The sequence below is a fragment of the Myiozetetes cayanensis genome, unplaced genomic scaffold, assembly GCF_022539395.1.
Source record: "Myiozetetes cayanensis isolate MyiCay16 unplaced genomic scaffold, myiCay2020 scf89, whole genome shotgun sequence".
Lineage (NCBI taxonomy): Eukaryota > Metazoa > Chordata > Aves > Passeriformes > Tyrannidae > Myiozetetes > Myiozetetes cayanensis.
The window spans coordinates 1-132,360 of NW_026088174.1; the positions used below are offsets into that span (position 1 = coordinate 1).

The 132,360-nt window shown below is 65.0% G+C and overlaps 13 protein-coding genes across 15 annotated transcripts in view; 4 read left to right on the forward strand and 9 right to left on the reverse strand.

Annotated features, from left to right (window-relative positions):
• Positions 1 to 6: 6 nt before the first annotated feature.
• Positions 7 to 3,522, reverse strand: SCYL1 (SCY1 like pseudokinase 1). The gene is given in 8 exon segments (XM_050339222.1): positions 7 to 364; positions 680 to 770; positions 1,149 to 1,354; positions 1,791 to 1,864; positions 1,867 to 1,912; positions 2,248 to 2,391; positions 2,755 to 3,325; positions 3,461 to 3,522. Coding segments are annotated over 8 exon segments (1,539 nt in total). The 3' UTR covers positions 7 to 19.
• Positions 3,523 to 11,594: 8,072 nt separating this feature from the next.
• FRMD8 (FERM domain containing 8) lies at positions 11,595 to 16,472 on the reverse strand. The gene is made up of 10 exons (XM_050339226.1): positions 16,364 to 16,472; positions 15,764 to 15,922; positions 14,928 to 15,029; positions 14,801 to 14,859; positions 14,435 to 14,601; positions 13,880 to 14,068; positions 13,437 to 13,560; positions 12,840 to 13,025; positions 12,288 to 12,483; positions 11,595 to 11,894 (listed from the first exon to the last, which is right to left on the reverse strand). The coding sequence occupies exons 1-10, from the start codon at positions 16,419 to 16,421 to the stop codon at positions 11,764 to 11,766; spliced, it is 1,371 nt and encodes a 456-aa protein (XP_050195183.1). The 5' UTR covers positions 16,422 to 16,472; the 3' UTR covers positions 11,595 to 11,763.
• A 613-nt stretch (positions 16,473 to 17,085) lies between these two features.
• On the reverse strand, positions 17,086 to 56,411 carry NRXN2 (neurexin 2). The gene is given in 26 exon segments (XM_050339223.1): positions 17,086 to 17,462; positions 17,529 to 17,555; positions 20,947 to 21,025; positions 21,419 to 21,548; positions 21,550 to 21,733; positions 23,787 to 23,876; positions 25,315 to 25,486; positions 25,858 to 26,039; positions 32,597 to 32,716; positions 33,291 to 33,464; positions 33,864 to 34,054; positions 34,681 to 35,062; positions 35,582 to 35,701; positions 36,770 to 36,796; positions 38,297 to 38,497; positions 38,960 to 39,343; positions 39,904 to 40,078; positions 40,080 to 40,340; positions 40,678 to 40,839; positions 43,735 to 43,758; positions 45,160 to 45,461; positions 46,112 to 46,177; positions 46,671 to 46,700; positions 48,836 to 48,856; positions 50,879 to 52,802; positions 56,341 to 56,411. Coding segments are annotated over 25 exon segments (5,613 nt in total). The 5' UTR covers positions 52,662 to 52,802; positions 56,341 to 56,411; the 3' UTR covers positions 17,086 to 17,136.
• RASGRP2 (RAS guanyl releasing protein 2) lies at positions 52,743 to 64,010 on the reverse strand. The gene is given in 17 exon segments (XM_050339227.1): positions 52,743 to 52,802; positions 57,467 to 57,662; positions 58,036 to 58,072; positions 58,543 to 58,678; positions 58,855 to 58,970; positions 59,277 to 59,347; positions 59,349 to 59,402; positions 59,888 to 59,970; positions 60,192 to 60,438; positions 60,440 to 60,471; positions 60,909 to 61,025; positions 61,343 to 61,516; positions 61,934 to 62,129; positions 62,401 to 62,520; positions 62,908 to 62,973; positions 63,431 to 63,533; positions 63,938 to 64,010. Coding segments are annotated over 17 exon segments (1,881 nt in total).
• Positions 64,011 to 65,692: 1,682 nt separating this feature from the next.
• PYGM (glycogen phosphorylase, muscle associated) lies at positions 65,693 to 75,207 on the reverse strand. Its single transcript, XM_050339224.1, has 20 exons — positions 74,965 to 75,207; positions 73,784 to 73,885; positions 73,336 to 73,414; positions 72,786 to 72,889; positions 72,455 to 72,586; positions 71,949 to 72,060; positions 71,383 to 71,465; positions 70,795 to 70,938; positions 70,620 to 70,712; positions 70,118 to 70,264; positions 69,490 to 69,653; positions 68,952 to 69,066; positions 68,756 to 68,857; positions 68,357 to 68,504; positions 67,843 to 67,901; positions 67,443 to 67,584; positions 67,006 to 67,213; positions 66,679 to 66,813; positions 66,368 to 66,434; positions 65,693 to 65,853 (listed from the first exon to the last, which is right to left on the reverse strand). Exons 1-20 carry the CDS (start codon positions 75,205 to 75,207, stop codon positions 65,710 to 65,712), a joined length of 2,523 nt encoding a protein of 840 aa, XP_050195181.1. The 3' UTR covers positions 65,693 to 65,709.
• Positions 75,208 to 76,845: 1,638 nt separating this feature from the next.
• On the reverse strand, positions 76,846 to 85,338 carry SF1 (splicing factor 1). The gene is given in 14 exon segments (XM_050339228.1): positions 76,846 to 77,040; positions 77,333 to 77,353; positions 77,355 to 77,401; positions 77,497 to 77,556; positions 78,099 to 78,342; positions 78,676 to 78,850; positions 79,269 to 79,376; positions 79,453 to 79,568; positions 79,645 to 79,828; positions 80,428 to 80,517; positions 80,614 to 80,766; positions 82,719 to 82,794; positions 84,310 to 84,435; positions 85,244 to 85,338. Coding segments are annotated over 13 exon segments (1,524 nt in total). The 5' UTR covers positions 84,365 to 84,435; positions 85,244 to 85,338.
• Positions 85,339 to 86,602: 1,264 nt separating this feature from the next.
• MEN1 (menin 1) lies at positions 86,603 to 91,723 on the reverse strand. Its single transcript, XM_050339240.1, has 10 exons — positions 91,596 to 91,723; positions 90,539 to 90,988; positions 90,058 to 90,266; positions 89,557 to 89,685; positions 89,413 to 89,453; positions 89,230 to 89,317; positions 89,016 to 89,152; positions 88,526 to 88,640; positions 88,098 to 88,262; positions 86,603 to 87,769 (listed from the first exon to the last, which is right to left on the reverse strand). The coding sequence occupies exons 2-10, from the start codon at positions 90,978 to 90,980 to the stop codon at positions 87,326 to 87,328; spliced, it is 1,770 nt and encodes a 589-aa protein (XP_050195197.1). The 5' UTR covers positions 90,981 to 90,988; positions 91,596 to 91,723; the 3' UTR covers positions 86,603 to 87,325.
• A 492-nt stretch (positions 91,724 to 92,215) lies between these two features.
• On the reverse strand, positions 92,216 to 105,495 carry LTBP3 (latent transforming growth factor beta binding protein 3). The gene is given in 28 exon segments (XM_050339229.1): positions 92,216 to 92,475; positions 92,861 to 92,998; positions 93,414 to 93,494; positions 93,995 to 94,177; positions 94,381 to 94,518; positions 94,758 to 94,886; positions 95,058 to 95,141; positions 95,344 to 95,511; positions 95,941 to 96,069; positions 96,398 to 96,517; positions 96,779 to 96,901; positions 97,347 to 97,466; positions 97,622 to 97,750; positions 98,134 to 98,265; positions 98,535 to 98,660; positions 99,203 to 99,298; positions 99,685 to 99,763; positions 100,069 to 100,088; positions 100,588 to 100,773; positions 101,098 to 101,256; positions 101,528 to 101,650; positions 102,202 to 102,288; positions 102,666 to 102,771; positions 103,121 to 103,350; positions 103,803 to 103,972; positions 104,040 to 104,087; positions 104,089 to 104,143; positions 104,729 to 105,495. Coding segments are annotated over 28 exon segments (3,546 nt in total). The 5' UTR covers positions 104,970 to 105,495; the 3' UTR covers positions 92,216 to 92,329.
• Positions 105,496 to 106,118: 623 nt separating this feature from the next.
• Positions 106,119 to 111,906, reverse strand: MAP3K11 (mitogen-activated protein kinase kinase kinase 11). Of its 2 annotated transcripts, XM_050339233.1 has the most exons (10): positions 110,613 to 111,906; positions 109,915 to 110,095; positions 109,457 to 109,605; positions 108,953 to 109,122; positions 108,331 to 108,562; positions 107,942 to 108,055; positions 107,781 to 107,847; positions 107,609 to 107,685; positions 106,875 to 107,540; positions 106,119 to 106,611 (listed from the first exon to the last, which is right to left on the reverse strand). In XM_050339233.1, the coding sequence occupies exons 1-10, from the start codon at positions 111,262 to 111,264 to the stop codon at positions 106,484 to 106,486; spliced, it is 2,436 nt and encodes an 811-aa protein (XP_050195190.1). In that variant the 5' UTR covers positions 111,265 to 111,906; the 3' UTR covers positions 106,119 to 106,483. The 2 variants fall into 2 exon arrangements, with proteins under 2 accessions (XP_050195190.1, XP_050195191.1); XM_050339234.1 differs by lacking the exon at positions 106,119 to 106,611 and having other exon boundaries at positions 107,191 to 107,374.
• Positions 111,907 to 112,710: 804 nt separating this feature from the next.
• On the forward strand, positions 112,711 to 114,440 carry LOC126652480 (proline-rich protein HaeIII subfamily 1-like). 2 transcript variants are annotated; one of them, XM_050339236.1, is made up of 5 exons: positions 112,711 to 112,990; positions 113,091 to 113,281; positions 113,710 to 113,794; positions 113,881 to 113,917; positions 114,011 to 114,440. In XM_050339236.1, exons 1-5 carry the CDS (start codon positions 112,727 to 112,729, stop codon positions 114,382 to 114,384), a joined length of 951 nt encoding a protein of 316 aa, XP_050195193.1. In that variant the 5' UTR covers positions 112,711 to 112,726; the 3' UTR covers positions 114,385 to 114,440. The 2 variants fall into 2 exon arrangements, with proteins under 2 accessions (XP_050195193.1, XP_050195192.1); XM_050339235.1 differs by having other exon boundaries at positions 112,712 to 112,990; positions 113,881 to 114,439.
• A 2,241-nt stretch (positions 114,441 to 116,681) lies between these two features.
• Positions 116,682 to 122,073, forward strand: SIPA1 (signal-induced proliferation-associated 1). The gene is made up of 8 exons (XM_050339230.1): positions 116,682 to 117,387; positions 117,549 to 117,670; positions 118,004 to 118,189; positions 118,530 to 118,704; positions 119,110 to 119,213; positions 119,589 to 119,746; positions 120,384 to 121,212; positions 121,573 to 122,073. The coding sequence occupies exons 1-8, from the start codon at positions 116,682 to 116,684 to the stop codon at positions 122,071 to 122,073; spliced, it is 2,781 nt and encodes a 926-aa protein (XP_050195187.1).
• An 86-nt stretch (positions 122,074 to 122,159) lies between these two features.
• Positions 122,160 to 125,426, forward strand: LOC126652478 (signal-induced proliferation-associated protein 1-like). Its single transcript, XM_050339231.1, has 7 exons — positions 122,160 to 122,527; positions 122,701 to 122,770; positions 122,918 to 123,005; positions 123,518 to 123,616; positions 124,101 to 124,170; positions 124,251 to 124,323; positions 124,540 to 125,426. Exons 1-7 carry the CDS (start codon positions 122,160 to 122,162, stop codon positions 124,762 to 124,764), a joined length of 993 nt encoding a protein of 330 aa, XP_050195188.1. The 3' UTR covers positions 124,765 to 125,426.
• A 1,279-nt stretch (positions 125,427 to 126,705) lies between these two features.
• LOC126652482 (fermitin family homolog 3-like) overlaps positions 126,706 to 132,360 on the forward strand; it is a 5,851-nt gene continuing 196 nt past the window's right edge. The window contains exons 1-14 of the mRNA XM_050339238.1: positions 126,706 to 126,907; positions 127,639 to 127,872; positions 128,160 to 128,294; positions 128,389 to 128,524; positions 128,852 to 128,954; positions 129,160 to 129,267; positions 129,606 to 129,731; positions 130,017 to 130,066; positions 130,192 to 130,310; positions 130,795 to 130,901; positions 131,357 to 131,581; positions 131,693 to 131,817; positions 131,963 to 132,104; positions 132,179 to 132,360. The exon at positions 132,179 to 132,360 is cut by the window's right edge and continues 196 nt beyond it. Of these exons, the coding sequence (XP_050195195.1) occupies positions 126,706 to 126,907; positions 127,639 to 127,872; positions 128,160 to 128,294; positions 128,389 to 128,524; positions 128,852 to 128,954; positions 129,160 to 129,267; positions 129,606 to 129,731; positions 130,017 to 130,066; positions 130,192 to 130,310; positions 130,795 to 130,901; positions 131,357 to 131,581; positions 131,693 to 131,817; positions 131,963 to 132,104; positions 132,179 to 132,352 (1,986 nt within the window). The 3' untranslated portion in view covers positions 132,353 to 132,360. The remainder of the gene's footprint in view (positions 126,908 to 127,638; positions 127,873 to 128,159; positions 128,295 to 128,388; positions 128,525 to 128,851; positions 128,955 to 129,159; positions 129,268 to 129,605; positions 129,732 to 130,016; positions 130,067 to 130,191; positions 130,311 to 130,794; positions 130,902 to 131,356; positions 131,582 to 131,692; positions 131,818 to 131,962; positions 132,105 to 132,178) is intronic.

Here is a 132,360-nt window from a genome sequence, read left to right on the forward strand (position 1 = left end):
ACAGAACGGGGATGAGGATTTAAGGTAACAGAACAGGGATGAGAACAACCACGGGGATGAGGATGGGGATGAGGAAATAGGGATGAGGATGAAGAAGCAGGGAGGAGAACCAGGATGAGGATGGGCAAACAGGGCTCAGAACAAGCGTGAGGATGAGGATGAAAACACAGAGCTGAGGGTGAGGATGAAAATAAAAGAGATTCCAGACCTGGAAGGTCTCGAGGAAGAGCCCGGTGTTGACGAGGTCACAGGCCAGGAAGGCCCCCGGGCGCTGCAGCCGCTCCAGGAGGGGCCCTGGGCCCGGCCGAGCCCCCGGATCTGCAGCCACCAGCTCTGAGAACGGGGGGATGAGCCCGGGGGGCAGCTGGGGGGGCAAAAACAACGTCAGGGGGGCCAAACAGGGGGGGATTGGCCCAGGGGGCAGCTGGGGGGGACACAGGGTCTAGGGGAACCCCGGGACCAGGGGTGCTGTGGGGGGTGAAATTTGGGGGATCTGGAAGTTTGTGGGAACCCACGATGGGGGGATCCTGGGGGGCCCAGAGGGAACCCTGTGAGTTCGGGGGGCCCAGAGGAGATCCCAGGAGTTTGGGAGTGCCCAGGGGGGTCCCCAGGAGTTCAGGGGTGCCCAGGGGGGTCCCCAGGAGTTCAGGGGTGCCCAGGGGATCCCCCCCATCCTGACCTTGCCGAAGCTGCGCAGGGCCCCTGCCCGGGGGAGGGGCCCATTGAAGACCTCCCAGATGAGGCAGCCCAGGCGCCACATGTCTCCTGCCCTGGGGGGAGGGACGGGACCGTGGGGACCCCCGTGGTCCCCAGAGCCCCCCTGAGATCCCCCCACCACCTTCCCCAAGCACCAGCCCCGTGACACTCCCATGTCCCCCCAGATCCCCATGGTCCCCCCATCATCCCCCCCATGCCCCACCCCACTCCTTGTGTATCCCAAGACCCTCCATGTCCCCCTGTCCCCCCCTCCAGGCCCTGTGTCACCCCCATGGCTCCCTCAGGTCCTCCCTTGACCCCTCACGACCCCATAGCCCCCTCCATGTCCCCCATCCCCCCGTGCCATGTCCCCATGACCCCCGTCCCTCCACATCCCCCATGACCCCCACTCTCTTTGTATTCCCCTGAGACCTCAATGACCCCCAACTCACCAGGGCTCCCCTTCCTCTGGAGGGGTCGCTGAGCTCAGGGGGTCCTGGGGCCGGGGGCTCCCGGGGGCAGGGGGAGTCCCATCGCTGGCAGCCCCCACCCTCTCGAGCCCCCCCAGCTTCCACTCCCCCCCCGGGTCCACGAACACGGCGTCGAGTCCCAGCGAGTGGTGAACGAGCCCCGAGGCCCCCAGGAAGGCCAGGGCAGTCTGAGGGGGCAGGGGGAGCACCCCGAGGTGGGTTCAACCCCAGATAGGGGGGTACCACCCCCTGGTCTCTGCGTGCCCTCAGACCCCCCAAATTATAAGAACCCCCACATCCCAAGCTCCCCCGCCCCCAGCTCTCAGAGTGTCCCCCTGATGCCTGAGCCTCTCAGGGGCCCCCAGATGCCTGAGCCCCCTCCAGGGGCTCCCAGCCCCTCAGCAGCAGCCTCTGCAGCCCCCAGACCCCTCCAGGCCCCCCAGCCCCCTCACCAGCAGCCTCTGCAGCCCCAGACCCCTCCAGGCCCCCCTCACCAGCAGCCTCTGCAGCCCCCAGACCCCTCCAGGCCCCCCAGCAGCAGCCTCTGCAGCCCCCAGATCCCAGCCCCCTCACCAGCAGCCTCTGCAGCCCCAGACCCCTCCAGGCCCCCCCAGCCCCCCTCACCAGCAGCCTCTGCAGCCCCCAGGCCACCTCCTGCTCCCCCGAGTCCCCGGTTGGGGGGTGCAGCTTCAGGTGCCTCCGCAGAGGGTCACGGCCTCTGTCACCAGGTACAGGCACTGCTCCGTCTGGGGGCCACCTGGGTCAGATCAGGGACTTCCCCAGGGACCCCCACCCACCACCCTCGCCCTGGTCCCACGTCCCCCCATTTCCCCCATCCCCGTGTCCCCCAAGTCCCTTTGTGTCCCCGCCATGCCCCCTGCCAGGTCCCCCTCAGCTCCACGGCCCCTCATTCCACATCTCCCCCACATCCCCCCAGTGTCCCCAGGTGCTCTCATCGTCCTGTCCCTTCCCTGTCCCCCCCCAGTGCCCCCCCAGTGTCCCCCCAGTGTCCCCTCCAGGCTGTCCAGGTACCCCAGCACGCTGGGTGTCCCCAGTGCCCCCCCAGTGTCCCCAGTGTCACCTCCAGGCTGTCCAGGTACCCCAGCACGTTGGGGTGGCGGAGGCTCCGCAGCCGTTTCAGCCCCGCCCGGGCCAGCGCGGCCCCCCCGGGGTCGCCCCCCGGGCCCAGCGGGTGGGTGAACACGGACACGGGGGTCCCGTCGGCCTGGGAGGGCAGGGGGCGACAGTCAGGGACTGGGGGGGACACTGAGGGGACGGTCAGGGGACAGTGAGGGGACAGAGGGAGAGCTGGAGAGACAGTGAGGGGACAATGGGGGGGAAAAGGAGGGGACAAGGGGACAGTGTGGGGCCAGGGGGCGCGTGGGGCACGTGGGGACGTTTGGGGCCTGGAGGGACACGGGGGACGGGAGGGGGATCGGGGGACCCGGGAATGGGGCACGGAGGGGGCATTTGGAACCCGGGGACGGGGACAAGGGGACACAGGGATGCGGCCCTGGGTGGGCATCGGGGACGCGGGAAGAGATGCGGGACAGGGGGCTCACGGGGACCCTCCTGCCCCCAATCCCACCTTGCGGCGGCCCCGCTGGAGCCGCCAGAGCGGGGCCGGGGCCGCGGGGTCCGGGGCGGCTCTGGGGCCGGGTCCGCGTCGGGCGGGCCCAGCTCGAAGGGGAAGTCCCGCACGGGGTCGCGGGAGAAGAGCCACATGGCGGGGCGGGGGCGCCGGGGCGGCCTGGGGCCCGGCGGGTCCGGGCCGAGCGATCCCGGGAAGCGGCGCCGGCGGAGGATCCGGGAACGGACCGGGGGCGGGGCCTGGGGGGGAGGGCCGGGATGAGCCAATGGCGGGCCGGGGGCGGAGCCGGGAGAAGCCAATGACAGCCCGGGGGCGGGGCCCGGGCGGGGTAAGAGGAGGGGCCTCATTAGGACTGGGTGGATTTATGGGCGGGGCCAAGACGGGGGCGGGGCCGATAAAGACCCAGCAATTGGGTCGCAGGAGGGGGCGTGGCCTGCGTGGGAGGGGCGCGGTCAGGAGGGCGGGGCCACGGAGGGGGCAGGACCAGGATGAAAAGGCGGGGATTGCGGGGGACACGCGGACAGGAAGCGGCGGTGACGTCACCACCGGAACCGACCGTGACGTCACGCTGAATGGGAAATGACGTCACCCAACACCTTCGCAGCCTCAGGGTGAGCCCAAAACCCCCCAAAATCCCCCGATCCCCCCCCCCAGTCCCCAGGGAGGACACAAGGCTGGTCAGGGTTAAGCAGTTTATTGGCACATGTCGCGATACGGGGGTTCCGTCACGATATGCAGGTCCTGTCGCAGCACAGGGTCTGTCATGACAGGGCGCCTTCCCGGCCATACCAGGCCCTGCCACAGTCCTGGCTCATCGGAGCAGCGCGGGGGTCCTCGTCGCGGTCCAGGCTGAAATCTGAGCCCCCATCGCAATATGGGGGGGGTCTCCATCGCGATAGAGGGGTCCCTGTCGCGATATGGGGCCCTCCCATCCCTGTATCGTGGGCTCCGCCAAAGTAACTTCGATAAACTGGAGGGGAGGGAGCGCGTCTCAATGAGGGGTCCCTGTCACGATATGGGGGACCCTGTCACGATATGGGGGACCCTGTCACGATATGGGGGTCCCTGTTACACCAGGGCGGTCCCAGGCCAGCGTGGGCGCCGCGGGGGGTCGAACCCCGCCCCGGGGACTCCCGGAGGTGCCACCACCAGCGCCTTTTGCTTTTTTTTTGGCCTTTTTGGGTCCGGAGGAGAAAAAGCAAAACCTGAGAAAACGGGGAAAAGTTTTCTCAGGAAAAGAAAAAACCTCCCGAAACGGGGAAAAAAAAACCCATCCCCAAACGGGGAAAAACGTCCCCAGAGGGGCCCGGCCCCGCCCGCGCGGTTCGGGGCCGGTCGCGGGGATTTGGGGCTGAACGGAGCCCGAAAAGGGGTGGTTTGGGGGAAAAGCCCCACTCTGGGGGGCTCGGGGTCGGTCCCGCGCCCACGGCGCAGTTTGGGCTGAGAAACGGGGATTTTGGGTCGGAGTCGCGTCCCAGGCGCAAAATGAGGTCAGAATCGGGGATTTTGGGTCCGAGTTGCGTCCCGGGCGCAAAACGAGGTTAGAAATGGGGATTTTGGGGCAGACGCGCGCCCCCGGCGCAAAACGGGCTCGGAACGGGGGGGTTTGGGTTAAACGCGCGCCCCCAGCACAAAATGGGCTGAGAAGTGGGGGTTTGGGGTTAATCGCGCGCCCCCGGCGCAAAATGGGCTCGGAACGGGGGATTTCGGGTTAAACGCGCGCCCCGCGCAGTTCGGGCTGAGAAACGGGGATTTTGGGGTCGGCGCGTCCCGGGGCCCCGCCGGTACTTACTCCGCTCGCTCACCTTTTCCTGCCTCTTATTTTGGGGGGAATTTCTAGTTTTTAGCCATTTTTTGGCGCCAATTGTCCATTTTGGGGTGAATCGAGGCGGTTTTGGCACTGTCACTGTGGGGAGGGGAGAGAGACAACACCACCCCCCCTCCCCCAACCTGCTCCTCCATCCCTCCACTTCTGGGGCAAAATCCGGGGAAAGCGGTTAAAAAGCACCTCCCCCTCCCCCAGCACCGCGAAGGTGCAGACTCAGCACTTTTTTGGGTGGAAAAGCCCCATTTTTGGGTTCAAACTCCCAGCTGAGGGGTGGACCTGTCCAGCAGCGCATACTGGGGCAATTTTAGCCCTTTTTGGGTTATTTTTGGGGGGGAAAAGCGGCCAAACCCAAAGCTGCCTCCCCCACCCTCCGGAACGGCCCATTTTGGGGTGAAAGCGGCACAAATACCCATTTCTGGTCCCTACTTCTCCTGCAGACCCTGTCTGGGGGCTTTTTGCCCCAATCTGGCGCTCGGAGGCTCCTCGGGCGGGGGCAGGGCCGACGGGGGCTGCAAAAAACACCCACGAGACCCCCCCCCCGAGCCCTGTCAGAACATTTTTGGGGGAAAAGCGGCCGAATCGGTGAAACCGCCCGATCGTCGCATATTCCCGCGAACCCGCCGGGTTTTGGGGGGGGTTTAGAGGGTTTTGGGGTCGGGGGGTGCCCACATGCCACGACCGGGGGGTCCCCACGCTCCCCCACCTCTCCCGACGCCCCAAAATCGGCCGGAATTGCCCCAAATCCGCCGCCTCTCCCTCCCTCCCCTGCGGGTCCCGGGGGGCTCAGGGTGGGGGTAGGGCGTGCCCGGTACCTGCTGACGCCGATTCGGGGGGGTTTTGCCTCAAATTTGAAGCTCCCCCCCTCGCTCACTCCTAAACTTACTCGTTTTGGGGGCAAAAGTCTAAATTTAAGCATTTCTGCGGCTGGTTTTGGAGAAAAAACCTGAAAACATCATTATTAAGCCCTCCCCCCCCACCAGCCCCTTCCCCCGCAGGGTTTTGGGTGAATTTGGGGGGGGTTTACGTTCTTTTTCCTAAGGGATCTCCCGGAGCCACATTCCTGAATTTCCAGCTTCACTTTGGGCCAAAAAAGCGGCTTTTTGGTGCTGCTGCCTCCTCCCAACTGTAGCTGCGGAAAGGGCGGAAAACACCCCAAAAACGCCCCCTCCCCCAAAAACCACCCCCCTAAAAACGAAATTAAAGCAACTCTTACTTCTCTGCATTCCCCAAACCTGGGGGGTTCTCCTCAAATTCCTGAGCGTGTTTTGGGTGCGGAATGGCCTTTTCTGGTTAAATCCTCTCTTTTTTTTTCCCTTTCCTTGGCTTTTTTCTCACCGTTTTTTGCCTTTTTTTTCCTGCGTTTTGCTGCTTCCCTGAGGGGGAAAAAAACCGGAGACCCCCCCTCCCCGCCCCCACAAAAAACCCACCGTTCTTTGTCCCTTTTGGTCCCTTTTCTGGAGCGTTTCCACCGACCCCTCCCGCGCGACGCCTTTCCGGGTAAAAACAAGAGATTTCGGACACTTACTGAGCGGCGCCGGCGGGAGCGGCGGAGCCGGAGGGCGCTGGAGGGATTTGGGGGGTTTTCCCCATTTCTGGGGGGTTTAATAGAAAAGGGGGGAGGGGGAGGGGGCGACGGCGGCGGCGCCTGAAACGACAAAACCCCAAAACCCCCCAAATCCCCCCAAAATCCCCAACCCCACGTAGGGGAGGGGCCTCACCCGGCTCCGTTTGGGGCATTTTCCTCAATTTTCTCAACTCCGGGACCCAAATCGGGATTTTTCTTCCTTTTTCTCCTTCTTTTTTGCTTCTGATTTTCTGTATTTTCTCCTCTAAATCCTCTTTGTTTTTCACTCATTTTTCCTCTCTTCTCTTATTTTTCTCTTCTATTTTTTCTCTCTTCTCATTTTTCCCTGTCTTCACTTCCATCTTCTCCAATTATCAGCACTTGCATTTTTCTTTATTCTATTTTCTTTTTTATTAAATTGTCCTTTTAATATTTTTTCCAATTTTCATTTTTCTATATTTTCCAATTTTTCTATTTTCTTTTTTCTATCAATTTTCTATGTTCTTCTATATTCTTCTATTTTTTATTTTTTCTATTTTCTTCTATTTTCTATTTTCTTCTATTTTCTATTTTTTCTATTTTCCTTTTTCTTCTATTTTCTATTTTTTCTATTTTCTTTTTTCTAATTTCTTCTATTTTCTATTTTTTCTATTTTCTTTTTTCTAATTTCTTCTATTATTTTTCTATTTTTTTCTAATTTCTTCTATTTTTTCTATTTTCTTTTTTTTAATTTCTTCTATTTTCTATTTTTAATTTTCTTTTTTCATTTTTTCTAGTTTTAATTTTCTCTTTCCAATTTTTCTATTTTTTCTTTTCCAATTTTCAATTTTCATTTTTTTCCAATTTTCTTCTATTTTCTCTCTCTTTTTTTGTTCTATTTTCTGTCCTTTTTTCCTCTTTTCTCTCTTCTCTCTGCTCCTCCCCTGCCCAACCGCCGCTTTTTTACCAAAAAGTCCATTTTTTCCCCCAGCAGGGGCCGCTGCGAGGAAAAACGTCCCTTTCCCTGCCGGCTCCATCTTCGCTCTTCAGTTTTCCTGCTTCTCCCCCAAACTGGCTCCTCTCTGTCCATCCTGAGCCTGAAAATGCCGCGTTTCACCCCAAACCGGCCGCCCCCTGCGCTGCCCGGCCCCGACGGGGCAAAACCCCTTTGGGAAGCTTTAGGAGCTTGTTAAAAATTAAAATTTAAATTAACCCAAATTTAGGAGCTGGTTTTTTAGCAGAAATAAGCGTAACGAGCGCTTTTTCTTTTCATCTTAAATTAAGGCAGCTTGAAAAGCTCATTTTTGGTTAAGGTGCCCCAGCTCGCTCCGGCTTTGAGAAAATACCCATTAGAGTATTTTAAAGATTAAATAAAACAGCTGCAAGAACTGCGTTTTCGCCCAGAAACCGGCCTTGAAGGCAGCGATTTCTCTAAACCCAGCTTTAAGAGCTTCGGTTTAAATAAAAACCAGCTTTAGGAGAGTCTTTTTTTGTTAAATAAGGAGGTTTTCCATTAATCGTTCCCATTAAAGCGCCCCGGCTCTTCCCATCGCTGGGATCGCCGCCATGGAAGCATTTAAGAGAAAGAAAACAGCTTTAAGAGCTGATTTTTCTTTCAAGGAAACAGCTTTTGTCCCTTTTTTCTTTAAATAAATCAGATTTCGGAGCTGTTTCTATAAAATAGAGCGGCTTTAGGAGCTTTCTCTATAAACCAGCGCAGCTTTAAGAGCTTTTTATCGGCAGTAAAGCCATTTGCGGAGCATTCTTTAGAAAATAAAGCCATTTTAGGAGCTTTTTCTGTATAAAATCAAGCGGCTCCGAGCACTTTGGGCTCAGACCGGGCGGATTTGGGCCGAATTCAGGCGCTTTCGGGGCTGCTTCCCGGCCGGGCACTGCGGGCGCGGGGCCCTCCCTTATAAACAGGCCCTGGCGCCGCCCCTGGGGGGGGTAAAATAGTCCCTAAAATCGCCAAAAAAGGGCCGTGGCCCCCAAAACCCGCCACCCTCCCCTCCCCCTCTTCTCCCCCGGAAAACCCTCTTTTCTCATTATTTGCCAGTTTTTCCCCTTTTCTTGGATTTTTTCCCCTCACAAACCGCCCCCATCACCCCCGCCGGGGCCCTCCGGCGGGTTCTGGCACAAAAACGGTTAAATTTAACTGCGATTTTTCGCTCGATTTGGCCCATTCTGCCCTAACCCCCCCCCCCAACCCCTGCTTTGACCTTCCCTGGCGATTTTAGAGCTTTTTTTAAATTTATTTATTCATTCATTTGAGCGTTGTTTTCGCTTTTGCTGCGTCATGGGGTTGGGCCGCTGCCAAAAGGGCTCTTTTGTGCCCCAGAAGGATCACAGATCTCCCGGGGAAAAAAAAATCCTTGAGGGCACACAGACCCCAAAATCCCCTTTTCTTCCACGTATTTTTTATCCCAGCAAAGCCCAAACGACCTTTTCTTTTTAACCTTTTTTGCCCCCCTTTTCCAGCACAGCCCAAACCACCATTTTCATTTCATCTTTTCCAGAGAAATCCACCAAAATGGAGGCATTTCAGCCCATTTTGGGCCCTGCTGAGTCATGGAACTACTTCTTTTCAACCAGGTGAATAAAACCCCACCATTTTGAGGCATTTCAAGGCTCTTTGAGGAGCTTTTGAGGTGTTTTGTGGGATTTGGAGGCATTCTTTTCCAGCATTTGGGGGCGTTTCCAGGCAGGAAATGACACCCCAGAATTGCCATCAGGGAGGGGACCCCCGTGCCCCCCAAACCTGTAATTAATGCTGATTAACGCTGCACTGGGGCTAATTAAAGCTGCTGACGAAGCCAAGGAGGCATTTTAGGGGTGGTGGTGGGAGTTGTTCCAACATTTCCGGGGCGTTTCCTGCAGGAGAAAATGGTTCCTCATTGCTGTTAATTATTATTATTTTCCTGCATTATTCTGCCATTAACCCCCCCCAAACTGATCATTTCCCCCCCTCCCCCCATTTCAGGCCTCCCCCCAAAAAAACCCCTGAATTCTGGGGAGCTTTCCTTCAATGGTGATTTTTACTGCAATCATTTGCCCATTTATGGTAATTTCAGCCACATCCCCCCCACTGCAGCTTTGTTTTATTTTAGCACCTCTGACATGCCCCCAAATTCATGGGCTTTTGCACAGAAATGCTCCAAAAAGCTGCTTTTTCTCAGCACCTGGGCCTGGAGGGGCCATTGTTGGGCATTTTTCTCTGGAAACGTGTTTATCCACTGGTTTCCACCAGAACCTGGATGTTTATTATGAAAAAATATAATAAAAAGCCAGGAGGCTTTGGTTTTAAGTGGTACTGCACTAAAACCCCCCAAATGACCCAAAACAGCCTCCACAGCACCTTTCGGTCAATTTCAGCCATTTTGGGGGGACGAGGCACAGGTTTTGCCCTCAATTATCACCATTGAGCCCAAAACCCTGCAGTTTCTCAGCACATTTATAACCCAAACGGTCTCTTTTTAACCCAAAGTGGGGTGGGGCCCCTCTGCCGTTCTGAGCCCTCTTTCAGTGGGTTTTTGAAACCCAAATCCCTCCGACTCCCCACCCTAAAAGCAGCATTTCTTTGAGGCTTTTCGCCTTTTTGAGAACCGACCCTTTTTAGCGGCTTTTCACACAAAAATTACCTCAGGGAAGGGGGGAGGGCGGGGAGCGAGTTTATCCCCCCCAAGCTGAGGCCCCACAAACCGCTGCCAAAGAGGCCCAAACCCCCTCCCCCCATCGCTTCCCGCCCCCACCGCCTCTCCTTCCCCTCCCCCACCGCCATTTACAGGCCAAAAAAAAAAAAAAAAAAAAGGAATTTTGGAGGCGGGAGCATCCGCGGAGGATCCGCCCGGCGGAGGGATCCGTGGGATGCGGCCCCGCCGGCGGAGGGATCCGGGTGAGGCGTCCCGCAGGCGCGTGAGCGGCGGAGGGATCCGCGCGCGGAGGGATCCGCGGTGACGGAACGAGCCCCGCCCGCCGCTCTGCCGCAGTGGCCGCGGGGGCGGCGCCGGGAGCGCGGCGCGGCCGCTCCGTCCCGCCCTGTCCCGCAGCGGAGCGGGCGGCGCCGAGACACCCCCGGCGCGTCCGCAGAGATCGAACAGTTAAAAAACCCCACCCCTTTCCCCCTTGATTTTAACTCAGAAATGTCCGAGTTACCTCAGGAAATGTCCGCCTTCCCTCAGAAGGGTGTCCGATATCCCTCAGAAAAGCCATTCACCTCGGAAACGTTCGATTTCACTCAGGAAAATAATTTGCCACAGGAATGGCTGACTTCCCTTAGAAAATGACGGATTTCTTTCAGAAAATGTCCTGTTTCCCTCGGAAATGCCCGGTTTGTCTCGAAAATGCTTGATTTGCCTCAGTACTCGATTTCCCTCAGAAAAGTCCGTTTTCCCTCACAAAAGTCTTTGTTTCCCTCAGAAATACTCAATTTTAGCTCAGAAATGCCTCATTTCCTTCAGAAAAAGCCCTTTTATTGAGCAATAACCTGCTCTCCGCCTCCCTGGGGTGGGGGGGCACGTCCTTCCCGATTTCCCACAGGAAACCGTTGGTCAAAATATTTATTCAAAAATATTTCTTTACACCATCAAATATTTATATTTTTCCTCTTTTTTGTTTGTTTTATTTGTAAACGCTGGATTTCAGAGCAATTTCCCCGTGTCCTTTAAACCCAGGTAACATGGACCCCTTTCACAGCACAACACTCCCAAACCACTGGTTCTCCCTTTTAAAAAGCCTTAAATTTCGAAAAATGACTTTTTAAAAAGGAAGTTATTTGGTGTTGAGGCAGTTTTGCCGCAGAGCGGGGGCGTGAGGGTGTTATGGGTAAAACACCGTGATAAACGGGTTAAACTCAGCCCCAGCTGGCAGAGAAGAGGGAAAAGGGGTTAAAGAGTGAAATAGGGGCATTTTGGGGGGAGGGAGGGGTGTGCCAAGGGCGCCTCTAAAGGCCCTGAATGAACAGCGAGTGGTGCCCCGCAATCGGAGGGATTTGCCTCAAAATCATTTTCCCCCAAGGGCTCGTTAGTACTAACGAGGGGACCCCCCCAACTCAGGGACTCCTTGACATGTGTGACATGTGTGTCACACGCGTGTCTGTGTGTTCCCAGCCCCGAAATGGCTGCGGTCACGTGGGGCGGCCATTTGGCAGCGACAGCCCCAACCCCCTGGAATCGGCCCCAAACTGTCCTGGTGTGTCCCAAACCCCCCAGATTTGGCCCCAGAAGTGCTGTGGTGTGTCCCAAACGCCCTGGAATTGGCCCCAGACCCCCCATAATTGGCTCAAGAATGCCCTGAATTAGCCAAAATCTGCTCCAAATGTCCCAAACTGGCTCGAACCTGCCACAAACTGACATCAAACACCCCAAATTAGTTCCAAACCACCTTGAAAGAGCCCTGACCTGCCCCAAATCACCCTGAATTATCCCCAAATCTGCCCCAAGCTGCCCTGAATTGGACCCAAACCGTGGCTGGGGGAAGGGAGGGAAGCACAGTTTATTGTGGGGGGTGGGTACAAAGTGGGGGGCTTCAGGGGACTTCCAGTGCTCCCAGTCTGTGCTGGGAGGCATTCTGGGGGCTCTGGGGGACTCCCAGTGCTCCCAGTCTGTGATGGGAGGGGTTTTGGGGGCCCTGGAGGGCCTCAGCCCTGCTCGGGCCCGGCTCCCCCTGCCCCCCGGCTGCCCCCAACCACGGGGCTGTAGGATCCACCCCCCACCCGGCTGAAGAAGGACCCCGAACGTCGGGGGGGCTTCACCCGCCGCAGCTCCTGCCCTGAGGGGAGAGAAGGCGGGTCAGTCTCCTGGGCCACCCCCTGTGTCCCACACCCCAAATCCCCCCCAGACCCTCCTGTGTGTGTGTCACCCCCTGGCCCCAAATTGTCCCCAGGACCCCCCATGTCCCCCCTAGACCCAACATATGTGTGTCACCCCCCCATTCCCCCTGACCTCCCCATGTTACCCCCCTGACCAAACGTGTCCTCGCCATGTGTGTATCTCCCACTCCCACCTTCCTGAGGCCCTCCCATATTCCCCTTGACCCCACATATCCCCCCTGTCCCCAATTCCCCCTCTGTCCCCCCCATAACCCCCCTTATCCCCCTCTGTCCCCCTCATGTCCTGCCCCTGCCCCTTTGGCCCTGCCCCAGTTCCTCTGGCCCCTGCCCACCGTCCTGCACGTAGTCGATGGTCGTGAGGCGCTGGAGGCGGGGCCTGGTCACGCTCTCCTGCCGCCGCAAGGGCGCCTGAGCGCCGGGCTGGGCCTGGGGCGGGCCTGTCCCTCGGCGGGCGGGGCCTCGGCGGCCGCGGGCGTGGCCCCGCCCAGCCTCGATGCAGCACTCGATGAGGGCGCCCATGAGCTCCGCCTGGGGCGCTGTCAGCGCGCGGGCCACGCCCCCGGCCACGCCCCCAGGGACCCCCAAACCGACCCCAACCCCCAAACCGACCCCAACCCCCAAACATATCCCAAACCCCCAACCGACCCCAGCACCCCAAACCGACTCCAAACACCCCCCAGCTAATCCCCAAGCTGATCTCCACGGGGACATCCTGGGGACCCCCTCACTGCCCCCACAGGACGCTGCCCCCAGAGCCCCCACACTACTCTCCTGGGTCCCCCAGGATCTCCCAAAACCTGCAGCCACCCCACAAGTGCCCCCAACCACCCCCCACACTCACTCCCACCCAGTGCCCTCCAGCCCCCTCATCCCGGAGGTCCCACCTGTGGGGAGAAGACCCTCAGCAGGCGGTTCACGGGGGCTCCCTCGTGGTCCCCGTCAAACTCGAGCCAAAGCTGGGGGGGCTCGGCAGAGTCCCCGTCCTGCCCTGGGGGGGCATCCCCATCCTGCCCCACGGCCCCCACCAGCTCCCAGCACAGCTCGGGGTACGTCAGGGCCAGCAGCACGTGCTGGGGGAGGATATCAGTCCTGTGGTGTCCCCCCAGCCCCACAGTGTCCCCCCTGTCCCACAGTGTCCCCCCAGGCACAGTGTCCCCCCCAGTCCTACAGTGTCCCTCCAGCCCCAGTGTCCCCCCAGCCCCACAGTGTCCCCACCTCACATGTTCCCCCCCAGTCCCATGGCATCCCCCCAGCCCCACAATGTCCCCCCATCCCACAGTGCCCCCAAGCCACAGCGTCCTCCCAGCCCCACAGAACCCTCCTCAGCCCCACAATGTGTCCCACCCCAAGCTCACGGTGTCCCCCTGTCCCACACTGCCCTTCCCAAACCCACGGAGTCCCCTCTGCCCCACGGTGTCCCCCCTCCCCATGATGACCCCCCAGCCACCCCCATCCTGCCCCCAGCCCCCCCAGCTGCCCACCTTCTGGCGGGGGTCGATGATGGTGACCCCCTCAAGCCCCACGGCCACACTGACGGGGCGCAGCCCCCCCCGGCCCAGCAGCCCCCCGGAGGGGCGTTCGATGGCCCCGGGGAAGAAGGCACACCTGGGGGGGGACACACACTGGGGTCACCCCAAAACACCCAGATTCCCCCCCCAGCACCTGGGGGTCACACGTACCTGGGTCATCAACCCCAGTCCCCACGCTCCCCCCAAGTTCCTGGGTCTCAGGTGCAGGGGTGGTAACTTGGGGGCCCAGATGCTGGAGGGGGTCCTTGGTGTATTTTGGGGTCTACTCTGGCCCACCCTCACCCATATCCGGGCAGGTCTCTCAGGGGGGGTGTCCCCGGGGGTCTCTCAGAGCGGGGGTGTCCCTGTGGGTGTATTTTGGGGTGTATTTTGGGGTCTGTTCTGGCCCCCCTCACCCGTATCCGGGCAGGCCGTGGCAGCGCCGCAGGAAGTCCCGGTACAGCCCAGCAGGGGGCGCCTCCGGGCCGGGCGCGCGCGCGAAGGCGTCGAGGAGCCGCTGGGCGGGGCCCGGGGAGCGCGAGCGCCGGAACAGCGCCCCCCAGCGGGCCGGAGGACCCGGCGGCAGCAGCTCCGCCAGCAGCGGCCTGGGGGGGACAAAGAGGGGGATAACGGGGAGTCAGGGGGGACAAAGGGCGGTCAGAGGGGACAGGGGAGCTCGGGGGGTCAGGGAGGACACGGGGAGGGTCAGGGGATCCTCGGTGTGGGTCCCAGATTGGGGGCGTCCCAAAGGGGTCTTTTGGGAGGTCCTGGGAGGGTGTCTCGGGCGGGAGGGGTCTCGGGGGGGTCCTGGGTGCGGCCCCAGGTGGGATCCTGGAGGAGGCCCCTGGGTGATCCCGGGGGGAATCTTAGAGGGTCCCTGGTGGTGTCCCATGGGGAGGGTCCTGGGGCAGGGGGGGTCCCATGGGCAGGGAGGTTCCGGGGGGATTCCCGGGGTGGGGGTCTCAGCTCACCGCAGGCTGAGCTCCGTGTGCTGCTCGGGCTCGAAGGGTCCCAGGCGGAGGCGGCAGCTCAGCCCCCCCAGCTCGGCCGCCTCGGGGGGGTCCACGGGGTAACGACCCCCCTGCAGATGCTCCCGGGCCTCCTCATAGAGCAGCCGCAGCAGCTCCTCCTCCTGCAGCTGTGACCCCCCAAGAGACCCCCAGAGACCCCCGTGTCACCCCAGAGACCCCCAGAGATCCCCATGCCACCCCAGAGAACCCCCACATCCACCCACACGGCCTCGTGTGCCACCCCACCCCTCAACCCCCACGCCCCCAGGGTCCCCCACATATTCCCCCAGCCCCACGGCTTAGGGGTCCCCCCAGGCTCCCCCTCACCTCCAGCTCCCGGCTCTTGGGGAAGAAAACGTTCCTGCGCAGCTGCAGACACGGCTCATCTGGAGGGGGGCAGGGGGTCAGCGAGGCCAGGGAACCCCCACCCCCGAGGGAATCCCCCACCCCTCACCCTGAGCGATGGCTGCGGGGGAGCCGAGGCTGAAGCGCAGCAGCAGCTCCGGCCAGTGCCGGACCAGGCGCAGGGGTCGGTGCCGCGGCTTCAGCTGCACCTCTGGAGGGGACACAGGGCTGGAATCCACCCGGGGGGGCCCCAGAGGGGACCCCCGAGGGCACAGGGACCCGCTGACTGGCGGGGACCTCCACAGGAACCCCCATGGACCCACCCGGCCGTGGGGACACCCACCAGGACACCCCTCCCAAGAGGACTCCCCCATCCCCCAGGGACCCAGGCCCAGGAATGGACCCCCAGATCCCCCCCAGTGTTCACGGCCCCTCCCTGTGAGCCCTCCCGTGTCCACGTCACCCCTGTAAACCTCCTGTCCCCTCCTGTCCATGACCCGTACCCCCTGACCCACCCCCTCCATGCCCAGGTTCCTCCCCTGCGTCCCCTCATCATCCCCTGAGGGGCACCCTTGGCTCCATGTCCCCCATAGCCCCCCGTCTGAACCCCAGAGCAGCTCCGACCCCAACCACAGTGCGAGCTGACCCCCATCCCCATGACCCTCCTGTCCCACCCTGACCCTCCTGTCCACCCTGACCCCCTTGTCCCACCCTGACCCCCTGTCCTCGTGACCCTCCTGTCCCACCCTGACCCTCCTGTCCCACCCTGACCCCCGATGTCCCCATAACCCTCCTGTCCCACCTGACCCTCCTGTCCCACCCTGACCCCCGATGTCCCCATGACCCTCCTGTCCCACCTGACCCTCCTGTCCCACCCTGACCCCCGATGTCCCCGTGACCCTCCTGTCCCACCCTGACCCCCGATGTCCCCATATCCCCCCTCACCGAGCAGGTCCGACCCCAGCCACAGCGCCAGGGCCTCCCCCGCGGTCGGGGGCAGTCGCAGCGCCTCCTGCAGCCGGCGCAGCAGCTCTGCAGCCGTGGGGCCCGGGGGGGGCTCGAGGGGCAGCGGCAGCGCCGACCCGTCCGGGAGGTACACCAGGGCTGGGGGGGGACAACGGGGGCTGAGAGACCCCCCAAAACACCCAGGGACCCCCCACCCCCACCCACAGACGACCCGTCCGCGAGGTACAACGGGGCGGGGGAGAAGGGGCTGTGAGACCACCCAGAAACTCCCAAACCTCCCGTGGGACCCCCACACCCACCCCCGGAATGACCGACCCCCAGGGAACACCCCCCGGAATACCCCCGAAGGGACCCCCACACCCATCCCCGGACTGACCGACCCCCAGGGAACACCCCCCGGAATCCACCCCGAAGGGACCCCCGGGGGTCTCCCGCCCCCCGAATCCCACGGTCCCGGGGTCTCACGGACCCCAAGCGACCCACGGGCCCCCGCCGGGGTCCCGGCCCCGCCCACTCCCCTTGCCCCCAACCCTCCTCCATGGGGCCCCGCCCCCTCCTCCATGGGCCCCGCCCCCTCACCGGCGGCTCCCGGCGGGGCGGACGCCCCTTCCCCTTCCCCCTCCCCGTCCCCCTCCATGGCGGGGTCAGGGAGGGTCCCGGGGAGTCCTGGGGGTCACGGCGGGGTCACCGCAGGGGTCACGGCGAGGTCGCTGGCTCGCGTGCTCCCGGGCCGGTCCCGCGCGGGGCGGAAGCGCCGCCGGTGGGCGGAGAGGGCGGGGCCGCAGTGGTGACGTCACGGGCGAAGGCGGGGTCAGGTGGGGCGGGAGGCGGTGGTGCTCCCTGGCGGCGAGGGGGCCAAGGGGTCCCGGTGGGTTCGGGGGTCCCGGGGGCGGCGCAGGAAGAGGCAGAGCCGCTGTACGAAGTATAGAACCGTGTATTCCTCTGTGCGCGGCGGGGGGAGCGGCCCGGGGAGGCCTCAAGGGATTCGGAGGGGCGCTTGAGGGGATCCTGAGGGGGGTCCTGACCCCAATCAGGGTTCTCGAAATTAAAAATAAACCCAAAGAACGACCCAGAGTTGGGTTGGGAGGGGGTAAAGAGGGGCGGTAAAAACCGATCCGAGATTTTGCGGGGGGCCGGTTGGGAAGGGTCCGCACCCTCTCGGGGTCCCACCTCCCACGCGGGGGTCCCACGCGCCCCCGCGCCCCCTTTCCCGTTTGGGGATTTGTTTTGGGGGCGGACACACACACGAGACCACAGAGGCGCCCCGCTGCTGGCGGGGGCGGGCGGTGGTGACACCCCGGGCTGTGGGGGTGCCGGGGTTCGGGGGACACACGCGCGCGGGGACCCCCCCCTCACACGTAGTACTCCTTGTCCTTGTTGCGCCGCGCTTTGCCCGGCGCTTTGGGGGGCGCGGGGGGCGCTTTCTCCTTGGGGGTCCCGGCGGGCGGCGGCGGCGAAGCGGCCCCCGGGGCGTCCCCCGGGCCCCCTCCCGGCGCGGCGGGGGCGGCCCCGATGTAGTGGCGGCTCTGGTCCACCTGGTAGGAGCCCTCGTCGCGGTTGCGGTACTTGTACATGGCGTAGAGCAGGATGAGGATGCAGAGCGCGGCGGCCGCCACGATGCCGACCACCATGCCGGTGGTGCCGCCCGCCTCCCGCACCACCTCCACCGCTCCGGGCGCGGCTGTGGGGGGCACGGGGGGGCGCCGGGTCACAGGCGGCGCCGAGCCCCCGCCGCGCCGCCCCCGCCCGCGCCGCCCTCCCGCGGGTGCCGCTCGCCCGCCGGCACCAGCCCGGGGGCCGCGCCCGCCACCGTGGGCTCGGTCCCGGCGCCGCGGGGCGCGGCCGTGGCCGCGAGGGGGCGGCGGCCTCAGGGCTCCCCGCCCCCAGCCCCGCGAAGTCCTCGTCGTCGGCCGGCGGCTGCTCGGGCCCGGGGGCGCGGCCGGGGTCGGGGTCGGGGTCCGCCGCCTCCCCGGGAGGCGAAGCCCGAGGCTCGTCGCAGTCGGGGCCGCAGCCCGCGGGGGCGCGGGGGCCGCGGGAGGCGCGGGGGCCGGGGACGCCGGCAGCACCAGCTCCCCGCCTGCGGAGACAGAAAGGGGACGGGGGAGAAGACCCCCGTCAGCCCCCGTCGCCGCCACCCGCTGCGCCCCCGACCCCCGCCACCTCCGCGCCAGCTCCGCTCTACAGGTTACTATTTTTTTTTTTTTAGCTAATTCTGCTACTTTTTTTCTCCGTTTTTTTTTTTGCTTTTTTTTTTTTTTTTTTTGTTAAGAGCAAACCGCGGCGCTGCCGTCAACTTACATCGCGGGATGGGGCCGGGTGATTTTAGCGTGGAGGAAAAAGAAATTGCAGGAAGGAAGGGAAAGCACACAAAAAACGAGAGAAAGAGAAAAAAGAGAAAAAAAGAACAAAAAGAAAAAGAAGAGAAGAGACACTCGGTGAGAAGGTGCCGCGGCCACCCCTGCGGCGCCAGCGCCCGGCCCCGGCCGGCCCCGGCCACCGCCGGCCACCACCGGCCACCACTGGCCACCGCCGGCCACCGCCGGCCACCGGCCTGGGATCCATCCATCCATCCATCCATCCATCCATCCATCCATCCATCCCTTAACCTGTCCATCCCTAAATCCAGCCATGAACTCTGGGATCCATCCATCCATCCATCCTTGAATCATCCGTTTGTCCATCCTTTACCCTGTCCATCCCTAAATCCATCCGTGGATCCGTCTGGAATCCATCCATCCATCCGCCCATCTTTGAGTCGGCCTGGCACTGCATCCATTCATCCCTCCCTGAATCTGTCCCTGTGTCCATCCATCCTCAGATCCATCCAGCCTTAAACCTGTCCCTCTACCCATCCATGCTTAAATCCTTTAATCCATCCATCCCTAAATCCATCTGTCCATCTCTCCTTGAATCCATCCATCCATCCATCCATCCACCCTCAAACCCATCCACCCAGCCTTGACTCCGCCCATCCATCTTTGAGCACATCCAGCCTTCCATCCAACCATCTGTCCATGTCTCCATCCATCTACCCCTAAATCCCTGTGTGACCATCTGTCCTCAGATCCATCCATCCGTCCTGGAAGCCATCTGTCTGTCCATGCATGCATCCATCCATCCATCCCTAAATCCATCCATGCATCCGTCCACCCTAAGATCCATCCATCCTTCATTTAATCCATCCATCCAATCCTAAATCCATCTGTTCCTCCTTGAATCCACCATCCAACCATCCAACCATGTCTCCATCCATCCCTAAATCCACCTGTGTCTGTCCATCCTCATATCCATCCACCTATCCCTCCATCCATCCATCTCTACACCTGGCCATCTATGTGGCTCTCTGGCCATCCCTCTGTCCATCCATCCATCCTTAAATCCATCTGTCTGTCCATCCATCCATGCCCAGATCCATCCGTCCCTAAATCCACCCCTGCAGCCACCTGGCCGTCCACCTGGCCATGCATCCATCCCTCCATCCTCAGATCCGTCCATCCATCCATCCATGGATCCATCATCTGTCCGTCCCCCATTTATCTGTCATCGTCCAGCGTCTGTCCAGTGTCCACTGTCTGTCCACTGTCCATTCTCCATCCACTGTCTGTCCATTCTCCATCCATTGTCTGTCTGTCCCTCACTCCCCACTCCTTCAACTGCTGCTGCAAGCAGAATTTGGGGGACCTGGTGTCCAGAGGACACCTATGGGTGCCGGGGGGTCCCAGGTGTCCAGGTGACACCCCAGATGTCTGGGGGGTCCCAGATGTCCAGGTGACACCCTGGGTGTCCAGGGGGTCCCAGGTGACACCCTGGGTGTCTGGGGGGTCCCAGGTGTCCAGGTGACACTCTGGGTGTCCAGGGGGTCCCAGGTGACACTCTGGGTGTCCAGGTGTCCAGGTGACACCCCGGGTGTCCAGGGGGTCCCAGGTGACACTCTGGGTGTCCAGGTGTCCAGGTGACACTCTGGGTGGCCAGGGGGTCTCAGGTAACACCCTGGGTGTCCGGGGGGTGTCCAGGCTCAGGGAGCCCCATGTGACACTGGGGGGAGCCCTGGGGGGGGGGCAGAGGAGGGTCCTCCCCAGAGGCCCCGGCGGCAGCGAATGTGACAGCCTCACACGGGGGTGACCCCAGAGCCAGGGGGTCCTCCCTGTCTGTCTGTGTGTCCGTCCGTGTCTCTGTCTGTGTGTCCGTGTGTCTGCCCACGAGTCCACATGTCTGTCTGTGTGTCCATCAGTGTGTCCATCCATGTGTCTGTGTGTCTGTCTCTGTGTCTGTCCATCCAGGGGGGCAGGCCGGGGTGGGGCTTGCATGGAGCCCCCCCGGGCACACGCGTGTACAGAGTGGGTGGGAACACACGTGTGCAGGTGTGTGGGGGGCGGGGCCACAGGTGAGGGGACAGGGGGCATGTGCATGGGGGGGCTGTGTTTGGGGGGCACATGTATGTTAGTGTGTGTGTGAGCAATTCACGTGTGCTCATGTGTGTGTGAACATTTCACATGTGTGCACACATGTGTGTGAGCTGTTCATGTGTGCACCTGTGTGTGAGCAGTTCACGTGTGTGCACACGTGTGTGTATGTGAGCAGCTCTGGTGCACACATGTGTGCACTGCCAGTACCTGTGGGTGCATGTGTACCCTGGTGCCTTTCTGTGTGCAATGTGTGTGAGCCTGTGTTTGCACGTGTGTGTGTGTGTGAGTCTGTGTGTGTGTCCCCGCACACGTGTGTGTGTCCCCGCATCACGTGTGTGTGTGCATGTCTCTGTGTGTGCATGTCTCTGTGTGTGCACGTGTGTGCAGCTGTGAGCACCCCTGTGCCCCTTGAGCGGCCTGGCGTGTTCCCACACGCACACGCGTGTGCGGGATCTCACGGCTGTGCCTGAGCGGCGCCCGCAGCCCCCCGGGAGCGCCGCAGCCCCCCCACATGTGCGGGGGTCTCACCACTGCCAGGGCAGGGGGGAGCCCCGGGCCTGTGTGGCCACATCGCACACACGTGTGCAGCCACTGTCACACACGTGTGTGCAGCCACTTCACACGCATGTGCAGCCCTGTCACACACGTGTGCAGCCGTGTCACATGGGAGCAGCCCTGTCAGACGTGAGCAGCCCTGTCACACGCGTGTGCAGCCGTGTCACACGCGTGTTCCCGGGGCCCCGGAGCCGCACCCACCTGTGCCCGGCTCACACTCCTCCAGGTCCTCGTCGTCGCTCGGACACTCGGCCGAGGCCACCAGCAGGTCGTCCGTGTTCTGGGGAGCACGGGGGAGGCACAGGAGGGCACCGAGGGGTCACCCGCGAGCCCAGGGACCCCCAAACTCCCCAAGCCCCCCCGAGGGACCCCAGGGTTTGGGGGACCCCCAGTGCCAGGGGGGGTCCCCGTGTCCCCAGAGTGCCCCCAGGTGATCAGGGTGTTCCCCATCCAGCCCCCCCAGGGTGCCTCCCTGTCCCCACCATTCCTCCCCCTCCAGCCCCTCCAGGCCCCAGTTCCCCCTTCAGCCCCTCCCTGAGCCCCCTCCCCACCATGTCCCCCCCTTTTGTCCTGCCCCTGGCACCCCTCCCCTCCTCAGATGCTCCCCTCCCTCTCATATTCACCCTCCCAGACCCCCCTCGCCCCCCCATTCCCCCAGATCTCACCCCGGTACCTGAGCGACGGTGTCGCGCAGGGTGGGAGAGCGCCCGCGGCGGGTGGTGGTCGTGGCCATGGTGGTCGTGGTCTCCATGATGGTGGTGGCCATGTCGGGGGCGCGGGGGTGGCACCGGGGGCGGGGGCGGCGGGGGGTCCCCCACGAGCCGCAGGTCCCCCTCGAGGCGCACGCGGGGGTGTCCCTCGGCCGCCAGCGCCAGCAGCTTCAGCCCGTTGTAGTAGAGCCCCGAGAGCTGCCCCTGGAAGGGGCGGCCGCGGTCCCGGCCCCCCACCCGCACGCGCGCCTGGCTGTTGAAGATGGTCAGCTGGCGCCCTGCGGGGGGAGAGGGGCGGCTCGCACACCTGGCACACCTGGCGCCAACGCCCCGTCACCCCCGTCCTGGCACTGACACGCCTCACACACCTGGCACTGGCACACCTGGCACACCTGGCACCGACACCCCATCACCCCGTGAGCCCCGTCCTGGCACTGACACACCTGGCACTGGCACACCTGGCACTGGCACACCTGGCACACCTGGCACCGATACCCCATCAGCCCGTGAGCCCCGTCCTGGCACTGACACACCTGGCACTGGCACACCTGGCACTGGCACACCTGGCACAACTGGCACCGACACCCCATCAGCCCGTGAGCCCCGTCCTGGCACTGACACACCTGGCACTGACACACCTGGCACTGGCACACCTGGCACTGACACATCTGGCACCACCACCCCGACATCTTGTGACCCCCGTCCTGGTACTGACACACCTGGCACTGGCACACCTGGCACTGACACATCTGGCACTGCCACACCTGGTACTGCCACACCTGGCACTGGCACACCTGGCACTGGCACACCTGGCACCACCACCCCAACATCTTGTGACCCCCATCCTGGCACTGACACACCTGGCACATCTGGCACAGCTGGCACTGGCACAGCTGGCACTGACACACCTGACCCCATCATCCTGACACTGTCTCCCCACCCACACCCCCACGGCTGCTGCAGAGGGGCAGCTGCTGCCCCAGGGGGAAAAGAGGGGCTGGCACACCTGGCACAGCCTCACACCTGGCACACCTGGGCACACCCAGCACTGACACACCTGCCTCGTTCCATCACCCCCCCAGCATCGTGTCCCTCCCCTCCACACCTGGGACACGCGAGGGTGTCACTGCAGGAGGAGTAGCTGGACCCCCACGCCCCCTGCCCTCCCCTCCCCCAGCCCTCCCTCGCCCCCCATCCCCTCCCGGGCAGTTAAAGGGACCCCAACGCCCCCCTGGCCCCCGGCTCCGCTCGGGCTCAATTTGGCCAATTTTGGGTCATTTGGGGCTGGGGGGGAAGGGGAGGGGAGAGGGGCCCTGCCTGAGCGGGGCCGGGGCGTGTGGGGTGTGCAGAGGTGTGCAGAGATGTGAACAGGTGTGAACAGGTGTGCAAAGGGGCATGCAAGGCCAGGGCAGCTCCTGCGCACACATGGCCCTCGTGTGCAGACACACCTGTGCAGGCTCCTGCTTCACACACACCTGTCCTGTGCACACCTGTTCTCGTGCTCACCTGTCCTTGTGCTCACCTGTCCCGGCGCTCACCTGTCCTCATGCACACCTGTCCTGGTGAACACCCCAGGCTCTCGTGTACCCCCAGCCCTGGTGCACAAACAGTGCTTATGAGCACCCCAGCCCTGTCCCATGCACACCTGGAGCACACCTGGAGCACACCTGGAGCACACCTGCCCCGTGCACACCTGGAGCACACCTGGAGCACACCTGCCCCATGCACACCTGCCCCCTGCACACCTGGAGCACACCTGCCCCGTGCACACGTGGCACGGCCCCGGCCCCGGGCAGTCCCTGGGGGTGCAGATTATGGAGTTTTAGCGGGTTTATGCGGGTTTAGGGGGGCTCTGGGCTCAGCGCGGTTTAGGGGGGCCGTTAGGTGCGTTAGCGTCCCTTTAACCAGGTCATGAGGGGGTAGGGCAGGGGCCACCCCTCCCCCGACACCTGGGACCCCCTCCAACACCTGGGACCCCCCCCAGCACCTGGGGGTTCCCCCTGGACAATAAAGGGGTCCCCGGACAACGGGGTCCTGTGGGACGTGGGTCCTGGACACCTGAGTCCCCAAATCAGTGGGTCCCAGACACCAGGGTCCCCAAATCTCTGGGTCCCAGATTCTGGGGTCCCCAGGTGCGGGGGGTGCCCAGGTGTGGGGGTTCCAGACACCGGGGTCCCCAAATCAGTGGGTTCCAGACACCTGCGACCCCAAATCTCTGGGTCCCCAGGTCCAGGGGGGTCCCCGGGCGTGGGGGTACCCAGGTGGGGGTCCCCGGGTGTGGGGGTGCCCAGGTGGGGGTCCCCAGGTGTGCTGGGCGCTCGCTGCCGTTACCTTTGTCGAGCAGCCACTCATCGACCACCCGCCCCAGGCGGAAGGGGATGCGCTGCCGCGCCAGCGCCAGCCGCTCGCTGTCCCCGCTGCCTTCGGAGGGAGGAGAAGAGCGTTACGGGGACACGGGACGGGGCACCGGGGACGGGGGACACGGCCCGGCATGGCCACCACCGGCCGGGACCGGCACCGGCACCGCGGCACAGCGAGGGGGGGGCAGCGGCGGGGGCGTCACTGCAGCGTGACTGTGGGGTCACTGCCGGGGTCACTGCCGGGGTCACTGCCAGGGTCACTGCCGGGGTCACCGCCGGGGTCACCGTGGTGGGGCAGCGGCCTCATCGTTGGTGCCACCATTGGTGTCACAGTCGGTGTCACCATGGTGGGACCGTGGTCTTGCCGTTGGTGTCACCATCGGTGGCGCCGTGATGGGACCGCGGTGCCACCATCGATGTGACTGAGGCTTCGTCACTGGGGGCAGGGCTGACATTGCCATGATGAGGCCATCGTGTCACCATCAGTGCCACCATCAGCAGCACCGTGGTGGGACTGTCACTGTCACTGTCACCACGATTCTGCCATTTGCTGGTGGCACCACCGGCACCATCACGGTGTGGCCACAGTGCCACTGACACCGTCAGTGTCCCCACGGTGTGGCCGTGGTGGGACCATCAGTGTCCCCACGGTGTGGCCGTGGCACAACCACGGTGCCATCAGTGCCACCATAGTGGGCCTGTGGTGCCACCCTCAGTGTCACTCCCAGTGTCACCGTCCCAGCCGTGATGTCCCCACTGATGTCCCCACCCTGGCGAGGGGGGGGTGGCCCCACTGTCACCGGAGGGGGGGTCCTGGTGTCGCTGGGGGTATAGGGGGGGTTTATGTGGCCTTTAGGGGGGCATTAGGGGGAGGGGGGTCAGGGGTGGGAACACAGGGCCCCTCGTTAGCTGTGCCTCATTAGTGCCCTCGTTAGGGGTGGGGGCCCATCGTGGGGGGCTACAGGTGCTATGGGGGGCTATGGGTGCTATGGGGTATCTCTGAGCACTATGGGGTGCCTATAGGAGCCATAGGGGTGCCCCAGGGTGTCCCTGGGGTGTCTGTGGGTGCCATAGGCATGTCCTGGGGTGTCCTGGGGTGTCCCTGGGTGTCCCTGAGGTGTCTGTAGAAGCCCCTGGGGTGCCCATCCCTGCTTTCGGGTGGTCCTGTGGGTGCCCCAGGGCGTCTGTAGGTGCAAGGAGGGGTGCCCTGGGGTGTCTGTCCCTGTTCTGGGGGTCTCGTGGGGGTCCCTGTATCTGTTGTTGGGGTGCCTACAGGTGCCCCACGGTGTCCAGAGGTGCCCTGGAGGTGCCTCAGCTGGTGTCCAGAGGTGCCCCAGGTGGTACCTGGGTGGTACCTGGGGGGTCTCCAGGAGCGCCTGGGGCGCGGTGGGAGGTACTGGGGGAGTACCTGAGTGATACCTGGGGGGGTCTCTAGGAGCCCTGGGGGTACCTGGGGGTGTGCAGGGGCCCTGGGGTGCCCGGGGTGCGGCGGGGGGTACCTGGGGGGTAGCGCTCGTGCAGGGGGCCGCCGTCCACCTGGAGGGTGGCATTGCCGCCGCTGCGCGTGAAGCGAACGACGTGGAACCGCCCGTCGCTGACGGCCGCCCCCCGCTCCTCCAGCGCGATGTCCTCCGTGCCCACGTTGAACAGGACCCCCACGGCCCCCTGGACCTGCAGGGGCACCTGTGGGTCCCTGTCCCACGGACCCCCAACGGGCTCCCCCATGGACTGACTCACAGGCACCCCCCACGAGGACCCTCCAGCCCCTCCCCGTACCCCTAAATTCGCCTCCCCCCCCTTATAATATGGAGGTGCAGGAAATCACCCAGCTTGGCCTGTACCAGGAACCCCCAGAGCCCCCAGCCCTCCCCCCGGACCCCCAAACACAGCTCCCCGTTACGCTGTGGAACTGCAGGATCCGCCCAGCCTGGCCGCGCTCTGCCCCCGCAGCAGCACCCCAGAGCTCCCCTGCACCCCCAGTGTCCCCCGGACTCCCAGGGCTCCCCAGCCCCTCTGCGCCCCCAGATGCAGCCCCCCCTTACGATGTGGAGCTGCAGGAAGTCGCCCAGGCCGGCCGCGCTCTCCACCCGCAGCAGCACCGCGTCGCGCTGCCGGGTGCTGAACCCCAGCGCCAGCCGGTCCGCGCGCGTGCTCGGCCGGTCATTGGGGGGCCACGTGTAGGTGATCAGGGCCCCCCCTTTGCCGAAGATGTACGTGGTGCCCGCTGGGAGGGGAGAGAGAAACGGGGGGGTTAGCGGGGAAAGCGGGGCGTGGGGGGAGTTTTGGGGGGGACCCTCAGCACAGGGGGAGCCCGAGGTCTGGGGGGGCCTCAGGAGTCCAGGGGGAGCCCTGGATTTGGGGGGACCCGGTGTTTGGGGGGACCCAGAAGTTCAGGAGGGACCCCCAGCATTTGAGGGGACCCTCAGCACAGGGGGAGCTGTGAGTCTGGGGGGTCCTGGTATCCGGGAGGGGGACTCTGGAACTTGAGGGGACAACCTGGGATCCAGGGGTACCCCAGGCATTTGGGGAGACCCTGGCATTTGTGGGGGACCCTGGAACCTGGGGGAGACCCACAGACACAGGGAGGAGCCCAGAGTTGGAAGGGAGACCCTGGAATTGGGGGGGACTCGCCATTCATGGGAGACCCCTGGATTTGGGGTGAGGGGCAAACACGTGTGTACAGACACACAAACGTGTGCACAGACACATAAACACACACATGTGTGCTCAGGCACGTGTGCACACAGACACACATGTGTGCACACTGACATGTGCACAGACACGTAAACACACACATGTGTGCTCAGGCACATGTGCACAAAGACGCATGTGCACAGACACACACACGTGTGCACACTGACACATGTGCACAGACACACGTGTGCACTGACACACGTGTGCACACTGACACATGTGCACAGACACGTAAACACACACATGTGTGCTCAGGCACGTGTGCACACTGACACACACGTGTGCACACTGACACGTGCACAGACACACAGACATGTGCACAGACACACACACATGTGCACACTGACACACACACATATGTGCACAGACACACGTGTGCACACTGACATGCACATGTGCACATTGACACACAGACACACACGTGTGCAGACACACACAGTCGTGCACCCCTCCAGCAGCTCTGCACCCCCCCAGCCGAGCACACACGTGTGCAAGGGAACACACACACAGACACGGCACGAACACACGTGGGGGGGGCACAGACGGCCCCACAGTCAGACAGCCCCCTCCCCAAACCCTGCCTGGACCCCCAAACCCTGCCTGGTGCCGGGAGAGGAGGGGGAGAAGGAGGAGGAGGAGGAGAAGGAGAAGGAGGAGGAAGAGGAGGAGGAGGAGGAAGAAGGCCAGTCTTGGGGACCACAGGGGAGGAAGATGAAGAGGAGGAGGAAGATGAAGAGGAGGAGGAAGGCCAGCTGTGTCAAAAGGCCAGATGAAGAGGAGGAGGAAGTGTCCCTGAGGCTGAGGAGGAGGGGGAGGCTGAGGAGGAAGAAGTCTGGTCATATCCCTGAGGCAGCAAGGCTGAGGAGCAGGAAGAGGAGGAGGAGGAGGAGGAAGGCCAGCTGTGCCTCTGTCATGTTGAAGAGGAGGTTGAGGCTGAGGAGGAGGAGGAGGATGAGGAAGAGGGTTTTGGGGTCCCTGTGAAGAGGAGGAGGAGGAGGAGGCGGAGGAGGAGCAGAAAGGCTGGCCTGGATTCCCAAGGCAGTGAGGAGGAGGAGGAGGAGGAAGAAGGTGAGAAAAGCCCATCTGGGCATCTCCAGGAAGAGGAAAAGGAGGAGGAGGAGGAAAAAGGTTGAGGAGGTATTTAGGGTCCCTGTGAGCAGGATGATGGGGCTCATGAGGATGAGGAGGATGAGGAAGAGGAGGGTTGATGAGGAGGGTGAGGAAGGCCCGGTGGGCCATGGGCAAGGAAGGGCCCCAGGTCAATGATGATGGGGAGGATGACAATGAAGATGAAGGCTCATCATGGTGCCTGAATGAGGAAGGGTGTGAGGGTGATGGCGATGGGGAGGATGAGGAGGAGGAGGATGTGAAAGATGGTGATGAAGGAGGTGGTGATGATGAAGGCTCACTGTAGTGGGGAATGGCAATGGAGAGGATGAGGAGGGTCATGACGATGATGAGGGAGATGAGGAGGAGGATGAGGGTGATGAAGGCTCACCATGGTGCCCCAGGTGAGGAAGAGCATGCGGTTGATGGTGATGGGGAGGATGAGGAGGGTGATGAAGGTGATGATGAGGAGGGTGATGAAGGTGATGATGAGGAGGGTGATGAAGGTGATGAGGAGGAGGGTGATGAAGGTGATGATGAGGAGGGTGATGATGTTGATGATGAGGAGGGTGATGATGGCGATGATGAGGAGGGGATGAAGGCTCACCGTGGTGCCCCCGGGTGAGGAAGGGCGCGCGGTTGATGGTGATGGGGAGGATGAGGAGGGTGATGAAGGTGATGATGAGGAGGGTGATGAAGTTGATGATGAGGAGGGTGATGAAGGTGATGATGAGGAGGGGATGAAGGTGATGATGAGGAGGGTGATGAAGGTGATGAGGAGGAGGGTGATGAAGGTGATGGTGATGATGAGGAGGGTGATGAAGGTGATGATGAGGAGGGGATGAAGGCTCACCGTGGTGCCCCCGGGTGAGGAAGGGCGCGCGGTTGATGGCGATCGGGGCCGTGCCGTGGCGCCCGTGGAAATGGTGCACGTGGTGGGTGGTCGAGAGGCTGGAGGAGACGCGGGCGGGGCGGGCGGGGGGCACCAGCACCCCCAGGACCCCTAGCACCCCCAGCGCCCCCAGCGCCAGCACCCCAGCGCCGGGGCCCCGGCCCCCATCGGCCCCTCAGCAGCCCCCATCCGGCAGTGCCGAGGGGACCCCAGCACAGGGGACCCCAAAAATGGGGGAGCCCCAGATGGAGATGGAGGAGGGGGATAGATGGAGGAGCCCCAAATTTGGGGGGTTGAAAGGAGAAGGAGCCCCCAAATTTGGGGGAAGGGGTGAGAGGAGAAGGAGAAGCCCCCAAAGGGGTGGGAGGAGGAAAACCCTAAATGAGGAGGTGGAGAGGAAGCCCCCAAATTTGGGGGTGAAAGGAGAAGGAAGCCCCAAATGGGGAGGAGGGGGTGAAGTGGGAGAGGGGAACCCCAAATCAATGGAGGTGCTGAAGGGGAGCCCCCAAATAGGGGGAGGAGCCTCCAAAAGGATGGAGGGGGAGGGAGGGAGCCCCGAGTGAGTGGGTGGAGGTGGGAGGAGACCCCAAAATAGGGGAGGGAGTTAAAGGGAGGGGAACCCCAAATGGAGGAGAGGAGGTGGGAATCCCCACAATAAGGAGGGGGTGGAGGGAGGGGATCAGACCCCCAAAATGGAGTCTAGGAAGGACTGAGCCCCAAAATAGAGGGGGCAGGTATGGGGTCCCCAAATGAAGGGGTGAAGGCAGAAGGGGAGCCCTCAGGTGGGTAGGGGGATAAGGGGGGGGGTCAAGGGAGGGAAGGAGGGGGTGGCCCCAAAAATGGGGGCTGGTGGTGAAGGGAGGGGGTTGTCCCCAAAAGGGGGGATGGAGGAGGTTTAGACCCCAAAATGGGGGTGAAGGGAGAGGGGGAGCCCCCAAATGGGAGTGGAGGTGGGGGGGGAGGGGGTGAGACCCCCAAAAGGGGGGTTTAGGAAGGATTGAGCCCCAAAATGGGAAGGGGTGGTAGAGGGAGGGTGTTTTGCCCCAAAATGAGGCCCTGGGGTGGTTATTGAACCCTAAAACTGGGGTTTGAAGGGGGTTGTGGCCTAAAAGAGGGTCTGGGGGGATGCTGAACCCCAAAATGGGGCTGAGGAGGGTGGATGCCCAAAATGCAGCTAGGGGGGTGGTTCTCAAGCCCAAAATTGGGATGAGGAGACCTCAAATCAGCCCAAAAATGGGGCTGGGGGAAGCAGCCCCAGACCTCGAGTGGGAGAAGCCCCAAATCCCCCCGAGCCTGGGCCCTGGGTCACCCCACAAGGGCCGGGTGGTCCCTGAATCCCCCCGTGAGTCTCAAGGACCCCAAAATCCACCCACGAGGCTGGGGAAGGGTCCCAGGTCACCCCGAAAATGGGGCTGGGGGAGGCCCTGAGTTACCCCAAGCCCCCCTCAAATGGGGTCGGGGGGGAACAAATATCTCTCAAATAGGGCCAGGGAGGCCCCAGTCCCCCCTTAAATAGGTGCAGGGGGCAAATCCCCGTAAAATAAGGCCAGGGGGGGCCAATCACCCCAGGAGGGTTTGGGGGGGCTGAATTCCCCTAAAATGGGGCCTGGGGAAGCCCTGAATCCTCTCAAATGGGGCGGGGGGGGAGGAAGGATCATCCAAACCTCCCCCTAGATTGGGGCCGGGGGACCCCCCCGAAATGGGGGCTGGGGGCGCACCCCCTAGAAAAGCGGCGGTGCCCCCAAAGGGCCCGGGGGGTCCCGACCCCCCCTGGGCAGCGGGGCCGGGGGGCGCCGAGAGCCCCCGCAGGGGTCTGGATCCCCGGGGCTCAGTGCATGCGGGGGCGCGGGGGACCCTGGCGCGGGGGCCAGGGCAGGGGGCGCAGGGGGCGCTCAGAGGGGTCGAGCATGGTCCGGGGGGATGTGGGGCTGGGGCCGGGGGAGATGGACGTGGGATGTGGGGCCTGGGGGCGGAGGATGGGGGGCCGGGGGGATGGAGGATGCAGGATGTGGGGCGGGAGCAGGGGCGATGTGGGGCCAGGGCGGGCCGAGGATGCGGGACCGGGGATGGAGGATGTGGGATGTGGGGCGGGGGGAATGTGGGGCCGGGGGCGATGCGGGGTCGAGGATGCAGGGGAGGAGGAGGGGAGAGATGGGGGCGCTGAGGGGGCTCGGAGGGGTTTAGAGGATGCGGGATGTGGGGATGGAGGAGGGAGGAGATGGAGGATGGGAGGGCTGGGGGGCACAGCCGAGGGGATGTGGGGCAGGAATGGACGATGTGGGGCGGGGGACGGAGGAGGGGGAGATGGACGGTGTGGGGCGGAGGCTGCGGGAGGATGAGGATGGGGATGGGAATGAGGATGGGGATGAAGCGGGGGCTGTGCCGGGGGGCTCTGGCCTGGGCGGCTCCAGCGGCGCGGTGGGGCCAGTGGGTCGGTGGGGCCGGTGGGTCGGTGGGCCGTGGGTCAGTGGGGCGTGGGTCGGTGGGGCCGTGGGTCGGTGGGGCCGTGGGTCGGTGGGCGCGGGCGGCCGTGGGGCGGCGGCGGCGGCGGCTGCTGCAGCGGGAGGGGCGGGGGCGGGGGAGGGCGGGGGAGGGGCCGGGGGAGTGGCCACGCGCGACCCACGAGGGGGAACCCACAGACCCCCCGGCGGGGGGCGGGGGAGCCCGACGGAGCCCCCACAGGGAGCCACGGCAGCCCCACGGAGCCCCAGAGAGACCCCCTCGGAACCCACGGGGACCCACGGACACCCCCACGGGGGTCGGGGGAGCCCCACAGGGACCCTCAGAGATATCCCCCGTGACCCAGTGAGCCCCACGAGACCCCAGGTGGCCCCACAAGAGACCGACAGGGACCCACAGGGGTCGGTGGAGCCCCAGAGCAGCCCCACAGAGACCCCCGGACACCCCCACGGGCACCCCTGGGGACACACGGGGGGCGGGGCAGCCCCACAGAGCCCACCTTGTGACCCACAGAGCCCCACAGAACCCCATGAGGACCCACGGGGGTCAGTGGAGCCCCAGAGCACCCCCACAGAGCCCCCCCATGACCTACAGAGCCCATGGAGACCCCCCAGCATCCCCCCAGCGACCCACAGCAGCCCCAGCCCCCATTCCGAGGTCACCCCCCCTTGTCCTGCCCCACGGCGTCATCGTGACCCACGTCCTGCCCCACTGGTGCCCCCCCAGGGCTGGGGGGCTGCAGCCCCCACACATCCCTCGTGCCCCACACGTGTGTGCAAACACCAGGGACCCTCCTGAGCCTGGAGGGCAGGGGGACATGGGGGGAAAGGGGGCACAGGGGGACAGGGACCCCGTGCGAGGGACACGCGTGTCCCGCGTGAGGCACATGGAGCCACGAACACCCCCACGTGGGGGACACGCGTGTCCTGTGGGACACACGCGTGACACCTCACACCCCCTGTGCAACAGCCCCGGGGGCACAGAGTGCTCCTGCAAGGGACAAGGGCCATGGACACCCACAGGAGGGACACACACCCCACACGTGTCCCGTGGGACACGCGAGACCACACAGCCCTCCTGTGAGGGACACGCGTGTCCTGTGTGACACATGAGGCCACGTGGCCCTCGTGTGAGGGACATGCATGTCCTGTGTGACACGTGAAGCCACACGCTGAGGAGGGTGGATGCCCTCATGTGAGGGACATGCGTGTCCTGTGTGACACATGAAAGCACACGGCCCTCGTGTGAGGGACACGCGTGTCCTGTGTGACACGTGAGGCCACACAGCCCTCGTGCAAGTGCCCTGGGGCACAGGCCCCCGTGCAAGGGACACACGTGTGACACACGAGGCCACCTGAGACCACACGGGGCCACCTGCCCCCTGTGCACAGTCCTGGGGATCGCGGGGTCCTCGTGAGAGGGGCACGGGTTCCTCCTGGTGTGAGGGACCCCCACACTCCCCCCGATCTCCCTGCATCCCTCAGTGCCCCCCACTCACACTCGGCACAGCCGGGCCCCCCGAAGACCCCCCCATGCCCCCTCCATATCCCTTGGCCCCCCAGTCGCACCCAGCACAGCTGGAGCCCCCAGAGACCCCCTCCCAACCGCCCCACGCCCCCAGCCCCCACTCACGCTCGGCACAGCCGCCCCGAAGGCCGTCATGCTGCAGTCGCAGGTGAACCCGTCCCACTGCTGCAGGCAAACGCCCCCGTGGGCACACGAGTCCTCGGCGCACGTCGTGCTGGGGCCTGGGGGCACCGGGGCTTGTGGGGACCCCTGCCCCCAGCCCAGCCCCGATGGAGAGAGCAGAGCCCTCCTCGTGACCCCCCGTGTGCCCTCCGTGTGCACCCCCCGCCACCCTCCTGCCTTTGGGCCCCCTCATTGCCCCCTGTGACCTGGGCACCTTCGTGTGCTCTTGTGCATCCCCACCGGTCTCCGGGCACCCCCAAAACCCCACCCTGCGTCCCCAAACCTCTTCCTGCCCCCTGTGCCCCCCATCCACTCCCATCCACTTTTTGCAACCCCCTGCACGCCTGTGCCCCCATGCACCCCCAACCCTTGTGCATCCCTTATCCTTGTGCGCCCCCAACTCCCAAAGCCACTCTTGTGCACCCCCTGCACCTCGACACCATCCCCAGCCACAGACACCCCCTGCCCTTGCACCCCTGTGCCCCCATATCCCTGTGCCTCCCATTTCCCTGTGCCCCCCATATCCCTGTGCCTCCCATATCCCTGTGCCTCCCATTTTCCTGTGTCCCCCATTTCCCTGTGCCCCCCATTTCCCTGATCCCAACCCTGCCTCCCCATCCCCCCAGTCCTCACCGTCGCAGCCCCTCCGAACGTCCCCCACGCGCCGCAGGGCGTCCCCGAGCAGGTCGGGCAGTCGCCCATTGAGGTCCAGCGAGGCCAAACAGCCCCGGAAGCCCCCCCGGGAGGCCACGAGCCGCGGGAGACGCCCCAGGAGCCCCGGGCTGACCCCCCCGACGTACAGCTCACCTGGGGAGACACGGGGGGTGGTCACTCGGGGGAGACACGGATCCCCCCTGCACCCCCCGAGAGCCCCGGGCTGACCCCCCCGCGATGTAAAGTTCCTCCGGCGGGGGGGTAACCCACGGGGGAGACTGCAGGGAGACCCCTCCCCTGCACCCCACCGGCCCCTCAGGGTACATCTGCCCTCGAGGGCGCACCCATGGGGGCTCAGGGGTTTACACCCTCCCCCGTGCCCCTGCCGAGGGTGACCCCACTGCGGTGACCCCCTCCACCCCAGGTGATCCCTTTAGAAGCTCCCCCATCGGTGCTCCCCCGTCCATCCCCCCACGCCGTGGGTACCCCCGCACTTACGCCCCCCTCCAGGTGCCCCCCACGATGCCTCCCCGGGTGCCCCCCGGCGCTCACCCTTGAGCTGGAGGCCGCGGGCCCCCTGCCCGTGCTGGGTCACGGGCCGCCCGTCCACGCGCAGCCCGTGCAGGGCCCCCCCCTCCCGAGCCACGGCCACCTCGTGCCAGCGCCCGTCGTGCAGCGGCTGCTCCGAGTTGCCCTTCATGAGCGAGGGACCCTCGCCCAGGTCGAACACGTAGTGGATGTACCTGTGCGGGGGGCGGGGCCTCAGACGAGGCGTGGTCCGGGCGGGGGGGGCCTGGACCCAGGGGATTCCCTCGAGGGGACACCCCCTCTCCAAAAGGTCAATCACATAGGGGGTGCTACTGGGCCAGGGGGCATGGTCAGGGACGGGCGTGGTCTGGAAGGGGCAGGGCTTGACCAAAAAACGGGGATGGGGCTGAGGTGAGAGGAGCCCCCTCCCCAAATCAAACCGTGAATGTGACTGGGGGCGTGGTCTCGGCCTGGGTGTGGTCGTTGTGGGGGCGTGGTGTGTCCCGAGGGGGCGTGGCCTAAGGCTGGTTGGGCACTTGGGGTGGGGAGTCCCTGAGGGCTCAGGGGGTCAAGGGGTCCCACTGTTCGATGAGGCTGAGGAGGTCCCTGAGGTTCCCAGGTGGACCCTGAGGTCTCCAGGACCCTCCTGGTGTCCTGAGTGGTCTCTGAGGTCCTGAGGGGCTTCAGGAGGTCGCCAAGGTCCCTCACTGGTGACCCCAAGGTCTGGGAAAGTCCCTGAGATCCCCAGAAGGGTTATGGGATCCCTGGTGTTCCCCAGGTGGTACCAAAGGACCCTGAGGCCCCCCCAGAGTCCCCCCGGAGCCTTCTGGTGCCCCCTCACCCCTTGACGAGCTCGACAACGAGGAAGTCGGAGCCGCTGCCGCCGTTGAAGAGGATGAGCCCGTCGGGCGCCGTGGTCTTGAACTGGAAGAAGAGGTGGAAGGAGGCGAAAGCCTGGAGCGTGGCCAGCGCCACGTACGAGCCACGGCCCCCAAAGGCCACGGGGTCGGCCACGATGGCGCGGCGGCCGAAGCGCGCGTTGAGCTCGCAGGAGCTGATGTCGCCGTCCCGGCACAGGTCCAGGTAGGGCAGCCCGTTGAACACCAGTCCACTCAGGTGGCCCAGGAAGTTGGACGGGACCACGGCCAGGAAGCGCCGCTCGGTCACGATGCCCGTCTCGATGTTGTGGAACTCCAGGCGGGTGTGCGAGCCCGACAGCTGCCCTGCGGGAGCGGGGGCCGCGGGGGGCGGTCACCGGGCACCCAAGGACCCGCGGTCCCATGTGCCACAGCCCCGTGTCCTCATGCACCCCATGGACCTCCACCCCATCCGCCACATCCCCATGGACCTGGTGACCTCGTCCCTGTGCACCCTCACCCCCAGGGCCCTGTGCACCCATTGCCACCCAGCCCCACAGACCTTCACCCACGCCCCCACAGACCCACAGCCCCACTGGCCATGTCCCCACTGACCTGGTCACCCATTGCCTCGTGCCCCCACACAGACCTTTGTCCGTGTTCCCACGGACCTGGCACCACACGCCGCGTCCCCATGGACTTGAGCAACTGTGTCCCCGCTGGCCTGGCCATATCACCCCCAGGGATCTATCTGTGCACTCATCTCCTCGTGTCCCCACGGACCTTCATCCATGTCCCCATGGGCCCTGTGGCCTGAGCACCCCCTGTCCCCCTGTCCCCATGTCCCACCACCCCCATGAGCCCGCGCTGTCCCCGCAGTGTCACCTTCGACGGTGACGTTGTCGACGGCGAGCTGGAGGCTGCGCCCGCGCCGGGCCACGCGCACCGAGTGCCACTCGTTGTCGTCCAGCCGCTGCCCCGCAAACAGCGTCTCGGGGCCCTTGCCTGGGGGCAGCGGGGACACGGGCACCGGGTGACACCGGGACACCGGGGACACCAAAGACACTGGGGGACACCGGGACACCGGGACACCAGGGACACCAGGGGACACCGGGACACCGGGGGACACCAGGACATCAACACACCAGGGGACATCGGGGGATGTCACTGTTCTGGGACACTGGGACACCGGGACACCAGTGACACTGGGGACACCAAGGGACACTGCTGTGCTGGTGACTCCGCAGCACCCAGTGACACCGGGTGACACTGACACCAGTGACATTGTGACACCGGGTGACACCAGGTGACTCGACACTGAGCAGCACCGGGTGATGCCACGGCTCCCAGTGGCACCAGGGGACACTGAGGGCACCAGGAACACCAGGTGAACATGCACAGCCGGGTGACAACACCCACACCTGCAAACACCCCCTGCACGCACAGGTGAGCACACACACAAACACCACACATGGACCCCACGCACACGTGTGCTCACACATGTGCTCACACGTGTGCTCACACCTGGACACCCCTGGACACTCCTGGCACACACCTGAACACACCTGGCACACGCCTGGACACACCTGGCACACACCTGGACACACCTGGCACATGCCTGGACACATCTGGCACACCCCCTCCACACATGGGCACACCCCTAAAACACATCTGCACACACATATGCACACACGTGAACACCCACACACATATGTGCACATACTTGAACACACACACACATGTGCACACACCTGAACACACACACACAGGTGCACACACCTGAACACACACACACGTGTGCACACCCTAAACACCCAACCTCCCCCCCCTTGTCCGCACACACCTGTCACACACATGGGGGGGTGACCCAGGCACTCAAGGGGGGGTTGGGGGAGGTTTTTGGGGGTTGGTGGTCCCTGGGGTGGGTTTTGGGTGTTCCAGAAAGGTTGAGGGGGTCAGGGGGTGTCCTGGGATTTCAGGGGGTTGTTCCAGTGGGGTGTCCTGGGGGGTTTGGGGGTCAGGTGGGTCTCCCCAGGGGCTCTGGGGTGTCCCGGGGGCGGGGGTGGCACTTACTGGGGTGACAGCCCACGCGGACACAGTCTGGGAAGAGAAGACACGGGTCAGGTCCTTCGCTGCCGCCGCCAGGGGCGCCCCGGGGACGGGGGGGCGGCCGGGGGTCGAGGTGCCAGTGGGGGGCACTGAGAGGGACTGGGGTGGGGTGGGATGTGGATTGAACTGGGACTGGGATGAGAACTGTGATGGGGATGGGACTGAGAATGGAATTGGAATTGGACTGGGATGGCGAGTGGACTAGGACTGATCTGGAATTCAGATGGAGACTGGGATGGAATGGGGACTAGGATTGGGATGGAGAGCAGGATTGGACTGGGATAGACCAGGACTGGGATGGAATTGGGATGGGACTGGGCTGGGATTAGGCCAGCAGCCAGTCTGGGAGGGACTGGGGGGTCTCTGGCACCTCTTGGGGGGTCACGGCCGCCCTGAGGGCCCAGCCCGGGGGATCCCAGGGATCCTGGGAGATCCTCGGGGATCCAGCACCCAGGGCTGGGCCCCCCCTCGTCAACCGCTGCGGGGCGGGGGGGGCAAACGCCAGGACCCAGGGGGTTCCCAATCCCATGGGGGAGGCACCAACCCCATGGGGGGGTCCCCAATTCCAGGGGGGGTCCCTGATCCCATGGGGGGGTCCCTAATCCCACAGGAGGACCCCAATCCCATGGGGGGGTCCCCACCCCATAGAGGACCTGCAGTCCCATGGGGGTCCCCCCCAATGGAAGGGGTTGAAGGGGAGATCCCCAACCCTGGGGGGGACCCCAATCTCCTGGGGGGACCCTCAACCCCTTGGGGGGTCCCAGCGCTGTGCCCCAAGTGGCAGCGGGGGGGTCACGAAGGCCCCAAACCCGGGGAGGGGGGAGGGGACCCGACGGGACTCGACGGGGACAGGGGTGACGAGTCGGCTCCCATAAATCCCCCTCGGCCTGGCTGGGGGTCCCAGGTGTGATTCTGGGGTGCTTGGGCACCATTTTTGGGACCTGGGCACCATTCAGGGTGCCCACTGGGGGACGTTTTGGGGCCCCAGCCATCGACTTGAACATTTTGGGGGCACAAGAACCAACTCAGGCACCATTTGGGAAACATTTTTGGGACCTGGTCACCATTTTGGGGGTCCCAGACACGATCCTGATCATTTCAGGGTCAAGAAAACAGATTCAGGGACTATTTTGGGATTTTTAACATCATTCTGGGGTCCCAGGCCCCAACTTGATTGTTTTGGAGCCATGAGCACTGAACTGGGCAACATTTTGGGGATGTTTGGGGGTCCCAGGAACCAATTTGACCATTTTTGGGGTTGTGAGAACTGATTTGGACACCAAGTCCTGAACATCATTCCAAGATCCCAGGCAGCAGCTGAGCAATTTTGGGGTCCCAGGCATTATTTTGGGGTCCCAGGCACTATTTTGGCCATTTCGGGGTGACAAGAACCGACTCGGGCCCCATTTGGGATGACTTCAGGGAGGTTTTCAGGGAGGGTTTTGGGGTCGGACCATACTGGGGGCATATGGGGGGTCCCGGGGAGCTCACCCAGGTTGAGGGTGAGCTTCATGCGCCCCCCGTCCAGCTCGAGGCGCAGGGTGTCGGCCGAGTGGCGCGAGGTGGTGGCCAGGACGAGGCCGAAGGCGCGGGGGGACATGAAGCGCAGGGACACGTCCTCGGCTTCCGTCTGCTCCCCCGGCACCTGCACCTTCAGGTACATGCTGCCATCGTAGCTCAGCACCGCGGCCTCTGCGGGGACAGGGCAACCCCCATCACCCCTGGCACCGGGACCCCCGGCACAGGGACCCCCATGTCCAGGGAACCCCGGTGAGCCCCACTGTGCTGCATTACAGCTCAGTGCTGTGGCCTCGGGGGGTCAGAGAGGGGGGACTCTGGCACTGGATATGTGGGGACCCCCTCTGTGGGGACCTGGGGGGACCCGCTTGGTCTGGCGACCTCCATCTCCAGGTGTCGGGGGGACCCAAGTGTTCAGGGGGTCCCAGGCACTCCAGGGTGACCCCTCCACCTTGGGGGACCCCTGATGCCCCTGTCCCCCCCTCACCTGTCTCAGTGCAGTCCCAGGTACTCGGTGCCCCCTCCCCAGGGCTGTTCCCTCCAAGGACCCGCAGCCCCCGCTGGGTCCCAGACACTGTGGGGGTGCCCCGTCCATCCCGTGGGACCCCCGAGCCCCTGCGCGTGTCCCCCCCTCACCTGTCTCGCAGCGAGGCCCCAGGTAGCCGGTGCCACGGCAGTCGCACACGAAGCGGTTCCAGCCCTCGCGACAGGTCCCTCCGTTGCGACAGGGCCCGCTCGCGCACAGCCGGGGGGGGTCTCGCGCGCAGAGCGGGACGACCCCCGGGGCCCCCCCGGGCCCCAGCAGCGCCCGCACGTCACGGCTCCGCCCGTCCACGAACAGGTCCCGCACGCAGCCCACGAAGCCGAGGCGCAGCCCCGCAGCCCAGAGCTCGGGGGGCGCGGGGGGGCCGGGCCGGCCCTCGGGGAGCCCCCCCAGGTACAGCTCTGCGCCCACGTCCAGCACATCGCGGTCCCCGCTGGCCAGGAACGGGGTGCTGCGGCTGTTCACCGACACCGAGCCTGGGGGGCACGTGTAGGGGTCAATACTGGGGTATGGGGGGGTCAGGGGGGGTACAGGGGGTGCTGCAGCTGTTCACTGACACCGAGCCTGGGGGCACGTGTAGGGTCAATACTGGGGTATGGGGTCAGGAGTCAGGGTACTGCGGCGTTCACTGACACGAGCCTGGGGGCACGTGGGGTCAATACTGGGAGGGGTCAGGGAGTCAGGGGTCAGGGTGCTGCAGCTGTTCACTGACACCGAGCCTGGGGAAAGGGGGGAAATGTGGAGGGATATTGGGGTGCACCAGGTGCACGACAAAGGGAGGGATAAAGGAGACACCTCCCACCTGCACAACGCCCTGCACACCTGGGACCTGCACCTGTACAGCCCCCACACCCCCAAACCCTCTGTGCCCCCGCCCACCCCTCAGAGCTGTGACCCCTCCTTGGACACCACCCTCACACCTGTGCAGACCCTCCCTGGGCACCTCTCTGGGCACCCACCTGTCATCGTCGCCACCCTGCCCCTCGTCTGAGCCCCCATTCCCACCCCGACTCCCCCTTGGCCCTCGGCCCCTCACCCTTGCGCCCGTCGCGCTGCACGTCCACGTGGCACCACTCTCCGTCCGTGACCTTGCGGGCGCTGGCGCGGAGCCGCAGCCCCGCCGCGCCCATGCCCAGCAGCAGGTACAGGTGCCCGTCCAGCAGCTCCAGCGCCAGGAAGTCGGGGCGGTGGGAGTGGCCCCAGGGGCGGCGGAGGGTCGCGGGCGGGACCCTGCCCGAAGAGCAGGACTCCGTTGGGCTCCGTGGTGCGGAAGTCGAAGGACACGGAGCCGGCGCGGGCCGGGGGCCAGGTGGGCAGCGCCAGGTGCGCCTGGGGGGTGGTGAAGGTGACGGGGTCCAGCGCTGGGGGGGGGTCGCAGTGGAACAGCAGCGCCCCGTGCAGCGTCACCCGCGCGTCCCCCTCCTGCGCCAGCCGCGACAGCTCCAGCTTGAAGTCGTTGTTCTTGTACACAACCTGTGGGGGTGGGAACAGGAGCGACAGGTGAGTCGGGGGGCCAGGGAGGTCCCCAACATCCCACTGTACCCCAAGCACCTGTACACCACCCGCACGGGGAACACAGGGAGTCAGGGGGGTCACAGGAGTCCCAAAACCTCGCTGTGACCCACAGGCCCCACACCCCGGTCCCACTGCACCCTATACAGCTGGACATCAACGGCGAGGGGGGGCAGGGGAGTCACGGGGGGGCTCGGGGTTTCCCCAATGCCCCACCGTGCCCCATGCACCTGTACACCACCGGGGGGGTACAGGTGAGGGAAGGGGGGTCCCCAAGCCCATGTCCCCCCAGACTCACATCCTTGAGGCAGCCCATGAAGTTGTTGCTGACGGGAGACCCTGGCAGGTCGGCGGTGTTGGGGGACCCCCCCACGTAGAAAAAGTCGTCGGAGCCCAACATGGTGAAATCCTCCTGCGTGTAGCCCGTGGTGGTCAGGATCCCGTCCACCGAGATCGTCACCTGCGGCACGAGCGGCGCGGCCTCAGCGGGGACCCCCGGATGGCCGGGGCACCCCAAAACGGGGAGGTGGGAAGGGGGCTGGGGGAAAGGGGTGATGGGGAGATGGGAGCAGGGGGTGATGGGGAGCAATGGAGATGTCGGGGACCATGGAGGGTGATGGGAGAAATGGGGGACAGTGGAGGACGGGGGACAAGGGAGGTGACGTTGGGGGTGATGGGTCCTGGGGGAAAGTGGTGGGAGACGAGGATGGGGGTGATGTGGGGGAGTGATGAGGGGATGGGGGACACTGGAGACATAGAGGGTGATGGGGACGATGAGGGTCTGGGGGTCTTGGGGGGCACCTGGAGGAAGGACGGTTCAAGGGGGTGACAATGGGGGTCTCGTTGGGGGTCCTGTGGGCACTCCTGGTGCAGGGGGGATCCAAGGCCCCTAATTCCTGCTGTCCCGGGGACCCCTCAAGGAACCCCCAAGTGAGGATGGGGGTGGGGTGACGAGGTGGGGCGGGTGGGGGTGACACAGGGGGTGACACAGGGGGAAGGGGGTTAGTAACGAGTTTTGGGGGGTCCCGGGGCAGAACGAAGCTCAGACACAAACTCGGCCGTTAGTGGGGGGAGCTCGCGGGGGGCGTGCGAGGGGCGTGCAAAGGGTGTCACACGTGTGCCGGGGCGTGCAGGGGGTGTGCAAAGGGCGTCACATGTGTGCAAGGGCTGTGAAAAGGGTGTGCGAAGGGCGTCACATGTGTGCGAGGAGCGTGCAAGCGCGTGGGTGAGGGTGTGCAAGGAACGGGGGCGTGCAGGGGGGCAGCGGGGCCCTGGGAGGGACCGGGGCAGCCCCGAGGCAGCTCTGACGTGTGAGCACACGCACATGGACACGCACACACACACACAGTCACACCTGTACACGCACACACACACATGGTCACACCTGTGTACACGCACACACACACACATAGGGTCACACCTGAGCACTCACCTGTGCAGACACACACACGGTCACACCTGTACACACACACACACACACACACACACACAGAGTCACACCTGTGCACACACGCACACACACATAGGGTCACACCTGTGCACACACCTGTGCACACACACCCCCCCCCGTGCACACACCTGTACATACACACACACACACACACACACACACACACACACACGGTCACACCTGTGCACGCCCCCCAGCTCCTCCCCCCGCGGTGGGGGCGGCCCCGGTGCCCCCCGGGGGGGATGGGGAGGGGAAGGAGGATGAGGATGAGGAGCAGGGCGGGGGAGGAAGGCTGGGCGGGTCACAGTGTTAGTGAGGCCGTGCAAAGGCGTGCGGGGCCGTGCGAGGACTCGGCGCAGGCAGCGGGGCCCGACCCGACCCCGGGGGGATTTGGGGGTCCGGGAAGGAGGGGGCGGCCCCGCTGCCTGCGCGGGGGGCGGGGGAGGGGCGGCAGCTTGTCCTGAAAACGCCGTTTCCGTCCTCGATTTGGGGAGGGGGCACCCAAAAAATGTCACCCACTCCCTGCGGTCCTGACACCCCCTGGGGCGGGTTTGGGGTGAAAGCGGCTGGTTTCGGGGAGCGAGAAAGGGGCGGGGCTCCCTGCAGAGAGAGGGGCAAAAATGGGCCAAAATCCAAAGGAATTGCCTCAAAACGGGGGCGGCGCGGGGGGAGTGTGACATCCTCCCCGAGCGGGATTCTGGGGGAAAACCGGCTGGTTTTGGCCCTGCGGGGCCGCGACTTGGCCACGAGGTGGCAGATCAAGCAAATTGCCCCAAATCCCAAGAATTCGCCCTGAAAGGAGGTGAATTTGGGACCCTCCATCCTCGGCTCGAGGAAAACCAGCCTCCCCAGACACCCACCGGGTTTCTGGGGGGAAATCTGCCGGGTTTGGTGTCGGGGACCTGAGGCCTGGCTGTGTCTGGGGGGAAGTTGGTATCAAATTGCCCCAAATCCCAAGAAATCACCCCCAAAAATGGACGTGGGACTCCACATCAGCCTCCAGGGGAACAGGAGCCTCCCCAGGTGGGATTTTGGGGTGAAAATGCCTGGTTTGGGCAGCAGGGAGCCGAGGCTTCACCCCAGATGACGCACTGGGGGAAAATTGCACCAAATCCCTAAAACTCATCCCAAAACAGAGCCCAAATCACCCCTTTGGAGAAAATCAGTCCTTCCTGACCCCAGATAGACTTTGTTAGGGGAGAAGTCTGTCAGTTTTAGCATAGGGGAGTTGAGGCTCTGCTGCAGGTGGTAGGTTTATCCACTTGCCCTAAATCCCCCCAATTCACTAATTCACACCAAAATGGGGGCGTTTGGAGGGCATATGGGGGGTGGGGGACATCACCCCCATCGATTAAACCACACCCTCTCAGGAAGGATTTTTTTTTTTGAAAACCAGATATTTTTGGCATCAGGGAACCAAGGTTCAGCCACAAGATGGTGGATGGGTGAAAATTGCCCCAAATCCCTAAAATTCATCCAAAAATGGGGGGAGGTGGGACCACACATCACTCCCTTGGGGAAAATCAGCCCTTTCTGACCCCAGGCAGGATTTTTTTTGGAGGGGAAATGGATATTTTTGGCATCAGGGACCTCAAGCTCGCCCACAAAATGTGGATTGGTGAAAATTGCCCAAAACCTCTAAAATTCACCCCAAAATGGGGTGGGGGATGGGTTGAGGTGCCACATCACCCCCATCGAGTAACACACGCCCTCTCAGGAAGGATTTTTTTGGGGGGGAAACCAGCTCTTTTTGGCATGAGGGAGCCGAAGCTCGGCCGCAAGATGGCGGATGGGTGAAAATTGCCCAAAATCCCCCGGATTGGCCCCAAAAGGTGGGGGTGGGGCCACGGCGAAGCCAAGGAGTAACAATAGAGTGATAACTACCAGGTAATGCAGTTTGTTTACCATAGCGTGTCCGATCCCTGCGTGCTGGCGGCGAGAGAAGGACAAAACACAAACGTGACGTTTGGGGGCGTTGGGGGGGGTCGGGGGTCGGTTGTTTTCGTTAAGGGGGGGCCCCCCCAGGATTAGTCAGGGGCGGGAGGTTAGTGGGGGGCCCCGCGGCGGGAAGCGTGTTAGTGGCACGCGCACACACAGGGGGAGGGGCGTTGCACAAGGAGGGGGTGAGGGGCGTTGCACGGGGGGAGGGGCGGCGCCCACCTTGGGGGAGAGAAGCAGAGAGTTGTTAGAGGGGGGGCGGGGGCACCCCCACCCCCACCTGTCGCCACACGGGGAGCCCGGGTCGGGCAGGGACCCCCATGTCCAGTGCTCCCACTTTGGGAGGGTCCAAGGAACCAGCGCTCCCAGTTGGGGAGAGATCCTGCTGTCGGTGCTCCCAGCTTGGGTGGTTGACCAACATGTCCAGTGCTCCCAGTGCTCCCAGTTGGGTGGTTGAAAGACGCCCAGTGCTCCCGGTTGGGTGGTTGACCAAAGCAGCCAGTGCTCCCAGTTGGGGAGGTGGCCAAGACACCCAGTGCTCCCAGTTGGGTGGTTGACCCACATGTCCGTAAGCCCCAACTGGGGCTTGACCAACGCAACCAGTGCTCCCAGTTGGGGAGCGATCAAAGCAACCAGTGCTCCCAGCTGGGGAGCTGACCAAGGCACTGGTCCTCCCAGTTGGGTAGTCGATCAAGGCTCCCAGTGCTCCCAGTTGGGAAGGTGATTAAGGAACCCTTTGCTGCCAGTTGGGGAGCATATAAAGGAACCCACTGTTCCCAGTGCTCCCAGTATGGTAGCTTACTGAACACCCAGTGCTCCCGGATGGGGAGCTGATCAAGGTAACTGGATTTCCTGGTTGGGTGGTTGGCCAAGACACCCAATCCTATCAGTTGGGTACTTCACCAAGACAACCAGTGCTCCCAGTTGGGCAGCTGACCAAAATGCCCATTGCTCCCAATGCTCCCAGCTGAGTGGTTGACCAAGAAAACCAACGCTCCCAGCTGGGGAGCTGACCAAGCCATCTGGTATTCCCAGTTGGGTGATTCCCAGCTGGGCTCTTGACCAAGGCTCCCATCACTCCCAGTGCTCCCAGTTGGGGAGCTGACCAAGGCAACCATTGCTCCCAGTACTCCCAGCTGGGGAGCTCAGCAAAATGCCCAGTGGTCTTGGATGGTTGACCAGGGCTCCCATCGCTCCCAGGGCTCCCAGTTGGGAAGCCGATCAAGGCCACCATTACTCCCAGTGCTCCCAGTTGGGTGGTTGACCAAGGCTCCCATTGCTCCCAGTTGGGGAGCTGCCAAGACTGTCAGCTGGGTGGCTGCCCAAGGCTCTCATCACTCCCAGCTGCCCCCTCTGGGACCGCCCCCCCTCCCCTGCCCTCCCCTGCCGTACCTGCCGCAGGTTGCGCGTGACGCGCACGTGGTGCCACCCGCCGTCGTGGAACTTGCCGTTGACGGGCTCCACCAGTGCCTCGAAGGCGCCGGCGCCCAGGTTGATGACGAGCCACACGGCGCCGGCCTTGAGCGACAGGTTGAGGAAGTCGGCGGCGCGGCCGGTGTGGAGCAGGAGCCCGTGGCGCTGCCGCGTGCGGAATGCCAGCGCCAGCTCGTCCGCGCTGCTCTGCACCGGCGACCGCGACACGTCGTAGCAGAAGAACTCGCTGCCCCGGAACGTGGCCACGTACTCGGCGCGGCCTGGGGGGAACAAGGGGGGGACCTGGTGTGGAGACCTCATCACTGGGACCCGGTGTGGGGACCTCACAGGGGGACCTGATGTGGAGACCTTGTCACTGCAGCAGGGACCTGCTAATGGGGTCTGTGCATGGGGACATCGGAACAGGGTCTTGCACGGGGGTGTTGCGATGGGGACGTTGTGATGGGGACACACCAGTGGGGACGGTGCAGCAGGGACCCGGCAATGGGGTGTTGCACAGGGGTCTGGCACAGGGAACTCTCACCGGGGACCTGATGATGGAGACTTTGGGGTGAGGATCTGGTGTGGGAATGTTGTCGTGGGGACATTGTCACAAGGACCTTGCATGGAGTACCTCGCACAAGGGACCTCGTCGGGGGATCTCGCAGCGGGGTCTCGCTGTCACCAGACCTTGCACTGGGGTCTTCCATGGGGGTGTTTTGTCTTGGGGATGTCACATCAGGACCTCACACTGGTCTGGGAATGGGGTCGTGGGTGTGCAGGGGGATGCTGGGGGCCCTGGGGGGTCCTGGGAGGTCCCAGGTGTGGGTGGGTGGCCCCAAGGGGACCCAGATGTGCAGGGGGACAGGGGGGCTCCTGGAGGATCTAGGGGGGGTCCCTGGTGAGTGGGGAGGGTCACGCCCTCACTGACCTTTCGCCGCTTGCTGGATCTCACCGGCGCCGCGGCCGGGCCCCCCCTCAGCGACCTCGGCGGGCCCTGGGGAAGGGGCACGTCAGGGGGGGCCCAGGTGTGCACAGGTGTGCGACCCCCGGGCCAGGGCAAGGGGACCCTCAAGGTCCTCGCACGAGGGGCCACCCAATCCCACAACCCCATGCCCATGCAAGGACCCCCTGCCCCCCTCCTCGGGAGGGGGGGGATGGGGTGCAGGACCCTCAGGCCCCCCTCGTGCGTGGGGGGCTCAAATGCACCCCTGGTCCTCATGGGGTGAGGGGAAGCCCCCCAGGCCTCGTGCGAGGGGCCGCTGCCCTCACCCCCCCTTGCACGAGGGCTCATGGAAGGGGCTGTCCCTCCCCCCATCCCATCCCACCCCCTCCACCCCCACCCCACCCCCGTCCCCGTGCGAGGCGGCCGCCCCTCCCCCGTGTCGCACGAGCCACAGACACGATGGAGGGACATGGAGGGGATGGAGGTAGGGAGGGGGAGGATGATGAGGATGGGGTGGGGAAGGGGCCCGAGGGCGCGTCTTTACCTTGGCCGGTGAGTCGCAGGTGGGCGGGACCTGGGGGGAGGAGGGGAGGGAGGGGACGGGGCGAGGGAGGGAGAGGGACGGGGGAGGTGCAGAGAACGAAAGCCAAAGTGATGGGAAAAGGGAAAATTTTGGGGAAAGAAAAGGGAAAGTGTTTAAACACGGGCGGGAGGGGAGGGGGAGGTGCTCGGAGCGGGGAGGGAAATGGGGAAAAGTGGTGGGGAAAAGGAAATTGGGGTAAAATGGGAAAGGAAACAAAAGTGTTGAAAGAAAACGAAAGGGAGAAAAAGCAGAGAAAGAGAAAAACGGGAAAAAAGAAAAATGGAAAAACGGAAAACAGAAAAAAGGAAAAGTAGGGAAAGGAAGGGAAAAAGGAAAAGGGACGAAAGGGAAAAGGGAGGAAAAAGGAGAAAGAGGAAAAAAGTGAAAAGGGTCAAAGCAAGGGAAAGGAGGAAATTGATAAAAAGGGTGAAATCAGCAAAATAAGGGAAAAGAGCAAAAAATTAAAATAGAAAAAAGTGGGAAAAGGAAAAATAATTTAAAAAGGGAAACTAATCAAAGAGAAAAAAAAAAAGAAGAAAAGCAGTAAGGAAGGCAAAGCAAAAAAGGGAGATAAAAAAGAAAAATTGGATACAAAAAGGGAAAATATTCAAAAAATTATTCAAGAGAGAAAAACAATTTTTAGAAGAAAAATAATTAAAATAAGGAGAAAATGATAAAAAAGGGGGGACTGTTATTAAAAATGGAGAGGAATAAAACAAGGAAAAAATAAAAAGGGAAAATAATTTAAAGAAGGGAAAATATGTAAAAAAGGAAAAATAATAAAAATAAAGGGAAAGTCACGAAAAAAGGGGAAATAATAAAATAACAACTACTAATAAGGAATGAAAAATAATTAAAGAAGGGAAAATAATAAAAAAGTTTAAATAATGGGAAAAGTAAAAGAAAAAGGGAAATAAAACGAAAAAGTAAAGGAAAAGCAGCCAAATGGGAACAAAAGGGGAAAATGGGAATGAAAGAGAAATTAATTAAAAAAGATAAAAATAAAAAAATCAGAATTAAAAAAATTAAAATTAACCAAAAAACCCAAAATGACCGAAAGTCCCAGGGGGGAGGGAGGGGCCCCGGGTGGGGGAGGGGCCCCGTCACAACTTAAACCTCCTTTAACTTGTGACGGCATCGGGCGATGCCGGGGGTAGGAAGGGCGGGGGCGGGGACAAGCGCGGGGGGCGGGGCCACACAGGCAGCACTGCCCTTCCCCCTCTGCCTTCCCGCGGGTTTTTCCCTTTTCCGAGGTTTCGGGGAAAAGCCAGGGGGTGGGGAGGGATGAGACACGGGGGGGCGGGGCCGCCCCTGGCGCGGGGACCCTCCCCCACCCCGGGACCCTTGGCCGGGGGGGGGCTCCAGGAGGGCCTCGTGCGATGCACGTGGATGCGGGTCCCGGCCTTTGTACAGGCCCCGCCCCTGTAAAACCCACAGCCCCTGCACTGACCACGCCCACCTGCTTAGGCTCCGCCCATCCAACAGGCCACACCCATTTGTGTGCACTCATGCAAGCCCCGCCTCTCGTGGGGTCTCATCCAATCCCCGGCCCTTGTACAGGGGTGGGGCTGAGCTCACCCAATCCAGCCAGTCTGTGATCCTTCCCGCCCCTCCCATTGGTTATCAGCCCTGCCCTCATTTGCATAGCCCCACCCCCTAGACAGCAGAGCCTCGCTTCATTGGCTCAGCCCCATCCCCTTCATTTGCATGCCAGCCTCTTATTGGGCCACCCGGAGAGTGACGTCATGGCCGGGGGCAGAGGGTGGTGCTCCTTGTGTGGGCCCCGCCCCCTTTTCACAGCCTCGCCCTCTGGTGTGGCCCCGCCCCCTCATGCAAGCACCTCCCCTCACACCCCACAGGCCTTTGCCTTTCACAAGCACCCCCTTGGGATGCCCCGTGACCCCTCGTGACCCCTTGTGACACACGAGGCCCCCCAGCTCCACACGGCCCTGGGGGTGACACCCCTGTCACACCTGTACCTCTTCCTGCCCCTTTGCTGAGCCACAAACCCCCCACCCCGTGCAAACCCTCTGCTCGGGGGGTGACACGGAGACTTGCACTCCCACCCCGCCCCGCTGTGCCCACCCCTCACCCCCAACATGCCCCCTCACACAGCCCTGACTCACCTTCCACCGCGGGTTCTTCCTCTGGGGGTCCCGGGGGGGCAGTGGAGGGGGAGGGGCAGAGCAGTTAGTGCCCAGGACCCTCCTGTGTCCCCACTGTGTCCTCGTGACCCGCCCCCTCCCACCCCTGCGACCTCGGGTTGACCTTCGGGGCAGGGCAGAGCGTGTGTGTGGGGTGCACACCCCGAAGGAGAGTTTATAAATTCACACGTCCGGGGGGGGTGTTTGCACGCCCTGGTGCCGTTTGCACACCCTGCCCCATGTCCCAGGGGTGTTTGCACGCCCTGCATGGTGTCCCTGGGGGTTTGCAGCCCCCAAGAGGGGTTTGCATTCCCGGGGGGAAATCACACCCCAAGGGACGGTTGGCACGCCCTGTACACACCCATGGGGACCCCACATCACACATGGCACTGCACAAGCATCCCACAGGGGCCCTGCACCCCATAGTGCACCCCATAGCACCCTAAAGCACCCCTTGGGGGCTGCATACCCCATAGTGCACCCCACAGGGACCCAGCACCCTCTAACACAGTCCACAAGGACACAGCACCCCATAACACACCCCACAGGGCCTGTGCACCGCACAGTGCACCCCACAGCACACTCCAGGGGCTGCATCCCCTTGGCACACCCCACAGCACCCCCATGCCCCCCAGGGGTCATGTACCCCGTGGTACCCTGCAGCACTCCTAGGGCCTCCATGGTCCCCAGGGCACCCTCCATTCCCCTGTCCCTGTCCCTGTCCCTCTCCCCCCTCAAGGACGCAGAGGGAGCATCCTGTGATGCCGTGACAACCGTCGCCACGGAGACAGGCCTGAGCATCGCCATGGCAACGGGTACCCAGCCCCGGCAGCGCCATGGCAACCAGCCCTGGCAACGCGCCCGGAGGATGCTGTCACCACGGTGACACCGAGCGGTTGTCCCCGGGTCCTGGGGACGTGTGCGAGGGCGTGTTTGCACGAGGGCGGGTCCAGACGAGGGACCCCCATGCCCAGGGCATGCCCAGGGGCCACCCAGGGCACACCCAGCTGTCCCAGTCACCCCTGAGGTCACCCAGGCCTGGGTGCCTTGCACGAGGGCCCACGGGCGTGCGGGAGCAGCGGGACATGCAATGGCACGAGGGTGTGCACGTGTTGGGGATGGGTGGGGGCACCAGGGCGTGCAATTGCACCAGTAAACACGGGAGGTGACACTCTGGGGAGGGCCTGGGGGTCCCCAAACTCCTGTCAACCCCTGCCAGGGGGATCCTGACCCACCCCCCTCTCTGTGTGGTACAAGGGCACAACGATAGGCAAAGATGGGGACATGAGGACATGGAAGGACATCAGGACAGGGAGAGACACAAGGACCAGGGTGGGACACGAGGATCATGGGGGGCCATGTGTGGACATGCAACACCATAAGGGTAAGGAAGGACATCAGGACATGGGGACACACAGTGGCAGGAAGAGGTGAAGACAGGGAGTGACACCAGGAGGACACGAGGACATGGAGAAGCACACGCGTGTGCAGCCACAATGATGTGGAACATCATGGTGATGTGAAGGCATGGGGTGACACAAGGACACAGGGACAGAGGATGTGTGAACCAGGAGGACACGAGGACATGGAGCATGAGGACACCCAACACACAAAGACACTGAGAAGACAGAACTCCACAAGCGCAAAGAAAGACAGGAGAACACCGTGATAAGAGGACGCGCAACACCAGGGGAGACAGGGAGAAACAGCGTGATGAGCAGCACGAGGACACAACCAACACCATGGAGTGTGTTCAGTGCCACGAGGACACGGAGAAAGACACGTGTGGACACACGAGGACACACAACAGCAGGAAGACACAAAGACACAGAGGGACTTGGGGATACAACAACACGAGGACACAGGAACATGGAGGAACACGGTGATGCCCAATGTTGCGAAGGTGCCCAATGCGGCAAGGACATGGAGAAATACCAGGACATGGGGACCCCATCTGGTTTCACACCCACCACAGCCGCCACCCCTCCCACGACTCCCCAGCTCCCGCCTTCCCCGCGCCCTCACCTTCCTCGCAGAAGGGCCCGTGGTGGCCGGTGCCGGTGCAGTCGCAGCGGGGTTCCCCGCGGTGCAGGGCGCAGCGGCCGCCGTGGGCGCAGGGTGGGTGGTGGGTACAGCGCTCGTCACCATCGCCCCGGACCCCCTGGGCCCCCAGCAGCGCTGCCGGCGCGTCGCCCACCCGCAGGTCGGCCACCCACCCGCGGAACGGCGGCTCGTACTTGACGGTGCTGAGCGTCAGCGCTGAGAGCCGCACGTCGGGCGGGATCCCCCCGACGAACAGGTCACTGACCACGGCCATGTCGGGGCGCTTGGAGCGCACGGTGGCCGCCCGGGCCTCCCCATCCACGGCCAGCGCCGCGTGCCGCGCATGCCGGGTCAGCAGCACCGCGTGCCAGCGTCCGTCGCTGACCGGTGCCGGCGGCTCCAGCGTGGCGGGCTCAGCACAGGCAATGGCGAAGCGCAGCCGCAGCCGGCCTTCGGCCACCAGTAGCTCCAGGAAGTCACAGTTGCCGCCGTCGTCCAGGTACAGCAGCAGCGCCCGTGTCACGTTGGTCTTGAGGCGGAAGCTGAGCTGCCCCCCTGCGCCCGGCGCCCACCGCCCGTAGCGCGCCCACTGTCCTGGGGCGCCCCCAAACTCCAGCACCGACCCCCAGGCACAGGGCAGCACAAGGGACCCCAGCGTCAGCAGCACCAGCCCCAGGCGGGTGCCCGAGGGGACGTGGGGACATGGGCGGGGGGCCGTGGTGGCCCAGGTGGGTGGGGGTGGTCGATGGGACTCAGTCCCTGGATGGGTGGTGCAGCATCCCTTGGCCACAGTGTCCTGGTGGACCCTCAAGTCCAAACATGCCGTGGAGCTGTGGTTGACCTTGGTCTCTTGGGGATCCACTGGATTGGCCCTGGGGGCTTGGTGGACCTTCAAGTCTATAAGAGCCACGGAGTCTTGGTCAACCTGGCTGTCAAGGTGGTCCATGGGGTCTTGGTTGGTCTTGGGCTCTTGGGGGTCCTCGGGGGCTTGGTTGGCTACAGGGTCTTGGTGGACCCTCAAGTTTAGACACACTACAGGGTCTTCGTTAACCTTGGCCTCTACAGGGGCAGTGGGGCTTTGGTTGGCCAGGGGGTCCTGGATGACCTTGGGCTCTCGGAGGTCCTCACAGACTTGGGAGGCCATAGAGTCTTGGTGGACCTTCAAGTCTATACAAGCCATTGAGCCTTTGTTGACCTTTGAGTCCAACAGGACCATGGAGCCATCATCAACGGTGGGTTCTGGGTGGGCCGAGGGGTCCTGGTTGCCCGTGGAACCTTGATTGGCCACAGACCCCACGTGGGTCACAGGGACCCGGCTGACCTGGGTCTCCGGGTGGTCCTCAGAGCCTTGGTTGCGTGTGGAGCCTTGGGAGACCTTTGAGTCCAACAGCACCATGGAGCCATCATCAGTGCTGGGCTCTGGGTGGTCCTGGGGGTCCTGGTCACCCATGAAGCTTTGGTTGGTCACAGAGCCCAGGTGGGCCTCAGTCTCCAGGCGGTCCTGGGAGCCCTGATGGGTCATGGAGCCCAGGGGAGTCACAGAGCCCAAGTGGTCCCAAGTCTCTCGGTGGTCCTGGTTGACCAAGGAATCCCAGTTGGCCATGGAGCCTCGAGTGGCCACAGAGCCCAAGTGGGCTTTAGTCTCTTGGTGGTCCTCAGAGCCTTGATGGACCATGGAGCTGTGGTGGGTCTCAGAGCCCAGGTGGGCTTTAGTCTCTTGGTGGCCCCTGGGCATCGGGTGCCCCTCGGCATCTGGACAGGTCATGGCGCCTGGGGTGGCTGCGGAGCCTGGGCGGGTTGGGGCGGCCCTGGGGGGGCCTGGGGGGGCCCGGCCACCCCCGTCCTCTCACAGCCGCATGGGTGGCCCCGGCGGGGGCGACAGCCAGGCCGGGGGGTCCGGAGGCACCTGGAGGGGAAAGAGAGTCAGGGAGGAGGAACTTGGGGCGACTCAGGTGTCCAGGGGGGCTCCAGGTATCCAGGGGTGGGCTCAGGCATCCGCTCCCCCCCCCCCCCGCCAGTTATCAGCCCCTTAATTAACCTGGTGATTGGGGGGGGGGGAAGGGGGGTCGGTCACCGCAGCAACCCGGGCCCTGGCATTATGCAAATGAGCCCCCAGGTTATTTATAACACCCCTCATTGGCTAATGGGGCTCATTAACATGCGCCGCATAATTAGCCAATCACATTAACTGCTGCACCTGCAGGGGGGGAGGGGGGATTGACAGCGACCCCCTCCCCATGGCACCCCCCACCCCCAGTCCCAGGGGGGCCCAGGGTGAGGAGGATCCCCCCAGAGATCCCCTCAGAGACCCCATTGACCCTCCCCGTGTCTGGGCACACTCCCCCACTCCATGGGTGTCCTCGGTGTGCCCTTCCCCCCCCGGGGGTGATTAATTAATTAATTATCGATCACTGATGGTTGATAAGGGGGGGAGGGGGCACCTGGACACCTGGGTCCCCCCAGAGGGGTCTGGGGGGGCTCTGGGGAGGCTGTGAGTGAAGAAGGTGAATCCGGACACAGCACCTCCCCCGGGGGGGTTAAGGGGACTCTAGGGGGGCATCTGTAGGGAAGTCCCCCCCACTCAGCCGCTTGGGTCCCCCGAGGGGTGTCTGTGGGGGCTCGGGGGGAAAAGTGGGAGGGGGAGAGGCACCCAGACACTCATGTCCCTCGTGTCCCCCGCAGGCACCTGAAGGTCATGGGGAGGAGACAGGGCCGGGAGGAGGAGGGACAGGGGGAGAACTGTGGGGGGCGACCCCGTGTCTGGGCTGTCCCAAACCCGCCCCAGCTGCGGCCTCACACACGTGTGCTCTCACACACAGACACGCCCTTGCACATGCATGTGCCTGGGGCTGCACCTCCCACGTGTGAGCAACCCTGCCTTGCACATGCCTGTGCACGGATGCACTCACGGACACACACGTAGGCACACGCATGTGTGTACATGCACACGCATGTGTGCATGTACAACCCCACACCCGGCACACACGTGTGCACCCCCTCACTTGAACACACACCTGTGCATGCACACACACATGCTCACACACACACGTGCTCACACACACACACCTGCACACACCCCCCGTGCACACACACACACGTGCTCACACACATCACCCTTGTGCAAACACACACACACACGTGCTCACATACACACCTGCACACCCCCTCCATGCACACACACACACACACGTGCTCACACACGCACACACACAGACACCTGCTGGGTCACACACCCCCTACCTTGCACACTCTGGGTCACACCCCTCCACGTGCACCCCCTCTGCAGCCACACGCTCACACTTGTGCAGGGGACCCCTGCACACTCACCTGCACCCCCCTGCACACCCCTGTGCCCCCAGGGCAGCGTGAACACCCCACACATACCTGCACAGGCTCTCGTGCACCCCAGTTTTGTGCACACCCCTCACACCCTCCTGTGCACACCAGTGTGAATCCCCCAAACACTCACGTGCACCCCAGCTTTGTACACTCCCCAAAATGCACACGCTCGTGCACCCCAATGCAGCACTACCCCCCCCGCACATGTGTGTGACCCCAGTTTGGCACACACATGCCCTGCACACACTTATGCCCCCCACTTTGAGGTGCACACCTCCTGCACACTCAGGAGCACCCCTGTTGGCATGCACACACCCCTCAGATGTGTCTGCATGTGCACCCCACTGGAGTCTGCACCCCTCCCTGCACCCCACTTTGGGGTGCACCCCCCTGCACACTCACCTGTACCCCAGCTTGGTGCACACCCCTGAGATGCGCACACACGTGTGCACCCCAACACAGCATAACCCCCCTGCACTGACCTGCACACCTTGTGCACCCCCACACACTCCCCTGTACCCCAGGTGTGCACACCCGCTCTGCACACTCACCTGCACCCCAGGTGTGTACACACACCCCCTGCACGCTCCCCTGCACCCCACTTTGGTGCAAATGCACCACCAAACATGCTCACACACGTGTGCACCCCAATGCAGTGTGAACCCCCCTGCACACTCGTGTGCACCCCAGGTCTGCACAGGCAGGCACCCCCCAGATCCAACACACTGCCCTGCACCCCAACACAGGGTGCACCCCTTGCACACTCACCTGCACCCCAGCTTTGCACACCCCTCCCTGCACACCCATGTGTCCCCCAGTTTGGTGCACACCCCCCCCAAACACATTCACGTGCTTGTGCACCCCACTGTGGTGCACGTGCACACCCCAGACATGCACACACTCATGTTCACCCCAAGTCTGCACACACTGCCCTTGCACACTCATGTGCACCCTGTGACATGCACATACCCCCAAACATGTTCACACTCGTGTGCACCCCGCTGCTGCGTGAACACCCCCCTGCACACTCCTGTGCACCTCAGTTTAACACCCCCACACCTCTACACACGTGCACCCCAACACAGCACACCCCCTGCACACTCATGTGCACCCCAGGACTGCACCCTCCCCCTATGCAGTTGTGTGTACCCCCCCAGACATGCACACACCCATGTGCCCCCCAGTGTCACACACACGTGCCCTGTGCACCCACCTGCACCCCAACACCCCACACTCACCCCCTGCCCACCCACCTGCACCCCTGTTTCACCCCCATGCCCTGCACACGCGTGTGCACCCCCATGCAGTGCAACCCCCTGCACACCCACATGCATCCCGGGGCCGTGTGCCCCCTTTGCACGCTCACACGCTCCCTCACACTCTCATTCCCTCACACGCGTGTGCCACGCATGATGTCGCCCGTGGGGCCCGGGCCTGTCGCACACGCATGTGCTGCACACTCAGTGCAGGCCCTGCGCCCGAGGGGGGGGGCCCTGGGGATTGGGAGGGGGGTGATGAGACCCTCCCGGCAGCGAGGGGGAGGGGATGAGCTCCCCAAATCTCGTGGGGGCGGAGGGGACCCGCAGTTGGGGTGGGAGAGGAGACGATGCAGCCCCCAGACCCTGCAGTGGGGAGGGGGAGTGCTGCTCCTCCCCGGGGTGGGGAGCTGCCACCCCCCCTCAGGGCACCCCCAGACCCCGCCTGGCGATGTGCGGGCGAGATGTGACGCTCCGGTCCCCCCAGTCCCACATCCCCATCCCGCCCCCCATCCCGCATCCCCCTCCCTGAGACCCCAAAACTGTCCCCCCATTCTGGTCCCCTGACCCCCATCATCCTCCACCCTCCCCCGCATCCTCCTGTGTCCCCATACCTCACCCCAAACCTGCACCCTGCACCCCCAAACCTGCCACACCCCACTCCCCCACATCCCCCCGCATCATGGACCCCTCCGGAGCCTCCAAATATCCCCTGCATCTCCTGCAGCCTCCCCACCCGGCACCCGCACCCCCATCCCCGCTCATTCCGACCCCCGCGTCCCCATCACACCCCGCCGGCCCCCGATACCCCGGGCCCCTCGTTCTCGCCTCCGCGGCCCCCCACGGTACCTGCCCCGGGCGGTCCCGGCCGCGGCCCTGCACCCGCCGCTCCCGCCGCTCCTGCAGCCCCCGCCCGCCCCGGGCACGCGCACGGCTCCGGCTCCGCGCGCGTCCGCAATCCCCCGCAACAACCCCCGCATCGCCCCCCAAACCCCCTCCTCCCCGGCTCCGGCCCGCGCGCGCCCGCAACCCTCCCCCGCATCCCCCTCCCAAATCCCCCCGCATACCCCCCCTTTCGCACAGGGCATGGTGCGACCCCCGGCCACCCCACAGAGACCCCATAGGGACACCCATGGCTGCCCCACAGAGATCCCCGGGGGGTCCTGCATCTGCCCCACAGAGACCCCGCAGGGACCCCCACAGCTGCCCCACAGCTCCGGCCCCACGGGGGTCTCACGGCTGCCCCATAGGGACCCTCCGGGGGTCTCACAATTGCCCCACAGACACCCCGTGGTGACCTCTCCACATGATGCCCCATAGAAACCCTATAGAGACACCCCAGGATAATCAGCCCCACCCCAGCTCCCCCGAGCACCCTTCCCCAAGCTGTGCCCCGTGGGGGGCTCATTAGCCTTCATTAGCGGCAGATCCTGATGAGGGGCCCTGACTCCCCCCTCCCCCTTTCCCCCTTCATCACCGATACCCGGGGTGGGGGCGGGGCCCGGACACCTGGATTCCTCCCCCCTCACCCCCCCAGTGGACCCCACGGACAGACACACGGACACGGAGTTTATTCGCACAGTACAAGAAAGGCCCCCCCTTTCCCCCTGGGGACCCAGGTGTCTGGGACCCCCCAGTGCCCCCCCAAATCCACAGGCTGAGGTAGGTCAGGGGGGTCCAAAGCCTGCGGGACTCTGTGGAAAAGGGAAAGGGGTTGTCAGTGAGGGACCCCAGTGTCCAGGGCCCCCAGGCTGGGGGCTTCCAAGTGTCTGAGCCCCCAATTTGGAGAGACTTTGGCATCCAGGACCCCAGTTTGGGGGTCCCAGGCCCCCATTACCCATCACAGGTGGGTGTCAAAGACGCCATCCTCCAGCTCCTGCAGCTCCTCGGGGGGCTCTGGGGGAGTGAAGGGGGTCGTTTTTTGGGGGCACAGAACCCAGGGTCCCCTCAAATGGGGGGTCCAAGGGGGCCTGACTTTGGGGTCCCACCTGGGGGGCGCAACGAGGCCCGACGGGGCCAGGGCAGGGAGAGGCTGAAGGAGCGGGGCCGGGCTTTGGGGGGCCCAGGGGGTCCGGGGAGGTCCGGGGGGGCGGCGGCGACGCTCTGGGCACGACGGCGACACTCAGGACGCAGCCCCTCCCGACACCCCACGTGGCAGCGCAGGCCACAGCCTGGAGGGGCACAAGGACCCCATCACACCCAGAGCCTCCCAGAACCCTCTGTCATCTCCAGAGCCCCCCAGAACCCTCTGTCACACCCAGAGCCCCCCAGAACCCTCTGTCATCTCCAGAGCTCCCCAGAACCCCTCTCACGTCACCCAGAGCGCTCCTGGACTCTTCCATGGCACCCAGAGCCCCCCCGAACCTCCCACCACATCCAGAGACCCCCAGAACCCCCTCCTACATGAGGTTTCCTCCACAGCACTCAGAGACCCCCAAAGCACTCCCAGGGCATCCAGAGCCACCCAGATCACCCCTCAGCACCCAGAGCCCCCCCAGTTCCTCCATAACCTCCCTTTACCCCTCCCTTTGTCCCCCTGCTCACCGCTGCACTCCAGTCCGTCCTTGTGCAGCCCCCAAATCTGGGGATGGGGGGAAGGGTCAGGAGGGGCCTGTGTGAGGGGCCACTCCTCGTGCAAGGCCTCGTGCAAAGCCCCCCTGACTTACTGGGTGCACCCACCACCCTCCCCCCGTGTGAAACACTCGTGCAAAACAGGTGTGCAAGGCTGGGGGGGGGTGTGCAGGGGTGGGAGCGAGGGGTGTGCGAAGCACCAGGGGGGCCACATGTGTTGTTGTGCAAGGGCTGCACAGGGAGGGCATGGGAGTCGTGTCAGATGCACGAGGAGCATGGGGGGAGCTCAACAGGGGCGTGTAAGGGGTGCACAAAGGGTGCACAAAGGACACGAGGGGTGTGAAAGGAGCACGAGGGGTGTGAAAGGGGCACGAGGGGTGTGAAAGGGGCACGAGGGGATTGCGGGGGGGTTGTGCAAGGGACACCCGAGGTGGGGGGAAAGGACACGTGAGGGGTTCACTAGGATCCACGGGATCTCACCAGTCGCCCACAGGTCTCACAGGTGGCCGCACGCAGCCCCCGCAGCCCCCGGAAATTGTGGGGGGGCCCCGGGGAGGGCCCTTGGCTGCAGCTCAGGAAATAGGCCAGAACCTCCTCCTGGTTGAGACCCCCGTCCCTGGGGGAGCACGGGGGGGTCAGGGGGGGTCACAGGGGATCTGAGTCCCCTTGGCTGAGCCCCCCGGTCCTGGGGAGGGGCACAGGAGTCATGGAGGGTCAGAGGGGTCCCATATTTGGGGGTCCCTGGAGAGGTCCAGCAGGGTTTGGGGGTCTCAGGGGGGTTGGGGGTCTCACCTGTCCGTGTCCAGCTCCCCCAGGGGGGGCAAGTGGGGGAAGTTTTCCCTTACGATCTCAAATTCCTCACAGGAGATCCGACCATCCCCGTCCACATCGTAGTTCCGGAAAATGGACTGAGACCCCCAAAATGTCACTCTGGGGCCCCCCAGAACTCCCTAGGATCCTCACGCCCCCCCCATCCCATAACCCTCGAGGCCCCTGGAAACCCCAAACTGTCATCCCCACACCCCCTCACCCTCGAGTTCCCCCAAGCCCCCTGCTCAAGGACACTCAAACTCCTCGACCCTCCCCACATCTCTTGATCTCCTCAATTCCCCACGGCTCCCCCCAAACCACTCTCCAGCCCCCAGAGACCCCCAACCCCCAAGTCCCCAGGGCTCCCCCAAGGCCATGCTTAAGACCCTCCCGACCCCCCAGACCCCCTTGGCGCCACCACCTCCACGAGCTGCCTCGAGGCGTGGCCGCAGCCCTGCAGGATCGGGTCGGGGGGTCGGGCAGGACCCAGCTCTCGGGGGGGTTGGCAGGGGGCAGCTCCGGGGGGGGTCCTGCCTGTGGGAGAGAAGGGAGCGGGATTAGGAGGGGTCGAACCTGTGGGGGGCCTATTCCACCCCCTGCTCCCCAGTAACGACCAGTTGGCTCTATTGCACAATGACCCCCTCCGGGTTGGTCACCTCCCCAAGGTGTTGCCCTCTCCATCGCATACTGACGGCCCCCCCGCAGGTCTTTGCACACCCACCAACAAGTGTTGTCACCCTCTGCTGTGGCAGCTCCCCCCCCCGTGTTGCACACACACCCCTGGTTGCACACTCACGGCCCCCCTTGCCCCCCCTTGCACACTCACACCACCCCCATTGCAACCCTCCGTTGCACCCCCCACTTCAGACAGACTCCAACCCCGCCATGCACACCCACCCCCATTCCCCACTCGCCTCCCCTTGCCCCCCGGCCCCCTCTGAACACATCCGCCCCCGCACACTCACACTCCCTGTGTCCCCTGTGTCCCCTGGCCTCCCTCTGCCCCCCCGCCCGCCCTCACGGGGGCGCTCTGCGGGGCTCGCGCTGCAGCGACATCAGGTGGAGCTGCTCCTCGGAGGGTCCGAGCGCCAGGGACACCTGGAGGGGAGGGGGAACTGCGGGGAGTCCGGGGGAATGGGGAGTGCGGTGGGGTCTCACCTCCAGCAGGAGGAGCAGGTCGGGGTGGGGGATCCCAGGGGAGTTGGGGGGGATCAAGGTTTTTTTTGGGGGGGGTTCTTTGGGGTTTCACCTCTAGCCTGTGGAACAGGTCGGGGTGGGGTGACTGCAGGGGTGTTTTGGGGAGGGTTTTGGGTTCTCACCTCCAGCAGGCGGAGCAGGTCGGGTTGGGGAGCCCCGGGGGGTCCCTGCTCCTGCCCCGCCAACAGCACGCCTTGCAGGGCGAAGCGCGCGCGCAGCTTGTTGGGGTGGGGCGCCCTGGCCCCCCAGTCCGGCAACGCTGCCTCCAGTGACACCAGGTCCCGCAGGTGAACCCCGAGCGCCGGCACCCGGAACCCCCCCGTGCCCCCCGCGCCCCCCAGCAGCGCCCGGTACCTCCGATAGTTCCCCCGAGCCCACGGCCTCAGCAAGCTGTGCCCACAGCTGGGAGGCACCGGGGAGATTGGGGGTCACAGCGGCACACGGAGACAGAGGGGACACACAGGGACAGACAGAGAGGGGGCACAAGGACGGGGTGAACACAACAGGGACATTTTAGAACTGAGCAGAGCCTGGGGGTGACAGAACTTCCCATCCCCCAAGACCCCCAACCCCCCTGTGCCTCCCCAGGACCTCCCCCCCAGGACCTACACGTGTCCCCCAGCACGTTCCCAGGACCCCCCAGAACTCCCCCGGCCCCCTCCCGTGCCCCCTATGTGCCCCAGAGCGTCCCCAAGAACCCCTCCAGGACCCCTCTGGGACCCTCTCAAGACTCCCATGTGCCCCATTGAACTCTTCCTGTGCCCCTGAGGCACCCTCAAGACCCCTTGTATCCCTCCTGTGCCCGCCCCAAACCCCCCAGGTGACCCCAGGACCCCCACCTGGATGAGGTGGGGGGGCAGCAGAACGAGGGTCCGGCGCAGCCGCGCGATGGAGCCGTGGCCGAGACCCCCGACCACAGCCAAGAGGGAGTTGAAGTTACGGAGCTCCAGGAGGCTCTGGGGGGGTAAGGGGATTGATGGGAGGGGCTGTGGGGCAGGTGGGGAGCAGGGGCAGGGCTGTGGAACTGTGGGGCAGCCATGGGGCTGGGGGTCTCACCTGGGCCAGGAGCAGGCACTGCCCCAGGGCTGTGGGTCAGGGTTATGGGAGGGTTTATAGGGGGTCTATAGGGAGTCCACAGGGGGTCTCCGGGGGTCTCACCTGGGCCAGGAGCAGGCACTGCCCCAGGGCTGTGGGTCAGGATTATGGGAAGGGTTTATAGGGGGTCTGTAAGGGGGTCTATAGGGAGTCCACAGGGGGTCTCCGGGGGTCTCACCTGGGCCAGGAGCAGGCACTGCCCCAGCGCCGCCGCGCGCTGTGCGGCCGCCAGGGGGCGCAGAACGCGCAGCTGAACCCAGCGCGAGAGCCCGTTGGACAGCGCCACCTGGCGGCGGAGCGAGGGCGGGCAGGAGGCGCCCGCCGAGAGAGCGAAGGTGCGGATGTCGCAGAGCTGTGGGGACGGGGGGACAGGGGCGTCACACCCGCGTGTGATTGCATCGGGGGCTGGGGGACAGGGGGGTCACACCTGTGCGTGGGCACATAGGGGAGCTGGGGGGTATGGGGAGGATGGGGCCACAGAACGTCACCGAGCTGTGACATTCGGGGGACTCCCTGATTTGCCGAACACCCACATGGGCCGTGCGGGAGGGGCTGCCCGGGGTGTGACAGTGCGGGAGGTGGGTTGTCACACGGTGTCACACAGGTGTGTCACACACAGGTGTGTCACCCAGCTGTCTCACCCTAGGCGGGCGAATCCACGCAGTGTGACCAGGGGTGTGATGGGGGGTGTCGCACAAGTGACACCCAGTCACAGAGGTTTCACACAGGTATCTCCCCCAGGTGTCACCCGGGGGTCCCAGGGACTCACCCTCAGCCGGGCGAAGCCGCGGTGCTCCAGGTGTGTCAGCAGCGTCGCCAGCTCCAGCGGCTCCAGTGGCTCCAGCAGCAGTGAGAACCGGGCCCGGGGGGGCCCAAGGGGGGCCGCGGGCTTGGGACCCCCCCCGGGGACACCACCAGTGTCACCGTCGTCATCGTCACTGTTGTCAGCGTCACCCTCCTCTGGCCTGTGCATGCATAGGCTGCACATGCGTGTGCAAACAGACATGCCTCGAGCCCCCCCCGTGCCCCCTCTGCCCCCCATAGTCTTGTGTCCCCTACCCACCCCCTCCCCTGTGCCCCTAATTTCCCCATTGTACCCCCCAGTCCTCCCTCCCCACTGCACCCTCGTGTGCCCCCTGATCCCACCCTCCCATTCCTGTGCCACTCACATTTCCCCCGTCCCCGTGTCACCCCATGCCCCAGTGCCCCCCATTGCCCCCTGTGTCCCCCACGTACAGGTTGCTGAGGCCAAGGGGGGTTTTGGGGTCCCCCCCCAGCTCCGCCTCCAGTTCCCGCAGCTTCCCCAAAACCTGGGGGTCCCCGGAGAGCTCCCGCGGGAATGCCCGGATCCAGTACCTGGGGGAGGGGAAGGAGAGGGCTCAGGGAAACCACAAAAATCTGGGGGGTCCCCAACGAGGTTATGGGGTCCTCAGAGAGGGTTTGTGGCAGTCCCTGGGAGATTGTGGGGTTCCCAAAGGGGTCTGTGGAGTCCCCAGATGGGTGTTTTATGGTTCCTGGGGGAGGTTGGGGGGTCTAGGGGGGATTTAGGGTCTCTGGAGGGGGCCTGAGGGTCCCCAGGGGAGGTTACAGGTTCCCCAGAGGTGTCTGGAGGGTCCCAGAAGAGAGTTTTGGGGATCCCTGAGAGGGTTTGGGAGTCCCAACACAGTTTGGGGGTTCCCAGAGGGGGCTTGGGGATCCCAGGGGGTTTGGAGGGGCCCAGAGAGGTTTTTTTGCTTCACTCACCGGACCAAGTGGCGGATCTTGAGGCGCAGAGAGGGACCCTCGGCTGAGTCCCCTGACTCCTGCACCGTGGAGGGGTCAAGGAGCCTGTGCAGGGATTTGGGGGTTCCTAGAGGGGTCCTGGGGGGCTTGGGGGATTAGGAGGGGGTCCCTGGGGGGCTTGGGGCATCCTGGGGAATCAGGAATATTTGGAGGGGTGTCAGGGGTCCCCAGGGATTCAAGACCCTCCAGGGGTCAAAGAAAGGGATCTCAGGGGTGTCCAGTGGGGTCTCCAAGAATAAATCAGCAGCTTCCCGTGCACCTCGGCCTGGAGCAGGTACCAGGGGTGGCGTTTTGGGAGGGATCCTGTGAAGTTTGGGGGTCTTGGGGAATTTGGGGTGTCCCTGGGGTGGGGTTGGGGTCCCGGGAGGGTTCCGAAGGGTTCAGGGAGGTTTGGAGGCATTCTCGGGGGTTTGGGGTGTCCCTGGGGCAGTTTGGGGGTCCTGGAAGGTTTCTGGGGGGGCTCCGGAGGGATCCCCAAGGATATAGGCTCAGCAGCTTCCCAGCCATCTCAGCCTGGGGGAGGTACCAGGGGTGCGTCGCCAGGAAGAGCCGGACGAGTTGGGGGTCCCGAACCTTCCCCTGTGCATCTGGGGGGGCAGAGGAGTCACTCCAAAAACCCAGCAACAGCCCAACACCCCCCTGGGACCCCCAGCCTCCCCAGAACCCCCTCCAAACCCCCAAACTCTTCCCCCTAGAGCTCTCCAGATCTCAGGGACACCCCAGAGCCCAGAACCCCCCCAGACCAAACCCCTGGGACTCAGAAGATGCACAGCCCACCCCCCCACCAAGAGCCTTCAAGAACCCCCCCAAATCCCAGGGCCCTCCCAAATGCTGGGGCCCCCCAAGCACAGGAAACCCGTAAACCTCAGGGGCCCCCAAATCCAGGGGGTTCCCAAACACCGGAACCCCCCAAGCCCTGGAATCCCCCCAGACCTCGGGGACCCCTGGACCCTCAGAACCCCCCCGGACCCCCAACCCGGGGCCCCCACACCAAAGGCATCGACGCAGCCCCGCAGCAACTCATCCAGGGTGGGGGCTTGATCCAGGTCCAGGGAGCAGCTCATGGTGAGACCCAAAAACTGGGGGGATCGTGGAGGGGGATAGTGTCAGCAACAGGGACCCACCAGGACCTCCCAAAGTGGAGCTGGGGGGGCCCAAGGGGTCCCCATGTCCTGCGGGGTCTCATTTTGGGGGTCCTTGGGCACGAAGGGGCTGGCTGGGGGGGCTGGGAGGGACCTGGTGGGGACCGCTTAGGGATCCCAGTTCCCCGAGCCCCAGAAGTCCTGATTTGGAGGTCCCGGTGGGAGGGGTGTCTCTGGCTCTGGGGGTCTCGGTTTAGAAGTGCCAGACCCCCCCGTAGCCCCCCTGCCCCGGACGGGGTCTTGCACAAGCGTTTGCACAACCCTCGTGAGCGGGGCGTGGGGGGGTCCAATTTCCCCTCCCGCTCTCCCCGAGTCGCCCCTGACACCCCAATTTCCCCCTCCTGGGTCCTGCATTCTCCGATAACGCGGCCCTTCCTGAGCCCCAGTTCCGGAGCGTCCCAGTACGGGGTGGGACACACGACTGGGGGGGACTGGGAGGGACTGGGGAGACGGAGGGAAATGGGAGTGAGAGACACTGGGGGCACTGGTGAGGGGACTGGGACCACTAAAATGGGAGTATCCCGGGGCACTGGGACAGCTGGAACTGGGGGTAGTGGGAGCACTGGGACAGGGGTACCCCCGGGTACTAGAATGAGGGTAACTGGGAGGAATGGGATGGGGGTGCTGGAAAAACTGGGAGCAGTGGGACAGGGCCAGTACTGGGAGCACTGAACACACTGGGACGGTTATCTCGGGGAACTAGAACCACTGGTAGGGGGCTCTGGGGGGACACGCGGGGATCCTCCACTGCCCCCTCCCCGCCCCCGAGACCCTTCGGGGACTCCCCGACATCGCCCCCAGATACCCCAGAGTCCCCCGGGACCCCCGAGACCTTCCATCCCGGACCCACCTGCTCCGGTGGCCGCGGCCGTGGCGGGAGGACACGGGAGGGGCGGAGCCGGGATCTGGGGGGCTTGGGGTGGGTTCGGGGAGGTTTTGAGGTGCCCGGGATGGGTGGGGATGGGGGAAGTGGTTTGTGGTTAAACAGAAACGCCGTGCCAGGAGTGCCCCGGGAGGGGTGAGGAGGGTGGAGGCCCCAGAACCACCCCGGGAGGCCGGAGCCCACCAGATCCCTCCTATAAGAACCCCTTTAGACTCCCTAAATGTTGAGAGGGGAACCTAGATCCCGGGGGAGGAGACATAAAAAATCCGGAATTTCTGTAATTTCTTTATTGTCCTTACTTTAATTTCTTTAATTATTTTCTTTAATTCTTTTAATTCCTTTAATTCCTTTATTTCCTTTAATTCCTTTATTTTCCTTATTTTTAGGGGAGGGACCCCCCTAGTTCACCCAGTGATGCCGCAGGGTCCCCACTCCCCCAGTCCCCGAGGTGGAGGCAGAGGGGGACCCTCCCTTAATTAAAAATGACCAAATGAGCCCCAAATTGCCCCAAATGTCGGGGATCGCCCTGACCCCTCCCAGTAAATTTGAGGGGGCAGGATTTAGGGAGGCCAAGGGACGTGGTGGGGTCCAGGGGGGTCCCAGGTGTCTGGAGCAGTTGGGGGGAGGCGATCTGGGGGGGCTGAAGGCACACGGTGGGGTCGGGGCAGTCCCTGGGTGCGGGGGTTCAGCACTGCCCGGGCGGAGGGCTCCGGGGGGGTCCCGGGCGGGGGGAATCCCCTACTCGTCGGGGGCGGGAATGCGCTGCCGGGAGGGTTCGCAGCCCCAGATCTCCCGCGCGTACTGAGCGATCGTCCGGTCGCTCGAGAACTTCCCAGAGGCCGCGATGTTCCGGATCACGGTCCGGGTCCATTCCCGTGGGTTCTGGGGGAGGGGCCGAGGGGGTCAGGGGGGGACGGAACCCCAGAAGTACCCCCCGGAACGCCCTTGGAGCTCCCCACCCCTGCCTGTGGCTCGCAGTCCCCTCCCAGACAACCCCGAGCCCCGTGTCCAACCCTTCTCTTCCCATGGGATTTGGGAACCCCATTGTACCCCCTCCAGGGTTTTGGGGACCCCTTGGATCCCCCCACCCTCTTCTGCACCCGCTGTCCCCCTCACAAACCTCACGGACACCTGGGGAAGCCCCTGAGCCCCTTAATGCCCCCCTCATTTCTTCCAATGGGGTTTTGGGTACCCTCCATCCCCTCCCTAGGGTTTAGGGACTTCCCAAAACCCCTCTGTTCCCCCTCCAGGGTTTTGGGAACCCCCTGAAACCCCCATCACTTCCCCATGTATTTGGGGTGGTCCCTTTGGGGGTGTCACTTTGGGGGTCCCTTTTGCGGAGTCTCTTTTTTGCGGAGTCCCTTTTGGGGGGGGTCACTTTTGGGGAGGTCCCCACCTTGTAGAGGGCACTGACTTTCTCTTGGCACTTCACATACGCCTCGTAATCCGCGAACACCTTGAACCTGGGAGGAGATCGGGGGAGTCAGGGCGGGCCCAGGTGTCCAAGACCCCCCCTAGTCATGGGGGGTCTGACATCTGAAGTCCACCCCCACCTCCAACTCCCCCAGATCCCCAGAAACCGGGTCCTCCATGGCCTGGGGACCCCCCACCCAGGAGACCCCAACCCGCCGCCTCCCTCCGACAGGGCCCTGCCCCGACAGCGCCCTTGTCGCGATACTCGCGGCCCGACAGCGCCCCCTGTGGGACCTGTCGTGGTTCATGAGCATGTTGACGATGTCGCGGAACAGGTCGGGTTGGCGGGGGCTGAAGAAGCCAGAGCTGAGCTGGTCCACGGCCTGGCGGAGCTCGGGCAGGCGGTCATAGAACTCCTGGGCGCGGTACCTGGGCACAGGTGGGCACAGGGGAGAGACGGGGGGGCACAGGTGAGATACTGGGGGGGGTACGAGTGGGGTCCATGGGGGTGGGGATCCCGTGTCACCACGGGGGTACGCTGGGGTTCAGTGGGTGCCATGGGAGCTATGGGGGTTTTGTGGGATGCAGCGGGGAGACCCCCCGATCCCTCAGGACCCCCACCCCTGTCTGTCGAGCGCCTCGACGTCAGGCACCCTCATGCCGAAGATGAAGAGGTTCTCCTCGCCCGCCTCCTCCGCCATCTCCACGTTGGCCCCGTCCATGGTGCCGATGGTCAGGGCCCCGTTGAGCATGAACTTCATGTTCCCGGTGCCCGAGGCCTCCGTGCCCGCCGTGGAGATCTGCTCTGACAGGTCGGCCGCTGGGATCACTGCGGGGCAGGACACGCGGGGGTGTGTTTGGGGCAGGTGTTGGGGCTTGGGCGTGTTTTGGGGTGTGTGTCCCCCTTCTCAAGCAGGGACATCCAATGGTTCTCCAGTAACAGCCCCCCCACTGAAGTGGGGATTTGGGTGTTGAGGGTGGGTTTCAGGGGCTTGGGGGTGTTTTTGGGGTTCACGGGGTGTTTTGGGGGTTCGCTGGGGGGTTTTGGAATTCCTCACCCTTCTCAGCCAGGGACACCCGGTAGTTCTCCAGGAACAGCACCCGCAGCCGATCTCCCACCGCCGGATCCTGGTTCACCACGTCCCCAATCGCTGTCACCAGCCGGATGATCATCTTGGCCATGTGGTACCCAGGGGCTGCCTGGGGTGAGAATGGGAAGGTCAGGGGCACCCCAAAACTCGATGGGACCCCCAGAGACCCCCCCAAGCCCCCAGAGACCCCTCACATGCACCAGGACCCTCCCAAGCCCCCAGAGAGCCCCCCGAAGCTTCTCAAATTTCCACAGGACCCCTCTGAGCACCCCCAGCCCCCCAGCTGCCCCCAGGAATCCCCAAAAACCCCCTGAACTCCCCTAGGCCCCTCCCAAAACCACCCAAACTCCCCAGGCTCTTCCCTCACCTTGCCCCCAATCATGATGGTTCGGGGCACGAAGGGTTTCCCAGGGTCCTTCTTGATCCCTGAAATGGGAGAGGACCCCAAAATGGGGGGCTACAAATCAGGGAAGAGCCCCCAAATAGGGAAGGGGGTGGACACTGGGGCCCCCAGGTGGGTTCTCACTGTCCTTGGGGAGAGTCCCGCCCATTTTGGGTGGGGACTCGTGGGTGTAGGGGGTGATGTCGTGGAGACAGCTGGGGGTTCCAGGGGGCTGCCAGGGGCTGGGTCCCAGTGGGTGGTTTTTGGGGGGACTCCAGGGGGTTGTCCCGGTGTGGCAGGGTCCCAGGGAGATTTGGGGGTGCCCAGGTGTCTCCACTAATGGTTGTAGAGGATGATGATGTGGAGGCATTTGGGGTCCCTGTTGGGGTGTCTGGGGTGTCTCAGGGGGCTGTCTCTGGCTGGGGAGTCCCATGGGGGTTCAGGGTGTTTGGGGGGCAGTACTGGCTGGGTTTGGGCGTCCCTGGGAGTCCCCACTCACGGTTGTAGAGGGTGATGATGTGGAGGCAGTTGAGCAGCTGCCTCTTGTACTCGTGGATCCGCTTCACCTGAACATCAAAGAGCGAGGCGGGGTTCACCCGCACCCCCGACATCTTCTCCAGGTAGGCTGCGAACTTCACCTTGTTCTCCTGCAGGGGGGGATGACTGAGGGAGTTGGGGATGGCCAGGACCCCACAGCACCCCCTGAGCCCCCACAGCCTGACAGAGCCCCCCCAGGGCCAGTTCACCCACACCCCCGACACCTTCTCCAGGTACACCATGAACTTCATCTTGTTCTCCAGGAATGGGGAGGGGTTGCTGGGACCCTCATGGAACCTCCCAGAACCCCCTAAACCCATGGGGACCCCAAAATTTTCCCCAAGCCCCCGTTCCCCCTTACCTGCTTGACTTTGGCCACGTCACGGATGAAACTCTCATCGTCCACGAAGTCCCGGAGCCGCCGGAGCTGGTCCAGGTCGGACACGAAATCCTCCCCGATGCGCTGGGAAAGGGGAGGACCCCCAGATGAGCCCAGGTGAGTCCAGGTGAGCCTGGGTGGTCCCAAGTGGTCCCATGGAGCCCAGGTAAGCCCTCACCTGTGCGATGACCTCGGCCAGGCCGGGGTTGCACAGCACCAGCCAGCGCCTCGGGGTGATCCCATTTGTCTTGTTCTGGAACTTCTTGGGCTCCAGCTGGTAGAAATCCTTGAACCTGGATGGGGGGCAGCATATGGGATGGGGGGACATGGCAGGGACCCCAGGGATCCTCAGGGGGATCCAGAGAATCACAGAAACCCACAGAGACCCATAGGGAGATCCAGAGAGTCACAGGGACCCCCAGGGATGGGGACAGGGAGGAGGATGAAGGTGGGACAAGGAACAACAGGAAAAGGCTGAGAGGCACAACGAGATGGGAGGGTTGCACAGGGATGTGGGGGGCTGGGGGTGAGCTGGGGGAGCTGTGAGGGGTCGAGGGGGATTTGTGGGCTGTGGGGTCTGTGCACAGCATCCTTGGGAACCTGGGAGTGGATGAGGGTAGCGGAGTTGATGGTGGGACAGTCAGAAGTGGGGGCTGTGAGGGGCAAGGGGGAAGCCAAGGGGCTGTGGGATTTTGGAGTGCCGGGGGGGCCCCTACACGCTGTCCTTGAGGATCTGGGAGTGGATGGCAGCAACACCGTTGACAGCATGGGACCCCACGATGCACAGATGGGCCATGTTGATGCGTTTGACGGCGCCTTCCTCCACCAGCGACATCCGGCGCAGGCGGTCGTGGTCCCCGGGGAATGAGGCGTAGACACGCTGGGGAAAAAAGGGGGCACAGGGGGTTGGGAGGGTGCACCACGTCCTCCACTGCACCCACTGCCCTCACCGCCCCCTCTGCCCAACCCAGAGACTCAACTGTTCCAGGGGAATGAGGCATAGACACAATGGGAGGGTGGGCACAGGGGTTGGGACCCCCAACTGGCCCCACCTGCCCCAACTGGCCCCACTGTCCCCAGGTTCCCCCCACTGCTGCCCCAGGGACACCTCAGCCACCGAGGCACCCCCTTGCTCCCCACTGTCCCTCAAATGCCCCCCCCCAGTGTCCCCCAGGTGCTCCCCAAGGGCCCAGGGGTCTGGCCCCACCTGTGCCCCATCTACTCCACAAGAGCCCAGGGGTTTGAGGCCCCCTGGCCCCAGGTTCCCCTTCAAGGGTCCAGGTGCCCCCAGACCCGAGTGCCCCCACCCTCTCACTCCCAAGCCCCCCATTGCCCCCCACGCACGTCGAGGAAGCGCTGGTTGATCTCGTAGATGAGCTGCAGGTGCCGCGGCAGCAGCGACTCCAGGAGGTGGATCGGCCACCGCTCCAGGGCCTCGGGCAGCACCGTGTGGTTGGTGTAGGCACAGGTACGAACCGTGATGTTCCAGGCCTGGGGGGGACCCACAGTGACTCGCAGCCCCCCAAAACCTGCCCCACGGTTCCCCATGGCCCCCCAGCCACGGCCCCACTCCAGAGCCTCAGGCAGCACTGTGTGGTTTGTGTAGATGAGAACTGTGACGTCCTGGGCCTGGGGGGACATGGTGGGGGCACAGGGGGGACCCATAGCCCCCCATAGCATCCCACAGCCCCTAGCACACACCATCACCCTCCCACCTGGGGACACTCCTGGGGTCCCCCTGCCCCCCTTCTCTGGGGGAACACAGAGCCCGGAGGACCTGCAGCCTTCAGGGACCCCCCACCATGGGGTCCCAATGTCCCTCCCCATCGGTGCCCCTGTCCCCCACCTCATCCCAGCCCAGCCGCTCCTCATCCAGCAGGATCCGCATCAGCTCCGGGATGGCCAGGGACGGGTGGGTGTCGTTCAGCTGGATCGCGACCTGGGGGGTACAGGGGGGTCACAGGGGGCTCCAGGCAAGTTTGGGCGTGTCCCAGAGGGATCGTGGAAGGGTTGGGGTTCACCTTGTCAGGGAAGGTTTCGAAGGATGTTCTCACAGGGTCACGGCTCCCGAATTTGGCGGATTTGAAGCGCCGAATGATGTCGTGGAGTGTTGCCGCCACCACGAAGTATTCCTGCTTCAGTCTCAGCTCCTTCCCCTCGAAAAACTGAGATAACCCCCCCATAGCCCCTCTGTGAGACCCCCATACTGCCCCCCAAATCCCTCCTCCTTCAACCTCAGCTCCTTGTCCTTGAAAAAACAGGAGTAGCCCCCCCATGAGACCCCTCATAGGGACTTCCAGGACCCCCAAAGGCCTTCCCCCCCAACCCCTTACATAATCATTGGGGTACAGTATGCAGGAAATGTTCTCCACTAGGTTTGGGGGTGCCCCAAATGCTGGTGTCCCAGCACTCCCCAGACCCCTCAGAATCCATCAGGACCTCCAAGGAACCCTGTCAGCCCTCCCCAGCCCCTCACATTGTCATTGGGGTACAGCACAGGGCAGATGTTCTCTGCCAGGTTTGGGGGTGTTCCCAGCCCCCCTGGGGATCCCAGGCCCCTCTCCAGCCCCCAGGATCCCCAGGCCCCCAGCTGCCCCCCAGCCCCTCACGTTGTCGTTGGGGTACAGCACACGGGAGATGTTCTCTGCCAGGTTTCGGTCCAGCACGGCCTGGACGTACCCACCGACATTGACTGGAGAGACACGGCAGGTCGGGGGGGGGCCCGAGGTTTGGGGGCCCCCAGGGGGTTTAGGAACGGGGGGGTTTGGTGGGGAGCAAGGTGGTGTTTGACGGTGCATCCCTGCCCTGGAGGGGACATTTGGGGGTCTGGCGAACATTTCGGGGTGCAGGGAGGGGGTCCCTGGGGGAGGTTGAAGGGGGGGAACTCCAGGGGGAGATGGGGGGGCATCACTGCCCTAAGAGGGGCTTTTGGGGTACATAGAGGGGAAGAGGGAGGCAGGGAGGCTTGGGTGAGGCTTAGGGAGGGGGACAAGGGCAGTGGGGGACAATCAGGGTGTATTGGGGGTACATCAGTGCCCTGGAAGATTTGGGGAAGCATTTGGGGTGCAGGGAGGCTCTCGGAGGTAGCCCTGGGGTCCTCAGGGGGGCCTGGGGGCAGTCAGTATGGGTATTTGGGGTTCCAGGTGGTGGGCTTGGGCTGTTTTGGGGCACTCACAGTCCTTGAGGTTGAAGTCATTGGGAGCTCGGGCCGACCAGAGACGCAGAGTGTTCACTGTGTTATTGCGGTACCCGGGCACGGGGGTGTCATAGGGCACGGCCAGCACCACCTGTGTGACAGACCAGTGTGCCAGGGCCCCCCAAACACACACAACCCCCCCAAACGCAGGCAGACCCCCCCAAAACACACACAACCCCCCCTGAAACAGGGTACCCCTCTGAGCTGCAGCACAGCACCATCCTGCCCCCCTGCCTGGCCTGTGCTCCACACACACACACACACCTGTACCACACCTGTACACACCTGTGACACCCCTGCATCACACCTGTATTACAGCTGTGCACACCTGTGCCACATTTGTGTCACACTTGTGTCACACTTCTGCACACCTCTGCCCCTCACCTGCATGTCCAGCCACCTGGCCCCACGCGGGCCGTGCTCCCCTCCATTCACACACCTGTATCACACCTTTAGCACACCTGTATCACACCTGTGCCCCTCACCTGTGTGTCCAGCCACCTGGCCCCGCCCGGGCCATGCTCCACCCTCCCGTAGAACCTCACTGGGATCGTGTACTCGGGACGCGCCTTCTCCCAGGGATTCCCGTAGCGCAGCCAATCGTCGGCTTCCTCCACCTGGGGGGACACCAAAACACCTGAGACCCCCAACCCCTCCCCCGGGACCTACCAGGGACCCCATACCCCTGGTCATTGGCCCCTCCTCCACCTGGGGGACCCCAAAACCCCTGAGACACACCCCACATCAGCCTCCAGGAATTCACCAGGACGCTCAAAGCCCTGTAGCCTCCCCCAGTCCCCCACGGCCCCCCCGCACCTGCCACCCCCCTGCAATTCGCTGGTTGAAGATCCCGAACTCGTAGCGGATCCCGTATCCATAGGCAGCGAGTCCCAGGGTGGCCATGGAGTCCAGGAAACAGGCTGGGGGAGACAGGGGGTTCAGGGGTCATTGGAACAGTCAGCGACATTGGGGGTCGTCAGGGAGTCATTTGGGGTCATTGGGGGGGTCAGGGACATTGGGCATGGCAGGGGAGGTTAGGGGGGTCCCAGGGTGGCCATGGAGTCCACGAAACAGGCTGGGAGGACAGGGAGGGACAGGAACATCCCAGGAACAGGGAGTTCCCAGTGATTGGGACCATCATGGGGACAGGGATGTCACCAAGAGGGGGACATTGGGACATCCTGGTGACTGGGGGGGAGCAGGGAGATCTCGGGGACCAGGTGTCACTTAGGGGAGGACAGTGGGTGCATCCCAGGGCCATCGTGGGGACCAGGGACATCACAGGGCCCCCCCAACCCCCTGGGTCCCTGTCACCCCCCAGGATCCCTTCAGGACCTCCTCAGTGCCCCTATAATCCCCCCCTGACCTGCCAGCCGCCCCAGGCCGCCGTTTCCCAGCCCTGCATCCTCCTCGATCTCCTGCAGCTCCTCCATGTCCAGCCCCAGCTGGGAGGGAACAAGATGGGGTCAGGGGACACCTCAAAACATCCCTCTCCATGCCCCCCGCCCGTCCCTCTGTGTCCCCCTCCTCATCCCCCCACATCCTCCTCATTTCCCCTGCTTGTTCCCTCTGTGCCCCCATCCTCCCCTCCAGTCCCCCATCCTCTCCCATGTCCCCCCCAAACCCTGCTTGATCCCCTGCTGTGTCCCCCATATTCCCCCGTGTCTCCCCATTCCCTTCCGCTCCCCACAGTCCCCGCCAAATTCCCTCCCGCGGTACCCCCAGGAACAGAACCTCATCGCAGTCACTCTGCAGCCCCCGGCCCCCTCCCAGGGTCCCCGGCCCCCAGACCCCTCGATCCTCCCACCTCCCACCTGGTACAGCGCCTCATCGCAGCCGCTCTGCAGCGCCAGGTTCACCATCGTGTTGGTCAGAGTGCGCCCCATGTAGAACTCCAGGGACAGGTAATAGATGCGCTGGGGGAACACGGGGGGCAGGGGTTGAGGGGTCACGGAGGTCACGGACTCCCTCCAGCTCCAGGACACCCCCGCCACGCCGCCTCCCCCGCTATCCGGTGTCGGGATTAAATGGCAGCTGCGGGTCAGTGGGAAAGGTCAGGATAAAATTAACTGGGCGGGAGGGAACGGACTCAAAATGTACCCCGAAACCTACACTCCCAAAGATACAGCCTCTCCAAGCCTGAGAGCCCCCATACCTGACCCCCCAGACATGCACATGTCCTCCTCACATGCCCCCGAACCTGCCCCCCCAGTCTGCTCCCCCCAGACCTACAGCTGCCCCCAGACTCCCAGTGCCTTAGGGTCCTTCTCATAATAACACTGCTGCTACTCCCCCAAGGACCCCCCAGAGCCTTCCAGAACCTCCTTTCCCCCACTTTGCGGTCCTTCTCGTAGTAACACCGCTGCTACTACCACAAGGACCTCCCCAGATCCTTCCAGGCCCCCCTGGATCTCCCTAGATCTCCCCATGGCCTCCCTTTCCACTACCTTGGGGTCCTTCTCATCGTAGCACTGCCTGTGCAGCCCCCAGACCCTCTTAGGATGCCTCAGACTCCCCCTGACCTCCCCAGGATGCCTTTGACCCACCTTGGGGGTCTTTCTCATCGTAGCACTGTTGGGTGCACAGTGCCCAGAGTCCTAAGACCCCCCTCAGAAGCCCCCCCAGTCACTGCAGAACCACCCAGGACCTCTTTAGACCCCCCTTTCCTCCACTTTGAGATCCTTGTTGTAGCAGCACCTGCTGGGCGTGCAGCTCCCAGACCCCCCAGCCCACCACGAGACCCCCCAGTCCCCAAGGACCCTTCCCTAGATCTTTCCAGGCCTCCCCAGGTCCTCTCTAGACCTCCCCAGGACCCCCTTTCTCCCACCTTGGGGTCCTTCTTGTAGCAGCACTGCTAGGTGCACAGCCCCTAGACGCCTCTCAGCCCCTCCGGGACCCCCTTTTCCCCCACCTTGGGGTCCTTCTTGTAGCAGCACTGCTGGGTGCACAGCCCCTAGACGCCCCTCAGCCCCTCCGGGACCCCCTTTTCCCCCACCTTGGGGTCCTTCTCGTAGTAGTACTGCTGTGTCCGCAGCCAGCGCCCCACCAGGTGGTCGCGCACGGTGTGGGCCAGCGCGAAGTAGTAATCGCGCGGTGTCGCGACATTGCGATCCTTGACGAGAGTGAAGTGCAGGTGCCGGTTGAAGTTGCGCTTCAGTTCCGCCACATTCTCGGCCCCCGCCAGCCCCCGCACGCTGATCTGCCGCCGCCGTTCCTCGTCGGTCAGCGGTCGAGACATGATGACAGTGATGGGGGGCGCGATGTCACCGCGGAGTCGGAGGGGCTTTGAGGGGTCCCTGGGCGTCAGGGGCTGGGGGGCACCGGGATCGGGAGCCTCTGGGGAGGCTGCACCTGGCTAGGGGGTCCGGGGGGCTCCGGGTTGGGGGGGCTCCGGGCTGGAGGCGGCGGCGGCAGCGCCCCCGCCGCTATGAGCGCGTGGGTGCTTCATTATTCATGAGGGGGCGGGGCTCGTGGGAGAACGCGCCTCCATCCCTACTGTATGGCGACTCGGCTCATTAATTATTCATGAGGGACGGAGCCCTGAGCGTTGCCACGCCCCGACAGCGCCCCCTGGCGGCCCTGCCCCTTTCACGCTCCATTCATTTGCGGCGGCCGGGTCAGACAGCGCCTCCTGGCGGCCGGGTCGGGTCCGCGCAACCCGGCGACCACCCAGACCACCCAAAACCCGCCCGCGGGGCCCGGAACGTCCGGGGGAGTCCCAAATGTCCCACTGGGTCTATGTGTTTCCCCCCACGGGGGCGTCCGCACCCGCTGCCCTAGCACCCCGCCTGCCACACTCCAAAACCGCCCGGGGGGGTGTCCTGCGTGTCCCCGTGTCTGTGTGTCCGTGTCCCCGCAGGGGTGTCCGCGCCCGCCGCGGTAACCGGATCATCCCCCCTGAAGGTCAAGACATTCGCGGTGACCGCGGTGGGTGAGTGACGGCCGCAGGGGGTGGCGGGGCCAGCCCCGGCTCGGGTTTCATGGGCCTTGGGGGGGGGCAAATCGAAACCTGACCCCGGTGCGGGGGGGGGGGAAGAGAGGGCACACGCGAGACACAAGTGAGGGGGCCCAGCTGGGGGTCCCACTCCTTTATTCATACACAAAAGAAAGCGCGGGGGGCGGAAAGGGGTGGCGGCTCTACAGCAGGGGATGGGGGGCCCAGAACGAAGGGGGGTGGGGTAACACAGGACAGGGGAACCCCGAGATTCTGGAAGGGGGGCTTAGGTGGGTGCTGCTGCCCTCCCCATCGAACAGCACCCAAGTTACAGCCCCCACCCCACACCCCCGCAGTTCAGGGCCCCCCGATTTAGGGGTACAGGGTGGGGGTCAAACCAGTTCACAAGATGGTCCCGGGGAGAGGTTTGGGGGGGGGGGCCACTTGGAACAGCCAATGAGGGGAGGGGCCTCCCCAAAATCAATCAATTCATGAGGAGGAATGGAAGCTCCCAATGAGGGAACAGCCCATTTAAGGGGCAAGGGGGCTCCCCACAATGGATCAAGTCTGGGGGGTGCTCCCTATGGTCTTCTGGGTGGGCTTCCTGCAGTTCATCACTCTGAGGGGGGGCTGCCCATGGTCTTTAGAGGGCCTCCCAACAATGGATCAGTCCGGGCAGGGACTCCCCACGGTGTTTTCAGGGGGGGCTCCCCACAATGGATCAGCCCAGGCAGAGCTCCCCACAATAGATCAGTCCTGGGGGGGTGGGGGCTCCCCACAATGGATCAGTCCGGGGGCTCCTGCAGCGGCAGTGTCCAAGGCTCAGTTCTGGGGGCGGCGGGGGCGCAGGGGGCATGCCGAAGGGGGTAGGGCGGGCACCCCATGCCCATCATGGTGACGAAGTTAGAAGGGTCCATGGGGGCGGCGGAGGGGGCGCGTACATCAGGCCCCGGAGCCAGGTGGCGGTGGGGGCGGGGGCCCCAGGGGCAGCGGGGCTGCACCCGGGGGCAAAGGCACCATGGAGGGGCTGCCGGGGAGCAGGGGGCCCCGAAGAAGCCGCCCCCGCCGCACCCGCTCCCGCCTGCTGCTGCCAGGGCGGGAGGAGGCGCTGCCAGCGCTCGTGGTGGTCGTGCGTATCTGGGGGAAAAGGCTCGTTAGCACTGGTACTAATTAGCGGGACCCCAGAAGGAGAAAAATGAACAAGTCTCCCCTTCCCCAGGGGAAGGAGAAATGACCCACACCCGGGAAAAATGCCCCAAAACTCCTTGTGCCCTCCTCTCTCCCCCGGGGCCACCCTTCTCTCCCCAGCCCACCCTGGGGCCCTCCAAAAGCCTCAGGTCCCCTCTCAGTACTCACTTTGCTGCCAGGGCAAGGGGGTGCTGCTGCTGCTGAGGGCGGCGGTGGCTGCTGCTGCCAGGGAGGAGGGGGCCTGAGGGGGCGGCTGCCCACCTGGCGGGGGGCGGTGGGGGCAGCATACCCAGCGGCGGTGGCATCATACCTGGGGGGGTGGGGACGAAACTGGGGGCTCAGAGGAATTTGGGAGGTCAGAGGAGGGTGGGCAGGAGGTTCAAGGGTTTTGGGGGGGGTCCTCACCTTTTCCCTGGTGCAGGCGATAGACCCCAGAGCCCACCGGCGCATTTCCCAGGTACTGATCTTGAGGGAATGAGAGACCGTGGCCTTAGGGATGAGGGAGACACCCCCCCTAGCCCTGCAAAAACAATCTTCCCAAAATTCGCCTCCCCCCCATTGCCAAATGCCCCCTCCCCAAAACATCCCCAGGTTCAGGTCCTGCACTGTGAAACCACTGCCTGCCCTTTTACGTTCAAAATCATCCCTCCCCCAGTTTCCAGCCTTCAACCCCAAATCCCCTCCTGCTCCCCAAAAAATCCTCCCCCGTCTCCAAAACCTTCTCAGGTTGAAGATGAACAAACCCCACATCTGAGGGAGTGTCCAAACTATCTCACCCCTAAAATCCTCCCAGCCCCCTCACTCCCAAAATCTCCCCCAAATTCCCCAGCTCCTCCCAAATTCTCACCCCCCCTTCAAGAACTTTACAGTTCCCCACCCTGGGGGAGCCACTGTGCCACTGGGGGGGGTGCCAAAGCCCCCCTTTTCACCCCAAGAAAACCTTTTCCACCCTCCTCCTCCCATTTGACCACCCAGCCCCCAAACCCTCCAGCCAGGATCGTCCGTACCCATGTGGTGGGGGCCTGGGTGCCCCGGGGGGTGGGGGCCCCCCCCCATAGGGGGGTGGTGGGGCTGCATCCAGGGGGGAGGCCCATTTGGGGTGTGCTGTAGCGGGTGCCCCCCATGGCCCCCCCCCATGCTGGCCATGGGGTGGGGGAAGCTGTGGGGGCCCCCTGGCCCCCCTGGCCCCCCGTGCAGCCCATGGTAGGGGCGGTTCTCCGAGGGCGCTGAGCTCATCCAGGGGGGGCGGCTCTGTGGGAAAAGGGGGGATCACATGAGGTTGGAGGGGTCACAGGAGTCTGGCAGTCTGACAGTTCAGGGACTTTGGAGGGCTCTGAGGTGATGGAGCTCATCCAGGAGGCTGGCTCGGGAGGGCAGGAAATGGGGTTCACAAGGGTCAGGGGGCTCCAAGGGGTAGAGCTCATTGCGGGGGGTGGCTCTGTGGGGAGAAGGGGTCGGGGGATCAGGGGGTCACTCACCAGGGGGCGTTGCCCCCCATCCTGCCTGGTGGCACAGAGGCTGCTGGACAAGGGGCTGTTGGGGGTGGTTCAGGGGCAGGTTTGGGAGTTAAAGGGGGTTACTCACTGGCGGGGGCTGCCCCCCAGCCTGGCTGGCGGCACGGTGGCTGCTGGACAAGGGGCTGTTGTTGTGAGCGGCGTTGGAGCTGACGGACACGGGGGCCTCGCCCAGCTCGGCCATGAGCGACAGGTACTCCTTGTCCATGCGTGCCTTGTCCTGCGCCGACTGCGGGTCCCCGGGCCTGCAACGGGGACAGTGAGACTGGGGTGCTGCACCCCTAACACCTCTGGCTTTGGGGAGATCTCAGGGGCATCCCACAGGATTTTGAGGAGGATCTTGGGGAGGTTAGGAGTATCTCAGGTGGGTTTCAGGGGTCGGCAGAATCCCAGAGGGTTTGAGGGTGGATCTCAGGTTCTGCAGAGGGTTTGAGGAGATCTCAAGATATTTGGAGAATCTTGGTGTTTGGGGGAGTTTAGGGGGGGTCTCAGGAGATTTAGGGAGCACGTGCAGAGAATTCAGGCAGCTGGGGGGATTTCAGGTGAGCCAGAGAAGATATCAAGGGGTTTAGGACAATCTCAGGGGGGGGTTGGTGGTTTTCTGGGGTCTCAGCAGGGTTTGGGGGGATCTTAGGAAGATCTGGTGGTTTATTTTGGAGTCACCTAGCAAACTTGCAGTCAGAGGCGATGTGTCCAGCGCCGCCACACTTGGTGCACACGGTGGTGTTGGTGATGCTGCGGGTCTCAGTGCTCTGCCATGGCCGCAGAATCCTGCAGGGGACAGGGGGGTTATCTGGGGGCTTGGGGGGTTATTTGGGGTGAACTGGGGGTCTGGGACCGCCCTGACCTGTTGTCGTCCTCCCGCAGGGTCCCATTGAGCCGCGCCAGCTCCCGCAGCTGCATCTTGCGCAGATCATTCTGGTCCTCGGGGGTCTCGATGCCCTGCTTCAGGATGTTCCGGATCTGGGGGGCACAGTGGGTGTCATGGGGGGTCTGCACTGCCAAGGCCCCCCCCAGCCCTCCTAGGACACCCACGGACCTGCTCCACAGCCTTCTTGACGTTCTCCATGGTGTTGGCAGTGACCAGGGCGTGCAATGGCTCATCCTCGCCTGGCAGCATCTGCCCATCCTTGCGGCCCACCTTGCCTTCCTTCACCGAGCCCTTGCCGCGGATCATGATCTTGGCATTGCACTCCTTCTCAATGTTCTTCAGTGTGTTCCCCCTAGGAATCGGGCACGCAGAATGGGGGGGGGGTCACACGAGGACTCAGGCAAACATCCCATGGGTCCACCCACACCAGGACGCTGCAGCCCCTGCCCCAGATCATGACTTTGGCATCATACTCCCATGGTCTTCTGCGTGTTCCCCCTGGGAACAGGGCATCCCAGAATGGGGGAGATGGAGCCCACAGGCCCATTGGGGCACCCCCACCGGGCAACGGTGGGGATCCAGCAGCACATGGCTCATTAGGAGCTCAAGCTCATTAATAACACAGGGTATCATTAAGCATTCCACAAGTTATTTAGGAGACACTAAGGAGCAGGGCACAACCCAGGAAGGGGAAGGGGGTCACCCACCTGAATATTTTGGGGGATACTGAGAGGGAACATGACCCAGATGAGGAAGGGGTCATCTTACTGGATTGGGGGGGGCATCCCAGAAACCCACAGGGGCACTCACATGAGGACCCCACAGGTGACAAGATAAGAACCCAGCAGCACCCCAGTGTCATTAGGAGCTCCCCAAATTTCTGGTGTGAAGCCCACGGGATTCCCCTCCAGTCCCACAGCCCGCCTCACCCCCGAGTTTTGGGGTGCCCACCTGGGCCCAATGAGGAGCCCCACGAAGTTGATCTCGGGGTACTCGTCCTGTGGGATCATCACCTTGTCGCTCACCCGAGTTGCCGGCGGCCTGGGGGGGTAAAAGGCGGGGGGGGGGTCAGCCTCTCAGGGGAGCCCCAAACCATGCAGAATCAGCCCCAAATCGGGGTGGGCTCCCCCCCCTCACTTGTAGTCAGCCGGGGGCTTGAAATCAGGGTTCAGGGCCACCATCTCGGTGATGAGGTTGTGCCGCTCCTCTTCCAGCTTCTTGCGTGTGCGGAACTCGCGTGTGTTCAGGCGCTTCCCCTCACTGTTGTAGATGGGCTCCGGGGAGGGGGACCTGCCCAGGGGGATGAGGGGGTCACCAGGGTGCCCTAACACCCCCCCAGAGGGGGCTGTGCCCACAGATCCCCACCAGAGCCTCCCCAGCCCCCAGGTGTGGGGGCCCTTCCCTGCCCTCCCTGTTGTCAATGGGTCCTGGGGAGGGGGACTTGCGGGGCCGAGGGGTGTCACCAGGGCCAGCACCCCTCCAGGGTGAGGGGGCTGTATCCCCGATCCCCCCAAACCACCACAACCCCCACACTGCCCCCCTCTGCCACAACCCGGGGTGGGGGCTGCCCCCTCCCACCCCCAGGAGGGGCTTAATGGGGAGGGGAGCATTAATAAGTGCCCACTAAAGGCCAGAACAGCCCCCCCACCAAAATCAGCTGCTCTTGCCCTTCTTTGCCCATTTCTCTCCCGTTTGGGCCCATTTTGCCTCGCTTGGTTGGGGTTTGGCCCCTTTGCCCCTGGTTGTCCATTTCTCCCTGGTTTTGCCATTTTTGCCCGTTTCTCCCCAGCTTTGCCCATTTCCCCAGTTTCAAGGAGGAAAAGGTCCCTGTCGGGGGGGGCCGCGCGGCTTTGGCAGCCCTGCAGGGAAGAGTCAAGGTCGCTTGAGCTGAGCCGTGTCAGGGTGAGAAAATCAGATTATGATTAAAAATCAGAATTATCAGCGAGGAAGGAAAAAAAAGAGTCAGAATCGCTCGGGTTTGGTTAAATCGGCCCTTGGCTCCCCTCCCCCCAAAATAGCGAATTTTGGCAGCGGCTGCAAGAAGGGAAGAGATTAAGGCGGATCCTCCAAAAACAGCCGGCGCGGGCGACAGTCGAACCTGCCCCCGTTTTGGGGGAAAAAGCGACTTTTCGGGGTTGGCAGCAGCCGGGTCCTCGGTGGAACTGCGACGTCACTGTCCCCGCTCGTGATTAATCGTTAATTCATTAATTAATTCCCCCCCACCAGCGCTAATGACGCCGCAGCGCGGAGCGGCCTCGGCCCGGGCGCTGCAGGAGCAAGGCTGGGTTAGCGCGGGGCCTGCGCCCCCAAACCTGGGACACCCCCAAAACCTGGGGGTGCGGGGTGACCTCCAAAACCTGGGGGGCCGGAGGGTGTCCCCGCCCTGCCGAGACCCAGGAGGGCCCCCCCCGGCCACCACGGGGCGAGGGACCCCCAGAGGGTGAGGGACCCCCATGAGGTGAGGGATCCCTGAGGACACAGGGACCCCCCCAGGATTGGGGACCCTGGCAGGGCAAGGGACCCCCAAAGAGCTGGAGACCCCATGGGGTGGAGGGACCCCCATAAGGTGAGGGATCCCTGAGGACACAGAGACCCCCCCAGAGATGGGGACCCCCTCAGACTAGGGATCCCCTTAGGGTTGAGGGAACCCTGTGTGTTGGAGGGCCCTCCACCCTGGCCTTCCACAGAAAAATGGGGCCAAAATAGGTGGAAAAGGTGAAGGAGGGTGGGGGGGCTGGAATTTGGCCCATTTGGGGGGATGATGGCAGCTCTGCCCCCACCAAAGCCCAATTGGAGAAAAAGAGGGGAAAGGGAGGGGAAAAAGGGGTGCAGTGGGGCCGGGGTGGGGGCAGAGGAGCTGGGGCCTTGTTCGGCCACCAGAGCTCATTAATCCGCCACCGTGGGTTGTTAATCCACTGCTAACAAGGGCCAGACTGGGGTCAGTGGGGCACAGAGAACACCCCAAAGCCGGGGGAAGGGCCCCAAAGTGGGGGGATCCCCGGATCAGTGTGGCGTAGAGAGCAGCACCCCAAATCTGGGGGAAGGGCCCCAAAACAGGGTGGGGCAGCGGGGGGAGGTCCCAACGTGCCCTCGGGGTTTGGGGTGCCCAGGTCTCCCGTGCACAGTTTGCAGCTCACGGGGGGCCCAGGGGGTCACTGGGGAGGTGCCCAGGTCTCGGGGGGGGAGCCCGGGGGGGGTCTCAGGTGTCCCAGGGGTGCCCGGGGGCAGGGGGAGGTCCCGACCTGTCCTCGGGGTTAGGGGGGATGCCCAGGTCTCCCGTGCGCAGTTTGCGGGTCAGGTCTTCGATCTGCAGTTGCACTGGAAGGAACCCGGTCCCGGAGAGGTGAGAGAGACACAGTTACAAAACACCCACATTTCTCCCCAAAACAACATTCCTCCCCCACATCCTGCCCCAGCCCAGCTCGGCCGGGCTAAAACTCCACTTTCTACCTACACCGGCTCCGTGGCACCAAAAACAGGCATTACTGCCCTAAAACCAAATGTTATGGTGAGAAAAAACCAGGGGTTATCACCTAAAATTGACATTATGAACAGAAAAATAGGCCTTCTTATGAATAACAGCAGGTTATTACCCAAAAAGCACATTATTCCCCCAAAAAAGCACATCATTACCAAAAAAAAGCAGGTTATTACCAAGAAAAATCATATTACCAAAAAATTCACATTGTCACCCCAAAAAAGCACATTATTACCAAGCCTCCTAACATTATTATGGAAAATTAGAAATTGTTATCAAAAAACCAGACATTGTTACCTAAAACAGAAGATTATCAGTCAAAAAAAGACATTATTTCCTAAAATACCATACTGTTACCTAAAAAGTGAGATTATTACTAAAAAAGGTAAACGTTATTACCTAAAACCACAGTTTTACCTAAATGAATCACAATTTTACCTAAAACAGGAAATCACTAAAAAATCAGACATTATTACCTAAAAGAATCACATTACCCAAAAGACAAAACTACTAAAAAAAGCAACTGTTGTTACCTAGAACAGGAAATTACATTAAACACAGACGTTATCTAAAACACCTCATTGTATGAGAAGTACATGTTACAAAAAGAACAGTCACCTTAAAACAGACATGACACCTGAACAGCACATTACTATCAAAAACTGAACATTGTTAACCAAAATAAAGATATTATTGCGTTAAAATGACACATTGCCTAAAACTCCACGTTGCTATCTAAAACTGCAGGTTTCAGTCTCCACCCCCCAGAGGTCACTTCTGTTGGTAACTGGGGAGGAATCTGAGGGGGGGGCCCAGTGGGTCACACGGTGGTCACTGTTGCCCAAGGCCCAATTTGGGCTCAAACTCCTGAATTTTCACCAAGGCTGGTGGCTCTTTGAGAGACATAAAAGTGACTTGTAGGGGACAGTGGGGGTTGTGCCCTCCCATTGCCCCCAACCCCAATCAGGGGGTTCTGACCCCAAACCCTCGGGGATTCTGACCCCAAATCCTCAGGGTTCTGACCTCAACTCCACGTGTTTTAACCCCAAATTTGAGTGTGTTAGCAATGTAGGCATAGGAGTTCTAATCCCAAATCCTGGAATTCTAACCCCAAATCCCGAGGAAGGGGGTTGCCCCCAAACCCCGGCAGGTTCCTGCCCCCAAACCATTACCGAGATGGGGGTGCAGCCTAGGTAGAGGGGTGTGATCCCAAGCCTCGTGTTTTGACTTAAATCCTGGGGGGATTCTGACCCCAAATCCCGGGTGTGTCCTGACCCCCAATCCCGGAGGGGTTTTAACCCCCAAGTCCAGGGATTGTGCCCCCAAAAGCCCCTGTTTTCCCCCCAAACCGTTACCGATGTAGGCGCGTTCCTGCTCCCGCGTCAGCCCGGGCGGGATCACCGTGGGCATGCCCGGGATCACTGTCTTCTGCTCCAGCGAGTCCTGGTTCCAGCGGCTACGCTTCCGCTTCCGCGGGAAATCTGGGGGGAAACCAAGGGATGGGGACAAATCCGGCACCGGGGGCGCGGGCGGCCACGAGAACAAGAGGAGGACAACGGGAGGGCTGGGAGGGTCTCTCTGTCCCTGGAGGGAGGGGTGTTGGAGGGCTGCTCTATCCCTGCAGGCGATCTGCGGGACCCAAGGGGTGTTTTGGGGGGTCCCAGGCGTAGCCCCGTCACCACAACGGAGAAATCGCAGTGGTCCCCCTGTCCCTGAGAGGAGATCTGCGGGACACAGGGGGCGTTCTGGAGGGTCCCAAGAGGAATCTCCGCCCCCGGCTGAGTTTTATGGGGGTCGTTCTGTCCCCGTGTGATGTTTTGCACGGGTCGCTGCACCCTCGCGGTGTGTTTGGGCGTCCCGTTCCAAAGGTTCCCCCCTCTCCCTCCTGCCCCCTCTGGGCTCCATCTTAGCCGCGCGTGTCACGACACGTGTCGCGGCCGGCGGGGGGAGCGATAGGGGGCGGAAGCAACGGGACTCCCCCGAACGGGGGGCGTTACAGCGGAGATCCCCCCCAAAAGGGAAAGATCAAAGCCCGGGGACCCTGAAACCGGGAGAGTTTACAGACTGGGGACCCCCAGAATGAGGGGAGTTAAAGCCCGGGGACCCCCAAACCAGGGGCGTTACAAGCCGGGGACCCACTCAGAGACGGAGTAAAGACCGGGAATCCCCAGAGCAGGGTGATTACAGTCCGAGAACGACCCCGACGCCTATCCCCGAATGCGCTTCTCCCCGGGGGTCGCACGCCCCCCCGATCCTCACCCACACCCGCCCCCCCCTCCTGGGCCGTACCTGCCCTCCGGGGCTTGTGTGCGGCTCCCGCTCGCCCTCCCGCATCTCCCGGCCCGGCCCCCGCGCCCCCCGCACCCTCCTCGGGCCGCGGCGGCTGCGGGCTCCTGCGGGCTGGGGGCGGCGGGGGCGGCCGGCGGGGCCCCGCGGGGCCGCGGGCGGGTCGTGGCCCGGCGGCGGCGACGGGAAGCGAAACTGGCCGTAGGCGGCGGCGGGCGGCGGCTGCGGGGCCGCGGGGCCGCCCGCAGGCTGCGGGCCGCAGGGCCGCCAGGGGCCTGGGCAGGCGGCGGCGGCGGCGGCGGCGGCTGCGCCGGCGGCTGCGGCTGCGGGGGCGGCGGCGGCGGTGGGGGAGGCGGTGGCGGCGGCGGCAGCGCCGCGAAGGGGAAGGCGGCGGCGGCCATGGAGGCGCGAGGCGCGGTGGGGCCGGGAGCTGGGCCGGGCTGGGCCGCGCTCGCCCCGGTCGCCATAGAGCGGCCCCCGCGCGGCCTTCGCGAACCTTCCACGCCGCCGCGCCACACGCGCCACGCTGATTGGACGAGCTGCGCGTCGCTCAAGGGCCGCGCGCGCGGCGGTTGGACAATGGCGCTGTCCGTCAGCGCGGCCCGCGCGAGGATTGGCTGGCAGGAGGGAGAAAGGGCGGGGACCGGCTCTCGAGCGGCGGTGGCGGGGACTGGCCAACGGGGACGTCACTCAAAGGGAGAGCGAGGGATGGGGAGGGCGCGGGGCGAGCGCCGATTGGGCAGCGCGGCGGAGGGCAGGGCCAAGCTCAAAAACTCCGTCGCCATTGGCTCCGCGCAGCTCCGCCCCGCGCCCCCGGGTGTGGGTGTAGGAGACCCCGTGCCGGGCAGTTGTGACGTGCAGACCTGCCTGCGCCCTCATTGGGCGATAGCCTGGGCACATCTGATTGGCTGCTCCCCCTGTCGCTCAGGAAAGGCGCATGATGATTGGCGGAGGCAGCGGTGGGGGGCGGGCGGTCGCTCGTCCCGCCAAGACCTCGCACGAAGCATCGCGGGAGTTCAGCCGAGAACTCGCTCTGCCCGCGGGGGGGTCGTGGCGGTCGCCCCCGAACCGCGCCGGTCCCGAGCGGGGGCTCTGCCCCCCAAAGAACGAGGCGCTCGGTACAAACAGACACAGTTTATTGTTTGGGAGGGGACACGCCCCCCCCATCAGAAGTCTCAGACCCCCCCGGGTTCTTCCCTCCGCCCCCGGAAATCCGGGACACCTCAAAGGCTGCAGGGGGTCCCAAATGCTTCACGTTGAGCTCTGACTCCCCAAATGCTCTGCCCGATTCCCCCCGCTCACACCCAAAGCTCCCCAAAGCCCCCCGAGCCCCCCCACACCCCAAACGCCTCCACCCCCAGTCCATCCGAGGGGGGCTCACAACCCCCCACAACCGCCCTTTTGTTCTCAATGCATCCCAAACTCCCCTGTTCCCATTTCAGGGGGCTCAGACCCCTAGAGGGCTCCTCAGGAGGGGTAAGACCTTTGACCCCCCCCAGACCCCAAATCCTTCACCCTGGCCCAGCCGGGGAGTTCTCACTGACCCCAACCTCCCACCAGTACCCCCCTGCTCCCCCTTCCACCTCCAGCCCATCCCAACCCCAAAGTCCCCGGCTTTGTTTTTGGGGAAGCTCAGAAGAGAAGGCACAGAGTCCCTGCTCCCTTTGGGGTCTTGGCGGGGACCATGGCCCTTTTAGGAGCTCGAGGAGGGACAGGGGATAAGTTTGGGGTTGCCCCCCCAGCATTTCGGGGGATTCTCAGCCCTTTTTTGGGGTGTCTTGAGGAAGGACAGGGGGGTGCCAGGGGCAGGTTTTGAGGGTTCCCCCTGAGTTTGGGGCTGCGTTTTTTGGGATTTGGGGGTCCCCTACAAGCCCTTTTGTGGTGTCCTGAGGAAGGGAAGGGGGGAATGGACAGAACGTGGGTTCTCAGGGGTGGGCACAGTGGGGTGATTTGGGACTGGGTTTTTGGGTCCCCCTCCAGGACTTTGGGGCCCCCTACAATCCTTGGCAGGGTCTCCTGAGGAAGGGCAGGGGATGTGTGTCGGGGGCAGGTGTTTAGGTTCCCCCGCTGGGATTTTGGGGTCCCCTAGGAGCCCTTGCGGGGTCTCTTGAGGAAGGGCAGGGGGTAGGCGCCGGGAGGGGCACGGGGGCGGCGTGGCTGCACCTGGGACTGCGCCGTGAGCTGCAGTTTGATGGCGCTTGAGTTCACTTTGGCCGCACGCAGCAGCTCCTTCATCCCGCGCATCTTCTGCGAGCGGAAGCGCAGCACCGGCCCCGGGGGGGGTGCAGGGGGCGGCCCAGGGGGCGCGGGGGCCAGCGGGGCCGCAGGGGGGGCAGCTGGCGTCTCCTCGGGCCGGGGGGCACGGGGGGGCGGCCGGCGCTCCCCGCCTTTCTTGGGGGTCGGCGGCTCCTCGGGCTTGGACTCGCGGCGGGGGCCGCGGCGCCGGCAGTCCCGGGGGTCCTCGGGGCCCCCCAACTCCGCCTCGGGGGGGGCCGGGTCCTCCGACAGCAGCGTCACCTGCTGCCGCACCTGAGACGGCGCAGGGGGCAGAGGGGGTCATTGGGGGACACACACAGGGGGGACAGACTGGGGCTCAGGGGGCCCTGAAGGACCCTGGAGACCCCCCAGCGGTAACTGGAGACCCCAAGGAAGACATGGGGAAGCCCAGACCCCCAGACACCCTTAGGACTCCCCCAAAGCCCTCACCTGGCCATTGAAGCGGCTGAGGGACTGAACGAGGAAGGTGGCCCAACCCAATGGGTGGTGCTCTCCTGCCCCTCAGACCTCCCAGTGTCCCCCGGACTGCCCAAACCCGTCTGGGACCCCCCAAGCCCCCTGGGACCCCCAAAGCCCTTACCTGGCCATCAAAGCGGCCGAGGGATTGGACAAGGAAGGTGGCCCAGCCCACGTGCAGCACCGGGGTGGGGCTCCCCTCCTCCCACCGGCAGATCCCGTCGTAGAACCGCAGCAGGTGAGCGAAGCACTCGGGGTCCTGCAGTGCCGGGAGGCCCCCGGGGGTCCCCTGCAGAGCCCAGAGTCAGAGGGGACCCCCGAGGAGGGAGGACCCCACAAACAGGGACAGGGGTACCCCCGCCTTGGCACCACAAAGCGTGGCACATCAGGGACACCCCCACGGGGACCCACAAATTCAGCTCCCCCAGATGTGCGGTAACGTCTGGGCCCCCAAGTCCATGTACCCCATGTACTCCCACCCCCCAGACAAAGCAGGGACACCCACCCTGGGCAGGGCTCCCCCTGCCTTACACACAGTCCCCACTAACCCACCTCAGCCCCCGGGGGGGGCTCGGCCGCCGCCTCCTTGAGCAGGTTGGGGATGACGTCATTGGCCACGTCGAAGAATTCCTTGTAGATCTCCTCGTCTTCCCGGCAGTAGTTGTAGCTGGGGGGGGGGCGCAGGGGGGCTTGGGGGACTGCCTCATGGTGGTAGGGGGCACACAGGATTTGGGGGGCTGCCCCACAGCCATGGGCAGGGCTGGGGACCCCTAAAAGTGTCACAGAACCTGCAGAGGCGGGGGGGGATCCCAGAGAGCCAGGCCCTGGGCAGGGACCCCCACCTTCCCTGCCTTTGCCCCTGGAGGTGCCTGTGGGGGGCCCAGGACACCCACAGCCATAGGGGGATATGGACCCCCAAGAGCCCCCTGCCCTGACCCCAACCCCCCAAGCCTCACAGGAGGAGGGAGGGCCCCCGGCCCAGCCCATGGTGAGAGTTGGACCCTCAGGGGTCTCCCCAAGGACCCCCCAGCCCCTTGCTCACTCCTGGATGACGGTGGCCGTGTCAGCCCAGGCCTGCAGGGCCTCCTTGACGTTCTTGTTGCGGCAGTGGAACCCAGCCAGATACAGGTAGGGGTAGATGTGCTCGTTGTTGTAGTGGGTGCGGGCAGACTGGATGCCCTGAGGGTGATGGGGGGGAGGTCAGTGTCCACCTGGGCTCACTCCTGGGCTCCACAGAACCCCCCACCCTGGCTCACCTGGTGGTACAAAGTGAGAGGGTCAGGTCTGCCCGGAGTCGGCTCCAGCTCCTCCAGGTCCGCCAGGTTCCCCAGGGCCATGGGGTACCTGTAGGGAGGGTGGGGGGCAGCCCCACAGCAGGTTGGGGTGGCCCCATGGCAGGTTGGGGGGCAGCCCCAAGGCGGGTCGGGGGTCCCTCTCACCTGTCCAGGTGTCCCATGTCATAAAGCAGCCAGAGCAGGCGCTGCAGAGGAAAGGGAGATGTGAGGTGGGACACCTGCCCCAGGGATATCTCACGCCTGCCCCACACCCGCTGCAGCAGCTCCAGGCTGTCCCCATGTCCCCACCTGCTGCAGCTGCAGCAGCTCCAGGCTGTCGGTGTGGCCATCAATGGACGGGTTGATGGCACAGACCATAAACGCCACCTCCATGTGTCTTGTGCAGCGCAGGTATGAACCCTTCAGGTACAGCCAGCTCTGGGGGAGATGGGAGGGCACAGCGACTCAGGTGACATGAGGGACACAAGGACATATCCACCTGTGCCTCCCCATCCTCCCCCACCCCTGTGGTGGGGGCACCATCTGTCCCCAGAGCTCCTCAGCATCCCCACCTGCCCTGGGGACTCCCCTGTCCACTCCCTGGGTCTCCTCTGTCCCCGTGGATCCCCCCAGTTCCTGTCTTTATACCCCTGTTCCTCATTCCTCCCTTCCTGTGCCCCATACCCTCTCAGCCCTCCTGATGTGTCCCTTCCCTCCCTATGGCCCCCTGTACCCTCTCAGCCCCCCATGTGTCCCCTCCCTCCCCAGGACCCCCCCATGTGTCCCCTCCCTCTCCGTGCCCCCCCATACCCTCTCTGCCACCCCAGCTTGCACCGGCTGTCCCCTCCTGTCCTCGTTGCCCTTCCCGTGCCAGGTGACCTCGGCGGTCTGGGCCCCTCCGGCCCCGAAGGCCACCCAGGCGTGGTCCTCGCTCAGTGCCAGGTGCACGTCTGGCAGCCCCAGCACCTGGCAGGCCCCAACCACGGCAAAGGCCACCCCTGAGCTGTCCAGCTTCGTTCCTGGGGGGACACAGGGGCTCAGGGGGGCTGGGACACCCGCAGAGAGCCCCTCAGCACCTGGAAGGCCCCAGTCATGGCCCGAGGAGCTGCCCAGCTTCATCCCTGGAGGGGGCACAGGGAGGCTCAGGGATCCCCCAGCTCCCCTCACCGGTGATGAATCTGAAGAGGGACTGGATGTGTGTGGGGTCCTTGCAGAAGGAGCAGCTGAGGTTGTTCCAGGTATCAACCCAGGACCCTGTGTGACCCTCTAGCACCCCCAAAGCCCCCCATACCAGTGATGAAGCTGAAGAGGGACTGGATGTGGGCCCTGTCCTTGAAGTAGGAGCGGCTGAGGCTGTTCCAGATGACATCGGACACCTTGCGCACAAGCTCCCGGGAGGAGCAGCCATCAGGACGGGGGTACAGGGACAGGTCCACGGCCCCCCGGATCTGGGCTGTGAACCGGGCGTAGAGCGCAGCCACGATGGACAGCTCGGCCACCGGGAAGTACAGGCGGGTCTGGGGGTCCGGCCCTGGGCGGGACTCGAAGGTGACCCCAGGGACATTGGTGGGTAGGACGCGGTTCACGGCCAGGAAGTGCTCAACGAAGCCCAGGACCAGCGACAGCAGCACCAGGTCGGGCTCAGGCTGGTGCAGTTCAGCCTCGAACAGCCGGACCACAGCGGACACGGAGCGGAGTGGGAACAGCGCCTTCTGCCACGGCTTCAGCCCCATCCTGGGACCTGGAGGGGGAATGGGGGTTTATGGGGTGTTACAGGGCAGTTTGGGGTGCCACAGGGTTCAAGGGCTCAACCACACCACGGTGGGCACGGAGCAGGGACAGAACCTTCTGCCACAGCTTCAGCACCGTGGGGAGGAATGTGGGGATCAGAGGGGATTCCAGGGGGTTCGAGGGGTCACAGCACCTCCTCCAGAGCTTGAGGCCCAGAGCGGCTACGGTGGGGGGTGGGCAAAGGAGGAGTCACAAAGGGGGCTGTGGGGTCAGGGGGAAGAGCAGCTTCTGGCCGAGCCCGAGCCCACGGAGGGGACTGAGGAGGGAATGGGGGCGTTATGGGCGCAGGGCTGGGGGACGAGTGTGACTCGGAGAGGGTTACAGGGGTAGGGAGGGGGTCGAGGGCTGGGCGGGCGTGTGGGGGAGACCCCGAGGCTGCGAGCACCGGGACCTGCCCCCCCCCCGGGGAACCCCCAAAGCGGCGGGAACCCTCAGAGACCTCCCGGACCCCGCCGCCGTCCCGGAACCACCCGTCCCGCCGACCCCACGGCCCCGTGACGCCCCGACCCCCACCCTGAAACCCCCCCGAACCCCGACGAGCCATCCCCGCCCCTCACCGAGACCGCCGCCGGCGCGGGCGGCGCGGGGTACGACGGGAGGGGGCGGGGCCTGCGGCGGCGGGGGCCGGAATTGGACGGGAGCTGAGGGCGGAAGAGGCCAGAATGGGCGGGGCGAGGTTGGTAAAGTGGGCGGGGCTGCAAAGGGGGCGTGGGCGCAGTGGGCGGGACTCGGCTTTGGGGGCGGTCCGTGCGGGGGGCGGGGGCTGCCGGGTGGGCGCGGCCTGTGGGAGGGTCCCGCCGCCCCCGCCCCCGATTTCCCCGAATAGCCCCAAACGTCCCGATTTCACCCCCAAATCCCCCCGATTTCATCCCAAACGGACCTGAATCGCCCCCAACTCCCCCTCAGGCCTCACCAAATCCCGCCCCAAGCGCCCCCATCTCCCCCTAACCAGTTCCCAAAGTGCCCCAAATCGCCTCAATTCTTCCCCAAATCCCCTCTCTGCTCCCGCCAGTGCCTCAGTCTCCCACCAGTTCCCCCCAAACCCCCTCCGCATCCCCCAAATCCTCCCAAGGGCCCAACCAAATCTCCCCGCAGTGCCCTCCCAAATCCCCGCAATTCCACCGTATTCCCTCCGGCAGCCCCACCCCGCCCCATCCAGGCAGCGGCGCCGGGGCCGTTCCGCCACGTCCTTTATTGGGGGCCGAGGGGATCCCGGGGGGCCCCGGGCGGGTCAGCGGCGCTGGGGCAGTCAGAGCCCCCCCGAGTGGTCCTAGGGAGTTCGGGGGGGGGGTCAGCGGCGCTGGGGGAGGCAGAGACCCCCCGGCCGGGCCCGGGCAGTCCCGGCTTTGCAGGCACAGCGGAAGGAGCCGCTCGTGTTGATGCAGCGCTCGCGGGGGCAGCGGGGGGCCCCCCGGGCGTCCCGGCACTCGTCGATGTCTGGGCGGTGGGAGACACAGGTCAGGATCCCAAAATACCGTCCCAGGACCCTCAACACTTTCCCTGCCATAGAACCCCCAAATACCCCCCTGGGGGTCCCAGCACTCATTTATGTCTGTGGGTGAACATGGGCTTCAAGGACGTCCAAAACACCCCCATGGCATCCCCAGCCTCCCCCCAGAGCTCCAGCACCCGCCCATGTCTGTGGCATCGGGGACCCCCAGATTCTGCCCAGGGATCCCAATATGTGGGGACCCAGGAGTAGGGGGGTCCTGACCCCCTCCACCCCTCCCAACCCTGGGACCCCAGGCTTTGGGTGTCGCCAGGCATTCAGGGTGTTAAAGGGGGGTTGGGGGTCCCCATTTTGGGAGGATCGAGGTCTCACCGAGGCAGCGGGTGCGGGTGGGGTCTGGCTGGAAGCCGGGGGGGCACTCACAGAGTCCCCGGGGGGACCGGAGGCAGCGACCAGGGACCCCCCCGGGACAGGGACACTCAGCAGAGTCTTCCTCGGAGCTGTCGTCACCTAGGGGAGCACAGGGGGCTGGGGACCTGGGGTGGGGGCAGGGAGGGAGCTGGGGGTCCCAGGGTAGGAGGACCCCAGCTTTAGGGGACATGGCAGGGGCTGGGGTGCCCAGGATGGGGGGATCTGGTTACGGGGTGCCTAGAGCCAAGTTTTGGGGTCCCATGGGGTGGAGGACCTTCAGCTGTGGGGCACAGGGCCAAGGTTTGGGGTGCCCAGGATGGGAATCCCAGGGCTGAGGGGTCCCTGGGGGGCTCAGGGCTGAGCTTTGGGGCCCCAAGGTGGGATCCCAAGGGCTTTACAGTTCCCCGGGGGCTTGGGGACTCCAGGGGAGGTGGGTTTTGGGGGTCTGGGTTTTGGGGTCCCAGGATTGTCAGGGGTCCCAGAGGGTTTGAGAGAGAAGGTTTTGGGGTCCCACCTCTGCGGGCCCCCTCCAGGCCGAGGGGGCTCACGTCCCAGAAGGAATTGCTCTCACTCTGCGAGGGGGGGCAGGGCAGGCCTGGGGGGGACCCCACATCATCCCCTGCCCCCCAGGCAACCCCCACCCCCATGTCACCCCCTGTGTCCCCCCCGCCCAGCACCTCCTGCCCCCAGGACCTTCAGCAGCTCTCCCAGATCCCATAAAGACCCCCAGATCCCATAGGGACCCCTCCACAGCCCATGGGGACCCCCCAGACCACCCAGATCCCATAGAGACCTCCAGATCCCATAGGGACACCCTAGAGGACCCTAGAGGCCCCATATTCCCCCAAATATCCCCCAGACACCCCCAGAGGCCTCTCCATCCCATCCAGCCCCCCAGAGAGCCCCCCAAAATCCCAAGGGCAATCCTCAGAGACCCCCTCCCTGTCACCCCCAGGACTCCCCCAGAGGCCTCACATTCCCCCTAGGGACCACAGAGCCCTCCTGTAGCCCCCCAAATCCCCTCCCAAGACCCCCCACAGCCCGCCCCACACCACCCATGCCCCTCCAACCCTCCCCCAGGTCTCCCCCTGTCACCTGGGGGTCGGGGGGGGCAGGGCCGGCAGTGGGGGCCCCAGCCGGCCCCCCCCCGGCAGCAGCACTCGTCCAGTGTGAGGGCCCCCCCCGCAAAGGGCGCCCCACAGACCCCCTCATCCCCCCGCCGCTGCCAGCACACATCCCGCCGCTCCGGGGGGGGCCGCTCTGGGCCAGGGGGGCGCTCTGCGGGCACAGGGAGAGGGACACAGGTCAGGGACCCCCAAACACCTCCCCATAGGGCCTCCAACACCCACCCGGGGTCCCAGCACTCATTGGTGTCTGGGGGTCGCACGGGGGGGCGCACGGGGATCACACGGATGTGCCTCTTGCACACCCACCAACCCCAGGCCCCCCGGGGGTCTCACCGCGCTCGGGGAGGGTCTCACCGGGCTCAGGGGTGGGGAGGCAGCGCCGCAGCCCCGGGTGGTACCGCGCTCCCGGCCCGCAGGTGCAGCGGAAGGAGCCGCGCGTGTTCTCACACGCCCCGTCCACGCAGTTCGACTCGTCCAGGCACTCGTCCACGTCTGGGGGGTGGGCGGGGGCTCGTGGGGACCCCTCAGCAGCACAGGGACCCCCAGGGACCCCTAGGGATCCCCCAACACCCCGGGGACCTGCAGGGACTCCCAGGGATACCCTTGGCACTGCAGGGACCCCCAGAAGACCCAGGGACCTCCAAACACCCCACACCCCCCCAACACCCCAGGGACCTTCTGGGACCCCCTGCTTGCCCCTCAGACCCCCCATGGCCCCCGGCCCCCCTTACCCAGGCACTGCCGCAGGGCGCTGTCGTAGTCAAACCCAGCCTTGCAGTAACACTCGTAGCCTGGCTGGGTGTTCACGCACTTCCCCCCCTTGCAGATCTCGGCCCCGAACAGTCCGCACTCATCGATGTCTGGGGGGGGACCCCCGGGGGTCTCAAGTCAGGGACTCCCCCCAGGGTACCCCCAGGGGGACAGGGACCACCCTGGAGACACAGGGACCCTCGGGACAGGGGGGACCCCAGGGCACAGAGATGCCCCCAGGGGACAGGAGCACACAGGGGTGGTCCTGGGGAGTGTCTCACCCCGGTGTGCTGGGACTCCGTAGTCAAGGCCATTGTCATCCTGGATGAAGCCTCTTCCATCAGGACAAAGCTCCACAAACTCGGCTGGGGGAACCAGAGGGGGGTCCTGAATGTCCAGACCTCTCCTGGAACCCCCAAACTGCCCCTGGTGATCCCAGACTGCCCCTGGAGACCCTAAACTGTCTCCCAGGACCCTCAGAGGCCCCTCCCATCAGAGGACCCTGCACAGGACCTCCCAGTCCCTCCGCCAGGCCCCCCCAGGACACTCCCCAGGCTCCCCCTGTACCTGAGGAGGGCAGGGGGCAGGGGTACACCTCGCACAGGTCCCCCCACCCCGCCCCTACGGAGCAGCAACACTCCCCCCGTGTGACGTTGGTCCCCAAAACGGCGTCACAGAACACGGGGAGCTCCAGGCTCAGGTAACACTCCTTGCGTGGGGCGGGGGGCTCCCGAGCTGTGGCGGGGGAGGCAAGGAGCGTCAATGGGGATCCCAGAGACTCCTCAGAGTCCCAGGGACCTCCCGGCGACACCTCCCCACACACACCTCAGGGACTCCCCAGAGACCTCCCAAGGATCCCACCCAAAGACCCCCTCTCCCGAGCCCCAGGGATGCCCAGAGACTTCCTAGGGATCCCTGAGACCTCCAGGAACAGCCCCCCCAGCCCCCCAGGGACACCTCAGACCCGTAAAAGCTCTTGTGCAGCCCAGGAGCCCCCCAACGACCCCATTTGACCTCCCTGGGACTCCCCAGACACCCAGGGAGCCCCACAAAACCCCAGGGACCCCTCAGAAATGCCCTCAGACCCTCCGTGACCCCCATGACCTCCCAGAGACCCTCCAGACCCCCAGGAGGCACCCCCAGACTCCCATGCCCCCCTCTCACGGAGGCAGCGGCGCCCATCAGGGCCGGGGGTGTAGCCGGGGGGGCAGCGGCAGCTGAACGACCCCTCGAGGTTGGTGCAGGTGCCGGGGTGGGGGCACAGCCCGGGGTCCAGCGCACACTCGTCAATGTCTGGGGAGAAAGGGGGGGCACGGGGCTCATGCATTGCTCAGGGAGACCCCCAGGGAACCCCCATGGCCCCCCCACCTCGCACAGGGCTTGTGCGACAAAGCGGGAGCACCCCAAGGGTCCTCCTCAGACACTCCTAGGGACCCCCAGAGATTCCCCCAGGAATTCCCCCAGCCCTCCCTTGCACGATGGGGGTCTTCACACACACACACATGGGCCGAGCATCCAGAGAGAATGGGGGTGTGTGGGAGGGGGGGTATCAGGGGCTGTGTTGGGAGGAAACTGTTTTGTGGGGGCTATTCTGGGGGGTCTCAGGGGTCTCCACACTCACCCTGGCAGCGGCGGCCGTGCAGTAGCGTGTACCCAGGGGGGCACAGGCACCGGTAAGACCCCACCGTGTTCACGCAGTCACCGCCCACACACGCGGCTGCGAACTCACACTCATCGATGTCTGGTGGGGGAAGAAACAGGACCCCCGTGTGCAGGAAGGATCCCCCCACCCTATACAACCCCCCACCCGGACACCTCGCAGACACCCCAGACACGCCCATGCACATGCACACAGGCACCCCCCCAGAACAAAGTCCCACCCCCAAACTCCACATATGCTCCCCACCGACCCCACTCAGCCACCCCAGATTTGAGCGTCCCTTGGCAGCAGGAGAGGGTCCCCGACCGGGTGCACACCCAGCACCCCCGGATGTGGGGGTACCTTGGCAGCGGGGGGGGTCCCGCGCCGGCTGCAGCCCAGGGGGGCACTGGCACTTGTAGGAGCCGGGGGTGTTGACACAGCCACCCCCGGGGCAGAGCCCTCCTGCCTCGCACTCGTTCACATCTGCACGACCCCCGTCAGCCCCTGCCCTGTGGGGGGCTTTGGGGGCCAGGGGGGTCCTTTGAGGGGCAAAGAGGGTTCTGGGGAGAAGCAGGGATGGGGGCCCTGGGTGGGGGTTCTGGGGTGCTCTGGGTCAGGGGAGAGGTCAGGGATGGGGTCCCCGGGAAGGACTTGATGGGGGGCCCAGGGTGGGGGAGATGTGGATATTGGGGTCTTTATGGTGGGGTTCTGGGGGAGGGAGTCCCCAGGATAAAGAGGTCTCCAGGAAAAGGGGTCCTAAGGGATCCCAGGCTTCCTGGGGAAGTTGGGGCGTCCCAGGGATGGTGACTGAGGCAGACACTGTTGGGGCTGTGGAAGCCGGGAGGGTGCACAGGGTTCCTGGGGGGTCCCAGGGCGGGGTCTTGGGGGGTTTGGGAGAGTGCCGGGGGGGTCCCCAGGGGGTGCTGACCGAGGCAGGCGCCATTGAGGCCACGGAAACCAGGGGGGCAGGGGGTGCACACGAACCCCCCAGGCTGGTTCTCACACTTGGCCTCGGGGCATGTCCCCACATCCAGGCACTCGTTGATATCTGGGAGGAGACATGGGGGGCATCAGGGGATGGGGGGACCCCACAGCATCCCGTACTGGGAGCCCGTAGGGTCCCCTGACCCTGTCCTTGGTGTCCCTGTGTCCCCACCCAGTGTCCCCCCCCAACACCCCATGCCTGTCACCCCCCAGTGTCACCTTCGCAGAGGGGGGGCCGGGAGCCCTTTCGCCGGTACCCCGGATGACACTCGCACTTGTAGTGCCCGGGGACATTGGTGCAGGTGCCGCCGTCCCCGCACACGTCACCCTTGGCGCATTCATCGATGTCTGTGGGGACACGCGGGGTCACGGGCCCTGTTCCCAACTCTGGCCAGCATCCCCAACCCTGTCCCATGTCCTGAACCCTGTCCCATGTCCCTAACCCAGGCCAGTGTCTCCAACGCTGTCCTGTGTCTCTAACCCTGGACAGCGTCCCCAATCGCAGACCGCGTCCCCCACCCTTTCCCCAGGCTCTGTGTCCCCGTGTCCCCATGTTCCCTGTGACCCCATGCCCCCCCCATACCCCTCACGTCCCCAGGGCCTTCTGTCCCCTGTGACCCCATAACCCTTGGGACCCTCCCAGTTCCTGTGCCCCCTCCCCGTACCCCATGTGAGCCTTGTGACCCCAGCCACCCCTTCCCCCGCTGTGCCCCCCCTCGTGCCCCCCGTACCTGCGCAGGTGCGCAGCCCCTTGTGCAGGCGCAGCTGGAACCCCCGGTGACAGTGACACGTGTAGGAGCCACCCGTGTTCATGCAGACACCGCGCCCGGCGCCGCATGGCTCAGCCTCACACTCGTTCACATCTGTGCACGCATGGCAGAGCGTGTCAGCATGTGTGGTACCAATTGTGGCAGAGCGTGTCAGCGTGTGCCACTGTGTGTGTCACTGCGTGTGGCAGAGCATGTCAGAGCACGTCACCATGTGTGTCAGACTGTGTCGCCACGTGTGTCAGAGCACGTCACCACACGTGTCAGAGCGTGTCACCACACGTGTGACCCCCCCATGTCCCCACAATGTGTCAGAGCGTGTCACTGCATGTGTGAGCCCCCCCAGCCCGCCGTGCCCCCCGTACCGGTGCAGTAGCGGCGCTGGGGGTGCCAGCGGTACCCCGGGAAGCAGAGGCAGCTGTACCCCCCCGGGCCCATCACACACTCTCCGGGGCCACAGATGTTCCGGTTCAGTTTGCACTCGTCCGTCTCTGGGGGCACAGGGGGGCTCTGGGGGGCTCAGGCGGTCCCAAAGGGTCCCATGAGGTCCAAGGGGTCACAGGAGGGCCCAGGGGAGGTCTCAGAGGCATCTCAGGGCAATCCCAGAAAGATTAATGGGTTCCAAGGGGTTCCAAAGGATGTTAGAGGGGGTCCCAGGGAGGTCTGGGGAACAGCAGGGGGTTCTTGGCATCCCAGGGGCTTCTTGGGGGTCCAAGGGTAGGTCCCAGGGGTGTCTGGAGGGTTCCTGGGGGGTCTCAGGGAGTCTGGGGGTCCCAGGGGGCTCTTGGGGGTCCAAGGGTAGGTCCCAGGGGTGTCTGGAGGGTTCCTGGGGGGTCTCAGGGAGTCTAGGGGTCCCAGGGGTGTTTGGGGCTTCTGGAGGGATCCAAGGAGTCCCAAGGAATCCCAAGGGGTCCCAGGGGAGTCAGGGGGATCTCAGCAGGTCACAGAAGGCCCCAGGGGGCTCCCAGGTGTGTTGGGGATCCAGGGGGTTCCAGGGGGGTCCAGGAGTTCCCAGGGGTCCGGGGGTCCTCACCGGTGACCTGGGTGGGCGCGATCTCGGCGGCACTGCGGGTCAGCTGCTCCGGGGGCAGCTGCCACAGCGGGGCCGGCGTGGGTCGGGCCACCAGCGCTGGGGACATGCCGTGGGACAGAGGCACAGGGACACAGACCCCACAGGGGCCCTGTCCCCTTGTGTGTCCCACTCCATCCCAGCCCTGTCCCCATCCTTGTCCTTGTCCCCATTCATGTCCCCAAACTGACCCCAACCCATTCTTGTCCTCATGCCCCTGTCCCCTCCTCTCTGTGGCTGGAACTCCTGTGTCCTGGCCCACCCCTGCCCACACTGGCCCCATCCATCATATCCCCATCCATGTCCCCTTCCCCATCTCCTGCCCCCGAGGGCTCCAAGGCTCCCCCAGCCTCTCCATGTCACCCCTGTGTCCCCATTTCTGTCCCTCCCCTGTTCCTCCCACCTTGTCTCCCTCCCCTGTTCCTCCCGCCTTGTCTCCCCCTTACCAGGGTACCGGGGGAGGTCGCTGCCCCCCGGGGGCTGCTCCAGGCCCTGCTCCTCCAAGGGGCTCAAGAACGCCGGGAGCTGGGAGTGGGACACAGATGTCCCCTCTGTCCCCTCTGCTCCCCCACCCTCCCTGTAGCCCCCCCTAGGACCCCTGGAAAAACTCCCAAGCCCCCCACTCCCTCCATAGGCCCCCGGGATTCCCCCAGTCCCCCTGTGCCTCCTGAGTCCCTCCTCATCGTGCTTGTCCCCCTATTTCCTCCCATGTTCCCCCCAATTCCCCCAATGTCCCCTCCTGCATCCACCCCCATGTCCCCATGTGCCCTCGCATCCCGTTCCCAACATCCCCCCAATGTCTCTATGTCCCACACATCCCCCACACTCACCATGGCCGGGGGGGTCACAGCTGTGGGGGAGGGGGCAGTGAGACCAAACTACCCCCACCATGGGGTGGGGGAACACACAAAACAGGGGGTCACATGGGGACATGAGCAGCCCCAGGGGGTCCAGGGTCATGGGGGAGGGGACAGGACCCAGGGGGGCACAGGGGATATGGGAGGGGGGATGAGGGACATAGAGGAACACTGAGGGGAGGACAGGGATGGGGGGATGAGGGACACGGCAGGGGGACACAAAGAACCCCAGAGAACATGGTGGGGGACACAGAGGACTTATGGCAACTTGGGGCAGTCACAGGGACATGGGGGGCTCCCAGGGGAGATGGGGGGGCACAAGGAGGGGTTGTGGGAGTCCAGGGGGACATAGGATCCCCCAGGAGACATGGGGGGTATGGAGGACATGGGGGAAGGAGGGGATAAGGACTGGGAGAGAAATAGGAACTGGGGGGGACCCCAGGGGACGTGTGGGGTACGGGGGGCTCACAGAGGGCACGGGGAGTGCCCGACCTGACGGCGAGGGCGTCTCGGGTGGCGCAGGGCTGGGGATGGGTGGGGGTGGCCGGGGGGGCCGCTCTGGGGTCCCGTCGGGTTGGATATGGAGGGTGAAGTCGCTCTCGCCCTGGATCGTGAGGGTCTGGTGGGATGTGAGGACGTGGTACCCCTTCCCCGCTGGGCAGATGGCCTTGAACGCAGCTGGGGGGCACCAGGGAGTCAGGAGGGCCTCCGGGGGGATGCCCAAACCAGGCTGGAATCCCCCTGGTTCCTGTCACCCCCACAAACATGACCAGGACCCCCTTGGATTGTGAGGGGCAGGTGGCCTTGAACACATCTGGGGGGACACGGTGGGACCAGGGAGGCTCCCAAATGGGGCTGGGGTCCCCCACGCTGCCCCTGCAGCCCCAAACCAGTGCCATCAGGGGGGCAGTGACTCCTCCAGACTCCCGTGACCCTCCCGTACCGTTTGGAGGGGGTAGCACTGGTAGCAGCTTCCCCCGACCCCCCATGACCCCTCCATACCGGTGCCATCAGGGGGGCAGCGCTGGCAGCGGCCCCCCCAGGCCTTGCCCACGCTGCAGCAGCAGGTCCGGCGGGTCAGGCGGGTGGGCAGGGGGTGTTGGCACTGCTGTGCCCCCGACACCAGCCGGAAGCACAGACCCCGTTCCTCACCTGGCTCTGCTGCAGGAGGGGGAGAGAGGGGTGTCAGCACCCTCAGAGACCTCCCCAAGACCCCCAAAAGCCCCAAGCTCCACAGCCCCCACTCCTTGATGAGTTACACTGCTCAGAGGAGGGCCTCAGCACTTTCAGTGACTCCTCCAGGGACCCCCGAGACCCCAACCCAGCCATCCCTGTCCACAGGTACTGGTTCTGGGGGGGCCTCAGGGCCCCCAAACTCCCCTGCACTCCCAGGGCCCCCAGCTTCCCCATCAGCCCCCCAGACCCCCCATACGCAGGCACTGGCTCCGGGAGGGTCCCAGGACGTGCCCGGCTGAGCAGGAGCAGCGGAAGCTGCCCTGGGTGTTGCGGCACTCGCCGGGCTGGCACACACCGGGCAGGGCACACTCGTTAATGTCTGTGACAGGTAGAACACACCCGAGCCAGGCATGACACACCTGACATAGGTGTGACACACCTGACATGGGTAGGACACACCTGATACAGGTAGGACACACCCGGCAAAGGTATAACACACCTTACACAGGTACAACACACTTGAACCCATCCCACACAGCCCTGACCCCACACACACCCCCCACTTGCCAGGCAAGATACACCCATTGGTGTCTGACAGGCATGACACAGGTGTGACCGAAGTATGAACACACCTGAGCCCCACGCACTCCTTGACACGCCTGCACACGCTGGGCAAGGCACACCCAACATCTGTGACACATGTGAACACGTGTGAACACACCTGCACCCACCACACATACGCCTGACCTGTCACACGTGCCCCTGCACCCACCACCCACACACTTGGCATCACACACCCCTGGCCCTGCGCAAGCCCCTGTACCCCTCACACACCTGCTGGACATTCACACACACATGTCCCCCCCCCGCTCCCTGTGCCCCCCGTGTTCCCCCCACGCCCCGCTGTGCCCTCCCCATGCCCCCCCGTACCCTGGCAGTGGGAGCTGTTGAGCCGTTTGTAGCCCTGGGGGCAGTCGCCCCCGCGCTCCCCCCGCGCCGCCTTCGGGGACCCCGACCCTGCAACAGTCCCAGAACCTCCCGTTACCTCCAGCACCAGGGGGAACATGGGGGCAGCAGGACACCTGGGTCCCCCCTGGAATGGGGGGGACCTGTGGGGCCCTGAGGTGGGGGGAGCCTTGAGGGGGGTCCTGGATGCCTGGCCCTGCCTGGGTGGGGGTTCCCTGGGGGAGGGTCCCACTGAGGACATGTGAGGAAGGGTCCCCTGGATCGGGGTCACCCGGGTTTTCCCAGGATGGTGTGGGGTGTCTCCACCATCTGGGTGGGGGGAATTCCTGGGTGGGGGAATCCGGGGGTTTGAGGGGCGTGGGGATGGCATGGGGGGTCCCCACCCACCTTGCAGGTGGGGTTGGGGGGGTTCAGGGGGTCCTACTCACCCTGCAGGTGGGGGCACTTGTGACACTTGCTCTGGCCCCAAGCGCTGCCGATGCTGCCACAACAATCCTCGAGCTTGGTGAGCCCCGGGAGGGGGTTGCTGCCACACTGGAGGTAATCAGGGTAGGGGATTCAGCAACCCAAATATCCCTGACATCCCCCCGGCCAAACAGACACTCCCTGCACTTCCAGGGACCCCCGAGGACCCCCAGCAACAATCACTGAGCTTGGTGAGCCTGGGGAGGGGGTAACTGCTGCACTGGGCAGATGTGGGGTGGTCAGCACCCCTAAATATAAACCTGAACCCTTAAAAAAAACCCTTGCAAAGCCAGACAAGCCCTGAAACCCCAAATCTCCCAGCCCTCCATGCCCACCATCCCCCCTCAATACTGCCCTGCATCCCCAACAATCCCCTGAACCCCAAATGTCCCCAAGCCCCCCCCAGCTCCCCCCTCACCGAGTGCTTGGGCAGGGTCTCCTGGAAGCAGCGGCCCAGAGGTTTGTGGGTGTGGGGCCGGGGGGGCGCAGGGGGTTTGCTGCCTGAGGGGGGCTGGGCGGGGTGCGCCAGGAGCCCCCCGCTGCCCCGGGGTGCCCCCTCGGGGGGCCGTGGTTCAATCCGGTGAACCTGCACCGAGGCCTCGGGGGGGTGATGGACCCGCACGTTCACCAGTGGCGGTGGCACCTGTGCTGGGGGCAGTGGCACCTGGAACCCCCAAACCTGGCACCAGCACCCTGGGACCCCCCAAACCCGGCACCAGCACCCTGGGATCCCCCAAACCAGGCACCAGCACCCTGAGACCCCCCAAACCCAGCACTGACAGCACTGACACCCTTGGACTCCCGGCACAGGTACTTGGGACACCCTGAACCCCCAAACACAGCACCGGCATGCTGGGACCCCCCAGCATGGACACCCCAGGACCTCCTGGGATCCCAAACCCGGCATCTGTGCTGGGGGCACTAACACCTGAGACCCCCCAGCACCCCCTGATAGGCACTTGTAGGACCCCCCAGGACCCCTGGTATGGGTACTCTCAGACATGTGACCCCCAGAACCCACTGCTGCCCAAGATCCCCTCCCCACACCCCTGAGCTCTCCATACACCCTTAGACCCCCAAGCTCCCTCAGCCCCAGGTACCTTCAGACGAGTGGTGCCCAGGCCCCAGGGGCACCACAAAGGTGGCGTGGCTGACGTGCCCTCCCCGTGCCCCCTCCGTGCCCCCGCCATGGGCTGCCCCAGGGTGGCTCGGGGGGGGCCGCTGCCCCCCCAGGGCCATCAGCGATGACCTGGACGGCATAAACTGCAACCTTGGAGCCCGGGGGAGGTTCAGGGGGGGCATCAGGGGGCGCAGGAGGGGGCAGGGGGCCTCCCCACGCCCCCGCGGGGACCTGGCAGAAGCGGCCGGTGAAGTTGGGGGCACAGACAGTGGGAACGGGAGCTGCACTGGCCCCCGTTCATGCAGGGCAGGGGACACACCACTGTGGGGGTAGAACAGGGGTCACACAGAGCCCTTCAAATCCACTGAGCCCCCTGCCCTCTCCAACCCCTCCTTAACCCCTCAGGTCCTCCCGAGCCCCCAAACCCCTGAGGCCCCCGAGACCCGACCCCTCGAGTGTCCCCTGATGCCCTGAGAACCCCTGAACCCCCTGAATCCTCCCAAGCCCCTCCCAAAGGCCCCCAGACCCCTCTTGCACCCCCTTTGCCCCCTGCAGGGCCCTCTGAAGTCCTTGTCCCACCCTGTCCCTGTGCCATCCTAGCCCCATCCCGATGCCATCACAGTCCCATCCCCAGGGTTCTCGTTCCCATCCCTACCTCCATCCCACACTGCCCCTGTCCCATCCCACCCCATCCCTGTCCCATCCCACCCCATCCCTGTCCTTGTCCTGGGCCCTGTACACAACCCTGTCCCCACCGCTGTCCTACCCCATCCTATCCCATCCCATCCCTGTCTCCATCTTCATTCAGTCCTGGTGCTGTCCCAATGCTGCCCCCAAACCTGTGTCATCCTGTCCCCATCCCATCCCTGTCCCCATGTCCACATCCCTAGTCCCGGTGCCACTCACCCACTCTGAAGCCGGACCCGGTCAGGGTGTCGGCCGCGTGCCCGTTCTCTCCGATCAGGGTCATGTTGGAGCCGGGCTGACACGAGTCCCGGCACAGCCCCTTCAGACACGTCCTCCGGCAGATCAGGGGGGCGAAGACCACCTTGAAGCGCTCGCGGGCCACGGCCGCGCCCCCCCCGCGCCCCCCTAGCGCCGCCAGCGCCGCCAGGGCCACCACCCAGAGCCTCCCCCAGCGCCACATGGCGACCCCCGACTGCGGGACCCCCGGGACCCCCGACCCCGGCCCCCCGAGGGGCGAGAGCTCGGGGCCAGATGCCGGGGACCCCTCGGGGGGGGGGGTCCTGGACCCTGGGGTCCCTCAGGGGGTTCTCCCGGAGGCCTGGGACGCTTGGAGGAGTCCCAGATGCCTGGGTCCCCTATGGGGGGGTCCCAGATGTCTGGGGCCCTCTTGGGGCTCTCCTGGACCCCTCTCAAGGGGCTCCCACACCCCCTCCAAGCCCCGAGGCCGAAGGTCCCCCTCTGGGGGTCTCCCGGGCTCCGGGGTCCCCTCGCGGGGTGCGGGGTCCCCTCTGGGGGTGTCCCAGAGGCCGGAGTCTCCCCACCGGATGCTGGGGTCCCCTCGGGGATGTCCCGGGCTCCAGAGTCCCCTCGCCGAACGTGGGGTCCCGTCTGGGGATGTCCTGGACACGGGGTCCCCCCGGTCAGGACGGGGTTGGGGGTTCCCGACGGACTCCCGAGTTCCCGCGGCCGCCCGGGATGGCGCTGGAATGGGGGGGAGGGACAGGGGGCCCGGGCGGGGAGGGGGCGGGGGCCGGGCCCTGGGTCCGCTCCAGTAATTGGGGGGCGGGTGGTGGGGGAGGGGAGGAGCCCGGATGGCCGGGCCGGTTCCAGCGCCGGGAACGGCCGGGAAGACTCGGTTCGGGTGGCGGTGGGAAGGAGCGTTGCGACCCCCGAAACTCCTGGGATTTGTCCCATGGCCAGGATGGGAACCCCCTGGATGCCTGGAGCCCCATGATGGGATATGGGGTCCCACCAAACTTCTGGGACCTCCCCAATGGGGCCCACCGGAACGCCTGGGACCCCCCCATGGGGAGATGGCCCCCCCAAACCCTTGGGATGCCCCCCCCAAACCCCTGAGACCCCCCAAACGACCTCGCATAGTGCGATGGGGAAGACGGAATCCCCAAACACCTGGGATCCCCAGAGGGGGAATGGACCTCCCTGAGGAGCTGGGACCCCATCCACGCCGGAGTGGGGGGAGAATGAGACACGCCCCCCAAAAACCACTGATTCACCCCCAAGGGTGGCGGAACCCCCGAACATGCGGGTCTCCCCGCGCTGTCGGGCCCCCGCCGGGCAGGACGCAGGCGGCTCAGGCGGTTTTGGGGTCTCGGGAGTTTATTTGGTCACAGTTCCCCCCCACGCCCGCCCCGGACCCCCGTCCAGTGTCGGAACCGCCCGGGGGCGGGGCCTCCGCCAAGGGGCGGAGGTTCCTGTTTGCCCGAAGAGGGCGTGGTTTTTCCTGCCGTTGTGGCCCCGCCCCGGAGGGGGCGGAGCTCTTGTAATGCCCTTTACTTTGACCAATAAGGCCCCTGGGCGGGCGGGGCTTCCGCCACTGCCAGCTGTCCATCACGACCCCACGGGGACGGCGCCTCGCGGTGGGGTCGGGGCTTGCGGCAGCGCCCTCCTGCTCGTCACGGCCGCTCATTGGTCACTGGAGGGCGGCGGGGGCGGGTTCAGGCGCTCCGCGGGCGCTCATTGGTCGGTGAAGGGATCGTGGGAGCGGGGCCCGGCGGGGGGCGGGGCCCGGCGCGGTCCCGCCGACACGAAGCTCCAGGGGTCGATGCGGGGGCGGAGGGGTGAGGGGCGGGGTCGGGCGGGGCCTGCGGGAGAAGGGGGGCTTGAGGGGGGCGTGGGATCCCCGATGCCCCCTGGCCCACCCAAAACAGCTCCACAACCCATAAAAATGCCCTATGGCACCTCTGAGCACCCCCAGAGCCCCAGAACTGCCCTAAGGGGCCCGTGACCACCCCCCTCCTGCCCCACAGAGCTCCAGAGCTGCTCCACAGCCCCCCATGGCTGTCCCAACCACCTCAAATCTGCCCCTCAGACCTGCCAAGTGTCCCTTGCCCCCAGTCCCACTTACCCCACTCGGGGGTCCTGGCACCTGGGCTCAATTCCCGGGGTCTCCTGGCACCCCGGGGGGATGGCGGCAGCCCCAGCTCAAGGGTCCTGGGTGTCCGGGCACGGCCCAGCTCGGGGGTTCCGGGGCTCCGGCCACAACCTGGCTCAGGGGTCCCGGGGGTCCCGGGGTGACGCAGCTCAGGGGTCCCAGGGGTCCCAGGGGTTCTGGCTCCCCCTTGCTCAGGGGTCCAGGACCAGTTCAGCTCCAGGGTCTTGGGAGTCCGGGCTCGCCCCTGCTCAGGGGTCCCAGGGGTCCCAGGGGTCCGGACTCCGCTGGGATCTGGGGACCCAGGAATCTGGGCTTGCCCTGGCTCAGGGGTCCTGGGGGTCCCAGGGGTCCGGGCTCCACTGGGATCGGGGGACCCGGGGGTCCAGGTATGACCCAGCTCGGGGGTTCCAGGTGAGCTCAGCTCCGGGGACCCCATGGTCCGATCCCGCCAGCGAGGCGAGAGGCGTAGAAGGCTGGGGGAAGGTGGGGGGCTGCGGGGGGGCTCGGGAGGGGCCAGGTCACGGCCCAGCCCCAGGGATGCCAGCAGGGCCGAGCCCCTCAGCAGCGCCCGCCGCAGCAGCCGCGGGGTCCCCCCCCGAGACCCCCGGCCCTCCTCGGCCTCGGGGGGCCCGGCCTCACCTGCAGGACACAGTGGGGGTCAGTGTGAGGGGGGGCAGGGATGGGATCCCTGGGACCCCTGGACTCACCATTGGGGGATGCATCCCCGGGGCTCAGCTCGTCCGTGTCCAGGTACCAGGTGGTCTCATCCGGGCGCAGCCGCCGCCTGTGGGGGGAAGCCCAGGTGTCCAGGGGGGGTTCCAGGTGTCTGGAGGGGTATGGGACCCCCTTGACCCCCTCCCAATCTCCTCAGGGACCCACCTGCCGTTGGGGGCACTGCTCTTGCCCCCACGCCCCCGCGGCAGCTCCTCCTCCTCCTCGGGCTCCACTGGGGATAGAGGGGGGATGTCACCCGGGGTGACATCACCAGGAGGTGTGATGTCACCAGAATCACCTCCCACCCCCATGATGACATCACTCACGCTGGATGGCACGCAGGCGGGGGAAAGGGGGGGACCCCCCCGGCCCGTCCTCAGGGTCATGGCTCCGTGGGTCCCCTCCCGGCGCAGCCTGGACCGTCAGGCGATGCTTGAAGTCTGGGGGGGCACTGGGGTCAGCAGAGCCCTTGAACCCTGCCAAAACTCCCAAGCAAACACCAACAGCACCCCAGACACCCTCCAGGCCCCCAAAACTCCCAGGAGCCTAAACTCCCCCCAAAGTGCCTGAACCCCAAAGCCCTTCCAACTCCCCCAGCTCAAACAGCCCACTGCCCCTCCAATCCCCCTAGAGCCACCCCAGCATCCACAAAGTCCCCAACTCCCAAAACCCCTAGATCCCCAAAGCCCCCAGCCCCTGCTCCCCCTCCCCGTACCCTGGGGCATGCCAATGAGGTCCGCAGGCCGCCGCGGCCGCCGAAAGGGGGGTCGGCGTCGCTTGGGGGCCGGGGGGGGCCGGGGGGGCCCACGGAGCATCAGGCTCAGCTCCCGCTCCAGCACCTCCAGCTCCCGCCGGGCCACGGCAGCCTCGCGCTGCCGCAGCGCCTCGGCCTGGGAGCGTTGGGCCCGGGACGCCTTGGCCACAGCCTCCTCCCGGCTCCGCAGCTCCTGGGGGGGACGGGGGTCATGGGAGGCACTTGGTGTCATGGGGGATATTGGGGTCACTGGGGACACCGGGGGGAGACACGAGGGGACAAGGGCAGCCTGGGAACACTAGGCCCTGGCCTCAGCCTCCTCCCAACTCCTTGGGGGGTCAACAGGGTTACAGGGGTCATCGGGGTCACAGGAACAAGGAGGTCCCAGGGACAAGGACCAGCCATGAGCAGCACCAGGGCAGGGCCGGGCCCTGCTGCAGAGTTTCAGGGGATTGCATGGGGGTCCCAGGTGTCCCAGGGGATCTCCAGGTGTTTGCCATGGATCCTGATTGTTCAGGGGGTCCAGGGAGGTCTAGGGGTGTTGGGGGTGTCCCAGGGGTGTCCCGAGTGCTGGGGGTCCCACCTTCTCACGCGCCCGCAGCTCGTCGAAGAGCCCCTGGATCTCACGGCGCCAGGACTCCTGCAGGGAGTGGAAGGACTCGGGGGGCCCCAGCCCCGCCGGCTCCAGCCCCCTCAGGCGCCGCAGGATTGCCCCGAAGCCCGGTCGCCGGTGGGGGTCCTGTTCCCAGCAGGCTAAGGGGGGAACCAGGGTCTGGGGGGCTTGTGGGGGACTCCAACATCCCCCAGGGGACTCAGGTACCCCCTGGTCCCTCTCTTCAGCAATCCAGGCACCCCCAAACCCCTGAGCACCCCAATATCCAGAATCCCTCAACCCCTCTGAGCTGCCTGACCCCCCCTGGCCCCCCTGAGCTCTCCCAGGTCCCCTGCCCCTGCCCTGTATCTGCCATGACCTGGGCAAAGGGCAGGTGGGCAGGATGGGGACCCAGCCCCCTGTGTCACTCCACCCCCTGTCCCACCTGGTCCCCCCGAGCCCCCAGGTCTCCCCCAGCCCCCAGTCCCCCTGTACCTGCCATGAGCTGGGCGAAGGGTGGGGGGCAGGTGGAGGGGATGGGCAAGGTCAGTTTGTTCACGGCCACCCCATAGGCCACGGCCAGGCCGTCGATGCCCCGGTACGGCACCTCCCCTGTCAGCAGCTCCCACAGCAGCACCCCGTAACTGGGGAGGCAAGGGGAGTCAAACACATGGGGAGCCACTGGGACACCCCCAAGCCCACGGGGACCCCCTTGGATCTCCTCATGCTCCTCCATGTACCCAGGTGTCTAGGTGCCCTCTAACCCCCCACCCAGACACCCCACAAATTGCTGCTCCAGGAACACAAGAAGTCCAGGTACCTCCAAACCCCCCCCACCCAGGCATCCAGGGGTTCAGGCACCCCAAACCACAGCCCAGCCCAGAGCTCAGGGGTGGGTTCCCACCCTCCCAGATCCCCTAAGTGTCCTCTGGACCCTCCCAGCCCTTTCCCACCTCCAGACATCGCTGCCCTTGGAGAAGGTGGATGCCCGGATGACCTCGGGGGCCATCCAGGCATAGGTTCCTGCTGCACTCATCTTGGTCGTTCGCTGCCACTCACGGGCGAGGCCAAAGTCGGTTATTTTCAGCGTTTTCCCACTCACGTCGTCCCCCACAACTGGCTGTGCCAGCAGCACTGGGGGGGGCGGGGGTCAGGGATCCCACAGGGACCCCCCAACCTGGGACCCCCAACCACTGACCCCCAAAACCAACTGCACCAGGAGCACTGGGGGAGCCAGAGGTCAGGGATCACCCAACCAGGGACCCCCTCCACCCAGGGAACCTCTGCCTCTGTGACACCCCCCCCCCCCCACTGGGGACACTCATGTCAGAGACCCCCCACCCCAGGACCCTCGTGTCTCAGATCCCCACCCTGGGGATATCAGAAACCAGTGCCCCCCAAGTCTGGGGACCCCAACGCAGGACACCCACTCCAGGGACCTTGGCCTCCAGAACCCCTGACCCTCGGGACCCCAGTGTCAGGGATTCCCCACCCTTGGGACTGAGACCCCACCCTGGGGACCCCAACCTCTGCGAGCCCCCACCCTGAGCATCCCAGTAACTGGGACCCCCAACCCACACTGCACCCCACATCCCATCACCCCATCACCAAGAGTACCCACAGGAGTCTCCCTCACCGTCCCCCCACTCACCATTGCTGGACTTGAGGTCCCGGTGGATGAGGGGCACGGGGGTCCCGGCGTGCAAGTACCGCATCCCCCGGGCCACCTGGCGCGCCCAGTCCAGCAGCACGGCGGGGGGGACCCTGCGCCCCGCCAGCGCCCGCGACAGCGGCCCCCCCGCCGCGAACTCCATGACCAAGCACAGGTGGGGAGGCTCGAGGCACACGGCCCGTAGGGCCACCACGTTGGGGTGTCGCAGGCGCGCGTACAGCCGCGCCTCCCGCCGCAGGCTCGCGGCCCCCGCCGCCCCCGCGTCCCCTCGCGCCGCCTTCACCGCCACCACCTGCCCCCGCCACGTGCCCCGGAACACGCGGCCGAAGCCCCCGGCTCCGATCACCTCCTCCAGCCGCAGCTCCCCGAACGCCGCCCGCTCCGGCTCCCACCCCCCTGGGGGCGACGGGGACCGTGACCCGCCCGGGGAGGAGGGCGAGGGGGAGCGGGATCCCCCCGGGGGCGAAGGGGAGCGGGACCCGACTGGGGATGGAGACGGGGAGCGGGACCCTCCCGGGGAGGGAGGGAAAGGGGAGCGAGACCCTCCTGGGAAGAGGGAGGAGAGGGGGGGTGAGGGAGAGCGGGACTCCCCCGGGGGAGACGGGGAGGGGGGTGCCTGGCCCCACTCCATGGGGTGCTCCCCCCCCGCCCCTGCCCCCGCTGATGGCGCTGGGGGGGCCTGGGAGTCCTACAAGTGCTTAGGGGACCCCAGAGGTTCCTTGGGGAGTCCTAGAGGTGTCGGGGGGGGTCCTGTGTGTTCCTGGGGGTCCTATGGGTGCCGAGGGGGTCTATGGGTGCCCAGAGGACCCCATGGGCCCCCTTTAGCTCCTGGGGGTCACTCGGGTCACCTGGGCCCTACAGGTGCTGCCTGTAAGATCTGACAGCTCTAGGGGTCCCACTGGGCACCAGGGGGGCTATGGGGATCTGGGGGTTCCTATGGGCGTCTGAGGAGGGCTATGGGTCCCAGGGGATCCCAGGAGGTCCCCACACCTTATTTCAGTTCCTATGGTCCCTTACAGCTCCTATAGGTCCCTTATTGGTCCCTGGGTCCCTGTAGCTTCCAGGGGTCCCTGTGGGTTCCTATAGCACCTGTAGGATCCTGGGGGGTCCCTAAGGGTGCCCGGTGGTCCCTGTGGCTCCTGGGGATCCCTGGGGGTTCTTGGAGTCCCTATAGCTCCCTGGGGATCCCTGTGATCCCTGTTGCTCCTCTGGGTCCCTACAGGTCCCCGGAGGTCCCTACACCTCCTCCCGTCCGCTACAAGCCCCTGTCGGCCCCAGGGTCCCTCTACCCCCACCCCGGCCCCCCTCACCCCCCTGCCCGATCCCCTCCGCCCCGTCCCTTCCCCGGGGCCCCCGCGCCCCGTCCCGTCCCCGCCTGGTCCCGCCGGAGCTCCCGCGGCCCGGAGGGGGGAGGAAGCGGCGTCCGGCGGCGTCCCCGGGGGGGGGGCAAGGGGCGGCCCGGCCGGTCTGGGCTCCCGGGGGTCCGGCGGTTCCCCGCGCTGGCTGAGGCGGCCCCGGGAAGGCGGAGTCGGGACATTGTCACCGGGACAAAGGAAAAGGAACCAGCGCCGGACGGGGCGGGCCGCGGGCACCGGACGCCGCGGGGGTTGGGGGACCGGACGAAGGGCCGGCGGGGGAGGGGCGCAACCCCGACCTCGGGACCCCCCAGGACTCCCCGGGACCCCCGGACCGGGCGAGGGGAAGGCGCTGCTACCCCGCGGGACACCGTGAGGCTGAGCCGGGGGCGGCAGCGGGGCCGGCGGTGGGGACACGGACCCGGGTACCGGGGGGTCCCGTGTGTGCGTTTGCGCGTGTGCGTGTGCGTGTGCGTGTGCGTGTGCGTGTCCCACTACGCGGGGACCCCATGGGCCCGGGGACAGTGCCGCCGCTGGGGGGCGCCCTCACCGTCCCGGCCCGCGGGGGGATCAGCGGGGCTTGGCCCCGCCCACCGCTCAACGGCCCCGCCCTCCCCAGGCCGCTGAGGGGGGGGGCGTGTCCGTCCGTGCGCACGCGCGCGGCCGTTCCCGCCACGAGCGCAGGAGGGGGCGTGTCCTCCCCTTTTGCTCCGCCCGTCGCGCTGGGTAAGGCGCTCCATGACGTCATTCGCGCGCGCCGGCGACGCCGGGGAGCAGCCGGAAGCGGTGGCGGGCCTGGGGCTCCCGGGGGGCTCTGGGGATCCCCTGGGAGGCCCCGGGGCCGCCATGGCGGGGGCGGCGGCGCTGCAGGTGCTCCGCCAGGGCGTTTGGGCCTCGCTGACCGGCGGCTGCTTCCTGGACCCGCAGCTCGGCGCCTTCGCCAACTGCGTCCGGCTCTACGTGTGGCTGTTCCTGCTCGGGCTGCCCCTCGGGCTCTACTCGGTGCGGGAGAGGGGCCGGGAAGGGGCTTTGGGGACCCTCGGAGTCCACTGGGGTCCTGACCCTCGGGCTCCACTGGGGGACCTGACCCTTCCGTTTTCAGGCGCTGCCGCCCACCCCCACTGTGGCCGCTCTGTACTGCGGGGTCGTAGCCGCGTTTTTCGGGGCTGTCAAGGCCGTGACATTCCGGCTCCACGCGCGGCTCGACCGGAGGGACCCCCAGGGTGACCCCGAGGGGGGGGCGGCCGCTCTGCTGCCCCCCCGCTGCCCTGAGGAGGGGGACGGGTCCCCCGGGTGAGTTTGGGGGAAGGGGATCGGGGAGGGGCAGGGGAGCTGTGTGGCTTCTCTTGAAGGGCAGTGACTTGGGCCTGGGGGGGCCTGGGGAGGAGGGCCACCACCCGAGGTGGATTCGGGGTGTGACAAAAGCGTGTAAGGGTGGGGGACAGCTCCGAGGGGGCTGTAAGAGCTTGGGTGGGGGGCTGCGACCACTTCTGGGGTGCTGGGGGGGCAATGATTGGTTTGGGGCAGGACGAGGAACATTGAGGGTCCCCAGGGGCTGGGGGTGGAGCTCCTGGGGGCCATAGGAGGAGGTTCGGGGTCACCCGTGGGGTATTTTGGGGGCTGGAGGAGCACCCTGTGGGTTTATGGTACCCCGGGGAGGGCTGGGGTAGGATGGGGAGTTGGGGTCCTCTCGTACCCGCCCTTCACTTCTCCCCGCCCAGACTCCCTGGGGGGGGTCTGGAGCTCTCGGTGCTCCGGTGGCCGCGTGCGACCCCCCCCCAGCTCTGCGGCTTCAACCAGCTCTCGGTGAGTGGGGGGGGTACAGGGATGTCCCCTGGGCTCGGGACCCCCCTGTGCCCCCCACAACCCCCTGTGCATGTGTACCCCCGCAGGAGTTGCTGCCACACCTGGACATGGACAGCATGGGGGGTGAGCAGCCCCGGGACCCCCGCTGGGCCTCGGGCCCTCTCTGGGATTTGTCCCTCCCCCAACTAAAGCCCCCTGTGCCCCCCTCCCCCCCAGAGCTCCGGAGCAGCACCAGCGGCAGCGGCATCGTCACCGCTGCTGACCGGGAGCATCTGTGCTGCGGCCCCCCCGCGGTGGGGGGGCACCCCGGTGGGTGGGGGGGGCTGGGGGAAGCACAGGGGCTGAGGGAGGGGAGCCCCGGGGGAGCCAGCGGTGGGGCTGGGGTCCCCCTGACCCTCGCCATCCCCCCAGCCCCAGAGAACCCCCTGGCAGCTGGCACAGAGGGGGAGGTCCCGCCTGGCAGCCCCCCTCCAACACCCCCCCAGGGTGAGGGTCCCAGCAGCCCATGCATGGCCCTGAGCCCCCACCAGCCCCCCGGGAAGACCCCAGCCACCAGGGACTCTCCTCGGGGGGTGAGAGGGGGGCCCTGAGGACCATCGACCAGGGGAGAGCCCCTCGGGAGGAGAGTGGGGGGTGGGGCGACCCCAGAACAGGGGGGTCTTGGGGGAGGCAGTGGTATAACTGGAATGTTTTGGGGGATACTGGAGGGTGCTGCCCTATAGTGGGAAACTTGGGGGTCCTGTCCCATAACTAAGGAGCCCCAGGGGCCTTGGAGGGGGGCTTGTCCTGCCCCATAACTGGGGGGGGCTGGGGGTGTACAGCCCTGTGGTGAGATTTGGGGGCACCTGATCTCTGACGGGCTTTGGGACATTTCAGTGGAGGGGGGATCCTGGGGAAGGCTGGACTCTCGGTTTTGCTGGTTCTCGCGGGGGGTTTGTTGGTACGGGGGGTTGGTACAAGTAAATTAATAAATAAAACCTGATAACGGTTCAAAAAGTCGTTTTTGTCGTTTTCCCGCCGCGCTGGGGGAAGGGGAGGGCATCGAGGAGGGGCGGCACCGAACACCTGGGCTGCCCAAGTTGGGGAGGGTTGCAGGAAGGGGTTGGGGGGTCAGGTGGGTGCCCCGGGCCACCGGAGCCCCCCCGGACCTCCCCGGACTCACCGTGGTGGGAGGAAGCGGCGGAGGGGAAGGGCGGGGGCGGGGGCGAAGCGCGGCTGCCCGTGGTCCCTCGAGCCACTGCAGCCCGTGCGAGAGAGAGGGGTCCAGCCCACCTGGGACCCTCTCGGACACCTGGGACCCCCAGCAGCGTGGGACACCCCCCCGAGGGTGACAGGGACACGAGGGGTCGGAGGTAGGAGTGAGCGAGGGGGGGAGGTTCGCACGAAGGTTTGGCACGGGGGGGCTGTTGGAAAGTGCATCCCCCACCCCCGTGTGAGCCCCCAAACCTCCTGTAAACCCCCCTGCGACCCCCCACTGACCCCCTGGGAGACCTTTGCCCGGGGCCACGATTTCTGTCGCCCCTCGCGCCTGTGGGGAACTCACGACGCGGGGGGGGAGGTGTGGTGTCCCGGGGGGTCCCAGGAGGGGTGCGGACACCCTGGTGTCCCCCCCCACCCCGGACACCTGAGTCCCTGCCCGGCCCTGAGCCACCTGTACCTGTAGGGGGAGGGGGCGTCACACCCCGGGCCCCCCCTCTCCCAGATTAACGTCGTTAATCGCGTCTTAACAGCCGGGTCGCGGAGGGGGCGGCGGGGAGGGGCCAGGGCGCCCGGGGAGTCGGGGGAGCCGGACGCCGTTTCCTTTAGGGGGGGGCCGGACGCCGGGTCCTGCAGCCGGAGGAGGGAAGTTGTGGGGGGGGGGACCCGGACGCCCGAGTTCACATCGGGGACAAGGTCAGGAGCGGGGGCCCATCCTGGGTGAGGTCACTGGAGCTGGGGGGGACCCCCCGGGGATGGGGATCAGTGAGGGGGCCTGGGGGGAGTACTTGGGGGGCAGCTCTTGGGTGACCGTCAGCGGCTGACACTTCCTGTAAGGCAGGAAACCGCCGGCGGCGGCACGTCCGGGCCCCCCCTCGAGCCCCCCCAGCTCCGCAACTTCCCACCGAGCCCCCCTTGACCCCACTGAGCCGAGGCGGGGCACGGAGGGGCAGGCCGGGATCCAGGCGAAGGAGGGACCCCGGTGTCCGTGGGGGTCCCAGGGGACTCACCACCACCACCAGCACCACCACCACCCCCCCCCGTTTTGGGGTCCCTGCAGCGGAGTGGGCGAGGCGGGGAGGACAAAGGGGGGCTGTGGGTTGACTGGGGATGGAGGAACAGACACAGAGGGACACGAGGATGGGGCGTGGAGGGATAAGGAGCACCCCCGAGCCCCCACTGACTCCCCGTCCCTCCCCAGGTGCCGCCGTCTCCCCCCAGCCGCAGAGAGCGCCGCGGCCGAAGTCCCCCCGAGCCCCCGGGTTGCCCCCATTGACAAAGACCCGGGAAGGGGCGCGTGGGAAAAGGGGCGGGGCCTCTGCATGCGGGAATTCCCGGGCAACCAATCGGGGCATGGGCTCCGTTCCCACGCTTCCATTGACAAATCCCTGGGTGCGGGTCTCCGCTATAACCGGGGAGGGGGCTGGGTGGCTGGAGAAGTGCTAGACACTCCCAGTAGGGTCCTAAAGAGTCCTTGAGAGTCCCTTGGGATTCCTGAGGGTCACGGGGGTGTTCCCTAAGGGGGATCAGGGGTGTCCCGGGGGGTCTCAGGGGGGTCCTAGATAGTCCCTGGGGGTCTCAGGGGGGAATAGAGGGGTCCCAAGGAGTGTTAGAAGGGTCCTAAGGAATTTCGGGGGGATCCCTGGGGGTCCCGAGGGGGGACACACACAGTGTGTGTGTTGGGGGGGCCATGCAGTCCGACGACCTCTTCCTCCGCAAGATGCGAGGCCCCTCGGCTCGGCCACCCCCAACCTCCGCACCCCCCAGCGCGGCCGCGGGGACCCCATTGCCGCCCACATCGCCGGGGGGAGCCGCCCCCATGCAGCGCAGCAGCAGCGAGGCGGCCCTTGGGGGGTCCCCAGAGGAGAAGGGGTCTCCGGGGATGGTGTCCCCCCGGGCCCGCACCCAGAGCCACGAGGAGGCGGCCGGGGGGGGCGTCCCTACATCCCCCCGCTTCCGCGACCCTCTGCTGCTGTTGGGACTTGCGGCCGGCGGGGGTGACCCCGATTTTTTCCCCCGCCCCCCCTGGAACCCCCTCCTCGCTCACTACGACGTGCAGAGCATCCTCTTCGACCCGGCCGAGCCACCCCCGGTCGACCCGGGCCCCACCTCGGGGGCTTCCGCTGCCCACCTGGAGCCCGAGGAGCCCCCTGGGCCCCCCGGCGCTCCTTCCGACCCTGAGGCCCTGGTGCTGAGCTGTCCCCGCTTCTGCTGCGAGACGGGGGGGGAGCAGGAGCCAGGGCTGGGCCCCCCCCGCGGCCCCCCCGGGCCCGGGCAGCTGCCGAATGCAGCTGTGGCGGTGCTGGAGGAGCCCCCGGCGGGGGCGCGACCCCCCCACCCCATCGAGCACAGCGACGACGGCGCCGAGTACTATCGCAAGTACTTCTATGGGAAAGGTGAGGGGGGGCAGGGGAAGTGGTGTGGGAGGGATGTCCCTCCCCCCCGATCCCCCGGAGCACCAGAACCTGCTGGCAGCGACATCAGCTGGGGGCACAGGGAGCTGTAGGGGGGCTGGGAAGGGCCATATGGCTCCCCGACCCCCCTGGCTCGCTCCCAGAGCACCAGAACCTGCTGGGTGAGGACCCTCGGCTGGGGCCTGTGGCCGTGTCCCTGCGGCGGGAGGAGAAGGAGGGACCTCGGGCCCAGGTGCTGCACAGGATCATCCTGCGCACCTGCCAGGTGACCAGGGGGCTGCTGGGGGGTGTCCAGGGGGGAGGGAGGGAGCTGAGGGGCCCAGGAGAATCAGGAGGCCCAGAGGTCACAGAAGGACTGGGTGGGTACAAGGGGATGAGGGGGTTCAGACGTTCTAGGGTGGCTGAGGTTCAGGGGGATGGGTGAAAGTCAGGGGTGTGAGGGGACCTGGGGGTCCCAAAGGCCCTATGGAGTGATCCCCATGGGCTTCAGGGGAACATCAGGGGCTGGGAGGTCTCAGAGGTGCCCAGAGGGGCCGAGGGTAGTGCAGGGGTTCCATGAAGGTGCCCCCACCCTGACCTTTCCTGTATCCCCCCCCAGCCACGGACGCTGCGGGGGTCGGTTCTGGAAGAGGCGCTGCCCCCTGGATCTCGTCCCTCTGGAGTGCGGGGGGTACCCCCCCGGAAGTTGCTGGAGCTGGTGCTGCCCGGGCTGGCAGTGGGGGGGCTGCGCCTCGCCCCCTCTCCCGCCGTGCAGGAGACCCTCCTCAAGCTGGACGAACAGGGGGTGAGGCTCATTCAAGAGGAGGGGCTTGAGTGAGGGGGCTTTGTGTGGGGGACGCTTGTGTTGGGGGGGGCTTGCACAAGGATTGCGTTGCACCGGGCCTGAGGCTCACGCGGGGGCAGGGCTTGTACAAAGGTGGACATTGAACGAGGATAGGGCGTGCACAGGGTGGGATTTGCAAGGGTTCAGGCCTTGCACGAGGACGGGGTTTACACAAGGATGGGGTTTGCACCAGTGCAGGTGCTCGTGGGAGGCTGTCGAGGGTGTTCAGGGATCTGTGTGTGTTCCCTGTGCGCTCCCCGGGAACTCCCTGTGCCCCACTCACATCTCCCATTCCCCCCAGGTGAGCCGGCAGCGCAAGGTGGGGGTGCTGTACTGCCGGGGGGGGCAGGGCTCTGAGGAGGAGATGTACAACAACGAGGGGCCCGGCCCTGCCTTCGAGGAGTTCCTGGCACTGCTGGGCACCCGCGTGAGGCTGCGCGGCTTCGGGGGGTACCGGGCACAGCTGGACACCCGCAGTGAGATCCGGGACATGGGGACACGGGGACACATGGGAGGACAGGGTGGGAAACGAGGACACGGGGGGACACGGAGGGATGTGGAGGGATGGGGGAGACATGGGAGACGTGGCACACGGGGATGGGGACATGGTTCTGTGGGGATAGAGAGACATGGGGACACAGGGGATGGGGGGAACATGAGGACATGGGGGAAGGGACATAGGGACTTAGTGGGGACAGGGAGGACGGGGCATGGGGGACGCAAGGGGATAGGTGGACATGGGGATATGGGGGACATAGGGGAGGACATGGGGCTGGGGATGTGGAGATGTGGATACAGGGAGACCTGGGGACATGGGGCCTTGAGGGGCCACGGGGCCAGGGGTCTCTGGCAGAGTAGGGGCTTAGGCCGTGCCCCCCCAGCTGACTCCACCGGGACCCACTCGCTGTACACGACGTACCATGGCTACGAGGTGATGTTCCACGTGAGCACCATGCTGCCCTTCACCCCCCGCAACCCCCAGCAGGTACAGGGGATTGTGGGGGGATCATGGCGGGGGTACTGGGGGTCCATAGGGTCTGGGGTGCCCCCATGCCGCCCTTCACCCCTTGCAACCCTCAGCAGGTATGGGGTAGGGGTGGGTCACAGGGGTCCCTGGGGTCATGGGCTGGGGGTCCATTAAGTGGCAGCAGGTCCAGGAGTCCCAGGGCAATAGGGAGATTCCTGGAAGGAAGCTGGGGGGATTCCATGAGAGTTTGGGAAGTTCTAAGGCAGCTGGAGGGGTCTGAAGGTCCCAGAGGTTTTTGAGGGGATGCTGGGTGTTCCCAGCAGTCTGTAGGGGCTCCCTCTCTCTGCCCCCCCGGTCAGTTTTGGGCCTCTGACTCCCCCCTTTCCCCACCAGCTGCTGAGGAAGCGGCACATCGGGAATGACATCGTGACAATCGTGTTCCAGGAGCCGGGGGCACGGCCCTTCTCCCCCCGTGCCCTGCGCAGCCACTTCCAGCACATCTTCATCGTGGTGCGGGTGCACGAGCCCTGCACCCCCCACACCGCCTACAGGTGGGGCTGGGGTTCCCCAAGGCTCTCAGGGGTTGGGAGGCTCATACAGGGAGTTTTGGGGATCCTAAAGAGGGTCTGGATGTCTCCAAGGGTCTCAGATTAGTGCTGGGGTCTCAGATTGTACAGGGGATCTGGGGATCCCGAAGGGCTCCTGAAGGATGTGAGGCTTACACAGGGGTGTCTGGGGGTTCCCAATGGCTCATGCAGGGCTGGAGAGCTTCTCAAGGACTGGCGGGGGGTCTCTCCTGGTCCTTTGGGGGTGATGCATGGTTCTTGAGAGGCTCACATGGGCCCTGGGGGGGGCTCGCACGGGGTCTGGGGGTTTGCATGACGACTGGAGGGGCCAGCATGAGCCCTGTAATGCTTACATGTGCTCTTGGGGTCTCTCCCAGGGTCTCTGGGTGTGTCACAGGACTCTTGGGATTCCTGGGAGTCTCCCCCAATCCCTTGGGGTCTCTCCTGGTTCTTGTGGATCTGTCCTGTGCCTTGGGGATCTGGCAGAGTTCCCTAGGAGAGTCCCTGCTGGGCTCCGTGGGTCTCTCATGGGCTCTGGGAGTCTCTCCTGGTTCCTGGGGGTCTCACGCGCATTCTGGGGTCCCTAACCGCCCCCCCACCCCCTCTGGGGATCTCTCTGCAGTGTGGCGGTGGTGCGGCCAGAGGAGACCCCCCCGTTCGGGCCAGCGCTGGCGGCAGGGCAGCGTTTTTTGGGGGGCGCGGGGCTGCGCCCGTTCCTGCTGGCCAAGGCCATCAACGGAGAGAACGCGGCGGCGCGGGGGGGCCGCCTGGGGGCCATGGCCGCACGCACCCGCCGCCAGTACCTGCAGGAGCTGCTGCGCGCCCACGGCGGGGGGGCCCCGCTGCCTGCGCCTCCCCGGGGGCTGCCCGCCCTCGGGGCGCGCCGCCGGGGGAGCGCGGGGAGTGCGGGAGGCGCGGCGGTGGCGGGGGCACTGGTGTGGGGGGCACGCGCTCAGGGGGGCCCCGAGGGGGCCGAGGTGCCGTGTCTGCTGGGGGTAGCGGCGGAGAGGGTGGTGGTGGTCGCCGCGCCAGCCGGGGTGGTCACCAACCAGTCCGCGTGGCTCACCCTCAACCCAGGGAATCTGCCCCGTGACCAGGGGACGGTCGCCCCCCACCCACGGGCGATCGCCCCCCAGCCGGGGAAGTTTCCCCTAAACCCGGGGGTGCTCCCCCCCCACTCAGGAACGGTCGTCCCCCACCCAGGGACGGTCGCCCCACAGCAAGGGGAACCCCCACGTAACGAGGGGATGACCGCCCCCCCCTCAGGGGACGCTGCCCCCTACCCGGGGACAGTCGCCCTCCCCCCTGGGGTGCTGTTCAGCTGCGCATGCCGGGACGTGCTGGGCTGGGGATTCGCCGAGGGGCGACTTGAGATCTTCTATGGGGCGGGCGACTGGTTGGGGCTGCGACTGCCCCATGGCGCTGCCCCACAGGTGGTGGCCAGGCTTCAGGTGAGCGGGGCAGAGGGCAATGGGGGGGCGGGGGATGGTGGGGCAGGGATGGTGGGGCAAATTGGGGGGGGAAATAAGGGGGGCAGTGGGGAGGACAATGGGTCAGGCTTGGGGGGCAATGCGGGGGTGCAGTGGGGGGCTATGTGGGTGTGCTGTGGGGCTCAGAAAGGGCAATTGTCCATAGGGTGCCCTGTGGGGTCAGTGTTGGGGTTCCCATGGACTGATATTGGGTCACCCCCCAGAGATCCCCGAACGCCCCCGACTCGATGACCCCCTGCAGGTTGGGATGCGGGGATGAGAGGTGCCGGGGGCTCTGTCGGGATCCCCTTTCCTCTCCGACCCGGTGTGTCCCCCCTGCAGGCGGTAACGCGGGGGTGCGAGGCGCGGGAGCTGGCGCTGCCACGGGGGGCCGGGGGCCGCCGGGGGTTCCGCGTGGACGCCTCGGGGGTCGTGACGGCCGTGACGCGGTTCTCGTTCGCCGAGACTGCGGGGCTGCGGCCCGGGACGCGGCTGCTGCGCGTGGGACACCGCCCGCTCCCCCACGGGGACCCCCGGCTGCTGCGAGCGCTGCTGCGGCACCCCTCGGGCCCCCTGACGCTGCTGCCTCCCGATCGCGACGGGCGGCCCCGGCTGTGCGTGCAGGACACGGGGCTCGAGCGGGGTCCTGGGGGGAATCGGGGGGAGCGGGAAACAGGGGGGATTGGGGTTGGAAGGGTAATGGGGGGCAGTGGGGGGAAACGGGAGGCATTTGGGGAAATAGAGGAGGTGGGGCCAGTGAGGGGGATTGGGGACGGGGGGAGGCATGGGAAGATTTGGGGCGCACAGGGGGCCTTTGGGGACAAAGTGGGGGATTGGGTTTGAGAGGGACATGGGGGAGCAGTGGGGGGCAGAATGAGGGGAACTGGGTGGCACGGGGGATCTTGGGGGGATGTGGGGAGGGCAGGGACATGCGGGTCAAGTGGAACTCGGACCTGGACACCCCAGAGTGTCCTCACTCTCCCCCCACCACGTCCCCACCACCTCTGCCCCCCAGGAGTTTCTTGGAGCTCTATGCCCGCTCGCTGGAGCAGGGCCGGGGTGCAGGGGGGGACCCTGGGATCGGGGACCTCGGAGGAGATATCGGGGACACCAGCAGTGACTCAGGGGGAGACAGCGACAGGGGGGATCATGGGGTGGGCCCAGGGGGGCTACACCCCAACACCCTACAGCTCCTGCGCTCACTGGCACTGGACGAGGAGAGCACCCCCTTTCCCCCTGCGGGTGGCCTCCCCAGCCTGGGGACCCTCAAGAGCCCAGCCGGATGCCCCCCCAGTCCGTGAGTTACACCAGACATGGGAAATCCCCCAAATTCTCTGGGATGCCCCAGTACCCTTGGAACCCACCTCCCAAGCCCTGGGACCACCCCCGCTCCCCCAGATCCCTCAGGAATCCCATGCCCTCCCATGAATGCCTCTAACCCTCACTCTGATGATCCCCCTGACTCCCCAGGCCCCCCCTGGCTGACTCCACGCCTGACCTGTTGCTGCCACACCACAGCCCCACCCAGTCCAGTGACCCGGTGAGTCCCTTTGTCCCCCTGTGTTCCCCCCTGTGCCCCACGTTCCCATGACGCTGCTGACCTTACCATGTCCCCTGTCCCCCCATGCCTGTCCCTGTGTGCCCCTCCCAGTGTCCCCGTGCCCCTGCTGACTCTCCCTGTCCCCAGGGTCCCTCTCTGGATGCTGGTGGTCCTGCGGCCCCCCACGAGCCCAACCTCCCCCTGGGCCCCTCGCTGCGGCACTCCCTGGGCAGGCGTGAGTGGCCTGGACCCCTGTGTTCCCTGTGTCCCTCCCCTCTTTCACCCCATGTCCCCTTCTGTGTCCCCCGTCCATCCCCCATCCCATGTCCCCATGGGATGTCCCTGTCCCAGTGGGGGGGAGTGTCCCCCATCACATGTCCCATGTCTCATATCTTACAGGGGTGGCCCCTGCCCCCTGAGGGCCCCCCCATCTCCTTGAGGTGTCCCCAGCCCAGGTCCCCTTCACCTGGGGGTGTCCCCATCCCCTGGGGTATCTCCCCTCATCCTCATACCCCTGTCCATATAGTTGTCCCCTGAGGCTGTACCCTATCCCGTGGAGGGGGGTCCCCTGGGGGTCGTCCCCCCACCACTTGGGTGGCCCTGTCCCCTGGGTGTCCCCATCCCATGAGGGGTGTCCCTGTCCCATGCCCCCTGTGCTAGGGGGTTGTCCTGTGGGGTTGTCCCCCATCCTCTGGAGGGGTCCCCTCCAGTTCCCTTGGTGTCCCCCACTGTTGCCCCCCCAACCAGTGCTGTCGGGGTCTGGGGAGCCCCAGGAGGAGGAATGGGAGCTCATCGCCCGCCTGGCCACGGCCTGCAGTGGGGTCCTGGAGGCTATCGCTCAGGGGGGTGAGGGGCCCCGTGGGCCTTTGGGGGGGCTTTGGAAGGGCTGAGGGGATCCTGCAGGCCATTGCCTGGGAGGAGAGAAGGGGGTTTGGGGAGGCTGGAAAGTCCTGGAAGCCGTTTCTTGGGGGTTGAGCGGTGTTTTGGATGGGAGGCAGATCTGGGGGAGCTTGGGGGTGGGGGGCTGAGAGGGTGAGGGGCCTAGGGGACAAGGGTAGAGGCTTGGGGGGCTGGGGTGGGTCTGGGGGCCTTTGGCAGATGGAGGAGATGGGCAGGTTAAGGTCAGTCTGTGGGGTTGGGGGGCCAAGGGGTGAGGGGATCCTGGGGGACCAGGGGGAGCTGAGGGAGTTGGGGGGCTGGGGGTTGTGGGAATGGGAAGGATCAGCAAGGGGGGTATCTCAGTGGTTATGGGAATGAGGAAGGTCATGAAGGGGGAGATCTCAGGGTCCTCCATGTAGGGGTCTTACATTCCCTCGCTTCCCCCTGCTAGGGCATCAGCTCCGAGAGCCCCCCAACATCGGGATCCAGCAGAACCTGAGCCCGGTGGCCCCTGAGGATGAGTATGAAGGGGGAGGCTGGGAGGATTAGGGGGGTGGAGGGAGTCCCTTCAGGGTCCCATACCCCCTCGTGCCCTCCCCAGGTCCCGGAGCCTCTCGGAGAAGGTAGCACAACTGGAGACGGCGCTGAAGCGGCTGCAGGAGGGTCTGCAGGAGGTGGGGGGCACTGGGGGGCACACTGGGAGGACATTGGGAGGCACAGGTGGTGCTCGATGGGAACTTGGGGGGGCACCAGAGGGACACTGCTGAAGAACTGGGGGGTAGTTGGGAACACTGGAGGAGAAATGGGGAGTACTGGGAGTCACTGGGGGGATACTGGGAGAGAACTGGGGGAACGCTGAGGAGGCTGACCTGTGGCTCTGTGTGGGGCAGGGCCACGAAGCGCAGCAGCGGCTCCGGGCCGAGCTCCGGGGGCTCCGCCGCAGCACCCGGCGGCTGCAGCAGGGCCAGGAGGATGCGAACGCACGCCTCAGCCGGGTCACGCGGCTGCTGCACTCCCCCGGGGACCTTCCAAACCCTCTGACACCCCCCAACAGCCCCCAGGGGGGACCCCCTGACCTCCCCAGGGATCCCCTGACAATCCCCAAGACCCCTTGAGACCTCCGAGGGAGACCCTCCGACTTCTGTGGGACTCCACAGGACTCTGGGACTGCAGCAGCCCCTTGGCATGGCACGGTCAGGTGGGCACAGTCACCCCGGGCACACTCACCTGGGCACTCACCATGAACATGCTGCACACATGCTGTGCACACTCCCACCCTGGGCCCACTCACTGCAGTCACATGCCATGAACACGCCGTGCACACACCATCCTCGTGCCACACACGCTCACAGCCATGCAGACCGATCCTGTAGGTCCCCTGCACGCTCACACCTCGCTCACACTCGCCTGGCATGTGCCAGCGATGCCCACTCCAGGCCGATGGTGTCCATCCCAGACACGCTCAGCACCCTTGCACACCAACCCTTTGCCACTTACCTCGTACATGCTGGCAGTGCCCTCCCGTGCACAGCCCCCCTTGCACGCTCACCCTGTGCACACTCACAGCTCACCGTCTGCCCCCACTAACTGTGAAACTCAAGCTGTGACTCCCTCCCATGTCCCCCCAATGTGACAGTGGACCCTCCCTGTGTCCCTCCATGTGACACTGGACCCTCTCCGTCTCCCTGTGTTTTCCCCAAGGAGACACTGGAAACCCCCCCGGAGGGGATGTGCTGGGACCACACCAATCTCTCCCCAACAATAAAATCCTTTGGCCTCGGCAGCCCCAGCCTGTGATTGGGAGGGGTGAAAGGGGGAGGGGGCTGCATCCCTAGAGACAGACAGGCCTACCCCCCCACATAGCCTGTCCCTCCCAGTTCTCCCCAGTATATCCAAGTATATCCAAGTCCCTCCTAGTGTCCTCTTCCAATCCCCTCCCAGTGCCCCCATAGAAGGCCATAGGTTCCTCCCAGTCCCTTCCAGTGCTTCCCATTCCCTCCCAGTCTTCCCCAGAGCCTCTCAGTTCACTCCAGTCCCTCCCAGTCCACTGCTATCACTTCCCAGCCCATCCCAGTCCACCCCTAACTCCTCCCAGTCCCTCTCAGCCCTTCTCAGTACACTCAGAGTCAGTCACAGTCTTTCCAGGACCACCGGGACATTCCCAGTACCATGGCAAGGGCTCAGCCTGTTCCCCCAGGGTGGATCCTCTCCCCACTTCCTGTCTCGGTTCCTCAGAGCCGAGAAGGGGCTGGGGGAAGCCGCGGGCTGGGGAGAGCCCTCAGCCGCCTCGCTCCGCCTGTCCCGGTTTTCCAGCCATGCTGGTGGGGGCCCACTGTCAGACCCCCATTCCGGTCCAACATTCTTTTAGTGATTCCTCGTATTCCGAGCTCAGCTCTGGCCTCTCTGCCTCAGCCTTCCAGACCCCGGGAAGTGTCCCTGGCTCTTCCTGGGATTCCCAGTCCTGCTCTGGCTGGCCGTGCCCCATTCCCTGCCCATTCCTGCCCCATTCCATGTCCCATTCCCTGCCTCCTTCCTGCTCCATTCCCTGCCTCATTCCTGCCCCCCTCCTATCTCATTCTCTGCTTATTCCTGCCTCATTCTCTGCTTCATGTCCTGCAACTCATGTAGAGGCTGGAGAGTTCTGCCAGCTCCATCCCCTTCCCAAAGATCCTGTGGAGTGACCCCGGGAAGAGCCAGACCCCCACCTCATGAGAACACCGTGTCCTGGGAGTGTACGAGGGGGGTGACTTTGGTGGGTTCCCAGGTCCTGTCCCAGCTGGGGGGAGAGTAGAGGGATGGAGCATGGGGGGATGGGAGGACAGGGATATCCCCACATGAGGGACCCTGGTGTTCCGGCCCTGTGGCCCTGGTGGGTGTCATGGCGGGGGGGGGACACCCCAATGTCCGGGCCTTGTGGCTCCTCCCCATCACAACTTCCTCTGTGGTGGGTGGGGATGGTGTTGGGTGAACCCGAGTGTCCAGGGTGCCGTGGGGAAGGAGGTGGGGTGGGACGTGGGGCAGGAACATTCTAGACACCCTTGGGAAGGGACGGAGTGATGGCAGGGCTGAAGACAGCAAGTGGGGAGGACATTGATGGCTCCTTCGAGCTGCAGGTGGAGGTGGAGGAGGGAGATGCCATGGGGCAAGGAGATGCCATGGGGCAGCCCAGCCCCCCGGCAGCCCTCCGCATCCTTCCCCTCCATGTCACCGGAGACCTGCACATCGGTGGCCTCATGCACCTCATCGTGGAGACCATTGGTGAGTGACTCCCAGCCAGACCCATAGCCGGGATCCACAGCCCTGACCCCTAGTTGTGCCCCACGGTGGCAGGGGGCCAGACCCTGGTGTCCAGGCTCCACAGCTCCAGGCCCCATATGAAAGGGCTGTAGGGGCATCCTGCCCCCCTGAAGTGTCATGTGGTTGAGAGAGGGGACTGGGGGAGGATCCGGTCTGGGGATACCAAGCCCTTATCGAGGGGTCCCAGAGTCCCCCCACTTCCAGGTTCCCCTCCCCAGGTCCTTCCTGGCCAGGGTGATAAGGGATTCATGGGCTATAAATAGGTCCAAGGGTGGCTCCCCCACGGGACCCACAGCCTCTGAGCCCCCCCGATGGGGTTTGGGGGTACAGTGGGACTCCTATAAACCTCGCAGAACTCCACAATTCCCCCATAACCCCTACTTAGCAACCCCTAACCCCACCCCAGTTCCTCACAGCCCTCCATAGCATCCCTATAGTTCCTCATAGCTCCCAAGAGCCTCCCACATCCTCCATTAGAGACCTCCATAGACCCCCACTGCCCCATTACAGGCCCCCTATAGCCCCCACAATGTGGTTTGGGGGCACAGCAGGACCTCCCATAGACCCCTTTAGCTCTGACCCTCTGACCCTATTTCAGCCCCTCGTGGCCATCCCCCTGTCATGGCACCTTACCGCCCCCTCCCAGCCCCCTCATACCCACCCCCAGCCTCCCCTGATGCCCTTTCCCTCAGGGGAGGCCCGGGACTGGTCGGACCACGCGCTGTGGTGGGTGCAGCAGCGGCGGTGGCTGCTGCCCCCCGGGCCCCCCCTGGATGCGCTGGGTGTCGGGGGGGGCTCCCGGCTCCGCTTTGTCCCCCGGCACCGCCCGCTGCGGCTACGGCTCCCGGGGGGGCGTGTCCTGCGGCTGCACCTCAACTTCGCCAGGACCCCCGGGCGGGCAGTGGCGCGGGTCTGCAGTTTGCTCGGTGCGTCGAGGGGTCCGGGAGCGCTGGGGGGAACTTGGGGGTGTCACTGGAGGGGTTTGAGGGGTGATTAGGGTGTCTGAGACGGCTTTTGGTGGTCTGGGAGGGCCAGAGAGCTCTGAGCAACGATGGAGTGGGGTTGGGGAGGATGGAGGGGTCTGGGGGGTCCCGGGAGGATCTCAGGGGGGAACTAAGGCGTGCCGAGGGGTCTCGAGGAGTCCCGGAGGGCACTGAGGGGTTCCGGGAAGGTGCTGGGGGTCCCACTGTGCGCGGGGTGGGGGGGCTCGCAGGGATCCGACACCCCGAGGAGCTTTCGCTGCTGCGTCCAGAAAAGGAGGTGGCGAGGGAGGGGCGGGGGCGGAAGGGTCGCGCCCCCCCCCAGGCCCCCCCCGACCTGGACCTGACGCACCTGCGGCCGAGGGCAGGTGAGCGGCGGCGGGGGAACGGTGGGAGACCGTGGGGCCTGGATCCCCCCGTGTCCTTCGCACCCTCCCCGACCTCCTGTCTCCCCCCACCCAGATGAGGCCTCTCCCCCTGTACTGCCTCCTGAGCAGCTCCGGGCCCTGGTGACCCCCGGGGGGGGAAGAGACCCCCCCGCGCCCCCGCGCAGCCCCCGCGGGAACCCCCTCGTGCGGCTCGCGCAGCTGCACGCGCGGTGAGGGTCGGAGCCGCGGGCGTGGTGCCTGTCTGGTGGGCGGGGCTTAAAATGGGGCGGGACTCGCTGGGTGGGGCGGGGTTAGATGTGTGGGCGTGGCTCAAGGCGGGGATCGGGGCGGGGTTGGGGATTGTTGGGCGGGGCGGGGGACGAGGCTTAGGGTGGGTGGGGACGGGACACGACTTGCTGGGGCGGAGCTTGTTGGGGGTGGGGTTTGCTCGGGTGTGGTTGGGCGGGGTTTGCGGGCGGAGCTCAGATCTAGGCGGGGTTTGTAGGCGGGGCCGAACGCGCAGGATCCCCTGCACACCCTCCCCGCTTCTCCCGCAGGTGGCTGGACACCTCGAGGTCCCTGATGGAACAGGACGTGGTGGACGACGAGGAGCTGCTGCTGCGCTTCAAGTACCCCTGTGCCATGGGGCTGGATCCCCAGGTACTCTCAAATCCCCCCTGGTGATCCCCAAAACCCCCCAGGGACCTCCCACCCTCCCATGTCACTGCGCCAACACCCCTCAGAAGGGGGTTAGGGAGTCCCTCTGGGTCCCTGATGGGTACCTAGTGAGGGGGGGTTTGGGGATCCGTGGGGGTCAAAGCCCCCTGGGTGCCCCCACCATGCCCCAACACTGTGACCCCCCTAGGAGGGTGGGCTGCGCATTGTTCTGCTGCATGAGGAGGCACGCAGGGCCCTCCTGGCCGAGGAGATTGACTGCACCGAGGAGGAGATGCTGCTCTTTGCTGCCCTCCAGGTACCCCAAAACACCCCTGGACACTTGGGCACACCTCCACTGACTCCCCCCACCCCGATCCTCTGGGACCCTTCCCAAAACCCCTGTACCCCAAAATCCATCCCGGATTCCCTGGGATCCCTTGGAACGCCCAAGAACCCTCCAGACTCCTCGAAAGCTTCCTGGACATCCCTGAGCCTCAAACACCCCTGGACCCCCCAGTCCCCCCTTGACCCTCACCTTGACCCCTCTGAGATCCCCCCCCCCTTAATTTTCCTGACACCTGCTAGCTCCCCTGACCCCTCTGTGACCCCCCACCAATTTTCCTGACCCCCACATGACCCCTTTCCACCCCCCAGTACCAGATAGATGGGGCAGAGGGGGGTGATGGGGACCCGGAGGGCCCCCTCGAGCCCCAGGACCTGGACACAGCCCTGGACAAACTGGAGCTGAGCCTAGGGGGGCAAGGGACGGCCATTCTGCCGGTGAGACTAGGGGCACTGGGAGACACAGGGCAGGGGGTACTGGGAGCACTGGGAGGCACTGGGGGGCATTTGGGGAGGACTAAGGGGCACTGGGAGGGGATTGGAGGGACTGGGGAGCACTGGGATGTATATGGAAGGCCCTGAGGAGCACTGGGTGATACTGGGGCCCTCTTCTGGCCACACTGGGGGGGTACTGTGAGGCGGGGAGGGGTAAGATCTGTTTGGGGCTGGGGTGGGGGGCACTGGGAGTCAGTGGGGGTCACTGAGGTTTGAGGGAGTCCTCAGGAGGAGCTCGGAGCTGCCCCTGAGCTGGTGGAGGAGCTGGAGATCTACAGGTACCTCCAGAACCCCCAAACACCTTTCCTGACCTCAAAATTGGGGTTCCCCCAGGCCCTCATCCTGGCCATTCTGGGGGTCCCTCTTGACCCCCCCCCAACCCCCAAACTCGGGATACCCCCAGGTCCTCCCGTTGGCTATTCTGGGGGTCCCGACCTGCCCGGGCCGTGCTCTCCGGGTCATCACTGTCACTCCGGAGCCTCCCAGGATCGGGGGAGGGCTCACAGCAGTTCAACCTCCATGGTGAGACCTCAAAATCCTCCAGGGCCCCCAGACTCCCTCTGGCACTCACAAATCACCCTGAGACCTTTCCACAAGAAGCACCCCCCCGACCCCCAAATCCCCTGGGACCTCCCCATTCCTCCCTCATGGGATTCCTAAGACTCTTCTGGGACCACCTCTCAGGACTCCCAGTTTCCCCCCTAGACCTTGCTGGAACAAGGGCAACTGCCCTCCTGGGTTCCCCCAGGGCCCCCAGATACCCCCTCAGGAACCCCCATCTCCCTCTGGGACCCCACCAGGACTCCCAAATTCTGCTCCAGAGCCCCTGGGACACCCCCAGCTCCCCTTCTGAGTTGCCCACATACCCTTTGGAAACACCCCGATCTCCCCCCAGGACCCCTCTAGGTCCCCCTTAGAGTCCCAAAGCCTCCCCAGACCCCCTCTAGGATGCCCCCAACTCCCCTCCTGGGCTCCCCCAGGCCCACCTAACCCCTCCACCCCCCAGGCTGTGAGGTGACCCCTGACGTGGATTTGAGGGCGCAAAAGTTTTGCATCAGACTGCGTGTGCCGACGCCGGAGGGGATGAGCGAGACCCTCCTGCGCTGCCGTGATGTGGGTGGGGAGGGAGGAGAGGGGTGGTGGGGGGTGTTGAGGTCTCTAGGAGACCACAGGGACTATGGGAGGGCCCCACTGGGAAGTGGGAGGAACGGGACATGGGAGTTCGGGGAGTCCTGGAGTATTTGAGGGGTCCCCAGGGGCAGCTGGGGGGGCTATCTCATGGTGATTTGAGGGTTCTTGGGGGCTCAGGGCAGGGGAAGGTTAGAGGGGTCCCGGGGTTCTGGTGGAGGGGGATCTCAGAGGGACTCTTGGTGGGGGTGGGGGGGTATGAGGTTTCAGGGTTTTTTTTTGCATTCTCAGGGTTCTGATAAGTCCCGAGGGGGTTTGGGAGTCCTGGGGGGCTCAAGGGGTCCTGGAGGAGTTCTGGGGGGTTTGAGGGGTCCTGGGAGAGTTCTCTGGGGATCTTTGAGGAGTCTCAGGGAGCTGGTGTGACACTCCTTCCCCCCCAGGCCCCCCAGTATGCCCGTTGGGTTGCCGGGTGCCGCTTGGCCTCGCGTGGGGGGTCCCTGTCAGCCACGTCACTCAGGGCGGAGGCTCAGGGGGTCCTGGAGGTCCTAGGGGTCCAGCAAGGGAGGGAAGACCCCACTGTGCCTCCCTGGGCCCTCTCACGCCCACCCCCAGACCCGCAGCAGTTGCTGCCTCACCGCTTCCAGCGCAAGTTCAAGGCGAAGCAGGTACTGGGTCCCCCCCATCCTTGTAAAGCCCCCTGCTGTTCCCCCAGTCCGTGGGGCACAGGAGTCCTCCCCACTCTGCCCTCCCTCACAATGCCCCCCCCCGCCCCCCAGCTCACCCGCCAGCTGCTGGAGGTTCTGCACCGTGTGGGGACACTGACCCCAGGCCAGGCCCGGCTGCGCTTCGTGGAGGCCTGGAGGGCGCTGCCGGGGTTTGGGCTGGGGTACTTCATGGTGAGGTACTGGGGGCACTGGGAGATGGGGGCTGGCACACTTTGAGGTACTGTACACTGGGAGCACTGCTCAGAACTGCTCAGGACTGGGGCAACACTGGGGAGGCCCAGAAGTTCCAGTGGTCCCAGGTGTTTTTGGGGCGTCTCACAGGTTCCAGGGTGCTGGGCGTGATGAGATTTTGGCTGTGGGCCCCTCACAGCTGCTCCGGATCAATCCTGGCTCTGGCGCCATTACCCGCAGCTGGAGGCACAGCGACCTGCGTCAGTGGGATGTCAACTGGGACAGCCAGCAGGTACTGGGGACTGGAGGAGAGCAGGAAGCACTGGAAGTGGACTGGTTCTCACCCCCGGCCCCTTTTCCCCCCAGGTGCGGCTGTGTCTGACTGGGGACGTGACGCTGGGGCTGCGGGTGCTCTCGGCAGCCCCCCGGGTGCTGCACCAGTTCCTGGGGGGGTCTCTGGCGCTAGGGGGGCAGCGGCCAGGGCAGCCCTCAGACCCTGATGTGCTGAGGCGGCTGATGGAAGGGGGGGACAACCCCTGATGCCCCAA

What these genes read in the sequence shown, in the direction of transcription:
- FRMD8 (XM_050339226.1), bottom strand. Translation starts at nt 16,421, where the DNA reads ATGGAGGGGGACGGGGAGGGGGAAGGGGAAGGGGCGTCCGCCCCGCCG. An exon ending in GCTGGGGTCGGACCTGCTCG is followed by an intron (nt 15,030 to 15,763) that starts GTGAGGGGGGAT and finishes TGTCCCCTCCAG; the next exon opens with AGGTGCAGCTGAAGCCGCGG. An exon ending in CCAAGAGCCGGGAGCTGGAG is followed by an intron (nt 14,602 to 14,800) that starts GTGAGGGGGAGC and finishes GGGGGGTCACAG; the next exon opens with CTGCAGGAGGAGGAGCTGCT.
- PYGM (XM_050339224.1), bottom strand. Translation starts at nt 75,207, where the DNA reads ATGTCTCGACCGCTGACCGACGAGGAACGGCGGCGGCAGATCAGCGTG. An exon ending in GCGATGAGGCGCTGTACCAG is followed by an intron (nt 73,415 to 73,783) that starts GTGGGAGGTGGG and finishes GTTCCCTCCCAG; the next exon opens with CTGGGGCTGGACATGGAGGA. An exon ending in TCGAAACCTTCCCTGACAAG is followed by an intron (nt 70,713 to 70,794) that starts GTGAACCCCAAC and finishes TGTACCCCCCAG; the next exon opens with GTCGCGATCCAGCTGAACGA.
- MEN1 (XM_050339240.1), bottom strand. Translation starts at nt 90,980, where the DNA reads ATGGGGCTGAAGCCGTGGCAGAAGGCGCTGTTCCCACTCCGCTCCGTG. An exon ending in AAGCTGGGGTGGCAGAGAGG is followed by an intron (nt 89,686 to 90,057) that starts GTATGGGGGGGC and finishes CATCTCCCCCAG; the next exon opens with AGCTGGCTGTACCTGAAGGG. An exon ending in ACGGCCACCGTCATCCAGGA is followed by an intron (nt 88,641 to 89,015) that starts GTGAGCAAGGGG and finishes CCCCCCCCCCAG; the next exon opens with CTACAACTACTGCCGGGAAG.
- MAP3K11 (XM_050339233.1), bottom strand. Translation starts at nt 111,264, where the DNA reads ATGGAGTGGGGCCAGGCACCCCCCTCCCCGTCTCCCCCGGGGGAGTCC. An exon ending in GGACCTCAAGTCCAGCAATG is followed by an intron (nt 110,096 to 110,612) that starts GTGAGTGGGGGG and finishes CGCCCCCCCCAG; the next exon opens with TGCTGCTGGCACAGCCAGTT. An exon ending in CTTCGCCCAGCTCATGGCAG is followed by an intron (nt 109,123 to 109,456) that starts GTACAGGGGGAC and finishes TTCCCCCCTTAG; the next exon opens with CCTGCTGGGAACAGGACCCC.
- LOC126652480 (XM_050339235.1), top strand. Translation starts at nt 112,727, where the DNA reads ATGACGTCATTCGCGCGCGCCGGCGACGCCGGGGAGCAGCCGGAAGCG. An exon ending in TGCCCCTCGGGCTCTACTCG is followed by an intron (nt 112,991 to 113,090) that starts GTGCGGGAGAGG and finishes TTCCGTTTTCAG; the next exon opens with GCGCTGCCGCCCACCCCCAC. An exon ending in GAGGGGGACGGGTCCCCCGG is followed by an intron (nt 113,282 to 113,709) that starts GTGAGTTTGGGG and finishes CTCCCCGCCCAG; the next exon opens with ACTCCCTGGGGGGGGTCTGG.
- SIPA1 (XM_050339230.1), top strand. Translation starts at nt 116,682, where the DNA reads ATGCAGTCCGACGACCTCTTCCTCCGCAAGATGCGAGGCCCCTCGGCT. An exon ending in CAAGTACTTCTATGGGAAAG is followed by an intron (nt 117,388 to 117,548) that starts GTGAGGGGGGGC and finishes GCTCGCTCCCAG; the next exon opens with AGCACCAGAACCTGCTGGGT. An exon ending in TCATCCTGCGCACCTGCCAG is followed by an intron (nt 117,671 to 118,003) that starts GTGACCAGGGGG and finishes ATCCCCCCCCAG; the next exon opens with CCACGGACGCTGCGGGGGTC.
- LOC126652478 (XM_050339231.1), top strand. Translation starts at nt 122,160, where the DNA reads ATGCGGGTCAAGTGGAACTCGGACCTGGACACCCCAGAGTGTCCTCAC. An exon ending in CCACCCAGTCCAGTGACCCG is followed by an intron (nt 122,771 to 122,917) that starts GTGAGTCCCTTT and finishes CCCTGTCCCCAG; the next exon opens with GGTCCCTCTCTGGATGCTGG. An exon ending in TGCAGGAGGGTCTGCAGGAG is followed by an intron (nt 124,324 to 124,539) that starts GTGGGGGGCACT and finishes TGTGTGGGGCAG; the next exon opens with GGCCACGAAGCGCAGCAGCG.